General features: G+C 40.5%; 8 protein-coding genes and 1 long non-coding RNA gene across 11 annotated transcripts in view; 5 read left to right on the forward strand and 4 right to left on the reverse strand.

The window, feature by feature from the left end:
* Window positions 1-32,502: 32,502 nt before the first annotated feature.
* On the reverse strand, window positions 32,503-53,311 carry LOC115629576 (gastrin/cholecystokinin type B receptor). Its single transcript, XM_030526068.1, is given in 7 exon segments — window positions 32,503-32,602; window positions 32,664-32,695; window positions 32,698-32,977; window positions 33,480-33,633; window positions 33,705-34,088; window positions 34,643-34,843; window positions 52,632-53,311. Coding segments are annotated over 7 exon segments (1,800 nt in total). The 5' UTR covers window positions 53,281-53,311.
* Window positions 53,312-57,979: 4,668 nt separating this feature from the next.
* Window positions 57,980-74,147, forward strand: LOC115629602 (coactosin-like protein). Its single transcript, XM_030526096.1, has 3 exons — window positions 57,980-58,825; window positions 73,469-73,792; window positions 73,882-74,147. Exons 1-3 carry the CDS (start codon window positions 58,775-58,777, stop codon window positions 73,999-74,001), a joined length of 495 nt encoding a protein of 164 aa, XP_030381956.1. The 5' UTR covers window positions 57,980-58,774; the 3' UTR covers window positions 74,002-74,147.
* Window positions 74,148-75,337: 1,190 nt separating this feature from the next.
* Window positions 75,338-77,629, reverse strand: LOC115629599. The gene is made up of 4 exons (XM_030526090.1): window positions 77,455-77,629; window positions 76,727-77,298; window positions 75,941-76,664; window positions 75,338-75,702 (listed from the first exon to the last, which is right to left on the reverse strand). Exons 1-4 carry the CDS (start codon window positions 77,520-77,522, stop codon window positions 75,621-75,623), a joined length of 1,446 nt encoding a protein of 481 aa, XP_030381950.1. The 5' UTR covers window positions 77,523-77,629; the 3' UTR covers window positions 75,338-75,620.
* Window positions 77,630-78,581: 952 nt separating this feature from the next.
* LOC115629623 (serine/threonine-protein kinase S6KL) lies at window positions 78,582-111,497 on the forward strand. Of its 2 annotated transcripts, XM_030526122.1 has the most exons (9): window positions 78,583-79,189; window positions 82,009-82,112; window positions 82,306-82,579; window positions 82,651-82,774; window positions 82,841-82,939; window positions 83,360-83,518; window positions 87,517-87,605; window positions 110,887-111,168; window positions 111,238-111,497. In XM_030526122.1, exons 1-9 carry the CDS (start codon window positions 78,767-78,769, stop codon window positions 111,346-111,348), a joined length of 1,665 nt encoding a protein of 554 aa, XP_030381982.1. In that variant the 5' UTR covers window positions 78,583-78,766; the 3' UTR covers window positions 111,349-111,497. The 2 variants fall into 2 exon arrangements, with proteins under 2 accessions (XP_030381983.1, XP_030381982.1); XM_030526123.1 differs by lacking the exons at window positions 87,517-87,605; window positions 110,887-111,168; window positions 111,238-111,497 and adding an exon at window positions 87,018-87,298 and having other exon boundaries at window positions 78,582-79,189.
* Window positions 83,525-87,298, forward strand: LOC115629625 (autophagy-related protein 101). The gene has a single exon (XM_030526126.1). The coding sequence runs from the start codon at window positions 84,341-84,343 to the stop codon at window positions 84,995-84,997; it is 657 nt and encodes a 218-aa protein (XP_030381986.1). The 5' UTR covers window positions 83,525-84,340; the 3' UTR covers window positions 84,998-87,298.
* On the reverse strand, window positions 89,157-94,509 carry LOC115629624 (protein bangles and beads). Its single transcript, XM_030526124.1, has 2 exons — window positions 94,163-94,509; window positions 89,157-91,361 (listed from the first exon to the last, which is right to left on the reverse strand). The coding sequence occupies exon 2, from the start codon at window positions 91,358-91,360 to the stop codon at window positions 89,999-90,001; it is 1,362 nt and encodes a 453-aa protein (XP_030381984.1). The 5' UTR covers window position 91,361; window positions 94,163-94,509; the 3' UTR covers window positions 89,157-89,998.
* A 471-nt stretch (window positions 111,498-111,968) lies between the features above and the next one.
* On the forward strand, window positions 111,969-118,204 carry LOC115629594. 2 transcript variants are annotated; one of them, XM_030526086.1, is made up of 16 exons: window positions 112,243-112,280; window positions 112,344-112,539; window positions 112,620-112,669; window positions 112,728-112,923; window positions 113,211-114,291; window positions 114,357-114,491; window positions 114,575-114,786; window positions 114,854-114,925; window positions 114,993-115,327; window positions 115,404-115,584; window positions 115,647-115,706; window positions 115,871-116,053; window positions 116,125-116,438; window positions 116,523-116,670; window positions 116,732-116,908; window positions 117,145-118,204. In XM_030526086.1, the coding sequence occupies exons 2-16, from the start codon at window positions 112,504-112,506 to the stop codon at window positions 117,295-117,297; spliced, it is 3,333 nt and encodes a 1,110-aa protein (XP_030381946.1). In that variant the 5' UTR covers window positions 112,243-112,280; window positions 112,344-112,503; the 3' UTR covers window positions 117,298-118,204. The 2 variants fall into 2 exon arrangements, with proteins under 2 accessions (XP_030381945.1, XP_030381946.1); XM_030526085.1 differs by having other exon boundaries at window positions 111,969-112,539.
* Window positions 118,205-125,015: 6,811 nt separating this feature from the next.
* The window catches only part of LOC115629591, a 55,695-nt gene continuing 36,531 nt past the window's right edge, over window positions 125,016-144,179 (forward strand). The window contains exon 1 of the long non-coding RNA XR_003995934.1: window positions 125,016-125,196. This is a non-coding gene — a long non-coding RNA (uncharacterized LOC115629591). The remainder of the gene's footprint in view (window positions 125,197-144,179) is intronic.
* LOC115629588 (histone H1.0-B-like) lies at window positions 140,136-141,081 on the reverse strand. Its single transcript, XM_030526080.1, has 2 exons — window positions 140,926-141,081; window positions 140,136-140,845 (listed from the first exon to the last, which is right to left on the reverse strand). Exons 1-2 carry the CDS (start codon window positions 141,013-141,015, stop codon window positions 140,378-140,380), a joined length of 558 nt encoding a protein of 185 aa, XP_030381940.1. The 5' UTR covers window positions 141,016-141,081; the 3' UTR covers window positions 140,136-140,377.

The following is a 144,179-nucleotide window of genomic DNA, read 5'->3' on the forward strand; positions in this document are numbered from 1 at the left end:
TTCATTACCTAAATGGAAAAAAACTTTAAAAATATATATATTTCACAGAAGAGTTGTGCACTTAAGCTGGAAATAAAAATATAGAAATAAGTAGTAGTAGTAGTTATAAAATGTAAAAAAATACCCGACTGGTTGAGAAAATAATCCAAATTGAAAAAAACTATATCTAAAAATACATTCAAATTTAATTTTTAAGTGGAGAGAATAAATGATTCTAGTAAATTATTCTAATCAATACCCAATTTAAATACATATGGTTATTTCAATTTCAATTATGAAAATAAACAAACATTAAAGAGCAGAAGATATTAAAAAAAAATCAAAAACTTTTAAATGTATGGACTTAAGTAAAACAATAATAATCTTTTTTCGTTTCTTTAGCCGATTTTCCTTCAAGTGTGACAGCAACTAGTGCTCAGTTTTTGCAATTTTGTATTTTATGGGGCTATGAACGAGGAGTTCGAGGAGCGAGCCCGACCAAAATCCGCACACGCATAAATCAGCTAAAGTATTTATGGCATATTACGCGCCACAACAATCATTGCTGATGGCTGGGCACACGGCCAGAGCTCGAATATGGAGGTTGGTATTTGGTAGCGGTCCTTTGCGTGTCCTTTTTGGCTAATGCCTCACTGGTCCATAGGCACGAAGAGAGCGCCTGCCAATAATTTGCCAGTTGATTGCCATTGCCGCTGACAGCTTCAAAATACACAAGTAATTAATGTTTTTATGGTTTGTTAGGCAGCGGAACAAAAGTTGCCACTGCCGTTGCCGTTGCTGTTGCTGTTGCCGCTGTCTGTTTATAGCCTGTGTCCACGTCTACGACCACGTCCGGGTCTGAGTCTGAGTCAGAGTCTGGGCCTGAGCCTGGGGCTCACAGCACAGAGTACAGAGTGTAGAATACAGAGTACAGTGCCGTGGGCCATAGTGTTAAACATAAAGCTTGAAACTAAACGAACAGAGAGCAAGCTAAGCGAAATTTAATAGGAAATTTAGGCGAGTCTGGGACTATTGAGGTTTATGGGGCTGCTGAAGGCACGACTCGAGCCACTGTCTTCCTATAATGGCCAGCTAATTAGATTTGTTTTCTACTTGGGCCTACAATGTCCTGTGCAAATTAGCCAGCCAGGTCCATAGCCAATATTTGCGCTCGGAATGCTGAAATTTAAATTTTCAATAAAGCCCAAAATGAGAGCAATTAAAAAGCCAAGGCCAACAACAATAACAACAACAGTAACAGCACAGGCTTTGAAAATATCTTTTAGCTATAATTCCCATTAAATGCGCTTATTAATTTTTGTTACTATGATAAAAATTAACAAGCTACTTACAACACAAAAACATTTTAATTCTTTGAACATTTGCATGCGGCTTTTTAATTAATGTGACAGGGTCATTCAATGGGTGACTGTTTAATTATGGCTTAGCGAAGAGATAATGATATCCATTCATGGCAATAAACATAATCTGAACAGAAAAAAAACGAATGGAATTTATGTAAGTGTAGATATCGTGTGTAAATGGCGCTTAAATATGCGCAATGAACGTAAAACTATAAAACTAAGTAGATTGCAATCGCAATTGAATTGTATTGAATTACATCTGCAATTGAGAAATTGAGACAGTAGCCGGCATGGCTTATGCATTAGGATGCCCTAAGCAAACACTTCTTAGTACAATATCCGAGGAGAAGTACTAAAGCTTATTTCATTTAATCGCCCATTCCTGACCGCTGCAATCGATCCTTGCGCAGCACCAGCTGCAGCGGCTCCAGATTGTATTGATTCGGCATTGGACTGGGGAAATTACTAAGTCAGGTGTTCAAAGTGCAGCACTACTCGGAAATATTGCGCATACAGTGTGAACTACAGGTAGAACGAAGGAAGCAATTTAAATATCTCCTCTAAGGCAGGGGCGACTTTTAAATAATTATTAGCATGTATTTTTTTGTAATTTAAAATACACTTTCTCTCGCTTAAAACAGCCTGGAAGTGTTTTATTGATAAGCACATATGCCTAGTAACAATTTTTACATCCGAGGTAATTAAATTTATATAAAAAAGTGCTTTAAAAGCAGAAATATTTATAAACATATCAAAACTAAACATACAACTACTGCTATTAAAATGTTTTCTTATAAAATTAGGCGAATTTCTGTGTGAAAATCGTTTGTTGGTTTGATCGTAGCTTCGTAGTGCATTAAAGTGTTAGCTTTGACTGACAAATAGTACTTTTTAAAGCCAAAGTTTCTTTACGAATACTTCGTACTCTTTCTAAAGCTTAACCAAAGTTCGCTGTTAAGCTTAAACAAAGACTCGTTTCGATAAGCAGTTAAATTAGTTTGTTTTGTTTTAAGTGATTTACATTTTTGTTCATTTCTCAAGTGCTCCACTGTACGTGTGATTGTGTATGTGCGTCTATCTGTCTGTTTGTTTTCGTTTGTTTGCAAGTTGCTTACATTTTCAATGGCAGACACAGTCGCCTGAGCTTCCAAACGGTTAAGTCGACGGAAGAATCTTAAAAACAGTGCCGTTGTAAACAAAAGAAAAATAGAAATAGGGAAACACTTGCAGTTGCAGTTGGCGGCCATGGCCATGACAGGCGCTTGTCACCCTCCTTCCTATCTCTTCCCCTCCAGTAAGTCACCAGCAATTGCAGCCCTCTGCTAGAGCATCTTGGAATGCGCAGTGCCCGAGGTAGTTGCTTCCTGTGCCCGGTTGATTTTTCATTCTCCTATTTTTTGTTCTTCCTCTTGTCTTATTTTTTCTTACAATTCCACATCGTTCATGTCGCAATTCATTTTGTGCATGCTGGGATGCCTTTTAGCTCCAGTCAGTGGCAGGCAGTAAAAGGGACAACAGTAAAAGACGGCGAAGGCTGAGCAGGACTTAGTGCGTAGTAGACGGAGAATGTTTTTAAGCCGCTTAAAACGTCGCTTGTGTCCATGGCGCGTTCTGTTTATTCTTTAGTTTTCGCTGCTGTCTTCAATGCTTGAATTGTGTGGCCGTCAAATTAAGTTGCATTTCATGGCCGACAGCCAGCAAAACGCCAGCCTGCTACCCAGCTAGCCAGACAGACAAACAAATAAAGGGAAGCAAGGATGCTGATGGCCTCTACGCTTCAATCGATTGCTTTCTTACCTACAGACCGTCCAGAACGGCCCATCAATTAAATCAAAATCAAAGATGCATGGCAACAAAGCGAGCGCGACCACGAGCAACAGCCATAACCACATTCGACAACTGGCCACCGTTCACCATCGCTAGCAAACATGTCCATTGGACCATTCCTTCACTTTGTGCATGCCATATGGCCATGGCCATACTGCAAAAACCACAAGAGCCACAAAAACTACAACAACTACACCAGCAACGCAACAGAAGTTCCTGACTGGCTGACCGCACTGCCATGAGTACCTAAGTACCTCATTATATTAATAATAGCATCGAGACACGCGATTAATATAAGTATTTACAATATTGATCCCTGAAGCCGTTTGAAACGGGAAATGTGACAGCCATATGGCTCCTTTTGTGCGCTGCAACCGTATCCTCGAGCAACAAAGTTTGTGGGTTTTGGATTGACGCTTCGACTTCGTCCCCTAAATATTATAATATAAATTAAATTAACAATTAAAACGAATGAAGTAAACGTGATATGTGAATCAAAAAACAAACAAAGCCCAAGATTCAGGATCATGTAATCAAGAAACCAATATTTATAAATAGCTATATACTAGAAATACTTGTAATAAGGGAGTCCTATCACTGCAAAAAATATATGAAAAACTCTTAATTCAAACGAGTAAGTAACATTATTTAATATGAAAAATATTATCCACAAATCGTCATATTTATTTGGTAGGCGATTTTTAGCTTTGAAAAAGAATGTTTTAGCTATTTATGTGAAAATTGATTAATTTCCCTGTGATTAAATGTTAAAAGGCCTCATTTGTTTTGCGAGTTAGAAAGCTGATTTCTACGAGAGCGATTCAAATTTACTTCCAGTATTGCCAGACCAAAACGTACATACGTTATAAAAAATTCTTCTTAGCTGGCAATGATGTGCATAAAAGTGCCATCGCAGAAGTGTTCCACGATTGAGTAGCGTTTTGTGTGCCCATATTTGATATTCTATTTGATGGAGATTAAATATTTGAGAAAATATAAGTTGTTGTATTCCTGCAACGCCTAAGGGACATTAATTTTAAAATATCAAATTAATAAGGAAAGGAAAATGCCGAAAGTGTTATATTATATTCTCTAGAATAGCTTTCTCGTTAAAGTGAATTTTTATGAAGCACCCGTGAACAGCTTTTCAGGCAAATCTTTAATAAACCGAAACCAATTGCTTGAATACACTTGTACATACATATGTCAGTCCTTTATATTTTCGATTGAAAGTACAGAGTTGCCACAGTCAAAGAAAAAATAATATGTATAGTTATTATTCGCAATTCAAATATGCTTGTAATGGCTGCCAGCAAATGATAAATTAATAAAATTGCATATACCATATTTAAATGAGGGGGTTTTCTTTATTTAATATGAATATGTAATCTTCTGTAGCTTTCGCATCATTTTCGAAACAAAGAATGAAATATTAAATAGTATTAGTCTGGCAAACAATAAATGATTGATATCAAGCATATGCATTTGAATATATTTCATATTAAATTGATGACGCACAGCCGTTTGGTGAAACGTCAAAACAAATTAAATATGGCCTTATTTCTGACCAACATTTGCAAATTTGATGGCTGCGGCACTATATTCCCCAGCATAGGCGAGCTAATATCTCACATCGAGGAGGCACATATAGACTTAGGAGCCGAAGTTGTGAAACAAATGGAGCAGAACAAGCCAAATTGTCTGCCACTGAGTTATGTGCTGCCCTACACCATCAGGGATGGGGATACAGCTCGTTTTCTGGACAACAGCGCGGTCCATTCGATTGCAGGTAATGTGAACCTCGAGTGCAAGTAGAATTCAGATTGCAGCGAAACGCCCACAGATAGCGACATTGACGAGGCGGATGGTGGACATTTCTTCAGAGAATACAGCACCGACTTCATCATTCGCTTTGGCAGCATTCGTTCAGGCAATGACAGTGACAGCGGCACGAAACCTTATGCCTGCCCCGTGCCTGGTTGCAATAAGCGCTACAAGAACATCAATGGCATCAAGTATCACGCAAAGTACGGCCACATGAAGGACGGCAAGGGGCACAAGGAAAACAAATGCCAATGCGGCAGGGCCTACAAGACGCCGCAGAGTCTCAAGAATCACATCCTCCAAAAGCACTCCATCCCGCACCATCAGGTGGAGTAGGCTTAGATGTATAGGCCCCATGGTGATAAAGGTTCTGAAGGTTCTGAAGGTGGAGCGAATTTAGGACTATCAACAAGGAATGGAACTATAATCTGACAATCAGTTGCACCCGTCCCCAGAACTTCACTGCCACGCCAATAATTAATTAAGTAGATTAACCTGATTTCGAGTAATGGAATTTGAAAAGTTCAAAGGATATTCAGCAAACACTTTCGAGCACAAGTTCCTCTAGTTTGTAGGCACTCAAATGAACCGAATAAGACGAAAAACAGTGGCACTCACCAAGAGCCACTAACGCTTTGATTAAAAGATGCTGCATCTATCGATGCTCGTTTGCTTGGAGCACGGCTATAATTAATACATATACACACACTTAATATATTCGTTTGTCCAAAACCTATGCGCTTGCATGTACTTATGATTTCTCTCGGCTGAGAATGGCAGTAGTTTCTGTCTGTAAGCAAACTTCAATCATAATTAAGCTACGTCCTGCACTACACTCCGGCCTCGGGCTAGCTTGCTTATACCACTTATTAATTTCAATTTCAACTGTGGCCTTCATCAAATGCCGCACAACGAGCTCGGCTCATGCACATGAGCGTGCGACGACCGCCATTTGCGATAAATTCATTTGCTGCCCAGGGCAGATAGAGAAGTGGATGGTGGGCGAAGGCAGGGAGCGGGAGAGGGAGGGGGAGAGCTTTGTCGGAACCAGTTGTCATGGCGTTTCCACTTGCAGTGCATTACGGGAAATGTTGCCAACCATTTTCCGCAGACCAGAGGGCTCATAACAAATGAAGTGCCCAACTTTTCCCACTGACCACCAATTGCAGCTCTCGCTGAATAATTCAGTGCTACTTTGCGTGTAGTTGTTGCTGCCACTGTTGCCGAAGTCCATCATGACGGCAGATGGATGGAGAAATAGGGCCCCAATTAAGTTCACAAATATGTTTGGCAGCGGAAAGCTAAACTTTAATCAAACTCGAATAAATATTCTCGACACGCGTCGAGCGGGCTCGCCAATGGACCCGTTCTCAGCTTCAGCCACAGCCTCAGCCTCAGCTTAGTTTAGTTCTCGGTCATTGGGCCACTGGGCCAGTGTTCCATCCCCCCCCTTCCTCCCCCCGTTAACTCACCGATAACTATGCGAATCACTGGGAATGTTATGGCGACGGAAGCAGCAGGGCTTAGCAAGAGGCGTTGGGCTCATGATCATGGAATCGTGAAGCGGCCGCAACGCATATAAACAAGCAGGAGAGACGAAGGAGCTCCGTCCATGCAGAGTCGAAGGGTGGTTGGCCCACAGGAAGGAAGTGGCTTTCCACAGACAGGCAAATGCCGACATCGGCATCGGCATCGGCATCGACATTGAAGGGAACGATGGTGATTATCTAGACGATGATGCTGATGAGGGTGCCTCGGAACCCCTCAAGTGAATTCCAGCCACAAGCACATACACATAGACGCTGCTTGCGAGCGGCAGTGTGGGAGTTTGATTTTTTGCTATAAAATACTGACTAAGGCTCATGGCATCGTGCCACCGTTCCGTCGTTCCGGAGCAAGTTTGGGGCTACATCACACAAGACTAGCCCAGACACACACACTCACACACACTCCCATACAGCCGATGGTGTCGAACATTAAATTTGCGTGTCCCTTCCGTCCGTCCGTGTCCGACTAATTGTGCGTGTGTAATCCGTCATTAGGCCAGTGGAACTGGAACTATCGACTCGCACCCGATCTGCGCATGGGACTTGCTACCATTTGACCCCAGTGACGTATCGTCAACTAGCACGCGACCTGCGAGCTCCCTTCATGAAGAACAACGGGGAACGAGACTCGAAAAGGCTTGTCCTTCTCCCCATTGATTTGTGGGAAGAAAAGTGTCCGTCAAGCCACAGACCATTGCAAAGCAGACATCTTAATTGGTAGGCAATTGACTTGCTCTGAACTTTGACCCGATACCAGCGAATCGTGTGACAAACAAACACAAGACACACGAAGACGGTTTGTCAAACATGGCGAGGCATTAATAATAAACACACATGTAGCATCAACTCTTCTTTATCTAGGAAAAGGCAGTACGCATAATCATCAACTTAACTGTGATTTTTCGTCAGATAAATTAAATCGCAACGCCAGCACGCACCCCCACTTGACTTCAATTTGCGGTCACTTTCGCCAACAAATGACAGTGAATTCACAGAAACTCCGAAATAGATCAAAGCCCGACGCTGATAATATCTACTACTAAGCTATTTGCCAGGCCTCTAGCATTCAGAGGCTCCTCCTGCTATCAGCCTTGGCTGCAATTTCCACTGACAAAATATGTTGACAGAAAAAATTATTTAAAAATATTATATCGCCGCCCCCAACTGTGGAGTTATGAATATTTACCACATGCCGCTCATTCATTTATCTCCCTGTGACCGCCAGGAGAAATCTCCTACCCCGACGCTTTGGCCGGAAGCTCTTCATTCTCTCTCTCTCTCCCCCTGTCTCTCTACACTGGCGTGCGTGCGTACTGGACTGAAATTTTATTGTTCCGGACATCGTCTGCTGTTTATGTGAATAAGACGTGTCCCTACCACGTCCCCCTCCTAACTACCCCACGTGCCTAGCTTTCACCCACAAGCGCGACAGTTGACACCACCCAGACGTTGTGCCTGCCTGCCTGCCTGCCCGCCTGCCTTGGGGGATTGAGTCGAGAAAATGACTAAATAATGTTGCCTAATGTCCTACTATAGGACAATTGTGTAGCTATAGCATGGTAAGTGGTTTGGGCCAGGACAGGCGGTCCGCTGTTTTCATATGACAGTTTGAAATATTAAATAGAATAACTGAAATAAAATGTAATGGAATAGTTTAGCATGGGTCGGGAACGGGAATTTCAACACTGGCGGTCCCAATTGAATTGCAGCAATGCGCACGTGCTACCATCTGAGATCCCTCGCACCCCTCCAGATCACTTATCGCCATATTTGTGGGACTAGGCCGTAGACAAAGAGTCCAACAGTTGACCAACTGTCAGATTGACGGACCAGAAACTTTGCAGCTGCTTCCGCGGCTGCTTTCAGTGGCCATTGGTTAAGCAATTGACACCAATTGTCGAATTGGCCTTTTTATGGCTGCCATCTCCAGCTCTTTAGCTGGCCGCAAACTTATAATTGGCATCAACGGAGCCTAGAGTTTTGGATTTTGGGACCAGTAGTGGCGTGATTGATGACGATTCAGTCTGTTGAGTTGTTTTCCTTTGTTTTTTACGAGTTTTAACAAATAACGCACGACCTTTTGCAATGCTTGGAGTGCTTGGAGTGCTTGGAGTGCTTGGAGTGGTTGGAGTGCTTGAAGATAATGGCTATAGGTTAAACACTACGAGTAGGTGAGAGATGGCGGTGGCTGCTTAAAACTGCAGCATCGTTGTCTGACAGCTGAAACATTTTTGCAATTCAAATTACGACCGAGGTCGATGGAGCAAGCAAGCGATGGGCCACAGTTGATAATAAAACAGGAGTCAAATGTCTATGGAGATTCAGCTGTTAGCTGAAAGTGCGTAAGAGTTTCACTTGTCGGACTTTTTGCTTTTAAAAACGAATCCTTCATCTGCATTTGCGGGGCGTGTGTGGACGCGTCGTTATCTCTAAGGAGCTTCGGCCCGACAGCAGGTGACATTAGAGTCGTTTTATAAATATTCAAGGGCCATTCGGCGACTTTAAATCGGCCTTAATAACTAGAACTTTGACCCGAGCGAGCTGTTAACTGTCACTGTTGTCGCGACGACTACACACGACCGCAAAGTCCCACGTATTTTGGATAACAAGTCAGTGAACTGCCTTCGGCGATGTTTCCTTGGCGCTCTAGGTTCAGCAACATGCGTCCACTCAGAGCGGACGGTTCTCCTAGAATAGTCCATGCCATTGAATAGATTAACTTGGCCCGTTAGTGTTGCTGCTGTGGTGGCTGTTTGTTGACCAAAAATGCGCAACAAATTCGCAAAATGTAAGCAAAATGTGACCGAGCTGCACTGCCCACTGGGCGTTCATCGACCAACAATTAACGAGCAACGACTAAGGACCAATGACCAGCGACCAGAGACCAGAGACCAGCGACTATCGTCCATCGTTCGTTGTACTCCGCCATTCGATTCGCATTTGTTGACTACGTCCTCAGTTTTCTTATTGCTTTATTGTCCGTTTCCACTTGAGCGCTTCGTGACTTTTTGAATAAATCGGCGTGTTTTTTTTACAGAAATCAACGCGCCATTCTAAAGCGTCAAGTCTTTAAGCTGCAATTGACAATTTCGCGCGTTTTATGGACCCACTTGTATGCTTTCTCATCTGGAACGGGTATTTTGATTTCGATTGTGTGGCTTTAACAATAACTTAGACTTTCAACTACAAGCAGTACAGTGGAATCAGATATTCATGCGAAGTATGTGACAATAGGTTTATCTCGAATTTTTTCGGCCTCCCCTTAATTTGTTGTTGTTCGATTAACACAAAATATTTCATTCGCCTGTAGTTCTCAAGAAAGGCTACAATCGAACTCAGGCGACTTGGACATACCCTGCAAATCAATAAACAACTATTCTTCAAATTTTACATTTCAATACAATATGCAGGTAATACAAATTAAACTGAACAGTTAAGTTAACAATAAAAAAGCACCTTAAGAGTGTATTACTTATATGCCAGAATACCAGGGAAGAGTATTCGTCTTACGGAAGAGACAAACTACTTTGTTTTACCGCTCATGTACTCTATTATTTTCGAATAAAATGTATCCTTGTAAGATAGTTCATGGTTTTCGCCGAGCTGCTTTTAGACAAAATGAAGGCAGAGTGCGAGTCTCGATGTCAAAGAGACGCGGAGCAGCTTCCGGTTGCAGCAAAAGTGCAATACACAAATAAATACATATATGGCAGCACGAAGCTCCCAACAAAGAATTCAATTTGAGTCAACAAATAAACAGACATAAACACATTTACAAACAGGCACAAACACACACACCAGCACACACATATAAATATAAATATATACTTGTATTGTATACATATGTATATGCATGCATGGCACATGTGTGCTTACTCATGGGAGTGGGTTATGTTTGCCAACAGGAAATTGAATTTATTCTTTGCCGCTCTCCAGCTCGCACAAATGCACAAAGGGAAAAAACGAGGCGAGACCGCGACAAGAGAAATTGCAGTGACGCAGTGCTTTCTGGCCAACTGCGGAGACATTCGGAGTGGCGGGGATGGCAGATGATGCGGTTTCTGGTGATGATGAAGAAGCTGATGGTGCTCACAAAAACTGCACAACAGAATGCAAATAGATAGCCATTTAAACCAAAATGTAGCATGGAAAAGCGACCAAATCAAAATCAAAATTTAACAACAAGCGAAAGCGGCAAAAAAGTTGTACTAGTACTAACACCATCGAACATTCAATCAAAGAAGCTGGGCGAGAGTGGCAGGAAGAGGAAGAGCAGAGCAGACATTCGGACAAACGCTCAATCTACAATGCTTCTTTTATCTTTCAACAGATTCCCAGAACTGGTTGCTCATGTAAAAAACAAAAACTGAACTATTTGCTGTAATGTTTAAAGGAAACATGCCAATAATTATTAAAAAATACTTATAATGAAATGAATAAATGAAATCTATAAATAAATAAATTAAGGGATGTGAGTTAATGGAATAAATAAACGAATAAATGAAATGCACTTGAATAATTAAAGCGAACGGATTAATAAGATGTCAAGTGAATACACGAAATAATACAAATAAATTCAAACAATAGAACAGTATTGAGTGAAATGAATGTTTTTTGCCGCTTTGTCGGTCCGAGGATAATTCCACACACACTTGGCATAATATTAATGCGTTTGAGTCTTTATCCTGTGACTTCACTTGGACAACTGACTTATGCTAAGCTTTAACATGCGGACAAATGGTATGGAGAATTGAAAATAATGCAAATAGAGTGTTTTACCTTCTCCTCCAACAAATGTATAAGAAAATGGAATTATAAAATAAAATGTACAGATGTGCAGATAATTCGGTTATTTTCAAGTAATGGTTCTATGCTGGAATATTAGTGTCACACGTTTAATCCAAGTGTTGAATGTACATATGTTTTTATATTGTGCAGAAAGCGGACAAAAAAGAAATTTCAATATGCCTTATTTAATTACTGAACTACTTGTATTAATCGGCTGATCGGCCTTAACAATCTTTATTGTACTTTTTATTGAGTCTCAAAAGACCGATTTATAAAGCTCTTTACACGATAGGCAAATATTTGAAGATAGAACGATCGAAATAGTACATTTTAGGCATGGTTTGAAACCTAGTTTGCAGTAGTTTGTTCGAAATATCGAACAGATTCGGCTCGGATTAAAATGAAGAGAGCAGCTCCAGTTGCCCCCTCGTGATTTTTTCTGGTTTTCTATCCCTCTCATGCTCCCAATCAGCTCTCGGGCCCATCTCTAGCTATCATCAATGCCATCCATGCAACGCAATCAAAAACAGCATAGAAAAGTGTACCACTAAATAAACAGCATCTAGCAACGGGGCGCATGCTTAATATGTGACACACACACACACTCATGCGAACAAATACGCAACATGGCAAGCAATATTCGGCACGTGTTGCACAACAAACTCATGGGTTAGGAGGGAGAGGTGAGGTGAGGTGAGGTGAGGGGTGGTGCGGTGCGGCGAGGCTTTGGGAAAGGCATTGACTGGGGTGCTGAACTGTGCGCCTGAGCAATTGATATTGGAGCAGCACGCGCATAATTGTTTCCACTCAACAATTTTCGTAACTGAAATTTTAATTAAAAAAATGGTGGCATGTGAAAGTCACTGATTTTGTGTGTATGGGTCTGTGCGGGTCGGGGAGGACGGAGGGCGTGATCCAAAATCATGGCAGGAAATCAAAAATATGCACAGCTGACGCCATAAATGAGATAACAAGTTTGTAATTTCGCCATAATTGCGCCCCAGACACCTCAGACCCCAAACATGAGACATGCCCAAGCGACTCGGGCTGTCTGTCTCTCTGTCTGTCTGTCTGGCTGCCTTACTGAGAACTGAATATCGGGCACGGGGACGAAGCGAAAGAGGGCAGCCGACACGGCACGTTGTCTGCCGGTGTATATTTTATATCACTTTTGCGTTTGCTCTTTGCACACAAAAAAAAAAAATAATAATAATATTTATAATACAAAATCAAAAAGTCTTGTCAAGAGTATTTCGTTTCAGTTTCTTGCAAAACAAGAACAAACCACAATAGGTTCTTAAATTATAAATATCTGGAAGATTATTGCTAATGAGTCCCTTCAAGTAAAGACACCACGACTCGTCCTTTTTGCACAATTTTTCACTATCTTTATTGCAGGCGTTTCAATAAATAAAAACCATCTCGAAACGCTCATTTCTACTTACCCTTATTGGGCATGAGGGCAATTCCTGTATCCTGTGTTTTATGGGTTAAAGCCGCTTATTTTTTGAGAATATTAGTAGAACCGATAAAATGGAGTGCATTCCTTTGAAGGCATGTTTGTTTATCCGTCTGTTTGTCCGGGGGCCGCTCCGACAATATTCCCAATTTGACATTAAAATATGCCTCCGTTGCATATTAGCATATATATGTGAATTTTTTCGAGTGTACTCGATATACTCCTGTTTTCGTTGTTTGTGCGTTTTTATTAATAAAAAAAAAACAGACTTCTCGCTGCCACCTTCCCGCCTGCCACAACTGCCGCTGATGGGGCTCTTGAGGTGTTGAAGCCAATTAAACGAGTGTATTTCCCTTCACATTGGACAGTTGAGGTTGGGGGCGTGGGGGCCCGAGGAATTGGTCGAGCGTATAAGTGCGACACGCATTTCGGCAGCGAGCTACTGGTATTCTTCTCTTCGGTTTCGTGTCAGCAGATGTCGCTTATCTAATTGTAAGTGAGTTTCCATTGCAAATGAAACCCGGCATGGGCGCTTTTCGCCCCATTCCGCCAAGGCTACCCCCTTTCTATAAATGTGCCCGTGCCTATGCATATGTGTATGTGTATGTGTGTGTGGAAGCGCCGTGAGATTTTGTGAAATGCGAAAGCAAATCAGTGCCCAAATTTCAAACAGAGCACTAAATCAATGCGGACAACTACCTGGATGTGTACATACATACTTGCACATTGCTCCTCATTGCAGGCAATTAATTTTCCGTGCTGTGAGGCCCCCATATAATCAACTGATCTGAAATCAACCACACTTGCCTCTTTTTGCAGATTGTCTTTCACCATTAGTTGATATATCTATCTAAATTTTGTATTGCATAAAAAGGGCCGCTGTGTAAAAATAATCCAAGATGTTTGTAAATGAATAATTGTCTGATGACTTTGCATTTGTCTCAGTTGCTTCTCAGCAAGTTTGTTATTTTTTTAATTAACATATAACTCGTTGCCATTGATTTTTGATTGCCGCACTATCGACAATTTTCCGAATTGGTTTAGAAGTATTGTCCACTTTTCTGAGCATGCCTTCGAAGGTATTTATGAATAATTGCAAAAACGCTTTTTAAGAATAATAATGTGATAGAAAAAGGTAGAGGAAAATGATCTGATGGAAAAATCAGTTTGCTTGACTGATACTTTTCTCTCCTCTGCCATTGCTTATCAACTTTTGTTCCTGAAGTTCGTTGTCTATTCCTCTATTCCAAGTCGCGCAGGCGACTCTCTTAAATCCCTAATCTTATCTCTTATTATTTAAGTTTGTAATTTAAATTTTTTATTTCCATGTAATCTTACTTCTTATTTATTTTTATTGCTATTTCTTCGTCTTCATTTCTTTTTTGTTAGGTCTAATTACGTCTCTGGCTATCCTCTAGTATGTATTGGGGCATAGCTGGCCGTTTCGCCAATAAAATTCCCCCACCGAGCCGTATTCATTATTAGATATTTTCTTAATTTCTATTCCCTTATTTAATTTAGTTTGGGTTTTTTTAATCCGCCGCTTTGTTTGTCGATGAGATAAATGAATAAATAAAAAGTTCATCAGCAACTGTGAATTAACAAAACATAGCTTGTAAATAAAATTCTGTCTCTTCTTCTTCTTCACCGCGGGCTAAAATTCTGACCAAATATGAGACAGTTTTTTGCCTTTCTAATTTGGTAAGAATTATTAAATATGGATGATAGGTGGGCTCGACTGTAGTTTATTGGCAGCTGAGCTAAAGCGAGCAAACAACACACACTCACACACTCATAAAGATACGAATCAGGCCAAATATTATTATGTTGAGTGTACAAACACATACACATTAGATGTGTGTCTGCTCTCATGTGAAACCGTGTTCTATAATGCCCCATCAGTAGTTAAATGCCTGCAAGTTTGGCTCATTACCTTACATAACTAAGAGTATGTTGGGAATGGATTCCATAACTGAAATCAGCACTGCATCAGAATTAATCAGCCCTCAACTCGTCAGCCAAGATGACTCGCAAACGCTGAAATCCTTGAATTATAAGCGAAGACGCCGTCAATTCCGGCAACTGGCAGCTGAGCCACAAGCGGTTCCAGGAGCCGTGAAACAGTAACTACAACAAGCGCAACAACAATGAGGGAAAAGAAAGGATCTGCAGGCGCGAACAAGAATTTGCAATGCAAAACCCCTTTGCGAGTAGTTTGTCCACATTTCCCAGCCCCTTCCTGCCTCAGCTGGCAGATTTAGGAATTAGTTCGACCTACTTTAAATATTCCCCAATGCCACTGCAGAAGCAAGTGTTGGGCAGCTTTGTCATTTTGGACACAAAAATAATATTCCGTGTCCTCAATTTGTTCCTCCCACCAACCCCAAGGCCACCACATATGACAAGAGAAAGGTAGTATATACATACATATACAGTATTCAAGGATGTGCATATGCGAAATGCCGTTAATTTCATTAAAATTCAATAAAATTCAATTCAACTTATGGAAAACAACGGAATAATGTGAGTCGCTTGCACATTAATTTCCGTTGAATGGTGAATGGCAATTTATTGGATCGGAGATGCTTCTCTCTCTCTCTCTCTCTCTCTCTCTCTCTCTCTCTCTCTCTCTCTCTCTCTCTCTCTCTCTCTCTCTCTCTCTCTCTCTTACAGACCTACACTTCAGGTATAGGGTAATAATATATTTGTATGCTATCTATATGTTTGCTAAGAATATTTGTTCAAATATGTCCTATTTCCCTTGAGTCTTGATGTGTAATCAGTTTCATGATATACGAATAGCTTTGTATTTTATTAAATAATTTAAAAACTTTTATTTACGTTATATTATAATATTATAGATTAAAATGATGATACGTAATAATATTACGTTATAAAGAAAAGAAGGCCTAAGAAAAAACCTTACAATTACATATATTAATGCCTCCAACACGTTGGGGGAATTTTATTTGCCATTTAGCAAGCAACGCTCCAAATCACAGCAGCAAGTGGTCAGAGATTTCTCCGGAGATAACTATAAAGGATAACTTTAAAGAATAGAGAGAACTGTGCAAAATTTCAACCGTTTACTACTTGAATTAAAAGTATTATAGTTTTCGGTTGCAGAAATGGTGAAATAAATAAATTGTAAGTGAAACGTCACACGCGATTTAAAATTAAAGTTGTGTGTAGTTGAAACTGTTGCTTTAAGCAGAGGAAAACTTCAAGTTTTTACGTTCGGACGGCCTGTGATAAATTTTCGCACAATGAAAATGGATTCAGTCGGCTGTGACAAATGCCTAAAGTGGCAAAGCCGTCGCATTTGGACATTACGAGATCTCATTCTTCACAGAGCTCGCTGTGCCTAATGCTGCTGTCTGCCAACCAAACAGCCACCCAAGCCCACCACCACCATCACCACCCGCATGCTTCCTTCCTTCCTTCCGTTTGTCCGTCAGCAGCCTTTCTTCTTTATGGTACGTGAAATATCTATAGCCCCAAACTCATAAAAATGCTGTAAAACATTTGAAGTTGTAGAAGCAGTGGCAGTAGGGTCTGGGACCGGGGCTGTGGCTGGAGTAGGGGCAGGGGGGTAAGCCATGTGGCCACATAAACTAAACGCTTACAAAAACTGCCAAGAGAAAACAAATAAAGTTGTTGTCCGATGTGTGTGTCCGAAGGATGGCGCGTTTGCATTTGGGGCAAAAGTGCGTGCTGGCCATTTAACTTGTGATTTTTGTTACTGGCCACAAAAACGTACACATGCGGTCCGGCCAGGTATCATGAAATTAAACACCAAACTGTCGAAAAGACACTTAACATAATGTGCACACACACACACACACACACACACACACACACACACACACACACACACACACACACACACACACACACACGCACACAGCCACACACACAAGCAAACACATTCGGGTATTATAAGTGAAGGAGACGTCCTTTGGCAAAGAAAGCATGAAATTAGCCAGAAATGGTTTTGAAATCTGATTAAATATTTGTTAGCATTGCGATAAGAAACGCAACAAATAAAAGGTTAATCCGAACAAAGCAAAACTCGTACAAGTTAGAATGGGATATAATAGCTCGTATTTGGTGGCTCCATAGAAAATAAATAAAAGGGAAACCCAATAGAGAGAGGTCTATCAAATAACATTTGTTCCATCTAACTAATACATGATTTAATTAGCAGCTCGGCTCGATGCGTTCGCTTGCCGATGGCCATTGGCATCAAATTAAATGAAATTAAATGCAATTAGTTCCACAAACTAATTTTACTTTTGTGTTAACTCCAGGCATTCTTTCTCATATTTGTCTCGTTCTGTAGCCTTCCTGCAAAAAGTAAGCACAGTTCCACAAAACATGAAATAAAAATTGATTGTATCGTTAGTTATTTTCAAATTAAATTAAATTATTTTCAAAACAAATGTACCCGTGTGTTATGTATGAATTACAAAATACACAGCTGATCTAAAGAGCCAAAAGAATGGTAAGTAAGCAGGTAGTCAATAAATATTTTATTTGTCATCTCTGGAGGCACGGAAAAACATATAAGTATGCATATACAAGTAATATATATATTCTGGTATGGACATTTGTTATTTTGAGCTCACGCCTAAGAATATTTAATGAAGCATTAGCACTTAATAATATACATATGTAAGTATTCGGTATTTGGTAGCTAGCAATTGTTTGATTCCATTATGACGAGCACACTGCTTAATGAATTCTGTGCCAACAAGTCGTTTCGGATTCTCATCAATGTTTAGATCGGGCCACTGAATGTTTTGGAGAATATCACAAATTTGAACTTTTGCTTTTAAAACGAGAAACACAAACGTATACTTGTATACATATATTCCTTATATACTCGTAGTAAGCGGCAGCAGGGGCTTGGAAGGTATCCTTAAACCTTAAATTCCTTTTAGTCAAAACTAAGCAGCTGGCGGGTAAGCCGCCATCACAATTGTACGTTCATAAATTGCCAGAAGAAAACAAACAGTGGGAGCAGCAAATTCTTCATGTTGAGTGCAGACTGATTAAAAGCGAGTTAGGGTTTTTTCTTTAAAAGGTCTCTACAAGTAATACCAACAAATTATTTGCCGTTGGTCATGGCCAGAAATACCATTTGTGGTTTTTGCTTATTTTACTAGAATTTTCTTTTATTTTCATTTCTGTGCTGCCCTCCCAATGCCTTTTCACAATTTACATACTTCCGAGGTGTGTGGTACACACACACACACACACACACACTCATAACATACATACATACATGCTTATGTAAGCAACATTCTGGTACATGTGTACGCCCAACTCCAAAGCGACTCATTCAATTATCCTAACAATACAATTGCGAAATCAAGTGGCACTGCCGGCTATTTTTGGCCAGCCGACTAGGGGCGTGGACACGAAAGGGCATGAATGGAAGCACAACACCAACACCAACACCAACAACAACAAAAACAAAAACTGCTCCTCCTGCTGCCTCCATGGTGTGTGTGTGTTATGGGAAGCTCACGAAGTTACGGTTACGGTCGTCAAGGCAGCTAAAGAAGGAGATGAGCATTCATGAGCCGGCAGTTGCTTTCAAATCGATTTCGGGGCGCACAACGAATTGAAGTGCACGATTCGCCTATACTAGGTATTCGCTATAATGAATAAATAATGCGAGTATATATGCTGCATTGGATCTCCAATGGACAAGTCAAAGTTGTCGTCCAGAAATCAAACTCATAATGTTTTACTTTGAATTATTATTTTCGAATATATACAAGTAAATACGTTTATTTGGATTTCGTCAAAATGAAATGTACCTTAAAAATATGAGCAGTTAAATATATGTATGTATGTGCTATAATTTATTTACATTAATGTGCACGTGTTCCTTTTAAATTTTGCATTAAGTGCGACTGCAAGTTGTCTTTTAATTATCAGCATGGAATTGAAGTATATTCTTCAGTCAGATAACACTTCAAGAGGATCATGGACAGGCAGAGTCTATATTCAAAATTCTGGCAGACGAACAGGCCTAGAAAAACAAGAACAACATTTGAACGAGGACCAAGTGCCAAGGACAAGTTGATAGACAGATGAAATCAAAATAATGGTTTATTATTTAACGCTTTCTTGTTCTTCTGTTAAATGAAAGCTTGACTGTGGAAACACCCTGCTGGCCATCTGCTCATGTGTGTGTTTGTGTGTGTAGTTTCTCATTTAAATACAAACTGGCTGTGAAAAACATTTACGTGCCCAAAGAGTTTTCTTTTCTCGCCTTGCAATGCACGCCGCTTCTTGCTGCTCCCCCTCCTTCCTTCCCCCACCCCCCACTGTCCTTGCTGTACTCCCAACCAGCCGTTTGGCATTGCGTATGCGTTTTGTGGTTTATGCGCTGACGCGCTTTAAAGCTGACCATGCTGGCGTCGAGTCACCCAGGAATGAGTGCCAAGGACGAGCTAACTGGCGAGGACGGGGACGAGGACTAGGACGAGCTCTCTGCCTCAGGGCTCACTGCGTTCAAGTGCAGCGGGCCGAGCGAGGAATGCAGAGCGCTTCTGCCCATTGAGGGTCTGTGTTGCCCGTTATGTCCTTGTTTTTGGTTTTTTGTTATCTGTGCGCGCCAATCGATGCACAGTCACGTTGCCATCATCAGCCATTGGGCGGCCACTTGGCCAAAACTTCAACTGGCCAGCAACTGGCTGGAGAGCTAACATTGCCGCTTTTGTCAAATTGCATTTTTCGACTGGGCCTGCACAAAATAGGACTTTAAGCCAGCTGCAGCTGCAGCCAAAGCTACAACTACAACTACAACTACAGGATGATGGATGGTGTATGTTGAATGGTGGGGACGGGGGGGTGGTTGTCGGGGTTGGGGAAATGAGTCACCAGTGGGTGCGTTTGCCTCACACTCCCCACTTACCAAATTGTTTTGCACTGAAAGTTGTTTCTTGTTTGTCGTCTGGTTATTCTTTGTTGTTTTTTTTGTTATTGCTGTCGCTGTCGCTCTTGCTGTTGTTCTTGTTGTTGTTGTTGTTGGCGCTGTGGCCACAGCTTTTGACTGGGCTTTAGGCGCAACTCAATCTTGCAAATATTTTCGCATTGGAATTTCATTTGCTCTTGTTGACTTTGACTTTGTTGCGGTTGGCGGGCCACACACCCCCTTCCCCCATCCACCCATCCACCCATCCACACACAAGCTAGCACATACACTTTTTTGCAACTGCAATCGGCGAAAACTGTTAACTGCAGCATCCTCACAAACTTGACACAATTTCTAAATGGACCAGAAACTATTTTGATCCAATTGCCGCACAATTTTAAATGAAATTTGTCTGCTTCGTGTTGCAGGAAGTTTGCAGAATCCGTAAATGACTGCTGTGTGTGTGTGTGTGTGTGGGGGTGGGTTGAGGGGGAGGGGGTAGGGGGTTTGTTTCTATATGTAGTTGTTGTTGGTAAAACGAACGTATTGTTTCCCAAAGTTTGTCAGCAGTTTATTGTGAATTGCTGGATAAAGTTTGGGCGTGCTAATTAAACGACGGTCCAACATCCAGCACATTTTTTGGTAATAGTGAAAAACAAAAGACGCTCGCTTCTATACAAAAACTTTAACCAATACAAAATAAATCAATTATAGGACCCATTAAAAAACGAAGCATAAACAAGAAAGGAATGCTAAAGTCGAGCAGGCTCAACTCTTGAATACCCTTTACCACCCCACAAAAAAGAAATTAATTAATTAACTAAATTAAATATAAATATATATTCCATACATGCATACATACATTTACATTTACATCAGAATCGGGTCTATGCGTGTTTGTGTACACGTGCATATGTATGTATGTGTGCATCGGGCCTGGTTATATGGCTATAACTTTCTTTCCGATATTCATTCTATCATAATGAAACTTGGTTTACGGATATATAATCACTAACCTAATGTGACTACCAAATGTTAAAACTCCAAGAATTACGGGAGTTATAGAAAATCGGTAATAGGGGGGAGTGGGGGGGTGTATCAGAAAAAATGAACAAACTCGTCCTTTCTCGGGCTCAGAAGAATCTGTATACCAAGTTTGGTTATTCTAGCTCTTATACTTTCGGAGATCCTTGCGTTCATACAGACAGACGGACAGGCGGACAGACAGACGGACAGACGGACATGGCTATATCGACTCGGCTTGTCATGCTGATCAAGAATATATATACTTCGTGGGGTCTACCAAGCCTCCTTCTGTGTGTTCCATGTGCACTCGCACAAAACTAATATACCCTTGCACCCTTTGGGTACAGGGTATAAAAAGAGGCAAAATCAAAAAGTATCTGTTGTGGAATATAATTCGAGTATGGCCGTCCTTTCACTGATGTGAGGGGAGGGCCTGAAACACTTTATGCCTTAATGAAAATAAATCGGAAATTACAAAACAATTAATATTTGATGAAACGAAAAGAGGAGCCATTCAGCGCAGTCAGCCGTTTGCCAAAGTGCGCGCAAACAAATTAATCTCAAAAGTTTTCACTGCTACCATTGAGTAGTTGGAGACGAAAGCAATGAAGATCTGTTCGTAGCCAGAACTATTATTAATATTTAAAGGCTTCGTAAATCGCAATCAAACAATCAAAACAAGTGGAGAAGCTAAAGTCGGGTGTCCCGACTTTGAAATACTCTGTACATATGCGTAGAATAATTATAGATTTAAAAAAAAATAAAAAAACTCGCTTAAAGGGTGTTTATTTATATAAGCCCAAGGCACTGAACATTGTTAAATAAATAAAACAAAAAGCAATCAATTAAATGAATTTAAAATTATAAAACAAGTAGAGAAGCTAAAGCCAGGTGGCCCGACTTTGAAATATTCTGCACATATGTTTAGAATAATTATAGAAATTAAAACAAGAGAGAACGAACTTAAAAAAAAAATGGGACTAGGGGCGTCTGCATGCCAAGTTTGCTTTATGTACGCTCAGCCGTTTCCGAAATCCAGGCGTTCATCCAGACAGACGGACGGACGGACGGACATATCTAGATCGATTTCTCTCGTCATGCTGATTCAGAATATATATACTTTATGCGGGTCGGAGATGCTTCCTCCTGCCTGCTACATACTTTGCACAAACCTTATATACCCTTTATACCCTACGGGTACAGGGTATACAAATTAAGAAAATATAAAAATCAATCTTGATCGATTTCGCCTCTCTCTGGATCCTATAGTTTACGATTACATAAATTAGTACTTACAGTAAAAGCTACCGTTGCACAGAAGCCGAAATGTCTGGTCTGAGCAGATATAGGGATAGGGGGCCAACAAAGCAATCAAAAAACCGCATGTTGCTGAGCACTGTATGCCGATAAATTAGCACGAAAGAGCAGTTGAAGCCAAGTTCAGCATATCTTGTTGTCGCGAGAAGTCATCGTCCCGGTTATGACAATTAACACATCGGTAGGGTCAAGGCACGATTAATTAAGGCTAATTTAAATGGCTGCTAAATATTAATGAGGCGAAAGTGATGCCATCCCTAGGAGTAGCTTTCGCTTTCACACACGACCTTCGTATGCAGATGACGGATTAGCCAGGCAAAAGAAAAACTCGGACGAATGCCACACCCACGTACTTTTCAACTGGCAGCTGCGACGAGACCTCTGCCGCCCACGGCATGGGCAAAATTTGAATTGCAAAATGTTTTTAGCCAGAGATGTCAGCCAGAGAAGCTGCAGCTGTTAGTCTCTACCAATGATGTCGCTGAACCAATTCTGAACGAGCTACTCGCTTGCATCCCCTTAAGGGACGCACGAAGAAGTCCTAGAGGCATAGATGCTATCCTTCTGGCCGCGACCTTGAGTGATTCTAATTATATACCAAGAAGCACAGAAAAAGGGCTCTCGAAATCCAGCAGAGTTAGTTGTCCCGTCAATGGCAATGCGGAAGAAGCCGTGCAATTTTCTTGGCTGCCATTAAACAGTCCTGTTTTTGGACCTTTTGCAGCTCAGGTGGTCGCTTCAATGGTAAGAGCTTCCACATCTGATTGAGCCGCACCTCGTTTTAATTCAACTGGAACCGCCAATGGTCCAACACCAGTGCCCGCCCCATTTCAACTTGTATTTCACTTGGAAATAACTGCCGCCCCATTACCATATCACTTGCTTACCAAGGCAGGACATTAAGCAACATTATTTGGGCATTTTCCCGACACAAGGCAGACACCCCCCAAGGCAGGCAGACACTAAGACTGAGTGGTGTCAACTGTCGCGCTCGTGGATGAAAGCTCCCAACGCCACGTACTGAGGAAGGGGACGTGGCAGGAACACGTCTTATTCACATAAACAGCAGACGATGTCCGAAACAATAAAATTACAGTCCAGTACGCAGGCATGCCAGAGCAGGGGGAGGATGAAGAGCCTCGGGCTAAAGCGTTGGGGTAGGGGACCTATTATGACGGACACAGGAATATATAAATGAATTAGCGGCATGGAGTAAATATTCATGGTCCTATATAGTTGGGGCGCCGATGGGACTTTTTGCTATCATCACCTATTGGCGGGCACGTGAAGCAAGTCCTAAGAGGGATCCACAAGGAAGGGCTGCCAAATGGCTCAGTAAAGGGTGTCATCATTCGTAGGCGACCTTACATGTAAAATTCATCGATTTACGCGCGTCGAACGATTTTCTGCGACTTGTCGCTTGCTTAAAGCATAAGGACCCCCTCAAATGGAGGTACGTGCCAAAGTTACCGAGTCATTTATTAGGCGGCAACGTCACAGGCTAGCCTCGTCTCTCGGCGATGACAAATGCAATTCATTGCAAGATTTCTTTTAGAACTTTTCTGTGGAGGAAGACGAGTTGGAAATTTGTTGGCGATGCATGTGTGTCTCTTATTAATGTCCCGCCATGTTTGTCAGATACGTGCCATGTGCCGTGTATTTGCTTGCACGGGGAGTGCCGCTAACGTCGGGTCAAAGTTCAGGGCCAGTAAATTGCCAACCAATTTAGGTGTCTAGTTGGCAATGATCTGTGGCTTGACGGACGCCGTTCTACCCACAAATGAACGGGGACAAGCCTTTCCGAGTCTCGTTCCCCGTTGTTCTATATGAAGGGAGCTCCGACGAAAAATCTTAATCGCAAGGTTAACGAACTGAGTGCCAGTTCACATATACTCGTATATAGTACGTAGTACGTCAGCAATTCCCTTGGGCCGACTGCCGTGCGAGTCGATAGTTCCAGTTCCACTGGCCTAATGACGGATTACACACGCACAATTAGTCAGACACGGACAGGCGGAGGGGACACGCACATTAAATGTTCGACACCATCGGCTGTATGGGAGTGTGTGTGAGTGTGTGTGTCTGGGCTAGTCTTGTGTGATGTAGCCCCAAACTTGCTCCGAAACGACGGAACGGTGGCACGATGCCATGAGCCTTAGTCAGTATTTTATAGCAAAAAATCAAACTCCCACACTGCCGCTGGCAAGCAGCGTCTATGTGTATGTGCTTGTGGCTGGAATTCACTTGAGGGGTTCCGAGGCACCCTCATCAGCATCATCGTCTAGATAATCACCATCGTTCCCTTCAATGTCGATGCCGATGCCGATGTCGATGCCGATGTCGGCATTTGCCTGTCTGTGGCCAGCCACTTCCTTCCTGTGGGCCAACCACCCTTCGACTCTGCATGGACGGAGCTCCTTCGTCTCTCCTGCTTGTTTATATGCGTTGCGGCCGCTTCACGATTCCATGATCATGAGCCCAACGCCTCTTGCTAAGCCCTGCTGCTTCCGTCGCCATAACATTCCCAGTGATTCGCATAGTTATCGGTGAGTTAACGGGGGGAGGAAGGGGGGGGATGGAACACTGGCCCAGTGGCCCAATGACCGAGAACTAAACTAAGCTGAGGCTGAGGCTGTGGCTGAAGCTGAGAACGGGTCCATTGGCGAGCCCGCTCGACGCGTGTCGAGAATATTTATTCGAGTTTGATTAGAGTTTAGCTTTCCGCTGCCAAACATATTTGTGAACTTAATTGGGGCCCTATTTCTCCATCCATCTGCCGTCATGATGGACTTCGGCAACAGTGGCAGCAACAACTACACGCAAAGTAGCACTGAATTATTCAGCGAGAGCTGCAATTGGTGGTCAGTGGGAAAAGTTGGGCACTTCATTTGTTATGAGCTCTCTGGTGCCATAGAGTGCGGCAAATAGTTGGCAACATTTCCAGTAATGCACTGCAAGTGGAAAAGCCATGACAACTGGCACCGACAAAGCTGTCGCCCTTCTTCCTTTCTGCCGCCATCCACTGCTCTTTATCCGCCATGGGCAGCAAATGAATTTATCGCAAATGGCGGTCGTCGTACGCTGATGTGCATGAGCTGAGCTCTTTGTGCGGCACACCGCGGCATTTGTTGAGGGCGGGAGTTGAAATTGAAATTAATAAGCGCCATCAACTAGCAGGTCCAAAGCCTGGAGGCCGTGGATTGTCATAAGTGCGCAGGATTTTGCAGGACTCCGATTAATTCTCATTGAATTGTGCACACCATGACAAACTTTTAGATGCCTTCTAGCCAGGCATCAGAATCCCGACAAAGAGCCTGAGCCAGAGCCTGAGCCAGAGCCTGAGCCTTAGCTTCTGCCCACCTGTCTGCCTTTTCATGTTGCCGCCTGAAAAATGTCAAATAATGAAAACAAATGGCGCTCGTTAAACTTGAAATGTTTTCGCGTTATTCACATGCCCGTGTCTGAGGTTTGTTTGACGCTCCGCTGAGTGCGACGACAGCCTCTGGATATATGTTTGGCAATTTTGATGCACGCTTACATATTTGCATGGAGACTCGGATTTATTCGAGTCTACTCTTCACCCTGCTAGTGAATTACACCGCGGCTTTCGGGAGGGAACATTTATAACTCATTAGAGCTATTCTTCTTAATTAATACAGGAAATCCAAAAGCGAGTGTCAACAAAGGAACAATTTAGTATATAAGATTGCCAGACAATCGAAGATCTTGGAGTACTCTTGAATCTGAGGCTTCATATCTGCACTTTCGTTAACAATGGTATTGGATTCACTAAACGTTGACCAAACAAACTCCACCAAGCTACTGAGAAAGAGAAAGTTCTCTTTTGCGGCCTATGGCTCAAAACTGCGGGTACGTTTTAAAACTTTCGTTTGGGAACCTGCTCCGGCAGACCTTTGCTTCTCTTCCTTCGCTGGCCAATCACAGGACTAATTGTCGGGGGTGTAGATTGCTCGTCTCCTCAAGAAGTCGTCTTAAAGTTAAGTACATATCTCATCACTATCTTAAAGAGCAGCAGTTGCTCAAAGTTTGGTTGAAACATAACACTGAAGCGACAGCCTTCCGTTTGTTTCTCCCAGCAGCGCTCCCATTTATAATGCTTGTCTTTGTCACAAGGACCACGCAAGATACATAGATAGATATGCAGATGTTTATGTATTCCGTTGGCTGCTTTATGAGGCGCACCCATGCAGGGAACTCTAAAATTGCTCATATCCAGTAAAAACAAAAGCCCCAAAAAAAAAAAAGAAAGGCTTCGGCCCATTTCGAAACCAACAATGCAAACTTTTGAGATTTTATGTTTGAAAACTAACGAACCGACGCGCGAGTCAAGCAATGAAGGACATTTTATTGCCGCGTAGTCCGTGTGTTAGTTCGAGCGTGTGCTCGTTCCCTGCATCCATCCATCCGTCCATCCATCAGTTGAACAGTATTTCAGTATACTATTGCATATCACTTTGTGTACATCAGTCAGTCAATCAGCGTGGCAGCTTCGGCTGCTACGGCGCTAACATAAAATCTATGAGCTGTGCAATTTTTTGCAAACGCTGCACAAAAAGCAATGAATAAAGCAATATGGAGCCCCAATAGCAACAAAAACTAAACCAGGAACAACCAAATTGTGCAAAACCTTTCTATATATATATATACATATATATGTATATACATATATGTGTGTGTGTTTCTGTGAAAGTCTAAATGTAAATAAATAAACGAAGAAGAAACTACAAACTACGACGAGGCGACCGAGCGCTTCTGACTGTCGGGCAGCATATGGCTTTGATTTTTTCCTGCCTTTATTTTATGCGTGTGCTTGTGCGTGTATGTGTGTGTATTTGCGCGTGTGTGTGTGTGTGTGTGTGTCTTGATTATTTTGTTTGCTGCATGAGTGTGTCTATTATTGTTGTTGCTGCCTCATAAATTAAATTACTTAGAGCGCACAAAAGAAATGTGAAGCGACAACAGCTCGTTTATACGCTTATATATCTTCAACATGTGTGTGTGTGCATGTGTGTTTGTTTGTTTGTGTGTGTGTATGTGTGTATGTGTGTTTGCGTAAATCCGTGCATCTTTGTGCTTGAGTGAAGCTCATATGAGGACATTCTTAAAGGAGCTTTGCCTTTGATGCATATTTGCTTTGCCCGATGCGACAAAGTCACATGCATGCGGAAAAACAAATCGCAACCTCTTCGTCACATGAGTGTCCTTTTTCCTTTTCCTTGCCGGTACCTCTGCGTCTGCCCCTCCCTTTGGCCAATATGTCGGCCTTTGTGATTATTCTACATTATTTTGTACGTTTTCTTGTTTGATTAAATACTTTTGGGTTGCAAATACTTAGCCATTTAAATTTAATGTCGATAGTTTCAAGAGAAACCACACTTCAACCTAAGTAGCACGAGTATTATTAGAAAGAGTCCTTTCCTATGTTCCTTTATACGAACATATTACTGAAGGGCAGGCGCAGTCCATAGGCTCTTAATATTAGAACTTACCAAAGCTTATCATTTTATTTTTAATTTAGCTTAGCCGACTAGCAAAAACATATCCAATGTCCAGCCCCTATAATAGGTACTATTTTCAATAAACGGATATATGTGGAGACATGAGGACATAATATGGCAAAAATACAAAAGTTTACGCATTTAAAACAAAATCATGGACAATTGAAAAACTGAACATAATTATTCTGAGGAGATCAATTAAAGTAGAGTTTGCACTAGTTCATTAGTTCCTCTTTATATCGGCTTTTTCCATCAATCAATTTTTGTTCTTGGTTTGTTTTAGTATTCATCCCTATTTTTTATGACCTTTTCTTTTGTTAAATAATTAAACTTAAATTCAATACGATCATAACTCGAGGGCAAGACTCTTTTATACCTTGTACCAGCCCCTTTGTCACAATCCATTAAATGCGATAAAATGTGTTCCACCAAGCATCAAGCCTAGAGCTAAATATAAGTTATAGTGATCCGATTTGAATAAAATTTCTGAAAATAGGGAGCCATTATAAATTATATTTATATAAATTATTATAAATTAACGAAGCCTTTTGACTTCACTTTTTTGTACTTCCTGCGCGGCATTGCCATACAGACGAAAGACATATGTAAAGGCAACCCAGCAACGAGACATTTTGAGTTGGCAGCGCTGTCAAGTTTTTCCTTGTGGAACCGTTTCTTGTCACCCTAAGAACTAGCTCCAATTGGACGCTCGTACAGCTGATTTTGCTGTCAAATTTGACGAGACTGTCCGAAACTGTTCCGTCATTCTGAGCACAAGTCCGACATACATTCCCAAACCCAGCAGAAAGCCACAAAATTTAAGGACATTAATTAACGCGTAAGTACCAATTCTTAGACTTAGTGTAAGGCTGGCCGCAGAAGCAACACCAAAGTGTCAACCAAGCAGCTTTAACTTGGACACACATTCAGACACATTGCCGGCAATTAGAAGCCGTAGCCAGCAACCAGAACTAGAATAGCATGGCAGTTGGGCATGGCACGACATGGCTGGGCAGCTCGCTCACAAATGATTATTTTAAAGTGGCAGCTGCGACCCTTCCTCGCCGCTTGAGAAGATGGGTTCTGGCGCTCCGTCGCAGCCTCATTTTCTGCCTCTGTTGCTGTCGTCTTTTGCCGTCGTCATCGCCGTAGCTGGCATTTCGTGTCCTGTTTGCTGTCGTGGTAATTGCTTTTAGTGGAAATGTGGCAACACAGCTGACTGGTCAGGCACTTGGCATCTCGAGCGCGCCTTTAAGCCATTCATGCGTACCAGCTGCACAACTTTCTCCCCCACTTCCTTCCCTTCCCAGTCGGTCGCATCCCTTCCCCCACTCTAGGTGTGGTAACTCTTTGGTTGTGCATACGACGTGTACACATAATTTTATTCATTCCATGCCCGCCGTCCCGATTTCGTTTGTCCAACAATAACAAGAACAACAACAGCAACACTCACAATGACAACGGGATAATGGCACCATTAAAATGTTAATGGCCGCAACTTACCGCAAAATACGAGAATGCATTAATTCATTGCGTTGACGCCGCCGTTAAGAGCAGAGCGGGTTAGGGCTTTGGTACACTGAGCGAACAGCATGGTGCTGTAGTCACAACATTTATATCCTGATCACGATTCAGGCTGTATTAAAGTACCTGATATTTTCAAAGTTTACGAATCTAATATTAGCTTCAACCTCTACAATGGTTCTTCAACCGAATTGTTATACCCAGTACCCAAAGGGTAAAAGAGTATATTAGTTTTGTGCGAGTGTACATGTAACACACAGAAGGAGGCATGGCAGCTGAGTCGATATAGCCGTGTCCGTCTGTCTGTCCGTCTGTCTGTCTGTCCGTCGGTCTGTATGAACGCAAGGATCTCCGAAAGTATAAGAGCTAGAATAACCAAACTTGGTATCTAGATTCTCCTGAGCCCGAGAAAGGACGAGTTTGTTCATTTTTTCTGATCAATCAATCATAGATATTAATACTAACACATAAACAGTGCCAGTACTCTCTTTATATAGTTATTAGCAAATCTGAACGGCAAATCAGGTGATGAGCTGCTATGTTAGCCCCTAATTGAACATTTAAAATTAATTAGATTAAATCATGACGTCTGCAAATCGCTTGCGGTGCAACCATACCAACGATTCATATTTTCCGCCATTTATTGGCGACCCCATTGACGACATATTCAGGAAGATGTGGCGACGCCATGATTTTGGACCAAATGCACCCATACAGCCCTGCTTATACACAGAACCTGACAAGGACATCCTTCAGACGCGTCACGAAGCCTTTGAAGAGGGCGAGCGTCGCGACTCAATGCATTGTTCGCGATCCGTACAGCCAATGGATAACATCGTGATGTCCAGCAATTGTGACTTTTCCTTCTGGATTCGTATCTACAAGATACCCTTCCAATACTACAATAGGGTGTACAGCTATTTTGCCAATTTGGGTGCCATCGGCAATCGGCGTATCTGCGATAGTCAGGCGATCTGTTTGCGCTATCTGAGTCCGCTAGACAGCCACATAGCGCTGACATATGACGAGCGACCGATCTCTGTTGGCGGCCATATGGTATGCGTGCGGATCGAGCGCGTCAGCTCAAATGATATCATACGCATGGATCGAGTTGTGGTGAACAGTCTACGTAATTTGTATTATAGATACAATATTTGCGACTCTCTCGAAGAAAAGAACACTAACAGGGACAAGTTACTGGACCGCCTGTTCCTCTGGATTGGCCGAAAAATGCTTTCTCTATTTTTTATCGGGTCGGCGACAGAGGACGTCGAATATAGCTAGATCAGGAGCACCACATCAGCACTGCTTGTGGAGTATTTGTAATATTCAAATATACAGAAGTAAGCAAACGAGTTTTTAATTAAAATGTTGTCCTCTTTTTTTTCCTTCATTAACAGTCTATTTAAAACTTTTCTTAAGGAAACAATTATTGTGGAAAGGGTGATCAATTCAAGCAGATTTCTGGCATTTCTAACATACATACTCTATTATATCCTAATTACCATCAGCAATTCTACAATTTCTTGTTAAATTTTGAACCAGCGAACATACACGGAATGGAAAGGTACTCGAAAGGAGGGGGGAAAGGCGCATAGGAGTCCCAAAAAGGAGAATATGGCAACATCACTGGGACAGCACACAACAACTTCTGGACATAATTGCCTGATTTTGAGAGGTTAAAATATTAAATATTGGAGACGAGAGAGAACAAGACTGCCACTAAAGAGCCTACCATTACACAGTTAATCATAAAGAAGACAGAATAAACGCAGAGAATAAACGCAAATTACATTTGAAGGCTAATAAGGCAATAGACAAAAAAATAAATAAAATTGTGTATTGTATTTCTTTATTTGCTTGGTTGATGAAAAAATAAGAAAATAAGAAACGAGAAAAGAGAAAACATGTTAAATATTTAGTTTAAATTATTCAGCACCTCGCAGACACAACATCAAGGATAATCAGTAGGTTTGACTTATTTTGAATCTCGTTTATTGCATTTTTTACAGCCGGCTCTTAACTAATTTGAAGCCTTGCGCACTTCTGGTTAATGCGGTTTTCAGCATGATTGATCTTTCCATAACTGTTATTTGAAGATCCTTTGTTTAATTTCAGCAATAATATAGAGAAATACATCCCCAGCTCTAGGTTTACTATAAATATTCAAATAAATAGTGCACGAAAAGGCAATGTTGCTGACATAGCTGTCATAGCTAAGTTGGCCCCAAACCAAATAAATAAATCTATTTTTTATCTGAAACAGTTTGAGATGAGTGAGCAGAATGTCTATCCCGACGCCCCAGATTTCTTACCGCCATTTTTGGGGGGGCCTATAGGCCTTTATGAGCGATCGAAAACATCTCTACCATTGGCTCTGGAGAAGAGAACTGATTTGGAAATTGTTCGTGAGGCTTGCCGCAGATATAGCTTTGGTAAGCGATACCAGCCGAAGTGGAAGCCGCGGCTTATACGACCAGCGGAAAACATTCTGATACCGAGGGAGGCCGATCATACGTTCTGGATAGCCATATCTAATATACCCCCGGGTACCGTCTACGAGGTATACAACTTCATGCTAGACATAGGACCAGTGGCTGATCGGCGTTTTTATCCGGATGACAAGATCTGTCTGCGCTATATAAGTCCGCTGCACAGCAACATAGTGCTCTCGTATAATGGAAGACCGATCTATATCGGCGGGCAAGAGGTGCGCGTGCGCATCGAACGTGTGGCGCGACTCGACATAGTGAAGCTGGATGAAGGATCGACCATCGGTGATGGCAGCCACTCAGAAGCACGTGAGCAGATATTTAGAATAAAGGTGGGCAAGGTTCCCATGAGATACAGTCTAGAAGAGCTTTACGAACAGCGACCCCTCTTGCGATTGCTGCTCTGGATTGGAGCGAAAATAGCTCAACTGTGGAGCCTCTGGACTGGCGAGAACCAGGATGACCACCAAAATGAGGACCAGGACGAGATAGACTATAATGAATCGAGACATTAGATGACCTTTTAAATTTCTCCCGCCCCACTTTATTTATTTTGAAAAGAAGGAGAATGTTTTGAAATCGAACAGTTATAAGTATTCGAATTTAGGTGTGGAATGTCCAGAGATTTGCGAAAATATATATATATATACTCACTTGTGATTTATTCCTCAACCGATTTCAAACAACTTTAAATGCCTTTTTGTTTTGTTATTGTTATTTATTTGTTTATAACCTCAGGAAGTTCAATTGAAACATCAATAGTCTAACGTTTAATGTTAATTATGTAAAAAAAATTTGACAAAAAAATTTCCGAGACCCCATGACATGCACCATGTCATGCAGGCAGCAACATGTACATATTTACACGTGGCCGGCACCCGCCGCCATTTCAGCAATCTGTTCCATCAGAGGCGTGGTCCATCTGTGGCGCTATTCGTGTGCACCACCGAGTTGCCGGCGCCAATAGATAGACTCACCATCTCGTGCCGGGAACGAGAGCGCCACGTGCCAGTACCACAACCACCGCCTCCACCACCCCCACCACCTGCACCTCCACCGGCAGTATATGCAGCATGACTGGCACCGCTGCGACCGGCGCCATGCCAGGGTAAGCCCTTGAAGGTGTCCACAAAGGCTCGCCGGAAGCTGGCGTTCATGAAACAATAGGTTATGGGATTGCAGCAGCTCGAGGAGTAGGCCAACAGCTGCAGGTAGCTGATGGAGGTGTAATCGATGTACTCGTAGAGTGCCGGCCCAATAAACATGCCCAGCGTATTGATCACATACAGGGGCGTCCAACACAGAAAGAACTCCAACACTAGTACGAAGAGCATTTTCACAACACGTTTCTTGCTTTCCAGAGTCTTGGCCTCATTTGACCTGCAATCCATAAGAATAGATGTGCTTTGTGTGTAGAAAGAGAGAGAGAGAGGCCACCAAACCAATCAAGAGTCTCAACACAAAATTTAAATTCATTCCAGAAACCAAACTATAAAATAATTAATTTAAAATAATCAAGTATACAAGTACTATAGTATATAGAAACTTTCCCAACAGCAAAAGGAGAGAATATAAAAAACTATCCGGTTAAAATCAAAACAACTTGGGCTAGTTAGTTTTATGATTTGATTTTTTTAAAGCGAAGAAAATGAAATACTGCCTCAAATTATTTAAAGAACTAAGCACTTTGGTGCAAATAATAAAGCAGAAAATATATATTCTCCGCTTTCCATAAATCGTATGAATTTTAAAGTAAAGTAAAGTAAAGCACACAACGTTCAGATGGATCAGAATGTGGATGGCACAGGAAGCAAATAATGGTGATACAAATCGCAACAAATTCTCGATTTTGTGGGTAAAAATATAGTAAATAATTTCGTACCTTCGCAAAGCCGCATCATGCACGCGTAGACTGGGCGATGTCTTGGCCAATGCCACCGTTGTCTGTGTCGCCTGTGTGGGCGTCGTTGTTGTTGTCGTTGTAGTTGTATTTGCAGCACTCGTTGTAGCGCCATTGTTGTTGTCGCTAGCCTTTTCTGCAGGACAATAATGTAGGAGGAAAAGTGTCAGTTGGGAAACTATAAAAATGCACACCAACTGGACTTACCACCGTAATCTGTTGCACTGCCCACAACCAGTATGCAGCTTGCCCCCCCTCCCCCACCAGCTCCCATGCCAGCTGCGACACTGCAAGCAGCCTGTGTGCTGTTGGCCTGGTCACTTGTGTTGGCCTCATTGTGGCGAGCCAGCAGCTGCAAACCAGCGAAGCCACCACCGCCGATGCCGCCGATGCCGCCGATGGCATCATCGGTGCCAAAAGATTTGGTGGCGCCACTCTTGCTGGCCATGCCCACATAGAGTGTTCGCGTGATTAAAATGTAGGCCACACAGAGCACCATCAGCGGCAACACCAGCAAAATTAGGTCCAGCAATATGTTGTAGAAGCGCTCGTACCCCTGATCCGGCCACTGTTCGCGACACTTGCAATAGCCTGGACAAAGATAAATAGCCTTATTGCCGTTAAATCGACTGGACAATGCTGCTCGGATCTTATCGTAAATATTTATTGAAAACTAAGCACAATCTCATCTCGATGGAATGATGTAACAAGAAATCATACACATAGAAAAATTGCAATGAACATATACAATATATCTATGTAAAATGTTATATCCTTAGTTGATCTTGTCTTTGAAAAAATTAGAGTGTATATTCAAAAAGCCAATGTAAAATCTGCAGCTTGTGACAATTTCTTTAAAGCTGCAATCAATCTTCTAAACGCCAAGTAGCTTGATATGTCAATTTAAGACTCCTATAGATAAGAAACTGGATTTAAGCATATGTTCTTAGCCCTGTAACCAACTATGCTTGCTTAGCTAACAAATGTATAGAGAATTTTGATATTCTTTTCCACCAACATTAAAAATATTTGTCGTTATTGTAAACCTACAAGCACACACACACACCGTACTAGTCGATGCCACATAGAAAATCGTATTAAATGGATTGCGAACACAGGGCTTTAAGTGGCAGCCATTCACTTACCTGGTCGACTTGTTGGTATCAATTGACTGAATACCGCAATGGGTGTCATGCACAAAATACCACCGAGCCAAATAAAGCCGATTATCTTGTATGCATGGCTTATAGTCTGCCAGGAACGCGAGCGCAGCGGGTGGCATATGGCATAATAGCGTTCACATGAGATGGCAACCAATGTCCAGGAAGAAACGGCGACGGATGCAGCTGAAATGAAAGAGAGATAGAGAGAGAGAGAGAGAAATGGGGAGATGCAATAAAATCAAATATACAATCAAAGGGTCAAATCTGCGACCAGTTGCATGCTGCAGGCATTTGGAGCAATATGCCAGCGAAATGTGCGCAAATGAAAAACTATTCATAATCTGTCAGTTATGTTCTCACAATTTTCGTCATTTTTTTCACCACCCCAGCCAAACAGGCGACAAATTCGAGTAAAGCTGTATTTTCACATTTTCCGAAGCAAATGTTGCCATAAATTGTTCGCTGGAATGATAGGTTTGGGTTTTTTTTTTGCATCTTTTTTAATATCTCTGCAAAAATTTGATTCTTTTCACGTATACTCGTGAAAATTTTCAATTTATTTTTGCTCTTGGTTGACATCTTGCTTCTATCTGAGACCTATTTGCATTTTATTTGGAAAAATACTGGAAATTATGACACAATTTTATATTTCTTTTTCAAGCCATGCACAACATACGAGTATAGTACATGTGTACAAATTGTATTACAGCTAATTTTATTTTATTAGTACAGGTCAAACCAGATCTCACGAAAGGGACTATATTTCGCGTTTCTTCAAAGGTAGCAGTTACAAAAAAGACACATTCTACCTTCTAATACAAGTGTCCAATGTAAATGTCACTTTCTTAATTCATATTCTTAGCTAAAATGATTAATTTATCAATGTTAAATTTGTATAATACAGCATTGTTTTCCGTATACAACTATTATTATATTATGAGTAGTACTACTATAAATAATAGTTATAACAGGCAGGTTTAAAATAATGTGATTACTTTATTACTATATTGGACGCCAGGGACAGAAAATAGTATATTGTTTCAGCATATTCCTGAAGTGAAATTCATATAAATATATATGTACATACATACTGAATGTACTTTAAATGTTTAGTCTTTGTGTAACTCTTCTAATGCCGTCTGCTAATTCAACGTTTTATGGTGTTTGCCAATTTAATAAATTTAATTTTATTGTATTTTGATATCCTTGAAATGTGAGATCTTAAAGCTTAAGTGTTTGTCATTTTCCAGATTCCCAAATTTCGACTTATTTACGATGTTCAGACAAAAATAGGCATACATCAGACGTCAATCGAAGCGGGAAAAAAGTGTTGCATACTTATGAGCGTGTAATAAAAATTCTTCTGCTTGTGAATGAAATTCGCTGCTTAAAGTTTTGGGGGTGTGTGTGTGTGTGTGTGTGTGTGTGTGTGTCCCTGTACGTGTGTGTGGGCGTCAGCTTTAACTTTAGCTCAAGCACACGCATCACGCACGCACACACATACGTCAGCCATATGTCATACGTAGAGCTTGCCGTGTGCGTTTGTATTGGTTAGCCAAACAAATTTTGTGGTCTTTGCGCGGCTTTATTTGCCATTGCCTTTTTAGAGTTGGTGCTGCTGATGCCGATGCCGGTGCCGATGTCGCTGACTTTGGCTTTGGTTTGTCTCTTGTCGCCGCCTACGTGGAATCGTAGCCATCGTAGCAGTCGCCATCGCCGTCGACGTCGACGTCGCCTGCGTATTTGCGGCAATCAAATTTTATCGCCCAACTGACGCTTATAAATTTGGCCCTGTCACAAACGTTGGCAGTACAGCAATGGCAATGGCAATGGCAATGGAAATGGCTATAACAATGTCTATGGCGTTGCCAGCTTCTGCTCCTCATTGGCAATACCATCGCATATTTATGCTGGGATTTGCCGGCTATGCGCATGTGTCTGTCGGTCTGACTTTTGCTTCGACCGTCCGCGCGTTGGAATCTGCTTAACACGTCAGCCCTGTTGATACACGCACACGCACACACACACACTCACATACACACATAAATATTGGTCAAGGGGAAGGTGGTAGGTGGATGGGTGAAGAGATTTTAGGTACACTAAAACAAAAAATATTGCTACCGGAAATCAATAAAAATTGATTAATGTGGTACTCTCTTTAATTCACTCGTGTATTTACTTATTTATTAAAATGGCTGTCAATGTAAAAAACATTGTAAAACAAACATAAAAGAGCCATGTTATGCCCGCTTCCACTGATTGGTGAACGGCTACTTTCCATTACGATCCAATTCGCAGTCATAAATAAAAGGTACAGGAAAATAAACAAATGCCATTAATAAAAAAGGAAAATACTATCAAGATACATAAAATCACGCAATAGAAAAAGCGAGTGAGGTCTAGTATTTGGTTGACTCAATCACAGAGGAAAAAACTTTGCACACAAATGAGAAAGTTCAGTCTTTTTCTGGCTATAATAAATGTGTGTTTCTGCATTGAGAATCATCCGCGAATCACAAGAATTTTGTGAATGCAGTACATTTGGCGATGAGCTATTTAACTGAACTCATTGGGTTAATTATATTTAATCAGTGATATATCTAAATAAAATGTAGTGAAAGCAACTAGCAGACGTGGAATTTGTTTAAATCTATTTTTCTATTCGTCTATTTAGGTCTAACTATAAAGACATCTGTTCTCTCAGTGCACTATGCCATGGGTTGACAGGATTAACTGACTTCCCCCTTTAAATCAAATTCAATCAATGCCGCGGGAAACATGCAATTGAATTTTAATTTCTCATCACTTTCTTTGTTGTCAGCTTACGATGGTTGATCGAATGAAATATTACACACATACATTACACCCACCCACATAGATGCCAAGTATGTCAACAAATTGTGTTTGTGTTTTGAAAACGATTTAGTTCCCCTTGCTATTGTTGCTGCTGTTTTTGCTGTTCAATCAAGCTGCTTAAACAGCGCAACATATACACGCAGCATATGCACACAGAGACAATGTTTACGTTTCAATATACACACATATAAGTATGTAAGCATATATTGGACATTCAGGCATTAGACTGCATGCGCTTAAAAGTATGCAACACTTTTTAAAGTTAATGCAGTGTCGAAATGCAAAAAGAAACACAGACATTGCCATACACGACGAGTATAAGTATATCTATACACTCTTATCGATGGATATGTAACTATACGTATGTGCCGGAGGAAGTGCTGTAATTCTTAATTTCCCGTCGACATTTGAGAGGTCGCGCAGTGCCGCTCTCGGTCTCCGGCTCAGACTCGGGCTCGGGCTCGGGCTCCGTCGCAGTCTCAGTCTCAGTCTCGGTCTCAGTGTCAAAGTCGAGGTTGGCGTCGCGTTGGCGAGGCTTTGAAGAGGCAGGCGGCAATAGAAAATTACACAGCATTCAAAACTTTGCTCAAATTTCGGCACAAACTTTTTAAATTATTTGAGCTCTTTTAGAGGAAAAACGACAACAAGAACGACGCTGCCACTCAATGATTGACAACTAGACAGAGTCGTTGATGGCAAAATGACAGAGGCAAACTTTTACTGCCCGCATTGGCGCTGACGTCTATGCCGATGTCGACGTCAACGTCAGCGTCAGCGTCGGCGTAGGCGTCAACGTCGACGCCTGTTGATTGACAAGCAGCCGTCAAGCATTTGGCAGCAGCACGTCGGCTTCTGAATGTGAATTGCCAGCCTGGCCTAGTGGCGTTAGCTGGTTGAGCTGGTTTGGCTGATGAAGTGCCGTAACCGGACGCCACTAAGTAGCGTCGACAAGGCACGTCAACATCGCAGGGTGTGTGTGATAAATGACATGTTCACAAGCACTTGAATGATCCGCTATGATGACGATGATAATAACATCAACAGGGATCATATCAATTTATGTGCGATGACCGAGACATTTTCGTTACGCCATCAGCCAATACTAATGGCAAATTTAATTCGAGCTGAAAAGGTAATAATTACCGCCCTGCATAAACTTTCGGCTTTGAACAGCTTGTAGGGCAACATTTTGGGTCGCATTATCTATTCAAGCATTCTGTTCCCTGACAAGTGTCTGCTGTTTTCTACCCTTTTGACCTTGCCTTGCCAGCATTGATAATTTAAGAGAGCAGCCAAATAGAAAAATAGAAACTTAATGCAGTGATTTTCATCTTAATTTCATTTTTGTTATTCAATTTAAGCATTCAACAAATTTAAGGAGAACCCAACCCTTGAATACCTACTACTGACACTTTTTTGAGTCAAAAAAGTCTGCTTTTACTCCAGCATAATTTATTTAATATCTGATTTGGCAACTTTTCTGTTAAATCATCTGCGTCTGTTTAAAACATAATAAAATCGTGGCACAACAACCGATTCTTTATTGAACATTGTTAGTTGTCAAAAATGCTTCAATTATGTAGAAAGGCAGCTCTTAATTCAGATGTAAAATATTTATGTGTTTAATGAAAATTAATTAAAACATACGCTATTATACGAAAGCAACAATTGTTCATTTAAAAATTAGCTTCTTTCTGAAAGGCATTCATACTCGTGTTAATTGTGTCGCTCAAACTGTTTTGTGCCAGCTAACAGCTACAATTTATCAACAAATGAAATTACTGATAAATTAATTAAAGCGAAATTCATGATGCCTAGAGCTCCAGGCGGCTTCATGAAAATGCATTTATGGAAAAAAAAACAAATCGAACATGCTGCCGTTTAATGAATTACAAAAAGCTCGCAAATTGAATTTGTTTACTTACACATATCTACATATGTACTGAAATGAATATCGTTAAATGGTTTATGTATATTTGGAACGGTTTTAAATGAAGTTGCCTCTGATTTAAAATACATGTATGTGCAGATTTTGGTAGCTCTTTTCAAGTTTTCACTGAACTTGGGCAATTAGAAATGACTGGGAAAAAAAGTAAGCGTTGCATCTGGCTTAAAAAAACGAACTGGCTTCGTTATTTGCTCAATTATTTGTATTTTTTCAAGCCACCATTAAGAGCAATTCGAAAGCTATTTCGGTACTTGCCGAAATTCTGTAAATGCTCTGTAATTCGCAGGACTATTGAAGCATCAACAAATCCCACATATCCCACAATTGTCTGTTTATTTATATCACATTACACACATCAGCTATCATGGCTGCTTGAAATGCAACACGAGCCGCAACTAACTGGTAAATTCGTTTAATTTCAATGCCTTAAACACACATACACAAACGCACAACAACACGCGCACTTGTTTAGCCATTCCCAGCAAAGTTTTGGCCGAAGTTGGGAGCAACGTTTGAACATGTCCAAAATTCGATTTAACTTAAAAAAGTGCAAAAGTGAAACAAAGTTGGAAAATCTCAAACCGTGAATCTAAAATCCTCGACGCCGCCTTTTTATCAAATTAAGTATTATACAGTAATACGAGGTGGCAAGTGCACGAGTGCGTGTATGTGTAAATATAAAGATATACTTGTATATGTATATACTTAAAAGTATGTGTGTTTGCGTTCAAACTTTGGCAAAGTACAAGTAGTCAGCTTCTTCGGCAGTGTGTTGGACACCACCCTGTCCTCAAACGACTCCATCCTGTCTGCAACTCTAGCAAGTCTGTTTGCTGTTGACGCCTCCCTAGCTCTATTTAAACTTTGGCAGTCCGAAGGCGCTCGATTTATAACACTCGTCCTTTCCAAGTGCTGCCACCGCTTTTCCTCTAGCCCATCCCCAACCGCCTCATTCCATTCCATTGTGTGCCCCAATCAAAGTTCTCCGAACTCAAAGCAAATGTGCATTAATTGCAAACTTTGCAAAGTTTTCTAAAAGCAACAGCAACTGAGTAACTTGGCTGCAATTTACAAATTATATGCATTACAAACTCTCAAAAATGTACGCCCATAAGCGAGAGGATGAAATAAAATAATGTAGCACTTGGCAACTTTGTAATTTGAGCAAAATCATTCGAATGTCTAGCTCATGGCAATCACAATCACAATCAGAATCAAAATCAGAATCAAAATCACAATCAGAATAACAATCAAAAATAGTAGAGAAACGAATTACTTTTCATCAACTCGTAAACACAAAAATGAAATGTTTTCACTGCATACATAATCAAAATTAGTTCAAGCTCCTTTCTAGTCCTGCTTCTTCGCTAATGTCCGCACACAAATCTAACTTGTAAATATTTGTTGATCCCAAGTCACGAGGCCTCGCTCTAGCATTTTTAAGGGGCATTTCATGAAGGACATTTTGTTTGGGGTTCATAATCCACTATTGATACAAGTGCTTATCGTCGTTTATGGCTTCGTTTTGTTGATCCCATAAAAAATGCATAGATACCGATTTTGGTGGTGGCTTTTCGGCATTTTCTTTTTCTTTTAAGTCTTGTTTACAGTTGCTTATACTTAGTTTGGAATGACTTGAAGAAAGCAGCTCAGGTGTTATACGAGTGGCGAGGCACCGAATTGCCCAAAAACAGTTGCCAAGTTCTCAAACAGACTTGTTCCTCCTTCTGATTTGGGAAAACTAATAAATGCAAATTGAAAAGAGTTTCGTTTTTTCATTTCCGTAAAAGGGTAGTTTGTTTCCTTCGGTACTCAAAGTTTCATTTCACTCAATGAAATCAAAAACAACTTACTTACCCTCCACTACTTTAGTTTTCTTGCAAGTTTGTTTATTTCAACAACAGATGATTGCGTTTCCATGTAGCTACTTTTTAGTTCATTTTTTGAAAAATGGCATAGGTAAGCAAAGAGTAAATTGTATATTCCATTTCCATATTTAAAAACAGCAAGAATGTCTGCTTTCCTGCTTTTTTCTGCTTGGGGGAATTGTGAAATATAAGCAATTATGTCTTACTCTATTTAATTTTAATGTTAAAATTCATTGAAATATAAGTAATTTATTAGAGGACTGAATCCTGAAAGACTCGTTGAGGGACTTTTACTTCGCATCCTCCTTCACAAACAAACATAGCCAGACCTGTTCCTGTTCCTAAACAAATTAGGAAATAAACTAATACTGGATAGGTTTGCGCCGCATTAATAAGCTCAAATTTACAACCACTGTCCACTTCGACAATTGTTTAATGGAACTCTTTTAGGACTGCAACTTTACGTTTGAGCGATTATTTTTAAATAACTAAATGCTTTGCTGGTAAAAAGTCAGTCATTTTTTCACAACTCTTCATATTATGCATCACCCAACTGGCATTAACTTTTTATTATTATTGTGTTGCCATATTTGTAGAGCTGTCATTCAATTTTTACAATTTTCGCAGTTCTATTTTGAGGTAATCTGTTTGGGCGAGCACTATAAACTATGTCCATTATAGCTGGCTTTTGTTTGTTTTCGGTCATGTGCATTTTATTTACATGCATTGATTGTGTGTGTGTGTGTGTGTGTGTGTGTGTGTAAGGATGCTGATGGACAGGAGCCGTGACATCGATTTGCATTTTTAAAACGACTGCAATTGACTTTGCGGGTCTGATGAAGCGTGGCGTGATAAACGCTTAACACGTGCCCACTAAGTGCCCACTTCACTGCCATAAAAAAGCGTGCGAACGCAAACAAATATACCATAAATGTGGGTGTGAGAGTGTGTGTGTGTGGTGGGGCAGGGGTGGGGGGATTATAAACATAGGCCATACAGATGTGAATTTGTCGCACGAATAATGTGCTGAGTAAAACTTTTTATGCGAGACGCTGCCGACGTCCATATAAAATGCAAAATGTATTGTAAACATGGCCCAGTACACCCATACACACACACACACACACACACATACACGCACACTCGCACACATGCATAGAAATATAAAAACAAATGTTGTAAAAGTGGACAACAGTGGAGTCTGGCATATGACATATGTATGTATGTACTACTTATATGTATATGGCTCTGTTCAAGTGGCGGTATGTGTGCCTGTCTATGTATGTGTGTATTTGTGTGTGTGTGTGTGTGTGCCAAACAGCAGTGGTCCTCAACATTTCACAACCACACCGAATGCGCCTACAGTACTTTGAATGCCCGCTAAGGCTTTAGCTTTAACATCGGCTTTAACGTAAGCTCGCAACTAAACACCACCCACCATTACAACAACAACAACAACAACAGCACGGCACAACATTTATAAATAGGAATAGGATTTCTGTTTGGTCCATCGTTGGTGTACACTTAGAAAAGAGTGGGTGCTGCCTGCACTTTGATGAAATCAAATATTTATCTTCAACTTGCAACATTTTCATTTTTCTGCACTGTAACTGCTGTTTACTCATCGCATGACCATTAGCTTTTCCAGTGTCCTGCGATGCTTATGAAAATCACATTCATTCGATTGCTTGGCTTTAAAATGCTCATCACACCTACATCGTACAATATGTACAATTGCAGTTTTCAGAGCACTGCCTCGACAATACTTTAACATCAATCTGAATCACTATTCGATGATCTGATTCGATCAGTTTTTGTAAACGAATCAAATCATTATTTGTATGCAAAATTCTGAAACTACTCTGAGTCGTTGAGGCAGCAAAAAATATTAAAAGAGCCAACTACAAGCTACAATTTGTATCGAATAATAAATTCGTTTTCGTGTTTCTTTTCATTTTAATAAGAGGAACAATTGTCCTCAAGGACGATAATATTTAAACTTTTTTCAAATATGCCATTCTAATGGCTTTTTTATTTTTTGAAAGCATCTCAGCAACACACAAAATATTGCTACAAAAATATATTAATTTCCAGTTTCGGTAGATCAGATTAGATCAGATTAGAGTCTATACCAACAATGTTGGTTTACTTCCACTGTCCTCGATTGCTTTGATTGACATTAGGCTTGGAATAGTGGTCCCTTTATTTGAGCCATTGTGGATTTTTTTCAGTGTACAGTGTAGTAGCATAAAGCATAAAGAGGTGTGGGCTTTGTGTGCCTTTCGCTTTGTTTGCTCTTGCCAAAAAGTTTACATTTTATTGCTCTACTCAGGATCCGCACGGTAGTAATTGTTGTTGTTGTTGTTGTATTAGTTATTTTTGTTGTTGTTTAGTGGTAGTCACTTTGTTATTCTTGCTGCATAAACAACGGGGAGAGAGAGAGAGAGAGAGAGGGAGAAACAGAGGAGACAAGTGAGCAAAACAGGTTGCACAATTTGCTTAATGCGTTTCCAGCCGCTGGCATCGTCCTGGGTGTAGGCGTACTGTTTGTTTGGGGCGTGGCTGGGTGGGGCACAATGAGACAGAGACGCATTAGTTGGTCGCCCTTGCTAAGCTGGCTAGTTGGCGCTGATGTTTTTAAAGTGCCGCCGGAAAATGTTGCAGCACATTTCATTTTATGGATATGGATAATTGTGAGAGTTTGTGTGGCGGAGCTGAGCAAACATGTGTGTGTGTGTGTGTGTGTGTGTTTGTGTGTTTCAAAGAGTCCTTATTTAACTTGTGTGTAATAGGTATAGTTAGTATGTAACCTAACGCCTCTTTAATTAAACTGCCTCATCCGCATCCGCTTCCCACCTACGCACATTAACAACAATCCAAATGTGACTGACATCTGGGAGTAGCTTCAAAAATACTACATGTGTAAATACTAATCTACCAGTACACACATACACACATACACACATATAGTACATACATACACACTATATACACATACTGTATTGTGTATGTGACTGTGCGCGTCTGTGCACACAGCCAGGCTGTGTGGGTGTGCTAAATATTTTAACCAGAATGCAAAGAGGCAGCTAAATGGAATTAAAATGGCACAATGAGTAGCCCTGTGGGGTACAAAAGGGACAAAAGGGGAGAATGGAGGCCGTCCTAGAAACTAAAACACAAACAAGCGTTCGAGTAATTAGCAAAGTTCATTGCGTACATAAGATATTTGCCGGTGGCAATAAAATACACACTCCAAGCTCATAAAGAGATAGAAAAAGGCTGTTGTAGCTTCTCAATGACCTTGTCTAGGTCATTGTCCAATAAGTTTATCATTTAATACTCGTTAAAAACAAATTAAACATTATTGCTTCAATGAAAATATCTTACAAGCATTGCTTGTAAATAATATGCGGGTATTAAGGTGCAGGGAATAAAAGACAATTACTGTTGCCTCCTGTTTCGACTAGATTGTTTCTATTTAACTTAGAGCTAAGTTCTTCTTGGACAGCACTATAACTAATTCACTTCTCTTTAGATACTACAACTGCTCACAACTTATACTAATAGCCCTACTTCAACTACTACTAAATACTACTGACGACTAATACTATTAACTAACATTATCTCATAATACTAATTTCTATTACTTACTACTAAAATATTTCTGATACTTTATTAACATAAGTCCTTGACTGTGTCTAACCAAACAAAGAACCCAAAGACCTCTTCATTCTGTTTGGGGGGCTACGATCAAATTTGTGGAACGAAATATATAATTGTGAATCATATTTTCAAATTAAATTGAAAATATACTGAAGAATTGAGCTTTAAAATAAATTCAGAAAAAATACTCTTAAAACTATATATACTATACTTTTCCAATAGGTATTCGACAATAAGAAGATCCTTTTATGCACAGCTATCTAGATATACGATGGAATGACTCCGTCTAATGACCTCTCTACTAAAGCTTAGAAATAGTTATTTGTAGGCCATAGTCCTACCTTTGTAAATTTTTTTATATTCTGAGAGCGGCTTGTAGGAATTTAGGAGACAGCTCTATCCTAACACATCAAACATCCACAAGGTTTTTTGGATACCAGCGGCAACCACTAATTAGAGGAAGCCTCACTTATTGGAATGTGGTTTCCACATAGCACTATTTTTTTTATCTATTGAACGATTTCAACAGGTTTTCAAGCCCTTCGCTCGTACCGGGTAGACACCTTGCTGTTCTGCCATTATACAAGTAATGATGTCAAATTTATCTCCCTTCATTACTTTACTGACGCTGTAATAAATACACGAGTAGAAATCTTTTCACTCGTTTGAAATAAACTTTAACTTTATTAAAACTGATACTCAATATCTCAATACATGATATAATATTGAGCTTCAAACTAAATAGAAATTCCTTCATGCCGCACATTCTATCTATTTGATTGACGCCCAAACATTCGATGGGCAACAAACAGAAATATCAAGTATACGTCTGACTGCCTGCTAGTCAATAGTCTAGGACTTAGGCCGAGGTCGCGACCAGGACAGGGGCAGGGGCAGAGGGCAGAGGGCAGGACACAGTCTGTGTCGTATTTGAAGGCCCCATCACACCGAACATTAAATTGTTATTTAATTTCGCACCGCGCAGCTGTCAACATTTAAATTACGCACAAAATATTTCTGTTTATTTTATTTTTTGGCCGCATTTTTTTGTGGGCTTGTTATCATCTGGCGGGCGACTTTTTTGTCTTTGCCATGCAAATGATATGCTAAAGAGCAGCCGAGAGAAAACAACACAATCATATCGAAACGAAAACGAAAACGCGAACGCGAACGCAAACGCCAACGAAAGCGAAAGCCAAAACAATGACAAATTGTAAAAGGAGAGGCGTCTGGAGCATCAGGAGCATCCAGGAGTGGCTGGAGCGTCGCCATTGACGTTAAATTCAAAGTCGGGCCAGCAGTGGAAACTGCACGTAGGATGAAGAATTTGTAGCTGTTGTACAACAATTTTGTGTGTAGTGTATTGGGTGATGGCTGTTGGCTGTTGGCTGTTTCCATTGTTTCCTTTGTTACTGTTGCCAATACTGTTGTAGTTGTTGGCAGCTTGGGCTCAGCTTTGTTGGGGTTTCAATTACGCGCCCACCACAACCTTGTGCCGACTGTTGTTTATGTTTGCGCTGCTGCTGTTGCTGATATAATTTGGAATGAGATTAAATCTGGCTGTGTATTTTATGCATTATTATGGGCGTGCAGGCCATTTTTTCGCTCTCTCTCTCTCTCTCGCTCTCTCTCTCTAAACATTCATTTTCTTCTTTTGCCGTTTTTCTGCTTTATGCTTATTTGTGTCGCCTCATAAGTTTGCGCGCCGCATTTGTGTGGTCAGTCAGCAGCAGCGCCTACAACTCTGTTGTCCTTACTCTATTCCATGTTGTTCATGTCCTGGCTGGCTGACTGACTGGGCAGCTTGTGCGTGTGTGTTAATGCGCCTGCAAACATAAACTAAGCCAGAACAACAACAGCGGCATCAGCAATGGGCCGAAATAAAAACGAAACCTAATCCTGCCTAATTGTCTGCAGACCAACGAACAGCAACAACAACAACAACAATGCTCGATAAAACAGTCTTCTTCTGCAGAAATAAGGAAAAAAAAGCCAACAAGTGACTTCTCAAAAAGTACAAGAAGAGAGACATTAGCATTAGCCATCACACGTTTCAGATGTGCCGAACTAGTACTTCTAAGAATCTAAATTAAGATTCTACTTACCCTCAAGAAATTCTTCAATAATATTGTAAGCAGATATTTGTTCAAGTCGATTTTTAAGCAGCTTAGTATGCTTAGGCTTTATATATTAAATATTAATGAGAGAGGCTTGTTATCTTGTAAGATTCAATCTCATACATTACATAAACGTTAGCCGAACTGTTCAGTTATCAGTTTTTATATGACATTTGTTCGATGGAATCAGGAATTGGAAAGGAACTATCAGCTTTTCTTCCGTTCTGTTTGATCGATTCTAATCGACTTAAATATAGGCAAACTCTTCTGGGAACTCAGCTAAACTTTTACAAATGGTCCACAATAAATTAATGAGTCGAAGTGCGTTGCACAACACTGGTAAGCAGATCTCCCCCTTAACTGGTCCCATGCTGAGTCCTGCGCTTTGTGCGTGCCGTGCGGTGCGTTTCGAGTCGTGCGTGTTGTTGTACAAATGTGTTTTTAATAGCGCCTACAATTTAATTTTTTTGTTGTCTCTCTGTTTTTATTTGTCCCCATCATCATCTTGTTCTTTTTCCTCTTTCTCTGGTGACCATTATTATAGCCATTGTTATTGTCAAGGCAGTCAGACTGGCTGTCCATTGTTTGACTCGAAATTACACACACAGGCACATACACACATACTCGTGTGTATATATAGTATACAAGCACATAAATATATAATGCACAACTGTAAATTGATCGATCTTAATGCCTCACATGGTCATGAGGAAAACGAAAAATCAACAATGGCCATTAAATAACTAAATATTACCAACTAGTTGGTAATTGGACTTAAAGCTAATCCACGACTTTGCGAAAGAGTTGCCCAATAGTAAGGACGTGTGATTGGATATAATTGTATGTGTGTCTGTGTGTGTGTGTGTTCGATGTGCGTATGGTTGTGGCTGAGCCTGTGCTTGTGTTTGTGTTTCATCCACATCAAAGATTAAGTTCGTGCTAGCTGGCAGGCCTTCTTGGCCTTTCTCCTCTGGCTCGCTGGGCAGGACCCGCGCGGGTAAAGCGATACATGCACACATACGTATGTGATAGTCATAAAAAGTTATTTGTCGGCCCTTAAACACACACACAAACAAACACTTGAGCCGAGCAAATGTTTCGATTAACTTTAAGTGGTCCATGCCAGATATTTACTCGTATAAATGTGTTGGAGGGCTACATATTTGTAATTTTTTATGAATTTGAAGCAGTTCAAGTCAAAGTTATCTGTTGGCGGCCTAGTCGGCCATTCTACCAACACACACACACACACACACACACACACATGTGTTTTCATAGTTTCATAAAAGTATGCTATGCCCTTTTACACGTACATAGTATTACCTTCTGATGAGTTTTTGTTTTTTGTTATTGCTTTTTTTTAGTCGGACTAGATAAACTTTTCGAAATACGAACATTTTTCAAATATCTAGAATCTCTAGATTTCCAAGAATTTGCTGGACGAGAATGAAGTGCGTATATCTATCTAACCACGGGTTGGCCAATTAAATTTATGAAATTTTAGTCAACAACTTTCGTTGCGAAATGCAATTAAACTGTACGAAATAAAATGGATACAAAATGTTGCTTGCTATTACAATTACCGAAAAATATGATATATTTTTTATATTTTCATTATTTCTATTCCGAGTAGAAATAAACAATTCCCGTATATCTACGAAAATAAGGAATCTACTACATTCTATTGAATTATAAAAAATGTGCTGCACTAAGCGGAAACAAAACAGATATGTCACGGAAATGCGTTTGTATTAATACAAAATGTTAAAGTTACAATAATGAAAGCTACTTGAAAATCTACGAAGTTATAGTTAACAGTTAGGAGTTTTTGTTTTATTAGGATTTTAGATATTTTCGTCTCTCCTTTCCTTTTACGAATCGCAGGATTCGAGTCTCAAAGTGTTTCAGTCTGCTGTGCCCATGAAGGAACAACTTAAACAAATGAAAATAAGCATCATAATACTATTGTATACTCAATGACATTCTCTGTCTTCCAAACCTTTTTATTTATGCACATTTAATTTGAAAATGTTTTGAGACAAATTACGAGTGCATTTCTCACTAAGTACAAGTACTTGTAGCTAAATCTGTCTTTTTTGCCACAAAAGGTACATGAATGAATTAATAAGCGTACATGTTTGCAGAAGTGTGTGTGTAATTAAGTATATTCATACTAAAATATGGCTAAGTTTGCGCACTGGGGGGCGTCGCCCGTTGCGGACCACTCGTGGCTATAATTTCAACAAACACACGAGCCAAACGTCTAATTAGTGGCTCTAGTTTTAGCCAAATTCATGCCAGCTTCAAGTGCAATTGAAATGGTAGAATGGATGAATGTATGTACATAGATGTGTTCGTACCAAGTGATGTGTGTAAACAGTGACAGTGGTTGTCAACAAATGCAGGAATTGCTTTTCTCTGGAATACTTATCATATCTTTGTTAGATTTCAGTTTAACGAGCTACACAGGCAAGCTACGTAAGCGAGTCTGTGCTGGAGCTGGTTGTGGTGCCTGTGTCCGTCTGCCAACATTTTAGTTTCAGAGAACTGTTATGCAATTAAACGTTGATTGAAAGTCAATTTATATGCGGCCAAAGGTATGCAATTAAAGCCGCCATTTGAACTAGAACTTCTCCAAGCTGTAGTCGCAATTTCAAACAAAGTACTCGTACATGCCTCAAGTATTCATATCAACTTTGACGAGCATTGTGTATAGATTCCCCAATTCTGTTATCAGATACTTTGCCTTGTGCAGGCGCTTGCAGCAACCTTTGTAACTGAAAATTGATCGGACTTAATAAGAATGTTTGCAGCATTCAATTCCCTGTACACATACTATACACGTACATTTGTCTTGAGTTCACTGGAATCCATCTTATTGAGTCACATTACAAATTCCATTATTGAATTATTTTTGGCGTTCCATTAGACATGTCTAGTTTGGTACATCAATTGTCTTGAGTGGCCAAATAAAGCTACAAATATGTGATTTCTTTTCAACACCCTGCACCCGAAGGCTAAAAAGGGTATATTAGATTTGGGCCAAGTATGTAAAAGGAAAAAGGAACCAGCATGACGACACGTGTGTGTGTCCGTCTGTCTATATGAGTCCACATTGATCAAACATGGAATATAGACTCCCCTCATCCCCAGACAACATGAATTTACTTATTTTTTTTTGATTTTTTCCCTCACTCCGCTCGCTCCAGAATTTCGTCAATACTGCCTAAAATTCCCAAGATATAACACTTAATCAATATACGTATACTTCTCTACTTTTGCTTCGAATTTTATCGAAATCTGTCACTCCCAAGAAGCTAGCCTTATAACCCTCCCAGAACCTTGAGCTCGTTTGGACGGACATGTCTGGATCGTCTTGGCATGCGGGTCAAAAGTATTTATATATTTGAGGGTCCTTTTTATTGTTACAAATGCAGGGTACAAAATATTATTTGTCAATTAAGAGGGATCTAAAATCACTGAGTTACTCGTATCAGTGGTTAGGATCTTCTTCACCGAATTCCTTCACTAAAGAGAAGAAATGTGTTTAGAGTTTAGCTAGAAACTGCCATTCATTTACTACACAAGCAGCATTAGTTTTATCCTTTTTCCGCTTACGGAGCAGCAATCACACTTCTACAAGTTATGCTCTAATAAACACCAACTAAAACTAAGCACCAGCTCTTAAGCATGTAAAGTAAATATTAGAGAATTTGTGATCCATTTGCATCCATATAGCATTGGATCAATCGCTGCACCATGAGTTTAAGCTCAGTGGCTCAACCTTTATTTACATGAATGCATGCCTGCACACATCGCATGATGCCTCACTCTTTTTCCTCGGAAATTGTCAGTGAAAATGATGCATGAAAGCACACAGTAATTCCTTCCCTTGTCCCCCTGTCCCCCTATCCCCCAGTCCCTCTTTCCGCCTAGCCACTCACCCATTTATTACCCTTGCATCCCACAATCTCTAAGAGCAGTTCTAGCTAATGCATGTGCTCACACACATCAAATGCGCTTTTCTCAAAATCTCTAAAGCGCTTATTTTGTGGCAACAGCATTTTTTCTTCTTCCTCTTATTCTTCAGTCGTATTATATGACCTGCAATTGTGTGTATGGGCTTGCATTTGGCCAAATGCTCGGAAATGCTCAAAAGAGCAAACATTTTTAACTAAGCACACAAGAGTCTTTAAATCTCCACTGAAGTGAGATGAAGGATTGCAGAATATTAAATACCTTCATATACGTACATATTTGAAGAATCGGACTGTGAAAGGGTGGAAAAATTCTCGTTTGATGAAGACATGAAAAGCTAATTGTCATAGAATTGAAAAGCGTGTTCTACAACAAATTGTTATAACCAATTGCTTCAATTCGCCCTTCGTTATACCAATAATTGCTCTTTAGAGCTAAGATTGATTCATCATCGTTCCTCTGATAGTTATACTTGTATAATAAAGTGAGCTGATTTTAATAATACTTTCGACTACCATGAGGTACTACTCATCAGAATTAAATTTGACAAAAAGTAGCATCCAGCTGTGTAGCATTAAAAATCAGAGTTTGGTGTCTCTAGCTTTAATGGTTAAAAAATTCTTCATTGGATCAATTACACATATACTATATTATAGTATATATATAGTACATTTATATATATGTATATGTCTTATTTTCCAACACTTAAAGTGAGCTTCAAACTCATCGTTAACTGTGATTTTTCTCTGTTATTTTCAATTTGTTCAATTTTATGATATTAAATTAAATTCTTTAAACCACTTGTAGTCTCAACATTAATTGAAATTGTTTACAAATTTGATTTTGTGATCGCCTAGAATTGTTATTAAACAAAACACTGTTCTGTTGCCTTATATTATTATATTTTTTTTTTTTAATGTTCCAAATTAAACTCTCTAAAGATTAGAAAACGTCCCTTTTCCAGTATTGGGGAGATGGAGAATTTTATAATTGCCTGTTTATATTCTAGTGGTGTCTGTAGATCATACGAAACATACTCAAGTGTTCATCAATCAATGGAGGGTGGCTGCTTCTCGCTTCCTATTTATTTCTCTCCATCATAATCAACAGCCTTGGCTCGGTTGTATTTTGAATTGTTTGTCAAATTCCCAAACTGCAATTGGTGGTGAATGTGTGGGGCAGGTTAAGAGTTGTCAGGGCTATGCCCCATGGATTCGATTATAATTTCAAAGTTCAAATCGAATATTTTGCCAACTCGGAAGCCCCTTCAAATCACAACTGTCTGCCATTAAAAGGGGCGAGCATTCATCGGGGAAATACTAGGAGCTGTAGCCATCAAGCCTGCCACCAGTTTGCCACAATTTAGAGGCGACACAGACACACACACACACACACACAGACACTTACCTATGACCACACGACACAAATGTTGTTTATGTTGCAATGCCCAAGTGGCAACCAACACATAGACACACACATTTCAGACATACACGTATATGAACATAAGGAATATGAAGTAAATGCTCCCACCGCCCACTTACCCTGGGAAAACTGTATGAGCTTGCAGAGGAACTCGCCAAAGATGAAGTTACGAAGCAGTGTGCCCACCAAAGTCACAGGCATGCACAGCACTCCGAGGAGCATGTCCGAGATGGCCAGATTGAGTAGGAAGAGGTTCGTGATGGTGCGCATGCGACGATTCTGGACGAGCGTCGATATGACCAGCAGATTTCCCACAACGGCAAACAGCAAGATGATGCTATAGCTGGGTATCAGCCAGACGGGCATCTCCGTGGCCGAGCTGGTGGAGCTGGAAACAGAGCTGGCAGACGCGACAGAGGAGGAGGTGCTGCCCATGCTGCTGCCCAAGGTCACACTCTCAGTGATCAGTTCGCCATCGAGGTGTGTGTTTACATAAAAATTGGTGGCCAGTGCATCATCGTCGTAGCTTGACTCATTGCGGTTGTTGTTGGTGTTGTTGCTGATGCTGATGCTGCTATTGTTTCCCACAATGGTGGTTGCTGCTGTTGTAGCGCCTGTGGTTGCTGCCGCCAGAGTCAGGGAGACAATGTGACTGGCGGCCTGTCGCTCGTTGGCATAGAAGGCGAGTAGGGCCTTGTAGGCAGCCGCAGCTGCCATTGCCGTTTGTGCAGCATCCTCGGCCGTCGCAAATTGCTCGGCGCTGTACATGGAGCGCACTTTATACGAATTGTTGCTATTGCTATTGGTGTTGTTGTCACACGCGATCGCGCATCGTGCAAAAATATATACATATACTATACTCGTATGTATGCGAAAAAAAACCCCAAATTTATGTATTTAAATCAAAATATAGAAAAATTATTGCCAACTTTATTTGGGAAACTACTAGGAATTGGCCACAATATTGTCGATCCGGTCGAGATGGCGACGCACGCCCACGCACCGGACCGTGGGTGTGTGCTGGTCTGTGTTGCTGTCGTTTTTGTTGTTGTTGTTGTGCGCGATTCACGTCCGATTACCGTTACGTATAACGCGTCGTTAGCAACTGGCAAGCCAGCGTAGCATGTTGCAGGCATCCTTGTGGCAGCCACAGCGACATGCGCACCAGCGCCCGAACTCAACACCACCACACATGGCAACCTTTGCAGCGGCAACATGATTGCCAACTTCCTTCGCAACATGCGCACCGGCAACATGTTGCCGTGTTGCCAAGCTGCCGAGGTGTCCCGCTACTGCGTAGGCCGCAACTTGATAATGAAAGTCAGAAAGGGAGATTTTTGAATTCTTTTTTTTTTCCTATTATGTGTATATTTATTTGCACAGAATTTCTATTTTTTTGCATAAGGCAAATAAAATAAATAATCAAAATACGCCAACTATCCCTAATTGATGAGCTGACTTTGCACTTTGCAACGCATGTGTGGGATTGACATCGTCCTCTGATGAAAACGCAAGCACGCAGTGGGACGGACAGACAAAAACTGCACTAAACCGTACTAGCACACTACAGTAAAAACTCTCTTAACCGGACAACTCTACATAGAACGTTCGTTGTAGTGTACTTTTTCTCCCTCTTGGGCTGACAGTCTCTTGAACGGACACGGATAATATTTTTCGAAGAATTCCAACTAAAGCCTCTCATCCGAACGTGTGCCTCTTGTATCCTTGTATCCTCTCTCGAACTTTTCAAGTGCATGAATCAGAATCTATAGTAAACATATTGGTAATGTCCCTTTACAAAATAGACTCAGTTCATTAAGCATTAAGCTTCAAGCTATTTTTAAAAGAAAACTAGAAAGCATTTCAGCACCTTACTTAAAACCCTTGGAAATGCATTTCAGAATCCCATCTTCAAAAAAACATTAATAATTTGTTTATTTGGCGCGTCACAATAACCTCAGAATTTCCACAGAGTTTGAAGCTTCTTTTTGAAGACAATTTTTGGTTTTTATTAGTAGTATATGTTCGTAACTTAAAATAAAATAAAATTCCAAAAATGCATGTAATACTTTGTCTTCAGCGGACACTCGCCTTGGGGGAGACATGGACGGTGTCACTGTACATAAGCTGAATTATCAAACAAATGAACATTGCTTTCCCTAAATTGACTCATCAATTCAATATGGAACACAAAACATATAAATTGGCCATTCAGTCATTAAGAGTTGTTTTTATTTACTTTTTATAGCCATGAAGGACAGAAAGCAGCTTAAAAGCTTACATTCTATTCTTCAATTGTAAACTGTGTCTGAGTCTAGAAGGTTGATATAACAAATAATGCAATATATGGAAAATGCAGCATTAATATGGCTTTCTCAATTATTTAAAACTTTGAATAGGATTTGCCCAACGCTGTCTCTTATTTTAGTAAAAGGCCCATAATTGACTGCTTATTTATTTTTTACCTGGGCTCTCTGTGAAGTCATGAATCAGTTGGACAATTGTTATATGTATATAATCATATACTTGTATATTGTTAGATCAACATTGGCTTTTATTGTTGTTCAGGGAGGGTATAAAAAAAAATGTTGAGCACTTCAAAATTGTTGTTTTGAATAAAAAGAAATGTTCATTTGCATGTAATCAACTTTATTCAGCATATAATTGAGATCTATATTGGATAACTAGTAAGTTTTATAAAGCTTTAAGTGGAAAGCTGTATAACATTTATTAGTTAAATACAAATAAAAAATAATTTAATTTCGATTCAAAGGATAACTCTCCACTAATTTCCATTGTTTTCACAGTTCGATTTTTTCATAATTGCTTGTTACCTGTTTTTCCCCCAATAACAACAAACACTATCATATCTTTTCAAGCATCAGATTTCTGATGAATTGCGATGAGTTTGTTTCAACCTTGCTATCTGGCCAATGACTGTTGGCTTATTTCTTGAGTCTGTTCATTAAACAAAACTCTTTCCTCAGCACATGTGTTATTATCAACTGTATTGCAAGCTGACTGATAAGTCAGTTCCCACTACAGAGCCAGCGACATCCAATTTAGCCGCTGAGCTTGATTCCATTACAGTTTTTATCGTTGTTGATAAAAGTGCGCCCGGCCAAGGCCAATCTTCAGCTTCTGCCTCCGCCCTTACTGACTAAAGCAGAGTCGCTGCTACTGCTGTTTTTTTTTTTTTGCTGTTATTGTTGTTACTTCTGTTTCTGTTGCTATTTTTGCTGCTGCTGTTCCTGCTGCTGTGGCAGAGACGACAATAAACGGCTGTGGATTAGTCAGAGCGATATATGCACCATAGCAGACTAAGACCGAGACACAGACCCAGTCACAGTCACAGACACAGTGCCAGACACACACACACACATACACAACCAGCCACAGAAGGGAACCTATGTGGCATACTACTTACATATACGTATGTATGTGGAGCAAAAGGCGAAGCTGCAACTTGCAGAAGCTACGGCTATGACTACGTGCGTGCTTGATTGCAACGTGCTCGTCACTTGATTGCCTGCAAAAGATTTCGTTATGCTCACACCTGAGTGACAGACTGGCTCGAGAGCCTGACGAACTGACAAGCTAACAGACTGACAGCCAGTCGGACAGACAACTGGGCTTAGCTTATGCCTCACACTCGGAAAAACAATAATCGTTAAGCTACAAACAATTCCCGTTACCCACCAATATTACGCTTTAATGTCCCTGAGGCAGGGCATGACGCAGTCCTAATTCGATAAACCTATATAGTAGGTACGTATATTAAGCGATTATTCAGATATAGCAAGCCTACATTACACATTATTTATTTTAATGCCGACTCTGAACAGTTCATAAGTATTCCACTCCATTCATAATTAATTCTTAGCTATATGTATCATTTGAAAACATCCTGCCCCATTTCGTTGGTGTAGTTGAGTCTAATAGTTCAGTTAATTTTTTTTTTTTTTGTGTCATATTGCTTTTATGGTCAAATTATTAAATATCTAAGAGTGGAGAAAAGTTCTTAGCATAGATGCGATTTCGAACTATTAACAAAAATATATTAAGCAAGCCAACGCTTATTATCTCCCAACAGGTCCACCTTTAGCTTTAAATTATATTTTTTCTTTTATTATTTAAGTATTTTAATTTGTTTTTTTTTTTTAATCTAGCCATACTTCTTTTAATCTTTTATTGCTATTTATCATCTCTCTTTCTTTTTTGTTAGATCTAATAACGTATCTGACTACTCTCTGCTGTGAATCGGGGCATAGCTGGCCGTTTGGCAAATGAGTCCGATTCGTTATTAGATAATTTTTTAATTTTTAAAGGCTTTTTTTTAATTTATTTAGTTTCATTTAGCTTGAGTTCTCTATTGTAATGCTTTGTTTTCCTTTTTCATTTTGTACATTCACATTGTTTGTAAGCTAAATAAAGTTAAATAAATAAAAAGTAACCTGATGAGTTTTTAGATTTTCTCTCAGTGCATGATGCTGCACCGCCTGCAACAATATTTTGTCAACGCGCACTTTCAACTCGCCTGCATATGAGGAAGACATTAAAGAAGAGAATAAGAAGAAGAAGAAGATAAAGAAGAGAGACGAGCGAGCATCGCTACTTATCTGTGCCGCACACACTCTGGGGGCCCCGCATTGCACGCTACCCGCTACCCGTTCCCTCTGCATTGCCTTTGCCGTTGCCGTTGCCGGCTAACGACTCCCGTTTCATTTGCCGGCTGCTCTCTGCCGTTTATCAGCGGACACGTTCGCTACACTCACAAAAATACCTTTTCTTAAATACATTCCTAATTCCAAATTATTATTATTTTTTTAATTAAACATTTTTGCTCAAATTTAAAGCGATTGACTCAAACGGATTTCAATAGCTTCATTAAGAAACGAAACTGCGAGAAACTGAGAAGCTATTGTTTTTCAATTTTCAAATTCAATTTTTCAAATTCGTGATGGAGTATCCGCCATTGTACGAACTCTGAAAAATTAATTTGTAAGCACACTGTATTCGTTTGTACTACAAGTATACCAAACTAAGAAACAAGAAATTGTAAGTACATGTAAGGATTTAGTTTATTATAAAAAAAATCGTATTGCGGATAAAACAAATATAAAAATCGTTCCGACAATCAAACTACTTACAATGTGGCCTTCTAAATATTAAAGAAAGTTTATAATAATATTATAAAGTTTAGAAGACTAGATTTTTTTTAGAGTGTAGCTGGATCCACAAGCGTAGTGCCGTCTCGCTCGCACGGCCCCAACCGCAAAGTGCGCTTGCCCTCTTTCATCCACTGCTGTTGCCGCTACTTCTACTTTATCCGCTGCGTCTGAGTCTGCGTCAGCGTCTGCGCCAGCGTCGAGCGCCGAGCGCTGAGCGACAGAGCTGTGGAGCGTCAGAGCACCCGCCACTTCGTTGGAGTTGCACGCGCGTTCACCATCGCATTCGTGAGTAAGAACTCGTGCGAGTCGGACGGCTGATAGTATCTTTTGTTAACAATTTTGTTTGTTGTCTTTGTTGTCGTTTTTGGTGAAATTGCTTATTTTTTGTTTTTTTGTCGCTGTTTATTGTTTAACAGCAGGCCTAATTGCAAGCACATATATCTATCTAATTATACAGATATAGTTATATATAGTATTTGCTGCATTTGCCGCCATTGTGTGTGTTCGTTTGTTCATTCAGTCCTCGTGCTCCCTGCTCGCTGCTGGCCGATAGCCCGCTGCAGTCTTCCCCCCCAGTATTGGTTCTTAAACAATTTAAGCCAATTTAAGCTCAGTTCGACACCCAAGACCCTCTTGACCAGAGCTGCTGCTAAAGTTGAAAAAAAAAAAACAAAAAAAAAAAAAAAAATAAAATAAAAGAGAAGGAAGAATTTCATTGAACTCGAGTCGAGTGGCGCATTGTGCGCAGCTAACAAACGCCGGCCATCAGGACAGTCAGCCAACCAGACAACCAGACAACCAGCCAGACAGGCAGACAGCCAGACAGAAAAACAGACAGACAGGCAGGGCAGCAATAGCCATAGCCATAGCCACAGCCAACAACCAACAACCTACAGCATCCAGAGCAGAGCAGAGTAGAGGAGAGGAGAGCATTCAGCCCTTCCTTCCTTACACACAGGCCCAGACCCAGACGGACACTTGAGTTGCAGTCGCAGTCGCAGTTGCCCGAAGAGCAGTCCAGAGAAGCGGTTAAGTGGCGAAGCAGAGAAGCGGAGAAGCACAGAAACAGAAAAGGAGAACAGCTCGCAAGCATGTCTGACGGCATTGAAGTTGAACAAATCGTCGAGAGCAAGCCCAGAAGGGTGAGTAATGCAAGACCAATATCATATTATATATACTATATACATATATAGTACTCATACTTGCACATATTCCCATAAATATGCATGCATGTAAGTCAACCCCGATAAGGGAAACTGCTCATGAAAGCAACTTAAATACTTTTAACATCTTGACTATTTAGTTCATCGTTGATCAAATGCCGATCAAATGACTTTCCCTCTCTAATACTCGGCTATATTAGAAAAATTTCAATTAAAATGTCAGAAAATAGAGTTAGCTGTCTTGTAATTGAAAAATCACAAAATTGTAACGCTCTTAAATTAATGTTTAAATAACTACATTATTATGATATTAACTATTTTTATAAAATATTGGTTATAAACGAATAGAAAAGTAATATTTACTTCGCTATTAACTGGCTTTTAAATACTTTTCTTAAATATACTCGTATGTATATTCCTCCAGATATAGAATATATTAGAAGAATTAGGATAGGTGAGGAAAAGGAGACATATCTATCCCATTGTATAAATAATATTAGGTAAATCGACTATAGCAGTTGAAAGGGTAGTTCCAAATCAATTTAAAGATCTACTTGTATTTGGAAATAAATGTTGGCATTTGCTTTCAGCAGCTTTCGAGAAAAATTGTCTTTAAAACGAATAATAATATGTAATATTTAATGCAAGATAATTACCGTACACCTCCTAGATGTTTTGGAGGCCAATTGACAAGATTTCTTGTTAATTGGGTAAATTGAAATCTGAGAGGTGGAATATCCTGCATTTGGTTTATCTAAAGTACACTGTGTATGTAGTAAGTACTACGGGTTCGGCAGAGAGTAAAGGCAGAGACAACCGAAAAAATTATAAGAGATGCAGAGGAAGCGACAAGCCGACAAGAACAACGCGTCCAGCAACAACAACAACAACAACAACATCAACAACGAACAGATATTTAAAAGCAACACACAATCAGAGGGTAGGGCAGTAAAACTCATGGGGAAGAAGGAGGGGGAACAACAGATAGCAACAGAGAGCGAGCGAGCACGTTCATTGGAGTCGGCGCGACTTCAGTCCGCACACACCAAAGTCAAGTGTGTGTCTGTGTGCGTGTGTGTGCGTGTGTGCGTGTGTGTGTGTTTGTGTCTGTGTGTACTTTAAATAACTCTGACTCTGATTCTGATTCTGAATCCAACTTCGCATAACCGGCAGGGCCGGCGCAATCGAACAACAGCAACATGAGAAACCAAAAACAAAAAGCATCTTTCGTTTACTCTTGTACTCGTGTACATATTTTATTTGTATTTTCAATTTCATTTTTTTAATATTTTATATTCGCCCGTTTAATGTGTGGGGGCGAGAGTCCAACTAGACTCTGATTCGCATGGCCATCACATCATGCATCAACATCATCACCATCATCACCATCATCATCATCATCATCATCACCATCGTCGCCTTCAGCATAGACACTATTAACGTTGCTGCCCTAGCCAGACGCACGTTTTGCTCCACGTTGCATACACTCCCACACACACACACCAACACACACACCAACACACACACACATACATATCAAGTTCAAGACCACACCTACACACACGCACACAGACACAGGTACAGGCACAGACACAGGCACAGACACAGATACAGACACAGCTACAGATGCAGACACATTTGTATCTGACAATATGCTCGTGTGTTCATACATATATTGGGCTAATTTCTGCGGTTTATCAAAAAGGCGAACGCTTTGTGTAAATTAAACTATTTTTTTGCTTTTCTGACACATGCGGTTTCTCTTGCTACCGTGTTAACCCAATGTTGCCTACGGGGCGGCCTAACACGCTGCCAACAATCTGCAACTACTGAAGATGTTTGCAACAGAGTTCTGAGTTCTGCAAAATTGAAATTATAATTAAAACAATCGAAAAACAGAAAAAGGGCATGGGTGTTGTAAATATTCGAGCTTGCACACAGAAGTATCAAAGAACTATAGCTCGTGTAGATAAAGTTGTAATCTTTAGCTCTGTACTACTACATACAGGGTGCGCCATCTTTTATGTCGGTATGCAAACATTGAATATCCTTGAAAATAAACAACCGATTTTCAAGTATGAGATATTTTTATTTAATTTGGTTCTGTACAATTTCTTGAACTGAGGTTTTCAACACTGGTCTACTCAAGTCAATCGTTCACTAATGACAAAGTTATTCAATATCTACATACCGACATAAAAGATGGCGCACCCTGTACTTAATATATGCGACCGCCTTATCGATAGGCCATTAAACGTACACACTAATTTGTCATTGAACTGTGTTTCTACCAAAGCTGCACTAAGTGCCTCACTGCAGATCTTCAATATCTTCTTCAAAGCGTTGTTCAGTTGTCGTTCTTTAGCTATAATTTTTATCAGAAAATTAACGAGCCCCATTGGCTCTAATGCACTCACATCTGACACATAATGGAAACCGACATCATTACTGTTGGTGTAGACTAAGGATCTCGCATCTTAAAAAACTGCAGCTTGATTAGAAACAAATAGTTGCATCACTTTTGAGTATTCAACGTATTAACAATATTCATCCGCAATACTGTGCCGGGCACACAACAATGGGTTAATTTGCTGCTAAGTAGCTGCAGTAGAACCATGTAGCGGACTAGACAGTTCCACAAAATAAATGCATTCAATTGCATCAAGTCTATGGCTGAACCGAACATTGATTCATGGATGCGCTTCGCTTTCTAGAAAGTCGGAGAGGGAAAGACCCTGTAGTAGGGCTGCAGGCAACTAACTCCACATTTGCTCAACTTGTCGATGCATTAATCAGACGACAAAAAGGAGAAAATTAAATAAAAAACAAAAAATACCATGCGTCAGTTCAATGAACCTATACGGGCCGTGGGCGTCCCCCAAGGCGACAACATTCTGAGCTCCCTTGAGAGCTGCTCGTACTCTGATTAAACTTCAAAGCAATGACAACACTGTCCAGCAGCTTGTGGGTCCCACACCAACACACCAACACACACACACACACACACACACACATGTGTGTTTATTTGTGTGCACACATATGTGCGTATTCGGCTTATGTACATACTTGTATGTATGTGCGAGTATATAAACGAACATATATCGTACATATGTATGTCAGCTAGTCGATTTTTCAACGCAATTGAAAAGGCAAGTTGAGGTGAGCACAGCAAACATTTCCCCCAATTCCAGCCCGATTCGTCAATCGGGCAATCGTTTGGTAAATAAAACAATAAAATGTTCAAAGCTTCAATGCAAACAAGTGCACAACTGCTTATGTTTCATCGATGCATGCCGACATGCGAGACAGCTCCAAATGGATTTAGGTGCTTGACAATTCCGTTTCAGAAGCCTAATGTCTCAAATACCGGTGGACAAACGTACAAACAATGCGTTCGTGTGCGTCGATCCGGGGAAGGCAGGGGACAGGAGGGGTGGGGAGGGGAGGGGAGGGGAGGCACCAATGAAACGAGGGAGCCATTTATGGTCATAACTCAATCAATAAGTCACAACAAAGAACTGAGCATTGAAATCAAACCGGATTCTACATAGTATTGTTAAGTGGCTCCAAACGGCTCCAAACGGGGCTGAGGGTGGCAGTTCATGCACTGTGCGGGAGATTTCAGTAATAATCATAAATAATAATCAGAGGCAGTCGTAATACGCGTCGTATGCGCAACATATCCAAAATACTTATCACCCCACAACAATGCGGCACAACCATGTGGGTTATCAGGCAAATTAGAGCGAAACAATTCATTTTCCCCATTTTCAGACTCCTTATGCCTTTCATTTATTGATGAGGGGGCCTTAATATATTGGTATGCCCATAAAAAAACAAGATATCTATAATCAGAAGTAGAACTTTAATGAGCTGGTACTTAGCATTGGCCTCGCAGTTCGATTTCATTTAAATGCTAGGCTTAATTAATCAAACCGGACGCTGCACATGAACAATTCCTGAAGCCAAAACACAACAATATTATTAATCAATTATATTTGTGATAGCATAATGATAGTTTTTAATATGATTAATATTTATCAATATGTTGTGTTATTTCCAACTAGTATTAGTATTTTTTAAATATATTATTATTTTTTAAATATGTTGCTTTGTCTTATTATCTAAGACTATGAACTCTAACTCTGGGGTTAGGGATTGAGCGATGCAGAGATCGCTCTTAGCCTGATAACTTTTGTGTTTATTCAGATATTCCAAGATATGTAGAGCTTATATGTGTATTCTATACAGTAGTGTCCCACAATAATCTAAATAACAAAATAATCTAAAGTTTTGTCAAAATCCGTGCATCGTTGCCAACACCAACACCAACACCTTTTTGGAATCCAAACAAAATAAAAAATTTAATAAGTGAAGGGCGAAAGTGTGACAGAAAATATTGGTGGACAGAGCCAGCGCCGAGGTTGAATTGATCGGACGAACAGATTATTAATATATCACTAATATTTTTTATCGACTTTCATTACTTTTGCGGGTTGGATTAAGGGTCATTATAGAGGGTTTCTAATCTCCACTGATATGCCAACAACTATTCCCATTTAACCATTTTCCCATTTTGTCCTTCTCACTTGTCACAGCAAATGAGAAATCGTTGATTATTAAGGCATTTCTTGGCACATATATCAACATCAACATCAGCGACAGCAACAGCGGCGCCCGCCGCTAAATTTAGAAGCAACAAATTTTGTTGCAATAAAGAGACTAACAGAAAAATAAAAATTGCTGGCCATCAATAAGTTGACGGGGCTTCCTGGCAAACCAATTTTGGTCAAAGTCGTTGCAAGGCGCGGCCTGCAGGCCCGACGGGCGGGTAGGGGGGAGGGGAAGGCGTCAAGACTCAAGCGCCATAAGTTGTGAGCTGTGAGTGGTTGCGAGCAGTTGTGAGCTCTGACTCATGGGCACAACAGCAACAGCAACAGCTCCTTTGTTATGGCTGAAAAACTCAAAATGAAACAGAGAAATTATGAGAAAACAAAATATATAACCAAACCAAAAACAACAACAACAACAACAGCAGCAGCAGCAACAACAACAAATGGAAAGGCAATGAACGCACGAGCAACAATACGGACACGGACACGGACACGGGCACGGGCACGGACAGCACTTTCCGATGCAGTTGTCGTTTCGTTGGCTGCGTCATGCCAAGCACCTTCTTCTCTTTCTCGCAACCCCTTCTGTCCCCACCCCCCGTCCATAGCAACCATGGCTTGCTTTTTCAGCTGGCACACCACACACACACACACACACGCACACACATGTTTACTCACTCACCACACTTATGATTGCATGTGTCTGCGACTGTGCCTCTGTGTGTTGCATGTGTCACAATTGCAATTCAATTTTAGCAAACATTTGCCTTATGTTTTACTGAAACACATGATATATTCATGCATATACATATATAAGTATGTATATAACATATGTGCATATACTTGTATATTGCACATATAGCATGTATATTCGATGTAGTATGTGCGGGAATGACAAATTTTCAAAAAGTTCAACGCTCCGCCATAGAGATTACACATACGCGCTTATAAGGAAGTAGGTGTAGGTGCCCCAGAATGTGTCTTACTGGAAATTGGATCAATCAGCCAATGAGTAATACCTATGACAATATTTTTCACCATTAAAGACACTCCTTTAGTCGCAGAATTAAGTTTATTTTAGTTTATTTTCTGATCGATTTCAAATAAATGCGACCTATAAACATGTCGTCTATGAAATGGAATAGACTTTACAGAAAACTTGTGGAATAGAAATTCAGCATAAGACTGATGAAGTCAGATTTTAGTCTTTCAGATAATATTATATATACATATAGTAAACACATATTTCAAGCTTGTTGCAACATAAATGTAATGAAGCCGATCATTGAAATGAATTCATGCGTTCGTTTGCTCATCTTTGTTTAGTTAGTTAGTTAGAAACAAGAGAGAACGCTACAGTCGAGCAAGCCCGACAGTGTAATACCCTGTACCCAGGTAAACTTTCGTCACTGAGTTATATGCGCCCAAAAAGAGGAAGAAGAAGAGCGAACTTGTTGCTGCAGTTTGGGGGGGTTGTACTGGCGAGAATTTGTTTTGCTAATAACTTTATTTAGAATTGACCGAATTAAATACCGAATAAAATTTTGAACAACAGTAGACAATTATATATAAATTATGTGTGCAAAGTTTGGTTTAGGTAGCATTTGAAATGTGGACGCTATTGACGAAATTCTGTAGCGGGTGAAGGGGGGGAAAATTAAAAAAAAATAAAATAAATTCGTCCTTACTCGGACCTAGGAGAATCTGGATGCCAACTTTGGTTATTCTAGCTTTTATAGTTTCTGAGATCCTCGCGTTCATCCAGACGGACAGACGGACGGACAGACGGACGGACAGACGGACGGACATGTCTAGATCGATTTCTCTCGTCATGCTGATCAAGAATATATATACTTTATGGGGTCGGAGATGCTTCCTTCTATATGTTACATACTTTGCACAAACCTAATATACCCTTTTTACCCTACGGGTACAGGGTATAAAAACGAATAATGTATTAACAAAATGCATATTTTATATGAATTAAATCAAATTAAAAACTATTACTTCATTATCTAGAATCAGCCATCTCTCTCCAAATCTTAATTTGCTTCAGAGAATCACAGCCTACTCCTCTTGAAGCTACTTTTTAGTCTCATATCAAGGATAAGACTTAAGAAATATTGCTCAGATCTTAACAGTTGCCGTACTTCCAAGTAGTCGTCTAGTGTAGGATAATGAGCCTCTGCTTTATATTAGTCTTCAGGATGATCTGAACTGTATGCAGGCATGGTGATTAGTGTGTGACGCATTAGACCCCAATTAGTTACTTATATGGGCAGTCAGAGAGCTTGATTCCTGGCTCACATCTAGTCCAACGAATTCAATGATCCTTATAGCACTCTTGTGCTGATGCATTTGGCGTTTGCAGGATATTATTGAGTCGGCTCAGAAGCAATTCCTACTTTTGTCTTTCGTTGTTTGAACTGGTAGGACTGTCCTTGGGGCTATGTGGTTCCATAAATTGATTGTGGGGAGTGTGCTTAGATTGCTCTGCCATTTTAATTAAGTTAGTTTCTGAATATTGCAATTTTCTCGAGTACCTGCTGTGGACCAAATGCAGTGTATTTTCTTATTCATGTGACGAGAATTTAAAATACAAACAATGCTCACCATGAACTGTATCCTAGAAACCGACAGTTGTGGCAAATTCTTTGTTGCCACAATCCTATTTTAAATTTGTGTCCTGCGCATCGTTCATTCTGAATAGGCACGTATGTTTGTGCCACAACAGTTTCCAATTTATTGGCACATACTTTGTGGGCCGCCAGTGGTCTTTATGTGGCATTGTCCTGCCCAATCATTGGTGACTCTTAATGCCTTTTCCTTGTGCTCGACTGAACACATTGCTGCCAAAAGTTTATCCCTGACGACTCAACTCATCGGCGCGGCACGGCGCGGCACAGCGCTGACTCAAACATTATTTCATCGCTGTTTTATTTTATTGATTCGCTTATCTAGAAAGGCATTAGTCAACACACAACAATTCGAGCGCTTTAAGACGTACAAAATAAAAAGTTGAAAAAAAATAAGAAAATTGAAGAAAAAATAAAACACTCGGCCTTTTTTGCACTTGCCTCCCGATTTTCATTTTGATTTGGTTTTGCTTTTATTGTGTTTTGGCTTTTTCCGGCTACTTTTAGCTGCACATTGTTCCTAATATACTTGTTGTAATTGCTGTTGTTGTTGTAATTGGTGTTGTTGTTGCTGCTGCTACTTTAGATTCATCAAGTGGCACATCTAACAAAAACATACTGTTTAGATATTTGAACAGCAGACATGATTTCTGTTTCGTAATCGAGCCTAAATGCTTTCAATATTTGCATTTATTTTGTTGGAAAACTTTGAATATACTTGTAAACAATTATGAAAGACGAGAGCTTTTAAATGCCAAAACAATTCTGAGGCAAAAGTATTTAAAAACCATAAATAATTCACCGTTGTCTGGAATTTGCCTCGCAGCTGAGACTTATGCCAAAAACGCTCACCTAACTCCACATATTAATAAATAAATAAATAAGCAAATTTATCAAATGACACTCCTGCATTTGAATGTAGTGTATATTGTTGTTTGATTATACATAAGAGTATATACATACATACATACATACATACTTGTGCAAATGGATGTGAATGTCAAAATAATGGACTTCTTTGTTAAGCGACATTTTCAATACTTTGATTCAAAAATGAATTCAACAGCAGAAAAGGTGATTTTATTGCATTTATTCACAACAGTTTCTCTTTTCGATAGCACAGTCTTACATAATCAAAAAATATTGAATGAAAAAATAACGAGATACAAATTGTAATGGGAAACTCAGCAAATAAAGGTAAAAACAGAATTTAATTAAATTTTACTGCAATTTTTATTTGAAGTCTAAAACAAATAGTCACGCTTTTTTAGGGTTTGTTAATAGGCGTTTGTATTGCTAATGTTTTTTATTGCCTATTTGTTTATCGAGTCAAAAGAGTAAATTAGACCCGCGACACCGACTGCCGCGCTGAAAACTTAAAAAACAAGAAGAGATACAAGTAGAACAGCATTGGAATAATATCTAAAAAGTATTTCGCTAACACAAACGTCTCTTCGACACACAACTAAATAAACAATCTTACACAAAAATATTATAAATATTGGGAATTAGAATCAATTTGCCAGTCCTGCAACTGATTTGTGATGCTTTGGGTTTTCAAGTAATAGTTAAATCGAATCAATCACAGTTCTATAAATTGGCACGACTTTTCCCTCCCCGTGCCTGTTGTTTACAATTGCGAGCACTTGGCATCTAAACTGGATTAGTTGAACAAACTTAAATTGTTAATTAAAACCAAGGCAGTTGGAAAGAAACTTCTTCTTCATAGCAACGAAGAATTTCCTAAAGTATTTAATCGTGTTGAAGCTGTTTACTTAGAACGCGATGAGGCGGGGAGTGCGAGGCATTGACTTTCGCTTTCAGAATCACATAGAGGTGGAACTGTCGCTACCACTGATTAGTTGGTGTTTACGTACTATCGGATATCAATAATGTCAACAAGCAGTGTCATGCCTCAGACATGCGTATACTCGTACACGTATGTCTACAAATATTGCCCATGACTAAGCGTCAGAGGCGTGTAAAATAGATCGATCCACCTCACAAGGTCGGGGAAGGGGCAGAGCTCTTCCTTTTCAGCTCACATTTCATAGCGTATTAAAATACTTATAATAGAGCCTTTGCCGCATTTCTGGGTACTTTTAATGGAGCTATATTGACTAAATTTAGTGTTACTTATAGGCTATATTTCTACTAGATTGCATAAAGCAAATAAATATCTATGCGCTCATTTATCGGAATACTGATTTACTGATTACTGATGAACGAATTAATAAGCGTTAATACTTATGTATGTCTTTGAAACTGTCAGTTCAATTTGAAATCTTTTGATTTCAATCAACTTTTTCAGGCTTGAAAGGAAATCGTCTCTTAAGAGACCTTCTTTCAATTCCAGTACGTAAGGGTAATGGGGATTCTGACCGCTGTATGATGGTCGTCAGATAATTCCAATGAAATTGTGTTTATTTAAAAAATAATGCCATTGGCCGATAACAAAACGAAATCAAATCAATAAATATGTAAACAAGCTGGATTATTTTTGGACTCTAACTGACAGTTCTTATTTTAGAATTGAAATGCCTATGAAATGTGGGGAAGTGCCATTTCTGGGCTGTCCAATTGGCGAGCTTCTGCTGAAACGATGACAACCTACGCATATGTTGCCTACAACTGTTTTAAATCTTAGATCTTTAAATCCCCCCGCCCCCTCTTCCCACCCCTTCGGGCAACGAATGAAAAACACTTCATTTACTGGCAATACCTATTTGTTTTTATTGTTGAATTTGTATGGTTTGTGTTCATGGAAGCAGTTGAAGTGGAAAATTGTTCATCGGCCATGGGCAATACTCTCGTACGTAAGTAGAACGACAAGTGCAGGGGTTTTTCCCGTATTCCCGTATTCCCGTATTCCCGCATTATTAATTGCTTTATTTATTTAACGCACCCAGCAACTCAATTGTAGCATAAATCATATTCGAGTCTGTTTCTACTTATTCGGCTGTAGACTTAATGAAATCATTGCGCGGTATTTTCGCACCCACAAGCCGTTTAATTGGATCAGCAGACATCGAGTAACTGATGTCAGCCCCCACTCCCCGCTCTGTCTCTGTCCACTCCCCAGCAACAGATAATATATGATATATGCTATATACTATATAGTATATAGCATATGTGATATATTGTACCGCAATTAGCAGTTTCGGACTGCAATTTGGGGCGTCAGATAAGTTGGCTCATTCGCTTACTATATACGAGTATACGTATACTATATTTTGCAGTTGGCTCTTATCGGCGCTATCAGCTAATGCTGACATCAGCTATAAACCTTAGATACGCAGGCACAGGCAGGCAATATAAAAAACGGCACATGGCTTAATTGTTGCAACGGTTTCTTGCCATTTATTTACCTCATGTTTATTTGTATTTGTATATTTTTTGCATTTACTCTAACCGGCATTTTTTCCTCTGTTCTTCTGTTCTGTTCTCATTTCTTCTTTTGCTTGCTTTTTTTTTGGCTTGGCACAGTTCTCTGATTTTGCATAATTAATTTGTTGGCCGAAGTCAACGCTAAATGGTTGACCACCAATCGTCCGCACCCTCACACCTACCTACCTACCTACCTCGTACATACTTGTAGATACATTTATTGCTATCTATGACCGATTCTCAACCAAAAAAAAAAGGTGAGGGAAAAAAGAACGGGTGGCGATGTCGTTGACTTAGTTCTTATTTTAAGCGGCTTTCTCACCCAACAAACCCAACTCACACTCCTCTTCTACTGTTTTCTTTCTCTCCCCTCTTGCTGCTTATATACCACTGCTTTGTTGTTGTATTTTTGTGAAAGTCGCTTAAATAATTTTTTGTCTTTAATTGTTTGGCTTTTGATTTTGTTGCTGGCGTGCCACGCACTTTTCTAAATCGCTTTGCGCTCTTTTAATTGATTTTTCTCATCATCATGCCGAGCGGCGGATCAACAAACTCGGTCATTGAACGCCTGTGTGCCCGGGCCGTGGGCAATGTGTGTGTGCATCTGTGTCTGTGTGTGTGAGAAAGAGAGAGAGAGAGAGAGAGAAAGATCTTTCTCCCGGCAACCGCCCCTATGACGCATGTGTCAACCACAATCAATGCCGGCTCAGATTAACAATTTGTTTGAAAACATTCATCTTCATTGGTTGCACGCAACAAGGCTTCGGGGGACATCTAATTGTGGACTATCTGGGGTACGCGACAATAGCTTGACTGTTTGAAAGTGTTGCGCCATCAAATAAATAAAGTATGACCCTCCTACCTACACAGATATGACTATTCATATCGTAGATACATATATCTACATATATATGTAGAAACAGAAAATGTGTCTTAGTTGGGATTCATGTTCTTGGTCTTGTTCTTGTTTCCTTGCTGGCTACACTTAAACAAATTCTTAATTCAATATTTGCCCTTTATTAATGTCTATGTATGTGTATTTATTTAATTATTCATAATGAAAGCGTTATGGCTGATCGATCATGCCCACATGGGACTGTAGTGACTACATCGAAACAAAACTTATGTTCTTTATTTATTTATTTATAGACTGATGGATCTGTTTAGAACGACTCTTCCTTATGCTTACAAATGTGGTGGCTATTTCAAGCGCTGCTCGTATTTCCCACTCAATTCGATATCCACATACTGTACCTCTAATACAATAAATAATGGGTATTATTTGATTGTTTAAAGAAGTCCTAATAAATCCATTGTTTTCAAAATTGGATTTGTTGAACCGTCATTTCTATGATACAGAAAAACTGCCTTTAGACAGATAAGAGCCATGGTTATATTTAAATTTGAACCTAATAAGGTGTTTTCGAATTGGGAAGTGTTGGATCATTTCGCATTTCCCACTTAGTTCGTTATCCACATATTGAGCATTACAGATATTATAATTAATAGCCGTTTATATAATTTATTTATAATTTATGGATATTATTTGAAATAATTCCATTGTTTTCAAAATTGGATTTGTTCAACCATCTTTTCTATGCCACAGGAAAACTCTATGGGAATGGCTTTAGACAGATAAGAGTCATGGTTATATTTAAATTTGAATCTAATAAGGTGTTTTCGAATTGGGAAGTGTTCAAGCGCCACTACAAATAATTTTGCCATATAAAGTCGGCCAATTTTCGACACTATTTCGCCTTAAAATGGAGTTGGAGTGGATTTGTTGCAGTTTTTTCATTGATCATATGCCAAAGTTATTTTTAAAATTCATCGTGCATTATTTAATACAAATTTTAATTTTTTGGCCCCCCTCCCCCCCGTTGGCAAAAGCTGCCTACGCCCTTGGAAGTGTTGGAAACTGCCTTGAATTTCTAACAGTCTGCTCCTTGTAACACTTTTGTGATTTGAAAGGGAAAAAAAGGCATCAGAAAAGTACCATCACATGTTGCAAATAATTAAGTTAATTTCTTAATTTCAGTGGTAATTGTGAACTTTGGAAATAGAATCTACTTGTAGAAATGGAAACATTCGCGCGCATTCGGTCCCATCAAGATCACCCACCCACCTATCTAGTTGTATACTATGCATAAACCATAGACTTGCCTTGGTACTAGCCACAAATACAAACACCTACAAATGAACACACACATACAAGTACATACACGCATACATATGCATATTTGGATGCATGTGTAACTGCATTGATTCACGCATGAAAGGCCGGGCGTGAAACGGAAGCACACAGACTTATGGTTGGTTGGTTGATGGCCATACTACGAATACTGTAATCAATAATAAATCATGCAACATTTATTTATAGCGAAATAATTCATTTCTCGATAGCGAGCAGCAGAGCTTTGGGAGAGAGGAAGTGCCATGCGATATTGATATTGCAAGGAGGTCGCAGCAGCAACAACAAAAACAACAACAACAGCAGTTGCAGCTGAAACAACAGAAATAGGAATGGAAATGGGAATGGAAACGGGAATGGGAATGGGAACGGCTTAACAGTTGGATGTTTTGTTTATGGTTTTTGCGAAATAATTATTTCACTGCAATTTTTGTTGTTTGTCTGTCTGTTTGTTTGTTTGTGTGTTTGTTGATGAACAAATTGTACAAAATGCAAACGTTTATGGCCTGTCTGCCTGTGTTATTTAGTTGCGGCAAGTGTTTTGTTTGCGCTGTTGTTGTTGTTGCTGTTGTGCGCGAAAGCGAAAGTATCTGGCAGATACTGATGCACGAACAACCCGAAGTTCGCTGAAATGCGCAAGCGCCAGTCTATGAATTAAACATCATGAAAATTATAGGCGAAACATAAAACACGGCACACACGAACGGACAGACAAATGGGCGTACGTTGAATGCCATATACTTGTAGTATGTACATACATACATACTATATATACATAAGTACATATATGTATGTACGTACGTATAGATGTGTCTACCTGTTGAACAGTAGTCGGACAGTAATCCGACAATGCAAACGAACTTGAGTGGCTGTGGCTGTCATTCCAAGTGACGACCTCGCGGCGCTCGATTGATTTCCAAGGATGCTTCCGCTTGTTCGTGAATCATCAAATTATCATCTCGACTCGTCAAAAAAAATAAAATAAATAAATAAAACTGTCACTGCTATCCAAAGTGAATCCTTTTTAATCAAGAAAAGCGATACGTACAGTACAAATGAAATTTTAAATTCCACATTCCACAGAAATATCTTAAATTCACAGAAATAAATAACACTCGTAATGCCAGAACTGAACATCATAAATACTTCATATACTTTTATGTTTTGTTCTCATTTTCAATGGAAATAACACATATCCATTTGTTAAGCAAAAATCGAACTTTTAAGAGGATTTTGTAAGCTTTCGAGCGAATTTCTGAAATCACGAAACCTTTTTTTTCCGAATAAACTGTTTTAAGGCTATCGCAAGCAAATATTCACTTAATTTAATTACTGAAACTTAATAAAAGTTTACATTTCCTGCTTTAGAAACACAACTTTATCAAATAAAACATAATATAAATATAGTATTTATTACGCTCTTCAAGTAGCAGTCAAAGGCTGCCCAAAATTTGCACACAACCCTGATTGATTTCATTAAATTTCTCGCAACGACATTTCAGTTAAAAGCAATAATAATAATAGCCTGATTGGTCAAATAGGTAGGATAATAAATAGCCTAGAGAACCTCCTGGGGTAAGTGAAGACTTTCTTTGAGAAGCCATGAAAAAAATTCTGTCATTTATTTCTTACTTTATTAATTCTTCATCGTAGTAAATGTGTCTGATATTAAAGGCGTTGTAGTTTTTGTGGCGTTTTTCTAAAATCGGGAAAATGTACTTTTCTGAGCATTCTTAAAAATATTTGCCGATTGTGTTAAATGGAAAGATTCTGATGTTGTTTATTTCCATTGCAGATGCCTCTGGCCACTTCGCTGGACAAGGAGGCCATACGCGAGGCCTATGAGGACGTGCGCTCTGATCTCACAGATACCGAGTGGGCGGTCTTTAAGTTCGACGGCCCCCGCATCATTTGCCATGGGCGTGGCCAGTGCTTCGAGGAGTTTCGCCAACAATTCGGCGATGAGGAGCGCGCCTTCGGCTACATACGCATACAAATGGGCGATGAGATGTCCAAGCGCAAGAAATTCATCTTCCTGACGTGGATTGGCCAGGAGGTGGGCGTCATACAGCGTGCCAAAATGTCCACAGACAAGGCCCTCATCAAGGACGTGCTAAATGTGAGTGGGAAGCAGATAAGAGAACTCCACACCTCCCATACTTACATTCTTCTTCTTCTTCCTATTTTTCTCCCCAATTCTTCCGGCAGAACTTTGCCGTGGAGCTACAGGCGGGCGTCGACACCGAACTGGACATCGAGCTGTTCCGTGAGGCGCTGAACCGTGCCGGTGGGGCCAACTATGGCACAGGCATTCGCGAGGAGAACTGAGCGGGACACCCTTTAATTTTTTGCACACACATTTTCAATTGCTGACGACTTAATTGCTGCTCCTTTTACTTAATTTTATATCGATTATTTACTGTACATTTATATAACTAATATGTAATAATAAATATTACACATTAAACCCTAGACATGACTAGTGTCTGGATGTACCTAAAGTATTCCGGTTAAATGCACACATACGTGCCTATGTTCTCCCCACTTCTTTCGCCATCGACATGGAAATGGCAAATGGAGTCATCAGGACAATCAATTGAAAGGTATTGAAACAATGACTTTTGAGAATTTATGCAAGGACATTTGATGCTGCGAAGGAACCTGAAGGAAATGTCGAAATATGTATGAAATGTCAAAATCGGACAGGAACTTCAACGGTTGTGTCACGGTATGGCCAGGAAAACCCCCGAAGATGAGGACTTTTCAACTATTCAGTAATACAGTAATACATATAGTATTCACTATATAGTATACGCGTATAACCCAGCAGCACACTGCTTGCCAAGCAGCGCTTGGAAATTTCTTTAATTTCCGCTGCTGCTGGCTGTTACCACCCAAGTATCTAAAATATCTCTCTTTAGCGTTAGAGCAACGCCATATATTAATAACCGTATTATCCTTTGGTTTTCCCTTTAGGTTCATGGTCTAATAACTATTTGTAGCTCTATAATATAAGTTAGTTAAATAGGAAAGGGGAATCAAAGGCGTTTCTTCTATAAATAAACAGAAGAGAATGTTATAGTCGAGATATTCCGACAGTCATGTATATAGTACCCTGTACTGAAAACGAATTTTGACGTTATATCATATAAGCGCGCATTGCAGAAACAAAGAAGAAGAAGAGTGAACCCACTGCTACAGATTTGTGGCCTGAAATTTTTCAGTGTCCTATATTTTAACCGGAATCGAGAACAGAAAGCATATTATACGAAATTGCTTTAGCAGTGGTGCATGAAAAACATTTTTCTGGTAGACTGTATAGTTTTTGAATATATTCACAGCGTTACTTGTTCATTTTTAAAAGAGATAGGATTAGCGACTGATTGCTCCTCTTTTCGGGGAAGCAAGCAAAATTCTCTACTTTGGAGTCATATTTGCTTGTCAGCTTAGAAAGTTGAAACCACAATTTTGAACTAACGACATCTCTAATAGAATTTGGAGTGTTAAGAATGTAAATATCATAGCAGGTACGCATAATCGACCACGCTACTGAAAGAACTGTAAAAGTGCACTCACTCACAAAATGATATCACAAGGACTTTTTATCTTTCATTCTTCGATAGGGCTGCTAAATGGTTGTACAAAGAATATCAAACACTTAGAATCGTGCTGCTTGCGTATTTTATATATTTTTTTACATAATTCTCTCTAAATTACGCATTGACTCAACGACTTCCGCCTTTGCATAGAACATCTTTTTTATGTACTGAACTTTACATAAATCGAGCCGTTCGTTGGACTTACAACTAATAGATGATGAAAATGAATGTCGATGTCTCCAACAAAAAAAGAAGCGCGTGTCTAAATATGTATAGTTGTGAATGTCTTTAGGATAGTGTTTCCTGTGATAATTGCCTAGTGTGTCAAGTGGATTGTTATGCGTATGCCTAGCGGTCCCGAAATAGCACCGAATGCAGCGCATCAATGTCCACTTCCACGCCCGATGAATTCGTTGTGACCGTGCGTGAGCTGCAAATATAGAATTTCGAGATTAATAAGTTACAATACGCATGACGGCAGTAATTGAGTTTCTTTTGGGGAATGGGCGTGGCACTATATCGAATATGAAATGAAACATATTACATTCCAGCCTTGACACATAATAATGGAGGCAGTCTTGGAAAGGCACTTTAAAGTTCAGAGATGGCGAAATGCGTGGGACTTAATATTCTAAAAATAAGAAAAAAAAATTGCTGATAAGACTCACCTTGCCGAATTGGCCGAACGGTTTGACGAGTGCGGATTAACCAGAACACAGTGCATGGGCTGGCCATCAAATTCACGCTGATGGTAGGCATCGACAGCCTTCTCGGCGTGCTCCAGACTCTTGTAGATGACCTCCGCAGTGCCTGGACGAACCACATGCGCATCGTACATGGGTCCAATATCATTGAACAGCTCGCGTATGTCCGCAGTGGTGACATTAGCATGCAGATTGCTCACCAGCAAACGATAGCCGGGCTTATGATTGAGTGCAGCCAAGGGGGGTGGCGGTGGACTGCGTCTTAGTGGTCCCCCACCGCCTGTGCTGCCGCCACCACCAGCAACAACGCTAATACCCGTTGGCTGTGACCCATTCTCGTTGGCATAAATGCCATGCGAGACACGACGATCCGGCTCGCTGCCAAACAGACGGGCACGCAGCGATTCTGGTAAGTTGGCGGAAGCCACCAGGTTGCGTTGTCGTCGCTCGAATAACTGTTCGCCCGCATCCGTGTGAGTAGCAAGTGACGGTGGCAAAGCTGATCGCTCACTGCGATTGCGTATCGGTTCGTAAATGGCAAACGGATCGTTGGCGATGCTCGGGCCCGTTACGGACACCATTTCGACATCGTCCATGTCATAGCCACCGCCTCCGAATTTGAAACGCACATTGGGTCCCGGTGGTTGGCTTTTATAGTTGCTAAAGTGCAGCGTGCGACTTAGCTCCTCTGTAGGATGGGACACACGTTAAATACCATGCATGCTGTTTTCATAATCACGCCACACTTACCCTCCTCCAAGTCCTGCATATTATCATGGTCGACATAGCCGCGTGGAGCAAACGGTTGCACCGGTTTATTCAGTCTGGGCATATATGGCTGATGAGGCGGCATAGCACCGACCACCGCTTTGTAAATACCTCCGCCTCCACCACTAACACCACCACCAACGCGAACACGTGGTAGAGGTTCTTCGGGATTCCACAGGGTTTGGATGGTGCCACCCGGCTTATTCGTCATGGTTATCACACGATGTCCAAACCGCCCTTTGTGCACGCCACCCGGACCGATGGCTTCACGAACTGGAGGTGGTGGCGATTCCGCATGATGCTGCTGGCGCTCCTTTTTGCGCTCGAGCAGCACCTCGCGCGCATCGATGCCCGACTGCCGCATATTCCTGATGAGCACTTCCCGTGCATCGGTGATCTTGGCACGCGTCTTCTGAATGATCTTGTTTCGTGCATCGAAATTGCGCGCTGGAGCCGGCGACGCTTGTAACGACAATGTTTGGCCTACTGCCGGTTTTGTGGGCTTGAAGGTTTGCTTGTTCAGAAGCTTGCGTGGCTTGTTATTATTGAGGTAGCTGCGAGGAAAATAAATCACATATGCATAATTGACGGCGACAGTAGCTGTAGCAACAACAACAGAAAAAAGTGCAGCCGAGTTAAATGCAGAAGCATGCAAATCAGCGCCATTTTTTGTCATCCTAATTAACCGTAAATTTGTCATTTTCACTTACAATTTTTTGTCGCTGGGACGCCCACGCTTTCGTTCGATTATCTCGTCTAAGCTTAGTTCGATGTCCATGTTAATGTAGTACCTATGTTGCGAATACTCCCTGGAAAAATGGCAAATTAGCGCTATATCCCGCTATATATTGCCTATATCTATATTGGACGCTTTGCCTTTATAACAGTGTTCACACACCACCATAGAGTAAGTAAATTACACTAGAAATGCTCAAATGGATAAGAATGCGAATTGAAAATTATCGATAACGAAATATCGGCGATTTTTTTATACAGTGACAACGACGACTCTTATAAAAGGCATCGTATTTTGTGGCGATTGGTTGATGTATAAGACAGTTATGTAAGGTTTGGTTTTAACGGCTTTTTTCTATAATTTGAAAACAATAAAAACAGTTCTTCATAATTTAAAACCATATTATAGCTACTAACAGTACAGTATATTTTACTGGTCGGAAGGATGTCTTTAATTTTAATGAACAAATCAACAATAAGGCTGATGTAAATTAATTTTTATATGTATTAAGATGGGCGTTTTAACTGCTGACATATATTTGGCCGTATTATTAGTTTCATTTCACTTAACAACCAAAATATGGAGTTTGAACCTCAGCGCTTTGTTTTTTATTTCAATTTTATTTGCTTTATTAACAGTTAACTAATTCATATGAGAGGCAACAAAGTTTAAATTTATGTTACTCATGAAATCTTTAAACTGAGTTGGATTTGTACAGAATGGAATAAAATAATCGTTTATAAACACATGTTGCTTAATATTTGCGATTAGAATAACAATATATGAAGCTACATCAGGCAAATAATAAAAAGAAATAACATACTCGATTTTTTACCCTCTTTAGCTTGTTTCAGATGCTGCATATGCATATGTTTTGGATGCTCATGAACTGGAGTATTTGCTCTAACAAAAAAGTATCGTTTGAACATATCGTATAGCAGTTGTGGAAATATCGATATATCGATAATTTGATGTAACATCAACAACCCTTCATTTGCATAGAGCGCAGCACACAACACAAAAGCGCAGGCAAAAAAACATTAGCTGAAGGACCACAAGTTTGATTTTTTGTTTTATTTATAACAATAACCAACAAAGAGAAGGCAACGGACAAAAAACGCGCTTTAATTTTAGTTAATTTATTAGCTACTTGGTTTTTTGTTTGTGTTTTAGTGCAAAATAGTGTGCGCGTGTGATTTTGCACTAGTGTGTGTGTGTGTGCGTGTGTGTTTATTTAGTGTGCGCGCGAGTGTATAAAGATTGATTTGTGTGCTCCACGACTTTTGATGGGAAACGCGCAAACAAGGCATGAAAACAGAAGAAAAGCATCGCAAAACCAAAACTTTGGTGCAGCATCAGCAACAATATTAGATCGCCATGTATTGAATGAAGTAGTCACAGCCACCACACCAACAACAGCAATAGCGTCGACGTCAGCTTTAGTTGTGGCGGGGGAGCCAAAACAACAACAACAACAGCAGCAACAACAAACAACTACGATAACCTTTGGCTGTGGCGGCGGCAGCAAAAAAACCCTACAAAGAACGAGCAACAACGCAAACACCAATACTACAACAACCACAACACTCACCCCTTGCAGCAGCAGCAACAGCAGCAGTTACAACAACAACAACACAGCTGAAGCACAGACACTACAATCAGCTGCTGCAACCGTGATCCAGGCACCACAACAACAACGCTCGCGACAGGTTTGTAATAAATGAAGTAAATTTGTTGATTGTAGAATTTAGGGCGCGCTGATAATGAATGCTATATCGATAAATTGTGGGTACATGTGTAAATAAATCCATCCCAACATACGTGTGTATGTATGTACATATTTATGTACACAATTGTGTAGGTACATATGTATGTATGTGCCTTTCTCTTTTAGCTGCTTTGTATCTGACAGACATGGGCCAAAAGGTAACGTCATCGCCGCCGCTCTCTGTCTCTCTCTCTTCTTCATGTCGAAATTGACAAAAATGTATTGTAAGCACCCTTTACTGCGCAAGTTGATTTGAACTTGCCTTCTTTCACATCTGTCCTTGATCTCATCTGAATCTCAGAAAAATCTGCTAATGCCCCAGCTGAGTTCTATGCCCCCATCCAGCCCTCGCTCTCTTAATGCCATTCGCGCCCACTCGGTCGCTGCGTGGGTCGATCAGGCACGTGTTGAGTTTATTTAGCATAAATTGCCGCCCCACTCTTTCAATTTGCCAAGCTTGCGCTCTCATTATTGCCTTTTTGTATACTCTGTACCCGAAGGTTAAGACAGTATGCTAGTTAAGTGCGAATCTATGTAACAACCATAAAGAGCCATGGCAGACCCCGCGAATTATGAATACATACATATGTACATATGTATGTATATTTTTATTCTTGACCAGTGTGACAAGATGAGTCGAGATTACCTTATCTATCTGTTTGTCGGCATAAACTCAAGTATCTGCGAAAGTATAAGAGTTACAGCTATCAAACTTTGTGTGCAGGTTTTCCCAAGTCCGCTTGCATTCACATTCTTCTGAAGTCTAGTTATTAATATACAAATATACATATGTATGTATATACATATGTATATTGTTTTATATCATACTATTTAATTTAAGTTTTAAATATTATTAAAATACCAAAACCAAACTAATTACTGAGCCGGGTACAGAGTATATAAGAGTGGGGAACGCGCAACTCAAACATTCAACTCGTTTTTTTTCGCTGAATGAGTGACAACATTATTTCCGCATTGTTTTTTTTTTTGCGTTGCTGCGCAAATTGTAATTGTGTGAGTGTGTTCGTATGCATGTATGTGTGCTGCCCATGCCTTTTGCGCGTTATCAAATTTGTTTTGATGTTTTTGCGCGCGCTCTCCCACAATTTCGCTACGCAATTTCCGTATGCAATGTCATCATCAACCAACAATAACAACAACAGCAGAGCAGCGAAAACAACGGCAGCAGAATTAGCAGTCAAGAGCGCAATCCAATATCAATGCAGTTGAGCTAACGGTTAAAATGACGCCATCGGCCCTTTCCTCCACACCGCCAACGCGTGGCTATAATTACACTCAATATGTACGAGGGCATCAGCAAGTGCCCAAATGCTTATTTCTCAGCATATTCCGGCATACACTGGCGGCCAGAAAAATGTGCCAGACACTTAATTCAAAATCATAATAAAAGCATTTGCCGTTAATAAATTTATTCAATTGCACAAACCCAATTCTATATTTTTTCGAAAGTTTTGGCTGAAGTATATGAAAGGTTGATTTCACAATTGTAGCTTAAGCGACGGAATTGCAAAGTATAATTTTTGTCAAGCTTCTGCTCTTCGAAACGCCTGTTTCAGAAAAACCCCAAGAGATTTTGATTATTAGTTCCTTAAAGTTATTTACCTTGTTATTATTGCAATTGTGGGAAAAGTAATTTTTAAATAAAGAATTTATTGTATTCGCTATTTGAATTTATAAACCCACTGAATTGATTTAATTTTAGAAGCGCTGACCTTCTAAGGTTGCCTATTTAAACGTCCAGCGCTGTAGCTGCGCTGTTGGCTCTCTTTTAGTCGTTGCGTTGCGCTCAGCTGTTCGATCGCGGTCGCCGTTACGCAGCGTTTACTCTTTGCTGTTGGCTCGCCCGTCTGCCTTTTGCGCTGCGCTGCCTCTACTTCTGCCACTGCTTGTGCCTCGGCTTTGCAAAATAACAAATTCGCAGGCAATTTCACACGTGTCGTCGTTCACTCTCAGATCGCACGTCTGCGCCGCGACATTTTTCCTTCTAGCAATTAACGAAATTTTCGCAAATTAATCACAAGTACGTGTGTGTGTGTTTGGCGTCGCACGAAAATAAGCTAAACGGCAGACAAAGACACCAACAGCAACAGTTTAAAACAAAGGTGCACAATACACAAACAAACATACCAACAAATACTACGTACTTCCATACAAACGTGTGTGGGTGTGTGTGTGTGTACGCACAAAGATTGGCCTGAGACATAAAATAGTCCGAAGCCAGTGCGTCTGGCAAGTTCTCGATTACAGGTAGAATGAGTTGTTAACTGTTTGCGACGTTTTTACCAAACACGCCACAAGAGAAAAAAAAAAAAACAAAAATATGAGAAGAACGCGTGTTTTGCTTGACTGCCATTTTAATTAATTAAACGTAATTTATTTAGTGGAATAAATGAATTTGAAATTTGTTTATGTTTTACTTTTTGCCGAGCTCATGTTTGAGCAATACGCATTTAATTGAGTTGATCGTTGTTTAGATTTCGATTTTGTTTGGCACACACGAAACAACAAAATAAATATTCATACATACATACATACATATGTATGTATGTACATACATATGTGCCTATAAACAGAAGTATATGTATAATATAGGACTGATTCATACAGAATGGTCAGCCGGTCTAAAGAGCAAAAAAACAAACAATACACTCACCAAAGATTAAAATCAACTCAAAAAGCATCTCACGTTTCCCTCCACTCTCTCATCCTCACTCTACCTTCTCCCTCTTCTCTCTGCAGCTATCAACTTGGAGCTTGGGCAGTCTCGGAGGTGCTCGCTTGAACTGGAGCTTCTCAACAGCGCGTAATTCGTTCAGGCATCGCAACAAGGCCACGCGCAAGAGGTAAGAACGAATTATTTTCTATCGGCCGATCGGGACTTGGTACTTTTGTTTATTTCGTAAAATCGCGTTTTATTTTCATTCTGATATTAAATACATACATATGTACACAAATATTTTTGAAAGCATATACTATTGTCACCCGTTATCGCTTTTCTGTTCTACATGTATATTATATTTTATCTTTATTTTGCAGCCTGACTTCGCTCCAGGGCTCGCGACGTTCGAAGACACAATGGCACAGACCGCTGACAAATGCTATTTTTAATTCACACTTCAAGGAGTCCAGTCGCAACGAACAGTTTGATATAGAGTTATTGGTAGCTAAGGGTGCCTTTGGAGTGGTCTTCAAAGTTTTGGAGAAGAAGAGCTGCCCAGCAACAACGTCGATTACAACGAAGCAGAAAACTGCAATTGCCGCCGCCCCAACTAAAAACAGCTACGCTCTCAAAGTCCTCAAAAAATCCAAGGTATGTATATAACTAATTCTCGGATTTGGGATTCTCACTCACTCTCTCTCTCTCTCTGCCCCAATACTCAGCTCATCGAAGAGAATAGCGTGCAGCAAATCAAAGACGAGGCTGACATTCAAAAGGTGTGTGGCCATCATCCGTTTATAGTCCAGCAAATTGATCTGTGGCAGAATCGTCACAACCTGCACATCTGTATGTAGACATTTGGTAGTCAGTGTGTACACTCCTATTAAATCACCACTCATGAACTTCTTTCAGTGTCCGAATATGTGCCCAATGGCGAGCTCTTCAGCAAAATTGCCCATTTCTCCATCGATCTAGTGCGGCTGTACGTGGCCGAAATCGCGCTCGCTATCGGTGAGTTATCAAAGGCTTGGGCCAAGGAAAGGAGCGTGCGGTTAAAATCAGTCTAATAACATGAAGGTAGCAATTTAATAATAGGTTTTGCCAGAGCGAATTGATGGTATAAACATAAGTCAGCGAAAGCTTTATATTGCACATAGGACACTTTTCTGTTAAGTAATCGCAGAACTGAATAATAGTTTAGAGCAAAATGAAGTATTAAGTGGGTTAGATATTATTCAAAATACATGGTGTTCACCTTTTATATACGGCAATACGCACTAATATAGAGGCCAGTTCAGAAATATAGTTCTATCCAATAAAATGCACAAGATTAAATGTTTTGACAATTATCAGTTCAAGCTCTTGATGATGTGGTTTGTAATGGTTTGGGTTTGTGCGAAATTTTATACTTATTGCGTTCTTATCTTTCAGACTTCCTTCACAACGCTGGCATTATCTATCGCGATGCAAAGCCCGAGAATATTTTGCTAACGCAGCACTTTCACATTAAACTAACGGATTTCGGACTCAGCAAGTGGCTCAAGTTGGGGGCCACCACCCGAACCATGTGCGGCACCTTCAAATACATGGGTACGATCTAAACATTAAATTCAAAATACAACAAATACAAAAGCAAAACATTCACATACAAGTATAGGAAAATAATTAGAATTTAGAACGTCGCATGCTAAGCAAAAATAAACTTTATATATATGCCTATATATAGATATAGAAAACCAACTACAGAAACCACAACAGCAACAAAAAGAGAACAGAAAACAAGCTGAAACCAAAATGTTAAAAGGTATTACGAAACAAAGAAACTAAACAAGAAACGCACTAAACCCGAATATAAGGTGAAGAGGAGAGGAGAGGAACTGCTCATAACGTAATTGCAATTACAAATTCTACCAAACTATGTACTTTAGAATGAAATAATTAAGCAGAATGTACTCAAGAAGAACTTTAACTGGGACAGTGTGTGAAAGGAAACAATAACTATTAGGAGTTTAGAGCGAGAGAGCTACAGTTACGGATATAGCGAAAGAGAGCGAGAGGGTAGAGGAAGAGAGAGAGAGAGAGAGAGCGATTGAATGAGCGTGTACCAACAGCAGTAGCAGCAAAAAACTAAAACTTAATCTAAGCTAAGTTATAAAGTGTTGAGTAGAAACAACAACATCTGTAGCGCAACTACAGTTACAACAATAACAAAAACAACAACAATAACAACACAGGAGTAACAAGTCAGACACAATAACAATAACAACAACCAACAATCAAACACCGTAAATAGCCAACACACAAGAGAGTAACATCAATCGATTCCCCATTTAAAACACGGCATTTATTCATACATACATTCGAACTTCATTGGATCCTCAAAGACGATCACCCCTCTCCCCTCCAAAAACGATGAATGCTCGCTCGCAAGTCTTCGATCTGACCATGGAGGGTCGCCAGGTGGACGAAGCCGTGGCCAGCATCTTTCACACGGTGCTCTTTCATCGCTGCCTCGGAAAGTATATGTACACAGGAGATACCCAGTATTCAATTGGCACGGTCGGCTACACCGATGTGGACTGCGATTTCATCGACTTTACATACGTCTGCTGCACCTCAGATAGCCTCACGCGGAAGGTGAAGCGAGCCATTAATTTGTTTAGCGAGAAATTGCGCTCCAACGAGAGCTGTGGCTCCGGACAAATAAGCTTGGAGTTCTTTCAAAAAAAGAAGAATCGCTGGCCCTTTCAACAGGAGTCCATACCCTGGGAGGTGTGGACAGTGCATCTCGATCTGATCAAGCACGAGAGCGAGGATGAGCGCCAGCTTTGTCGCGAGAATGTTTCAGATCTGCTAACCGAGAAGGTTATCTATATAACAGAGCTGATGAACCGACACGACTACGTGCCGAAGACTCCTAGCCAGAGCGAGTTGGATCTGATTTTTGATACCTCGTTTCCGGATGTGCAGCCCTACTTGTTCAAATTTGATTACTCCACCTCGGGTTCGACGGCACCCTCCATGGGTAATGCCATGAAGAAGATCATCAAGGAGACGCTTGCAATGTGACTGGCTGGACCTAGACCTAGCCTCAACTTTGACCACCCGAGTGGGGTGACGCCAATGCGTGTTACTCGTGTTTTCATTTCTGTTACTCCTAATTTTGTTTGCCTAGTGATAAGTGATAAAGTTATACACCCCATAAGAACATATTTATTATTATATGGACTAGTATTGCTTTATTTGTGTTTCAAAATGCCGCCAAATTAGTGGCTAATTAAGCAACTTGTTCCCTTCTGATTACATACATGCATATAAATCTTTAGTTTAACATCCTGTATATATATATATATATATAAATAGTTAAGATAGATATACATATATGTATCTAGGTTTAACATTAACCCTTAAGTGCAAGTGAAATTCAAACGATCTGTCCCATCGTACACAAACTAGTTGCTTTACTAATAATCATACAGACTACATACATATGTACACACACACACACACACCCACACACACACCCACAGCCACTCACACTCACAAACAAAGAAACACACACCACTACCACCTACAAATATGATGCTTAAAGCTTGTTCATGCATATATATCTGAATAGAAACTTAAAACTGAATAATTTATTATATGTGTAGAGGCGTAAAAAAAAACAAAAACAAAACAAAAGCATTGCTATTAGTTCTTAATTTCTTTTCTTGTAATTAAAGAGTGTATGTGGATGCGTCTGTGTGTGAGCGAGTGTGTGTGTGGTTGTGGCTAGATAAGTTATTGTTATCTGGAATATAGGGCACGACAAGCTTTCATCTGAATAGATCTTAGGGCGTGGAAATTTGCTTGGTATGGCGCATGCACTGCGATTTCTATAGTCCGTTCTCTCTATTTGTGCGTACCTCCCCACCCCGAACCCCTAGAAAACTGCCCGGGGCCCCAGAGCACATGGTTTATTAGTAATTTTCGTTTATTATGTGTGTGGAAATATATTTGATTATTGATAACCCTAAGCCTTAGAGTTCTAAATACCTGCAATCAAAAAAGTGAAACAAGCAAAATACAATTTTATTATTATACCTACAACTTGCACATACGTACGATATATATATATATTTAACTATGTGTATATATGTATGGACCAATCGATAAACACCAAGTTTTATTTGTAACCTAAACATAGGTATATAACCAATCATACTTATACGAGTAATGACAGAAACTGAAACTAATTTTAGTGAGCGAAAAAATGGAAACTGAACTAAGTAGTACTGGATCAGAGCAAGCATACGACAAAACAAAATCATCTATATAGAAGAGCACATTTATTGTGGGAAACCCCACCAGAAACCAAATCCCAACACAAAACAACCAACAACCCCTTCAAATATCCCCCTGTTCCAATGTAAACTAAGGCACTCAATGGATTTTAATTTAGGATTTCTTTTTAAGGATATGAGAGTGGAACGAACTTGTAACATCATTTTAAATTATCAATGTAAACTATTCGAAAACTAACATCAACAATCTATCTATATAGCTATGTAAAGAGGATCATAGGGATTCGTAAATCTACATATTAAATGGCCATACTACAAGATTAAATTGGCGTTCGACTTCAAGTATGTGTGTGAAGATGTTAAGTAGCTCAGAAGATTACAAATGAGCTGATCAAATGAGATGAAGACGATGAAATGTTGTAAATAGTTGTATATGTTAAGGAGCAATTATTATGAGGACGATCAGATGATTATGATTATATGAAAAGGCATCGAAAACGCTGCCCCGGGCATTTCCATGAAGTGCAGTAGCCTAATTAAACTAGAAAACAATAAACAAACACCTGTAAACACCTGTAAGCTGTAAGAACAGTCCATTCGAGACAAATGTAAAAAATATAACCCATCAAGATGTAACTAATGTGTATGTAACTGAATGAGGATCGACAGGAGGAGCAGAAGGAGCAAGCTTGAAGGAGAGGGAGAGAGATTGTGTTGTTTCAGCATGGAAGCGTACAATATATAGCAAAAATATATATACATCTATATATAGATATATAGTATGTATATCTGTATATTTATAGGAAAAGAGCAGGAGAGTGGGAGGGAATGCACAGAGGCAGAGGGAGACGCAGCTGAAAAAATGCAAGCAAATGAAAATTGTATGTATAAATATTATTGTGATTGTACTTGTAGTGATTAAACATATAAATGTAGAGAACGTACACCCTATCTATTTATGTGTGTATATTACGATGTGTCCACGCTGTACTTTGTAAATGATCGATGTAAATTACAATTTAAATTACTGTTGTAAAATCGAAATTAAGCAGAAATAAAAACGGAACGAAATTTCAAAAAGTTATAAAGCGCCTTATACTTTATTCTTCCCTTTTTCCTCTTCAATCTGTTAATATCACATTGTCCTTGTTTCATTGTTATTTTTTGTTTTGTTTTTTTATTTGTTCGCCTTTCTTCTCAATTATGCACCATACACTTCATAACCTACTAGTAGCATTATAATTTTATGCTTATTTTCTTTATACGTGGGGGTGGTAAAAACAGTTTCTCCTCTCATTGCAGCGCCCGAAATCCTGAAAGGTGAACCCTACGGCCATGCTGTGGACTGGTGGGCTCTGGGCGTCATTGTCTGCCAGATGTTTACGCAAAAGGTGAGTCAAATTTCTAATTTCGATTCTGTGATAAGAGGGAGTTACCTGTGAAATATGTATATACAAGTACATTTACATATATAGTAAACTTTATTTATTTGTCGACAAACAGAGCTGTCGATGTGAGAACAAAAATCAAAACAATGCAGAACTTGTACTTAGCCCTGTTCGGCACTTGGTGCCAAGAAATATCTTATCGAGGCCAAATTTTAATTGCCAATTGTTACTATTTACAGACTGGTTATAAATTTGTTTATAGACTGGTTCTACTTTGCGATCTCATATAAGTCGCGGCCACTAAATACAAAACAGCATCATTTGTTTGTAAGAGCGGAGTTGGGAGGAAAGTACAAACTGAAAGATAAGAAATATTAATTGCAAAGTGCTGCTTCTACACGGGTATGTCGGGGTCACTAAAAATTAACCGACAGGGAAGTATAATTCCCATGTCTAAACAGGTTATTTGCAAAACTAATTCAATTCAATTTTGTACATTTTGACGACGTTACCCTTTTCTATCGGTACCTTTGAAAAGAACAAGCAATCCATCAATCAATGTGACATAACAACTGGTTTTGTAAATAGTTTCGAGAAATCTTAGGAACTGGCTGGCAATTGTTTCCAACTTTGAGGAAACAGTATGGCTCGTATATACAAGTAGATGAGATCTTTGCAAGAGTGCTGAAATGGGCGAAAATAGTGAATATAGTTGCGTATCTCAGTGAAGGAGAGATGGTGACTAAAAACTAAGCAGGGTATGCATAATCTGTCTCTCAAGATGCGATGCAATGAAGCGATCATGCTGATGTGGATGTGGTTGTGGATGCGGATGCGAGACGAAAATCATGTTGGTGTTGTCGTGTTGCTAGGCGTGATTTCAATTGCGAACTGTCAGGCCACGCTAATCTAATTTGTTGTTATATATTTATTACAATAATATAATACACCCGCCTCTATTAGCTAACTATGTTCTAGACGCGGGTCTGTGTGTACCTAGCCAGCTATGTTTAGATGCGTAGTTAGCTGTGACTTTGGCATTGCTGCCTGTCGGCTTCGTAACGCTCCGATGTAGACGTTGATTAAGCAAACTGGTTTATTTATACTTGTACGTACATTTGATCTAAGTACGATATACCCGCATACTTGCGATGTCGCAGTCTAAGCTGCAATTGACAGACTGCTCAGTCTTCCCATAAATCGGCTATGTCTGCCTTGTTAGCCGTTAGCTGTAATTATAAACCAGTAACTCGTAGTAATGAACATTGTCAGTTAAATCCATAAGTTTTTTTTTTAAGTCTTTTTAAATCAATGAGCTTGTCCGGTTATGCGTCCATTGGAAAAATCCAATCTGTATTTTTTGCATTATAATATTGAAAGGAAAGTTTATTGGAAAATGCGACCCTTCCTTGAGACAGTTTGTTGTCCATCGATCGATCCTTTTCTCGACAACTTTAGGTTTCTCTTGCCATGTCGTATTGAGAACTGATTCCTCAGTTTAGAAACATACCTCTGTTCCTCCTTCAGCGCTAGATAAATAAAACTCAGGCGTTGTTCTATTTTTTCCCGTTTTTTATTTAAGAATTTTCTCAGTCTATATAAAAATCATATATATTTATATATGCATAACACTATCGGTATTAAATGTAGGTGCGTTATCATAAATTTTCACAAAAAAAAAAGTTTTTTTTTTAAAAAATATTTAATCGTTTTCCAACGCTGTGGGATGGCAAAACAACAAAATTTTCCGGTTTTTCCATTTAGTTTGTGTGTGTGTGTGTGTGTCTTTGAGGTGGAAAGGAGGGTGGGCGGAGCGGCTTTGTGGAATTGGGGGGGTACTAGACGTTTTAGTTGGTTGTTTTGCAATGACTAAAATTTAATTAAAATTAAATTAATTAAATTATAATTATAAGTATTGCTTTATGCCATCTTAGCGGTTTGTCCTGTTTCTTTTTATTTCTCTTTTCTCTGTTATTCCTGTTCCAGTTTCCGTTGCTATTGCTACTGCTATGATAATTATAAGTTTGAGGGTTCCCCCATTCATGTTTTCTGCTGGTTATTTATTTTTTGCTTGAACCTTTTTTGCGGGCCTTAGACTTAATATCCAAACTACAAGTATTACTGCATTCGAATTTCTGTTCTTCTCATTCTTGTTCTTATATTGCTGTTATTGTTGTTGTTGCTGCTGTTGTTGTTGCTGTTGTTTTTGCTGTGTGTTGCTATCTCGATTACTTACTAAAAATACCACTAACTAAGATTTGTAATATTAAGAGCAACTTAAGAGCGGAAGACGAACACCGACTATGGGGCTCGTAGAAAGTCAGGGGGGAGGGGAAAGTGGGCTTGACCGCTGTTACTTTGCCGAAAGCGGTTTATTGAGCGAGACCGGGGCTGCTCTAGTTCGATGTGTTCTCCTTGGAGTCGCTGCTCTCATCGGACTCCTTGGACTCCGAGGAGTCTTCGTTTTTGGACTCGGATTTGTCGGACTTGTCGGATTTCTCCTCAGATGATTTCTTCAGTTCGGCCGCAGCAGGGGTGGCAACTATTTCCTTCTTGGTCAACTCCTGGCTCTTGATGGCCGGCTCAACCGGCTTGTTGTTCTCAATGGTTGCAGGGGCGGAGGCGGCGGCTGTTTCGTCGATCTTCTTGCCCTCTGGAGCGATAACTGCGGCCTCTGCCTGCTGCTCAGCCTTGGGCTCGATGGTCTGCTCGTTGGCTTTCTCATTTGAAGGCACGGAGGCGTCGATGTTCTTCAGCACGGGCGCAGACTCGGCAGCTGTTTCTGTGCTCTTCTGCAGCTCGACGGGCTGTGCCTGTTTCTCGGTCGATTCAGCGGACTTAGCAATGGGGGTGGCAGCAGCTTCAGCCTCAACAGGCTTCTTCTCCTCGGCGCTCTTGATCTCTGGTGGGGCAATCACCTGAATGTTGCTCTCGCTCAACTTTGATTCGCCGGACTGCTTGATTTCCTTCTCTGGGGACGCATCAATGGGCGCCGCAGCCTTCTCCTTCTGCTCGATCTCGTTAATGCGTTCCTGACGGGCTGGTTGCTCGGCGGACTGAGACTGTTCCTTTTGCTCTGGCTCGGTGGCGGCTTGAGGGTTCTGTGCTTCGGCGATCTTCAGCTCAGGCTTGGTTTGCTCGGCAGCAGCTTCTGGCTTGGACGCAGCTTCGGCTTCACTGTTCAGGGGCTCATTGGATTTGCCTGAGGCTAGGGGAGCTTTAAGAACTGCAGATTGGGCCTCTTCGACGCCCTGTTGTTGCACTTCGGCATTGGCGGCTGGCGCTTCCACCAGAGGAATGGCCTTGGGTGCCTCCAACGGCTCTTGCTCCTGTTCGGTGCGGGCCAATTTCTTATCCTGTTTCTTCTCAATGGCCTCAACGTTCTCGACTGTTTTGTTCTCCTCAATTATGGCCTTTTTCTCGGGTATGGCGGGTGCGGTTTCCACATCGGGCGCCTGCAGTTTCAGCTCGTTGGTGTTGGTCTGCGGACTCTTAGCAGCTGGAGCTGCAGCGGCAAGTTCGGGCACGCTCTCGATGGGCTTAGCCGGTGTGGGCACAGCCGCTGTTTTGGGCTCAATCTTGGCATCCAGCTCGGGCTTGGCCGGGACTGGCTCGATGGGGTTGCTCTGTATGGTCTTGCCAAGAAGCTCGGCCTTGGAGCCAGCATCGGGCTGAATGGCAACCTCCTCATCGGGTACGGGCAGAGCCCAAACGCTCGCCAGACAAACGGCGGCCAGTAAAATCATTTGGCACTTCATGCTGCAACAAAAAGGAAAGCAAAAATCAGAGGTGCTTTAATTCGAAGACAAAGACAAGAAAAGACAAAACAAATGAGATACTTGTATAGACATGTGCCCTGCAATTGCAGGGGAGACCTGAAGGGGGGAGCAGATCGTAGTTAGTTGCGATATACCTGTATAGTTTGTCTTTCAACTGGTGTGCCAGTGCCTTTCAATTAAGCTGCGCCCAAAAATTCTAGCCGCCACTTGGCCAGTTGGCCAATTGGCCATTTGGTCAAACGCTTGCTCAGTTAGTCAGTCAACCAGTTAGTTTGTTAGTCTGTTGGTTTTGCAAGCAGTCAAAAGGTCAGGCGTGCCCGTCAAACTGTCCGCAAGAAACATGCTAATGATGGCAATTGAAAATATTACAACATCAGTTGATTGTTTGACCGACTGTCGTTGGACAATGGCCCCAGCCGCAGCTTGGACCCCAGTCCATGTACGGGCCGGCCCCCCGGCACATGCTCGGCTGGTGCAAATCTCATTTTTAATTCGATTAAGTCAAATCTTGGCGCTATTTCGCGCTCGCGCCGAAGATGGACGGAAGTTTTTAATTGAATTGACTTGACCGGCAACGGTTGGTCCCATTGTTCGACCCAATCCCCCCATATGTTCCATACATTGTAGGTGTTGCCGGTTGAATGTGCAAGTTCATCGCAGCAAAAGTTTGCAAAAAAAAAATCCAAATTAATATCAATTTTTAGATGTATAAATAAAGTGATATTTTCCACTGTTATGGGCGGCTTAGCAGAGCTCTGTTAATACTCAACCGGGTGGTGCTGCTGCTCTGTTAACTAACACATTCCTGTAACATGGAATTAACAGAATCGTTAATGCAAACCACTTGTGTTGCATTTTTTTTTTGATTTGTTTGTTGATGTTGAACATAATTCTTGGTAGGATGGACAAAAAAAAAAAGAAAGAAATATAACAAATGGGTTCATTTCATAGCTTAAGAGAGTGTAGCTAATTCCTATCCATTTGTGTTGCTTTCTTTAATCAATCGTTAAAGCTTTCCACTCGCATTCTGGTAATGCCCAAAAGCCCTATCTCCATTTCCTTGCGTTCGTTCTCCGACTGATTATGCTAATGCGCCGTATGCTAATCTTTTTCCCACTCAACAGTATTTTATCCACAAAACTATGCATATGACCGTACCCGTACCCGTACCTGTATCTGTATCTCCCTCCATATCTCTTATTACGGTTAGTTTTTTGAAAACATAAAAAACATGATTTCTAGAATTGCAAATTTTATGACGCTCACATTCATTTCCTTCTGCACATTAATTTTAAGTGTTTCTTCGATTCGGTTCTCTACATCTGTATGCTAATTGTGTTGTGTGAAGACAAGTCTCGAGACTGGCCTAACGGTATTCTTAATTTGTGCATAAATTAAAAGCGTACATCCATGGAGCTTGATTGGCTTTTACCCACACATAAATATGCATATATGTACATATGTATCTGCATACACGAGTATGCTCGTATATCGTACTTATGTATCTACTTTTCCAGCTCCATAAAACAAAGCAACAGAATCGGCTGGAGTTCCTTGAACTTGAGACTGTGGACAGCCACATCCACAACCACATATCCTCCAAACAAATGTGATCCTCGCAGTCTTTCAATTTTCGAGCCCCGTGATGCTCGTCGCGGGAACTTAGTTTCTCGGTTTTTTTTTCTGCCATCGAATCGTCGTAAATCATTTTGCGCGCCTGTTCAATGCAATTATGCAATTCACATGCAACGTCTATACTCATACTTATGTATATTTATGCATGTAGATTGCGGGCAAGCCTAACAAGCGCCAGCTGACAACAGAAAATGTAACTCATAGATACAATCTTTGTAATTTATGAGCTGCTTTAAAAAAGAAAAAAAAAAACAAAAACAAAAACAAAAAAAAACCAAACAAATAAATGCGCAAAACTTAAAACGAGACCAAAAACTTGTTTCGTCTGCGACCTCATGCGGCTGCAACAATGCGCAACAGACAGCCAAAGACACATGTACGCACACACACATACACATGCATACATATGCACATATGTACACTCGCACACACACACACACACACACACATAGCCATATAGCCAAAGAAGTTGGGAATCGAAGTCAGCCGAACGCCAAGTCAAAGGTAAAGGTAAAGTAATCGAAAAGAAAAAAAAAAGTGGGCGGGGGCGCCCACACAAAATGCAAATCGATATGCCAGGAGAGATGAGAAATTGGAGGAGGCGTGGGCGAGGATGCGGCAGATGCAGATAAGGCAGGACCATCTAGCCAACCCAGCAGGAAAGTGGCCTGCACTTGAAATGAACATTTCTGCCAATTTCAGGCACTTGACAAATAAATGTTCCGTGTCCCCTACAAGAACTACAAGAACTGTGCCGCCGCCTTAAAGGAATTATTGCTTCAAGTTTTTTATTCGAAATGCAAAGTCTGTAGCTAAAATGTCAATTCAAAGATCAATTGGTTCAAACGCAATCTCAAGATTGTTGGACTGTACGAGTAATTTTTAAGAGATCGAAAGAACGTATGGAATGAATCTAAAGGATAAATGCTTTAAAATATAGTATGCTCATCGATCACTAACAAAATGAATGGACTGAACACATATACGTTTTCCTTAAATTTTCTTCATCAATTGATGTCAGTTTTAAACAACTTTTAAGCTGGGTTTTTTGTCATTTTTCGGTCATTCATTTGGATTCAAGTTTTCTTTTATGTTTAAATTTGATTTTATTTACAAACCATTTAATGCTTTGTTTGCAATACTCACCTAGAAAATCGGTGCACCTTTTGTTGTCGTTTTTGATTTGAAGAAGGAAACTGTTTGTTGTTGGTTTTTTAGCTTTTGGCCGCTTATATTGATGGGCCACACACAACTGTTTGCTTTGTTTTTTGAATTTTTGAATCGTAACGGTGAGTTACTTTTGGTTTTGGGTTCTTTAAATGTTCGTTGCGTTAGATTTGTTCACAAAAATCCTGAAACACAGGCACAAAATAAAAACTTAGAACGATGTGGGTATATTGAAAAAAAATATTTTAATAAATAATTAAGTTCGGTTCTTAATCCGTTGCTGAGGCTGCTTCTGTCGGAGGACTGGCCCGTGTTCTCACCGGTCAGTTTCAAGAAACGCTTTGAGTGGCTGGCACAGCGTCGAGGCGTTTATATACACGCTCCGATGTCGGCGGCCGCGACGGCGACGGCGACAGTGGCGGCGACAGAGGCAGCGACAGAGGCAGAGACGATTCGATGACGACGACGGCGCACGAGCAAACGACAAAGGCAGCGACGGCGACAGTGGCGATGGCGATGGCGATGCCGATGGTGGTGGCCGCAGCAGAGGCAGAGGTAGCAGCAGCAGCAGCAGCAGCAGCTAGCGCGACAATCACACACACACACACACACACACTTACGTGCCCTTCCATACCATACTGTCCCTTGCGCCCGTCCCCCGTATCCCCTGGGCAGGACTCTATTTTTAGTCAAAGTTCTAAGCGATCGAAGAGCATTTGCAAGCTCCTCTTTTCACCATAAATAGACATCGATTTGGCGTCTATTTTTAAGCAGCAGGCGATGTTGATGGCGGCGGCTTGAAGCAATTTGTAAGGCTTCGGGAGGCGATATGGAGGAGCAGAACATCAGAAGATCAGAGCAGCAGAACAGCAGCTGGCGGGGCGGGCAAGCATCAAGCCGTCTATTTATAACCGGGCACCAGCGATCGATCGCTCCCTGATCGATTGCCCGGCCATAACAGCAGGAACAACTCCAGTCGCGCTATCAGCAGCCATTAAATGAAACACGATTTTCAAATGTGGCTTATAAGCCGCATCGATAATATCAGCAATCAGAAAGCCGAGTCGAGCCGAGCCAAAGCCAAGTTGGAGCAACTGCCTCAACCCCAGCCTCTGCCTCAGTCTTAGTCTCAGTCTCAGTCTCAGCTTTGGCATCAGTTTCATACTTGTAGTACGTTTTAGTCTAAGGTGAATGATGCTACAGTTGAACTTGCCTATCACAAAATTCCCTAAGCCACGCATTTGACTCTTCCATATATGTTTTTTGAATATTTCCCTCATTAGAAAACCAAGCTTTTTTCACTTCAAAACTAAAGCATTTAATTTTTATTTGTTGCTCTTCTTGCAAGTTTCTGAATTTTCTATAATTCGTTTCTTAAACATTACAAAATACTCTGAAATGGCAGAAAATCATTTAAATTGCTGGGTAATTGCATTTTAAAGAATTATGTTCAAAGGCTTTTCAAAAATGATACTTGATTATTTATTTATTTTTATTGTCAATTCGAGTTCCAGCACTTCGATTTTCTGAATGATCTCTAACTCTGTATCCAGTTGTATTGCTTTGTTGTCCTTTTATGAAAAGTAGCTTTGAAGATTTTTATGAAAGCCAACATGCCAACTATTTGCTTAATTATTTCATAAATTCGATAGTGATTTTGTCAAGTTTATTTATTTTTTTTGTTATTATTTTAATTGTCAAAACGTTAGCAATGGCATTACAGCTTGTATTAAATAGCTCGACAATATCATAAAATGTTGCTCAAACGATCCGTTCGAAAGTGCATCTGAAAAAGGAAAACCGTGCTATTTAAGGCGAATTGCTTTGAAAACTTGAAACTTTTGTGACATGCTCGCTAATACGCTTTGGCGAAGCTTAACTGTATGAAAGAAAAATTGTTAATTGCGGTGGCGACGACAACGTTGCTGGCGCTCGCGGTGGTGCTGGTGGTGCTGTTGGTGCTGTTGGTGGTGGTGTCGGTGGCGGCAGCGGCTAGAAAAACCGGCAGAAGCCAAACGAGTAAAAAATGTATCTACTTATTTCGAACAGCAACTAAAAGAACTTTGAGACAAGAGACCAAACCTAAGAGGTGAGCAGGGGAGCGGCCAGGTTAAGTGCATCATCGTATCAACATCATTAACATAATCAAAGAGACGACGTCGTCGTTGTTGTTGTTGTTTTTGTTGCTATTATTGTCTGCACTGATCGAGCCACGCAACAAACGCTTCTACTCCAACTTCTTCAGCTGTCTTATTTTACTTTTGCTTTTCTCTTACCAACGACTTGTGCTGACCACAAATCACGGGCCACCATAATAACAACAACAGCAACATCTCTACTGCGGCTTCTAAGCTGCTCTGCCCATCGATCGATCGAGCCATCGAACGATCGATCTTGGCTTCTTGGCTTCTTGGATCTTTGGATCTTTGGCTACTCTATGCTGTACGCATGATAAATGCTTTTAGTGGCTGCCTGCCTGGCTGGCTTGCTGGCTTGCTGGCTGGCGTGCTGGCTAGGTGGCTAGGGGGCTAGCTGGCCTGCGCATCCTTGTAAGGCTGCATTTGATCTTTTTATAGAATGCACGCACATCTAGATGCAACAACAACTGCCATAACAACAGCAACGACAAGCTCATGTGCTTGCAATTTTGTCATTAGCACTTAAATGGTCAACGTCTTGGCCAATGTACGAGTACGAGTACGCGTACGCGTACATGTTCGTCGTAGGTTGCCGCGTGGCAACTGTACAGGAATCGGGAATGTAAGAACCATCGCAAATTCCATTTGAGGCCCTCAAAAAAGAAAAAAAAGAAATCCAAAACCAAAACCAAAAAGGAAACAACTACAACTTAAGTTTAAGTTCAGTCTGTATATACTTCATGCAAATTTCAGTCGCTGCTCGTTTGCTTAAGTAATGAACAAAGCAATTGAATGCAAATGAAAAGAACAGAGCAATACATGTACAGTACATATATGAGTAGTACCAGTACCAAGTGACCAAAAGTTGAGCCTCATAAGCAGCTTACAGCTTACAAAATCTGAACAAATTAGCTGAATGTGACGCCAACTGCAACAACATTCGAGCCCAGCGCAGATTATTGTATACTCTTGGAGTGAGGTCTTCAGAAGAACAATGCTAAGAAACAACAAAGACACGTTCACACCCCAAAAAAGTGGGTATGAAACCTAAGAAAAACTCTTAACTGGTCTCTGATCAAACAACCGATTCCTAATACTTAACACAGTTGTGGTCAGACGGGCAAATCATTTGCCAGCAGGCCTTATCAAAATTAATCCTTGAATTGCTTTTGCTAATTACAGACAAACTCATACTTGAGAATTCGATTAATTTGTGTACAAATTGTTTGTCTGTGTGACCCTACTCTGGGCATGTTCGCTTTCAGATTGGTTGGCTGAGAATTGTATACTTGGGTTCTATTATTTAATGGCAACAACATGGCTTGTTTATTTAATTTTACAGACAAGTGTGCGCCTAATTCTGTTTTTACACGGTATATTGGTTCCAGAAACAACCGTGTAAAAAAGACATTGATCATATGCAAAAATAGGTGATTGGTTCCTTATCTCCAAAGAAATATATATCCAATTTTTAATTTTCAAACCGTTTCACATCAAAGTCGTGTAAAAAAAGACCGTGTAAAAACAGAATTAGGTGTATAAATATTTTGATTATTGCTAAATGTTCGAATTGCGCAGATATCGATTGAAGTTAGCGTCTATAGTGGCGGCCCGAGGTGGTATTTTCCTAATATTTTCTGTTTTCTAAGAAAGTGTTTGCTTCACTTTCCCATTGCCTGAGAGCTTCCACTAGCCTTCGCAGAGCATACGTATTGTTCTACAATTTTGATTTGTAATGCTGATGCTTGTCTAGTCCGAGCTTGTTTCCGAGCACTCTCTCTTCAGTGCGTTACAAAAATGATGCAATAGCTGATGATGATTGCCTCGTTGCCAGGGAAGGGTATTCAAAGGGCAATAGGAAAAAAATGGGGAAAAAATACACCCACCGATAGCAACAAACCAAGCCAAGCCAAGCCACGGCTACAGAGATACAGATACAGATACAAATGCAAATACAAAGGAATAAAGACATATGTATGTAAATGTACTTGGAAGATCGCATACTTAAGACGACTGTCGTCTAAGGTCGAGCCCACTAATCAAGCGAGCGACTTCTATAGAAAGTTCTGGTCTCTCCCATACGTACTCGCATGTACATACTGTATGTGTGTATGTGTGTGTATGTCTGTGCATCTGTGTGAGTATGTTTATGCACACAAGTTACTCACTTAAGCTAATTTTGAATTTGATTTGGAAATCAGAGAATGGGCTTCAATTTAAAACTCGTCTCATTTTGAACATACAAGTACTATACTATACTCGTTATCATTGGCATCGTCAACTTCATCATCGTTATTCTCATTATTTGTATTTACCCGGCTCCCTTTCCCTTCCACTTCCACTTCCCATTTCCTTGCATTTACATTTCGATTGCCATTCCCCCTCCCCTCCCCTACCGCCTGCTCGTCTCTATTTATAGCTTCGAATTTCACATTCCAAGTCTTCAAATATTTGACCAATGCAGCGAGAACACGTTCAGGCAACAAACAATCCGTAATCAGCAATTGACAAATTTGAGGCTAAAAATATGCCGATGAGTTTACAGATCGAGTGCGGACTGTTTATTTGGGGTTTTATGATCCGTACGCTAATCCCGCTAATACCCGCACGATACATCGCCCATGTTGCACTTTTTATGACCGCGATTACCGAACCGGACCGGGCCGGGCCCATCTACCCATCTACCCAGCTGACCCTCTGTCCGTCTAGGATCGTCTCTATCTGTATCTGCATCTGCATCGGCATCTGCATGTGCATCTACATTTGTATCTGTATCTATGCATATTCATAGATATGGCTGCGGCTTACTTGGAATTTGTGCACAGTAATAAAAATATTTATGCATAAGCAAAACCTTTGCTTGAGGCTAGCTGCGCATTTGTGGCGTGTGAAGGTCGCCATCATCGTTGTCGGCGCCGTCACGAAATCAACTTTATGGGAGATACATTTTGTGGCAAGTATACTTGTGCATCAAAAACAACAACAAAAAACAACAACAAAAAATCACATCATGCATAATTGCAATTATTAAATTGCCCAATGATTCTGTGATAGATAAATCGTTAAGCAACAAGTGCTTAAGCAAAGTACCCGAACAGATATGCAAAATGGCAGTGAGGACTGCCTAAAGGCCATCCCGACACCATTCAAAGGCATTGGAAAACAAATGAAATCCAACAATGAGTTATTTAAAACAAATATTGGAGAGCCTCCGATCGCGAACTTGTGAAGCAAAGGCAAGAAAACTAATTGATAGGAAATCTTATAACGTATGTATAACTATTGATAAGTGTATACGATATTTTGAAATTGTTCTATTCAGAATGAAAGCATCGCCATACACTGTTAAATGCGTTAATTGTATAATATTAGTATAATCTCTAATTTGTCAGTCATACACAAGAACTCGTTATACCAGGCCAGAATATGTTATGGGCACTTATTTCAGTTTCCACCTGATCTGAACTTACATTTCCCTGACATTTTTCTACTAAAGGTGGGGTATTTTTGAATTTTCTCAGAGGCGACTCCATAAATATCTGCATTCTTAAACATTTTCTGGGATCTTTTTCATTTTTTACATTCAATAAGTAATCATAAAGGTTTTTCTATCGTGATGAAATGTTCTCAGAACAAATTCAACAAATCCGACTTAAAAATCTTAACTTAACGCTCAAATGATTTTCGATTTAGGAAACAGCATCCCATTTACTGAACAACATTAATCAGAGGCCAGTCAGTTCCGACTTGTCTCTGTTTAGAAGATCACATTTCCAATAGTTTTTTCCCCCAAGGGGGTATGTAATACACAGAAAGTATATAAATTTATAGTATTTGTGATCAGTATGACAAGACCAGTCTATAGCCATGACCGTCTGTCTGTCTGTATGGACGCCTAGGATCCTAGAAAGTATAAGAGCTAGAATAGCCGAACTTGGAATCCTGAATCTCCTGAGACCGAGAGAAATCTCCCTTTCACTACCCCGCTTTTAGTGATTTTCCACAACTCTCGTAAGATTCACATAACGATCTGATGTTGGGTATAAAAAGTTAATGACTGATCCGCCAGTTGTCTTCTCTTTCGACGCCTGTTGGGACGTTTGTGTGGAAGGCTCTTGGTCAGTCTGCTGCAACGACCAGCAGCTCTGCTCTGCTCCATTAATCAATATAGGGATCAACTGTACTTGACAGCTTCCACGGTATATGCATAAACAGAAACTGAATAGTAATAGTAGGAGATCCGAATTTTCTGTAGTGCAATACATCTGTGTCGTTAGTTTTCCAAGTACATTTCCTTGTAAGTTCTGTAAAGGCTTCCACCATGGCTGCTTGCCGGTCTGGTGGTATGTCCAAGTGAAGCTTCATTTGCGAGCCCAGATGCTGCACCTCCCGATCCTCGATCCAATCACTCCGCTTACTCGCACATACATACATACATATACTTGTATGTACATATGTGGCAGGTAGCTGCATTATTTTCATTAGCTCAATCATCTGCAATTTAATTGCACGACCGGCCAAGTTTTGATAAAAATAGCACAGCTGCGCAGTCGATGCAATCGTCAGTGAGGCAGTCAGGCAGTCAGGTAGTCAGGTAGGTTGGTTCTTTGGTACTCTGGTAGTTGGGCCGTTGGTGAGTCGAACGTGGAGGCAAAGTTTTAGCCAAGTTAGAAGCCACATCAGCGGAGCAGGCAAATAATAAAGAGGCAGCAGTGACTGAGCACAAAATGCAACAAGCGAAGCATAAAACAACGACGACGAAAGGAGGAGACAGAGGAGGAAGAATAGGCAGAAGAACAAAGACAACGCCAGCAGAAGAAACAGCAACCGAACAGCCCGAACCGAACCGAACCGAACCTCCAGAGTCGCCGCCAAATCAAATGCAACCTTCTGCTTGGTGTTGAGATTTTCGATTGTGGAAAATTGCTTTGGCTTTGACCAGATTGCCGACGTGGCCAGAACGGCGATGCCTGCGACGACGAAGCCGTTGGCGACATGGTGATGGTGGAGAGGAGGAGAGGGGAGCTGTTTGCCCAGGTACTTGGCCAAGTGGCCGGTTAATGGTCGGTGTGCCTTCCAGCCTGGCTGCTTGCAGTCTTGGTACACTGTTGGTCCTTTTCTTACACCATTTCCATACTCTGCAACCATCAGGGGCATATTCATATTCTGTTTAAGCCAAGGACAACACCCGGGCCCTATATAGAGATGTCGAGATGTGTGAAGGCAGGACTCTAGCAACGATAGCTGTAAGGGCACATGCTTGTAATAAGAACTTAGATATAACCTTTGATACTTATAAGCCAGTCCGAATAAGTTATATGTACTATAGTGTAGTGTCACAGAATCGAAGAGAAAGGAAAGCCTAGACTTGTTACTAAACCAATCCAGTGCGCAGCTTTCGCGGATATGCCCAGATTAGAGTATCGCCTAGTCGGTGCGATTTTGAATATATAGAAGTATGTGTGCGTGTCAGCTCGGCCCTCTCTCTTGTTATGCTCTTGTCTTGCATAAATATTTGCCGAGTCCAACGTTCAGTGGCCAAAGCCAAAGCCGAAGCTATAAATTTGTGCGGTGCATCGTTTACTTAGTCTGTGGAGCTGTGGAGCACGAGTGGAGTGGAGTGGAGGGGAGGGGAGTGGAGGGGAGGTGAGGGCATGGGTGGGCGGGGCCTATCGGAGAGGAGTCTTGCTATCATGTAATATAAAATGCGCATGCGTTGCAATCAACATCATTGTCGTAGTCGTCACCAGGCCCAACAACCAACGCGATCATCATCTTGCAACGTAATCATTAACATAGCGAATTGCTGCGCACAGCGACTGCAACTTCAACAACAACAAAAACAACAGCAGCAGCAACAATAAAAGCAATGTCTGCGCACTCGCCGTTTGCACTTTGCTGACCAAAGATGTGCGTTCTCTTCGCCGGTCTTTGCCAACTTCTTTGCCATTGCTTTTGGTTTTGCCTTTGCCTTTGCCTGCGCATGCGCATGCGCCTGCGCCTATTTCAACGTCTTCGTCTTGCTCGCTGCCTAGGCCAGCCCCAATCTGAGCCGTCGAGTTTTGTATCTTATAGATGCGTCGCATGCATAACTCTTTGTTATTGGCCTTGAATGTCCTAAGCACGGAAAAGAGGTCATTGTCGCATAATACGCGTTGGCCACCAGCTCCACTGTCCAATGTCCACTGTCCACTGTTCAATGTTCAACGTCCAACGTCCCATGCTTACCTGACTGCCGGCTTGCCTGCCTGGTCGCCCCTTTTGCCATGTAACGCAAAATCTCTGCATAATTTTGTAATCCCCCCTGTCTTCAGAGCGTCCCAGCGCTCCTTTTTTCAATTTGTAATTAAAGTTCACACGCATTTCCACCGCACAGTGGCTCTTCATGCCTGTAATTGAAATTTGCATTTCCATTTGTGCGTCTCCAGATCAAGATTTCGCAACAGCAAGACCTTCTACTTAGCCCTGTCAAGAGGTGGAAAATAAATATGTGCTTTAATAATATGTAAGCTGACAATAGGTGTTGGGGCTTAGAAATGCATTGTGTTGTTGGAAACAAAACAAATAACTCTTCAATAATACTACTAGCCCGTAATATCGGTGATCGTTGATCGTAGTAGTAGTAGTAGGGTCATTCTATTGATTATATATTAATAATAAATACATAGATGCACTTACTGATAATTATTCCAATTATAAATATCGATATGCCTCTTACAAATGTATGTATAGTACGTTGATGATCAGTGAAAGAGATTCCCTCGCAATTGAAATGCATCGATCAATAGACAGAGAAGGAATTGGGAATGCGAGCGAGCAGTCTCGTTGCTTCACTTTCACAATTTTGTAGAACAGTGGGTGCCTGAGCCTTTCACCGATATCGGCAGATACCATGAATAATGTAGGAATTTCCGTAGAAATGTCTGTCCGTGACAATTGATGGTATTTGGCAAGCTCAATCTCTCTAAGTATAAATGAATCATGCATGTGCTCCCCTCTAACGAGATCAATTCAAGGTGCTCCAGCTGCCCAGCCGCAGTGATCAACGATCATGTACGAGTATATGGGCCACACGGCTGGCTATTGCTTCAGATAAATAGATTTAGATACAGATTTACAAATGTAGCTAGCAAGTGGATGGCGATTTCGAAAGCTTTGACCTGCATTTGGCGAGCATTCAGGCGTTCGGCCGTTCGACCGTTCGTTCGTCCAAACGAATTAAACTTAATCAGTATAGAGTGTACAAAGTGAAAAAGTTTTCATCGCAGCCCATGTACGAGTATGTTGATTTTGTGGCAAAATTGAATTAAATCACTGGTGACGAGCATGGGACGCCACCTTCCTGGTTCGTTGATTCGAAAACAAGTTGCGAAATCGGCTCACTGACTAACTGACTGATTGACTGGCTAAGTGACAAATGTGGGTACACAATTGTACTGCTATATACAAACATACATACATACATACATACATACATAAATATATGGTATACGTACATATATGCGCGTTTGTATTTGACACTGCTCTACACTAATTTTGTTATACTTGTAGAACTTCAAATGCTTAGCTGGTTCAGAGAAATGTGCAGCCCCAAACTGCTCTAAAGCCAATCGTTTTTAACTTCCAACTTCCAACAAATCCAAAAAACCTTTTCGATATATGGCTCATTATATACATACATACGTACATAAATCATTGTAGAAGGGTAAGTTCTCTTCGTAGCTTGAATTACGCAACATTCCTATGGAGAACCATAGTTATGGCGTCATACGTCATGTAAATATTATTTTCCAACTTGAATGAAATTTGCATTTTAATCGTTGTTCACATGGCTTTAGAACGTGATATAGTTATACTTCCATTTCTAGTCTACAAGACGAACTATAAATCAATATTTCCAACGCCTGGGCATATAATGTTATTAAATTTGTGACAAATGCTAAACAACTGGTACTCGTTTACCAACACTGGTGCTGCAAGCAATTGGGCTGATTGGAAAAGCAAGCAATTAACTCAGAAGCTAAGACTTAAACCAACAGTCTCATTACAAAATAGTTGTATATATATAAGTATGTACGCCTAATTCTGTTTTTACATGGTCTTTTTTAACACGGCTTTGATTGATGGTTTGAAAATTAAAAATGTTATAGTATATGGCTAAACGACTTTAATGTCTTTAATGTCAATGTCTTTTTTTACACGGTTTTTACACGACTTTTTCTGGAACCAATCTAGCGTGTAAAAACAGAATTATATGTACATATATGTATTGCAAAATATAATCATAAATATGGAAGCTGGGTAGATTTAAGCTAGCGACATATGTAGGAACTGGGAGAAATTGTTTTATCCAAAACTAGGCTAGAAGGCGAAGCTTCCTTTTTAGAACTTCACCACAAACAGTGCCACAACATTATTAATGGAAAGTCCCTTAATGGACACTCTCTTCGGCGGACACTTTTTCTAAAACATTCGATCGGTGTACAAGTATAAATTATTTAAGTATCCCCTTAAGCGGACACTCCGCTTGGGCGAACAAAAATTGGCCAAGATGATTGATGATTATGATTTGGTGTTTTTGAATGCATACAAGTATCATAGGGATGGTTGGTTGCTACCAAGTTAAGTTTTTGTGTGCTGCGTCCCATGAGTTTGTAGAGCAGTGTTGCTATTATTACTTTATTGCTACTACTGGGTACCATTTCGCCATACTGTGACGCATGCAAACGTCGTGACGGCACGTGAGCCTTCTGACCGCCAAACTGACGTGCAACTGTCACATTTGACTGACTGGCTGACGCTTAGTTTATCTTTTTCATTTTTGATCGGTCTGTCTGGCCGGCTGGCCGTCTTTCTCTGCTTTGATTGGATTTGACTCGATTTGATTGTTTTGCATGCGATGCGCTGATGTGCCATGCGATGGAATTGTTTCGGACAACCAGCGATCGTCGTCGATGTCTGCCATGGTCAAGCAGACGGCAGTCGACAGTCGGACTGATGGACTGATGGACTGATGGACTGACGGACTGACAGACAGAAGAGCAGACAAAGAGACGAACAGAGGAGCGGGCAGATGATGATGATGATAATTATTGTTCAGCCCTCTATTTTAGGGTTAGCAGAATAGTGAACAATATTTTGTTCTGCCAACTTCATCGTCGTCGCGTCAGCTTTTAGTGGCAAAATAAACATAAAGGTCGCCGACTGTTTGAGTCCCCCCGGTACATCCCATCTAGCAATTACCAGACCATCAGACACATACATATACAAGTATATGTATATACATATGTATACATACATGCGCAGATCGTTGCATAAAAAGTGCGGCAAAAATAGTGATTATTATTTTTATATTTCCTAGAATTAATGCCCAAACTTAATTGTTTTAATCTATCTGTCAGTATGTCTGTCTGCCCATGTACATACATACTTGTACAAGTATGTGTTGTTGCTGGCCAATCTGCGCTGTCAGCATGTGTCGAGACGGCAGTCAGAAAAACAATCTGCAAGATAAAATTTCAAATGGCCATAACGTGCAGTTTGTTTGTTTGCTGCGTCGCTAATGGCTGAGCAGTCTGGTGGCAGTCCGATGCTGTCTTGTTTCGGACTTTTTATGTTTCGTGTTTTCTTTTCATTCTTCTCCACTTGCAGGGGGGAAAAGACAATAGAAGAAATGTGTTCTCGGCATCGAATATACCCCAATTTATTGACTGGCGACTCAAATTATTGTCCAGTTTCCAGCGTTGGGTCATTAGAGACACTCATTAGCCCGAAGCTATCTGAGAGAGATAACCCCTAATGTATCACATTGACCCAAACTGCATTCTACGAGTATTCAAATGCGACGGACGGCTCGCTGCACAGAGATGGGCGTGAGCGTAATATATAGAAGTGTGTGTGTGTGTGTGTGCGTGATTCACGGGCCAAGATAATGAGTACCATATGTAGGTATGTGTGTGTATGTTTACAAAAAAGTGATGTGTGTATGTTTATTCCGAATAACTTTCAAAGTGTGTTCACGTCAATGAAGTAGGAGCCATATGCCATGGTCAGACAGGCAAATAATTTATTTATTTATTTATGTCGGCGATGAAAAGGAAATCTAAATCAATGTACTTGTAGGATACAAATAACTTTAAAATATGCTTTCAAAAATAGTAGAGTCTGTGTTGCACCTAAGCTTTAGGCTATTTTCCAAATCTGTGGCTGGCTCAGAAAGTTTCTGAGCTAGTTAATAATATACATATATGGATTTTTTATATTATTTACTTAAAAGGTAATAAAAAGTGTCTCTCTATTATTTGTGCTCATAAGCATGCAGAGGATTCATGGAAGTAGATTTTCGTTTCTCTTGAAAATGCGATGCTGTAGCTTCCTTCAACTTCGAGTGTGTCTCTCCAGGGTTCAATGTCTGAACAGGCATACTTGGTACACTTATGTGACTATGGACTGTTGTCCATGTAGTGGCGAAAACAGCAGCACATGCTGATGTTCTTCAAAGCCATTTCGCCAGTTCATACGAGTAGTCAGCGACTTGAACGGACCTCTGCAGTTCTTACGACAGAAATATTCCTTTCGCCACTACGTTTCGCCCCGTGTCAAGAGGTTTTTGCATTTATTGATTGATATTGGCAATGAATGTGTGATTTGTTTTAGGAGCACGCCCACTCGCTTTACTAGCACATCCCACATTCTGAGACAACGCTATTCATAGAGAACTTTAGCTCGACACTGAGAAAGTTCAAGTGCGAGCGTTTGCAGCTGCCAATAAAAACCACCTAACTCCCCTCTGCTGCATTCAATCTGAAAGGCATGATGCACCAGCATTACTTACTAATGACGATGACATAAAGCTCATCGTTTGACTCCGCAAAATCTCATCAAACTGAGCGACGACCACACTCGGAGAAAAACTGGACTGCTTTATCCCAAATACTTGCGTATATGTATAAGCTGTACTATTTAAGAATATGTTTTGTTTTTTGATGAGTATTTTAAATAGAAGAGGGCCAACCCTTTTATTTTTATTATTTTGAAGGCATCATCTATATTGAAGCTATTATTTTATTTACAGAACCTGATTGTAGATATTGAAATCATAAACTAGTCATTGTTTAAAAGCTTAAAAGCGAATCCTTTTTTCTGGTGAAAATTAACTGTACGACTCTGTATAATGCATAGTTATAGTCGGATCATCACAGTCGAACTTGATCTTCTGGGCGCTTCAAGAGTTTGCTCAAAAAAGCTACAAATTTGTACTACAGATGTTATCAGCCAAGCTCAAATTTTCACAAATTGGCAGCTTTTGCAATATTTATGCTTCCACATCCATCACAATTTCTTGGCGAAATGGAAGGTAAATGAAAAATATCGGATAAACAATCAATGGGTTACTTTTTTAAAACGGTTCATAGAATCGGCAGTTTTATAATATTTACTATTTCTATAACTATAACTGAACATCTTAGCAGCGGAAGGTAGACAACAATTCCTTGGAGTTCCCTCATATGTCCATCAAGAGTGAAATCAAAAAGGAACTCTTTATTGTATTTATACGATTTGCGTTCTACTGCCAAAACGGTCATTATTATTCGACTCTGAGATATACATATGTAAATGTGATGATAAACACAATCAGCTGTTTCCGTAATCGAAATCACATGACTCCGGTAATAAAAACGCACAAGTTTGTGAAAAAGGGGGGCACAGCTGATTATTTTAAAAAGAGAAATCGCTTCCAAGTATATTTCTATTTTGTTGGGGTCTAGAAAGCGAAAACATTTTTCTGTGTGCAGATTTGATTTGCATGTCAAGAGAATAGCGGAGGACAGCAGAGCAGAGAAGTGGAGCTAGGAAGGGAAGTGGTGGAGGGGGGGGGGGAGGGGGTAGGGGGCAGGGAGCATGAAAGATTCAGTTAAAATTTGCTCATTCAAGTCATTCAATTGCTTTGTTGCACTTGTTGTAATAATTTGATTGACTTTGATGTTCACGCAAAGACGAAATTGGAGCTCAGGCATCAGCACCACAACAAAATAACAACAACAACAGCAATAACATCACTCGTCAGCAGTGACAGCAAAGGCAATAGCAACAACAACAATAGCAACAACAAGAACCGTAGCATTTCATAACTGCTTACTAGTACCTACATATTTGTTGCTGTTGTTGTTGTCGACGTCGTCGTCATCTTCGTAGCTGTTGTCGTCAAAAGAAGAAAAAGAAGAAGAAGAAGACGACAAAGATTTTCTACTACTATTTTTTAAGTACATCGTCGACCGCTAATTGAATTCAATTTGCATGCATTAGCGTTCATAGAAAAAGCCATAAAAAGCGCTGATGATTTTTTTTCACTCTTCATTTATTTCTCCTTTTTGCTGCCTATCTATAATACTCACTAGTTGTTGTTGTTGACGTTGTTGCTGCTGCTGCTGCTGCTGCTGCTACTACTTAAATGTTAGCATATGATCATGCTTCGTTATTATTATAACACGTACATACTATGCACATATGTATGTACATATGTATATATTCTATAATTATCTGCACTGCAAATCACAATTGTTGTTGTTATTTTTTTTACTGGTTGGCCGGCGATCGTTTATTTCCAATCAGTTGATAGTAAGAGACATAAATGTTACGCATATTTGTTCGCATGATTCATTGTTTGTACCCCAATTATTCTTGCGCTGGTCTGTGCCTGTGAGCATCAAGTTACGATTATTAAAGCCTCGAAAAAGTAAACAGAATCAGTCAACAAGGGAAGCATTTTTGGCAGGCTGGGAAGACGGCTGGCAAGTCTGAGTTCTTTTTTCTCGGACCGGCTGCATTCGCGCTATTTTTAGCAACTCTAAGTGCCGGCGATTTGTCCATCGCGTCCTGTCGTGATTAGCCAGCGCATCCGCTGCTGTAGCTTGTAATTTATGTAAATGGCCACAAGCTCGTACATAATGTTGTAAGGCCATCGCAACAAATTAGAATTGAATGCTAATCAGAGTGATGGATGGTAGGGGGAAGGCAGACCTGGAATTGGATGAACGCGTCTTGGCGTACTTGAAATGCTTCAGGAGAAAGAATTTCGAGCGGAAACCTTATTATATGTTTTATATAGAATTTAATAAATGCTGCTGAAGGAAAAATTGTACTTTTCAATTCTTTAATTCTTACTCCACTTTTTGGAGAGAGCTTATAATTCTTGATTTCTTGGACCAACAATTATTTCGGCTCATTAGAATTCCGTTCGGCTATACCAAAATACTATAGTTTTTCAGACTTGTTCAGCACTTTTTTCTCATCTCATTGAAAATAAATTTATTTATTTTTGTACTGTTTCATGAAACATGAGTGAGAAAATAAACATTTTTCTATAAGCGTACTTAATTTGATTCAAAGTTTTATGAAAGCAAATGTTACATATTTGAAATAGCACGCAGCTGTAAATTTGGAGGCATATCTACTCCTAAAGTCATCCTTATTTATACTTCAAAATTGTAATAATAAAATCGCACAAAATGAAATACAGTCGGTCTTAGTTTTGAAACTTTTTTTTCATGAGTGTGGGCATTTATTTTGAATTTTCAAAAATTCACATAGATCTTTTCTTGATGAATTCTAATTCTGCTTTAACTTTTTGCTTAATTAAGTTGGGTGTGGATTCGAAATTTGCGCGGGTAATTGACAAATCTTGTGAGGGTCGGGAGAAATCAATCAGTACTTCAATTATTGTGGACAGCGGTGTGTAGAGACCTGTGTGTTCGAATCGTTATATTGCGATCCCAGGTGCGTGTGATTGTCCTGCAGATGTTACTGGACATACTATAGGTAGGTAGTCGACTGCTATGAGGCTTACTCGTGTTTCTAAAAGCCCATAAGTGGGTACGTATTTAATTTTTTTTATTTTTATATTTTTGCCCCATTAAGTTCCTATGTAATTGTTATTTGTGTGTGTATGTATGTAGGAAAATAATAATCTGGATGTGAAATTTGCAAGGGATTTTAATTGATAAGCATTTTTCTCTTACTTAGACAGCAGTCGTGTGTATCTTTAACCATTTTCAAAGCTTAGTAAATAATTGAATAGCGAATTGAATGAGATATATGCCATTTTTAATTTAAATTGTTTATTTTTGCAACTTCCCTTTTTCAAAAAGAAATGTGCAGAACTGTATTAAAAACGCCGCCTAAAAGTATGCAACAAAATATGGCAGGCAAACAAGTCTGTAGTTGCAGTCCCCATTGGTGTAAGCGGGCGATTATTTTGCTCGCTGCTTCTCTTTCCTTCCAATGAAGCTCAGCACACAGCGCCGACCCTCGTTGTTGTTGCTGCTTGCAACACACAAGCGATCACACAAATAGGTACACAAATCAGCCAAAATATGAATACTATACACAGAAAAGTATTGGCGGAATAAAAAATCCAACTGCGTGCCTCTTTTAGTTAGGAAATTATTGGGGCTTGTGTTTGGCTTTTAAAATGAAACATACATTACTTATTAAGGTTACAATTCTTTTAGACTTGGTTCATTGAACTTTCTATAATTTGCTCTTTGATTCATTTATTAAATCCAGTGTCCCAACATCAAGCGCCACTTAATGAAGCAACGAAGCAACTCCCGTGAGTCGGACAATTTATCCAACGCGCCCTCCATTGCTCGAATTAATGGCTGTCTGATGGACAGCGATGATGAGGATTTTCTGCCCGAATCCGTCCGGGGACTGCCACACGAGGCGCAGGATGTAATGCAGCGTCTCCTTAACTTGGAGCCGCGGCTGCGAATCCGTAGCATCCTGGCGCTACAGCGCATTGCTCTTTACAAGGGCTACAAGCTGGAGGCGAAGCATTTGTTAAGCGTAAGTCTATAAAATTGTTAGTCCTATATGTGCGTAGAGGTGCATGCTCATCACATATCCACCATTTAGCTGAAGCCGTTGGACATAATTGCCAAGGACCGCATTCACATCTATGAGGACCAGCAGCCGCCGGAGCAGTGTTCCAGGGAGCTAGCCAAACAAGCATTCCGTGACTTCTAAAAGGCGACCACTTGCCCAGCCATATGAAGAAACACTTTAAGTCATTTTTATTGAGTATTGTTTATTTTATATGTGTGTTTAAATTTCTCTTTTAAGTTTCTTAGCGAAGTTGTGAATAAATTATTGAAATGCCATTTTTATAAATTGAACCGATTTCTTTGAATTAAATGGAATTGTGTGGGAATATTGGTGAGGAAGTATTTTTATTTGATTTGTTTAGAATATAAATTGCAATCATTGTTGGTTTGTCAGGCATAAGAATCAAAATCTGTTGAAACAATTGGGGTGGTTGGTTGGCCAAGTGCCGCAGGATATTTTTTGTATTGAGAGTTCAAGCTTCCTTTTGTTTGATTCAGCGAGCTTTATCTCTTTTTTGGTGTTGTCGTAAGCTTTCAGGTCAGAGCTTGGGAAAAGCTCAGCAGCTGACAGGAGCTTTGACATTATCCTTGCTGCCAGTGACAGGCGCAACGCTCACGCACAGACACAAACACATCTGGTGGATATATCTGTGTGTACATGTGTGTGAGTGTGTGTGTGTGTGTGTGTGTGTGTGTGCCATGTGTGACTGAGTGTGGGAGAGTGAGACCTGAAAATTGTTGCAGAGCAGCGGCAGCAGCGCCACTAAATCGGAGTAGCAGTAGCAACAGAAAAATAGAAAACTCATTTAATTATTACTTCCGCAAGTTAGATGTAAAATCGAATGAACTTCCTTCCGAAATCGAAACAACGACAACGACAGCAACAACAGCAACAGTAACCGTAACAGCAACAACAATAGAACAATGCGTGAATTTGTGTCCCGAAAAGTGCACTGTGAAAATTTTGCTGAGCTAGCGTAAGCGCGCGCATACACACAGGAAGGCAGGCGAACGGGCGTGCTCTCTCACCGCCAGGGCACAGGACACGGGACACAGGACACAGGACATTTGCTGGTGCTGGTATTCAAAAATGCACAATCTCGCCGTGTAAATTTGTCATCGAATTGAAAATTTTAGTTTGCTTCTGAGCTCCGGCAAAATGTGCAATCTCTGGATATGGACGCCGCTTAAATAACAGCAGGCGGTTCAGGCCACCCACGCGCCTACGTCGAGCATCCAAGAACACTGAGGTAGCAGCAGCGGCAGCGGCAGCAGCAGCAGCAACAGCTCAGCAGAGATGGCTCTAGAACACACATTTCTGGGAACCTGGGAGGTTTGTAAATGGATTTGAAAGCCCGCCTGAAGTTCCCCACTCACTTCATTCTTTCCATTACCTGTGTCTTCCTTCCACAGATTGTCTCCTGTACTTTCGAGGGTAAACGCGAGATATCCGGACTGGAAGGGTAAGTTGAAATATCGTGGCACATTTAGACTCTTCCCCAACTATTGCTCCATTCGCAGCATCAAATTTCGCCTTGACGACACCAGCGACATTACTTGGTACAATGATCTGGTCAGTCCAATTCCTGAAACAAAAGACTGCGGCACTTGCTGTGACTCGGCAAGTGTTTTATTTAGTTGTGAGACCTTCGATGTGCACGAGCTCAATCCGCGTCTTATATTCGGCGCGTTTGCAGGGCACAGCATTGAGTTCAGCGTAAGTAATACTTCCTTCCCCTATCGAACAGTTGTGGCTTTTATCTCGGACTTTTCTTTGGCAATCTCATCTGCGAACGTTTTTGAGAATGTTGGATTGCATGAGGTTCTTAAAAGTGTAGTGATGCCTTCCAAGTTTCTACTAAAAGTTTGTACTAAAAGGAAGCCATATCATATACTAGATTCGATCTTGCAAGACTTGTTCATTCTAATTCGAAATAATTGGTGTGGAATTCCAGTGAGATGTTTAAATGGGACTATCTTTTCTATATTTCTTTTTGTTTGCAGACCAACACGCTGACACCGACTGATACTTTGGTGCTTAGCTGCGAGAACTGGTATGCTGTAGAGTGCAAGCGACTGCAGGATGGGCAGGCAGCTGGCCAGGAGAAGCAGTTCACCTTTGGCGAGGCCCTGCAGGAGACCTACTTTAGCGATGTGGTGGTGAAGAGCTCCTGCGGTCTGGAGTATGCGGTGCATGCCTCGATTCTCCGCCTTAACGGCTTCGATTGCAGCATGTGCGCCAACACTCCCTTGGCTCGGAATAGCGTTAAGCATTGCTTCAGTGGACCCACAACGCCCAATCCCATACGCATCTCGGTGGCCCCCGTTCTGGGAGGGGACGAGGACGAGCCACAGCAGCAGCAGCAGCAACAACAACAACAACAATTGCAGCACCAGCAGAAATCGCTGCCACGTTTGAATCTGTCGCCGATTTATTTGCAACCGCCTTGCGATTTCAATGCTTTGGCGCCGCCGGCTCAGGGCTTGGGAGCCCATCGCATGCATCACTTCTCCAACTCCTTCAATTGCTTGAGCAATGGCAATGCGCCTGTTGGCAATGCGCTGCTCACCGCGGAGAGTGGAGGAGGGGGCGGAGGCGTAGGCGGAGGCGGAGGCGTCGGTATGCGTCGTTATCCACCCACATCGCATTCCGACTCGCATTTGGAGGCGACAACGCAATCGCATTGCAAGAATATATTCAACTTTTGTCAGGATTTGATGCTACAGCCATCCTCAGATGTTTGTGCAACAACGGCGGGCGGCTTAAGTGCTGGACTAGGCGTGGCGTCTGTGTGTGGAACACGTAGGCCGCCTTTGTCTCCATATCGTGCGCGTAGTCCTTCACCATTTCCCAGCTCGATGGACACACCACCTTCGTCGCCATTGACGCCGGTCGGCGTGCTCTACAACTTGCCCACTTTCCTGCTCAGTCCCATTCTCCATTGGCTGTACACAGAGTCCTTGCTGCCCGATCTGGACGAGGATGTCTGCGAGAAGCTGATCAATTTTGCCGAAACGCAGCCATCGCTGATCAAATTGGTGGAGCCTACGCGCAAGTACCTGAGGCTGATGCGCCTAAAGAAATGTGAGTAGAGTTGCCAAAGAGAGGCTCTGACTTTTTCTGACTCTTCTCCTTAATGGACATTACAGTTGTAGTCAACGTCACCATGGACTTGCACGGCATATTCAATCGCGTCATACAGTCCATCAATCCGTTGACCATCTCGCATGAGCCTGCTCAGCTCTATGCCACGTTCCAGGATGCGCTGCGCGAGGGCGCAATAGGTGAAGAAGGAAAAAAATAGCTCCAAAAGTGCATTTCAATAAAGTCCAGTCTCCCTCTGTCTCTCTCTCTCTCTCCCTGATAGGTTGTGCCAAAGTCTTGCAGTTCTGCAATATCTTCATCAAGGATGCCACGAGCATGGCCCGGTACCAGAAAAACGAAATCGTCAAATATGTGCGCACGCGCATTCCCATTTTCATGTCGCAGGCGCAGCAACTGTTGCGCAACATCCTCAGTGTCTTTGTGGGTCTCAGCGTCGAAGAGAAGGCAGAGTTGGTTAACTATCTAGTACCTGAGGTGGGTCCACCACTCCAACCTATTCCTTTTGATGTCCTTTATGACTTTGCCCCCCGTTGCCTTTCAGATCGAGTCCACATTGTTGATTTTAACAGCTGTGATAGAGGAAATCAAAAATTCATTAGAAACCATGTGCAAAGTAAGTTTCAATTCCCCCTGCTCGACGGCCTTGTGCTTAGTGCCTAATGAATATCTCTCTACGACAGGACTTGAAGTGCTCACATCTTGATCAATCGCTGAAGCAGCAGTCGGACGACAACATTGCCATGCAACTGCAGCACAACAACTTCATTGGTGCCGATTTGAATCCCAGTGTAGGCGTGCCAGGCTCCGTAACCCTTTTTGGCCAGCCGCCGCTCTCACCGCGTCCGCGTCGGGGCCCTCCCGTTGGTCTCACGCTCTACAGCAATCCGACGGAAAAACAACGACTCACGGCGGCCGAGAACGATCTGAAGTTCGTGCTTTATATGTACGAGGTGCGTAAGATGCGTGACATTTATGGACGTATAGCTGCCGCTCTGGACGTTATCAAGGACAAGAAGTAAGCAATCCCATAAAATATATGGGCATTCCAAACGCCCAACTGATGCTTGCTCCCCCTCGCTCCAATTTTGCAGAAGCACCTTTTGCGACATGGACTTTCTTAGCAAACGCAGCACAATTAATCAAAATCTAGAGCAGCTTATTGTCGACATACCCGCGTATATATTCATTGTGGAGAATCTGTCGGACAGACTGGACGACAAGCTGGGCTGGAAGGAGTTCAAGTTCTGCTTCAAGCTGGCCACAAGTCAAATTGTAAGCCTCGTCCACTAAGGTCCACTTTGAGGTCGTATCTGATATGATTCGTTTCTCCACAGAATGGTGTCATTGTTAAGCTTCTGGACCATAAGGCAGCGCTGAGAGATGCTGTCAATCAGGTAGGTATTTCTACTTGACCAGTAAATTAGAGTAATTAGAGGGCAGTAGATGAAGGCATACTCCACCCAATATCGAAGGACAAAACATGAAGGATGAACGCACCCGACTCTAGCACTCCATTCTTAATTTATTTTCTTTTTAACAAATATTTTCTGCTCTATAGATTTGCAAGTTGGTGCACAAGCAGGAGTTCACACGCTCGCTTATCGAACTGGGACTGCTGGAGCACTCGAATGTGCTGCAACACGAGCTCAATCTGGCCGATCACGAGAACAATCTGGGACTAAGTGACGTGGACAGTGTGTCGATGGAGCGCAAGTATCTGTACGATTACAGCAACACCAAGGTTTGTGGGGCACCTATCTCTGTCCTTAGAGTCGCACTCTATTTCGCGGTCTATCTCTCTGTCTCACTCAGCTTAACCTAATACGGCACTTGTGCGAGCCACCGATTGCGGCCAACAGCAATCTATCGAAGAACGCGCTGCGTTTGCTGCACTCCGGTCAGCTGGCGGACATGGAGTTTGAGGTTCACACCTATGCACCGATCAGTAGCGGGGTCCTGGCCATCACACCAGGCACCACGCAGGCCTCACAACCCGAAATAGCCGGGAACGCAAGCACATCGACTCTGCAGGTGCACAGCTTCAAGGCGCATCGCGTCATAGTCGCCGCACGCTGCGAGTGGTTCAAGAAGGCTTTGATGTCCGGCATGCAGGAGTCCATTAATAGGTGCGCTTAGCGGAGAGTATACTTGTAGAGTTGCAGGGCTATGTCTTATTCACCATTTGTTTCTCTATTTATTTGCGAGCACAGAAAAGTGGTCATCACGGACACCTCGCCGGTTATCTTTCGTCGGCTGTTGCTCTACCTCTATGGTGCACCCATTGATCGCACTGTTGGGGCCGAGCAGATATGCGAGCTCATGCTTTTGGCCGATCGTTACTCCATCGATGATCTTAAGGTGAGTTACCACTATTCAGACTTGTAGAGCTATCCTTGTACAACTTTCCCTTGCTGATCAGGAATTGTGCGAAAACACGCTGAACTCACTAATCGATGAGGACTCGGTCATCTGCTTGTTGGGCATTGCCGACCGCTATATGGCCACTGCATTGAAGTCCAACTGTCTCTCTTTTCTCTCGCAACACGCGACGCTCACTAAGAGCGAAATGTTTAAGGAATTGCCGCAGACCTTACAGGTAAGCAATCGGGGAATTATATGCAGCTATTTAAATGATTAATAGGTAGATTTTAGATTTTTAGATTTTTAGCTGGTGGGGGAGAACTTGGAGTATTGCCGTTTCATAAATTAGAAAGTATTCTCTTTTTCTTTTGTGCTCTAGCTAGACTTCAATTTATATTGAAATGTGTTGAACTAATTGACTTAAGTCCTTCTCGATATCAATGTGCTAATTCCCATTTTGTGACTTTGCAGTTAGAGGTCATGGATTTGATACATTGGTTCGGTCGCGTAGCCGAACCCTGGAACGATCGGGGCTTCAAGCCGCGCAGCAGTTCGCGACATAGCCTCAAGAGTCCCTCAAAGCCCCGCTCCCGCTCGCGTAAGTCCTCGCCTTCCTATATGTGACGCTGACAGAGTGCGATCGAACCGAATGCAAACCTATTGCATAAGTAATTGGGCAGGAGATCGAGATCGACAGCGAGAACGAGAACGAGGACAAAGGCGAGGACGAAATAGAAGACTTGGTTAACTTGGAACTGAACGAACGATGAGACGGAATGGAGGTGGCGCTTCTGCTGATCGATGAATAATATATAGAGTACATATTGGGGCATCCAGTATGTTAGTATGGTGCAGGGGCAGGTAGGAACGTAAGAAGTACTTATATATTTAACACTGGAACCTAGGGCCAGGTCTCGAATGATGGAAATGGAAAATTGAATTTAATTGTAACAGCAAAGAAAACATGAATTATGTATATGTATGGATTATACAATGTATTTATGGCACGTTACATATGTATATAGGTTAAATATGTACTATATATGCCATTGTTTATCAATTTTTTACATAGCTAATTGAAGACCCTGAACAAAATTTATACATACATATATACAACAAATCTAACAAAATTGTAAGTGATTCAGAAGACATGGGAAAGGACATCGTGTTTTTAAATTAAATTAATTACTAGCACACTCCATCTGAGGAAAGAACTCGTATTCGTTTTTGCAAAAGAATTTTCAATAGACATATAGTTGCTGTTATAGGTACATATACATTTACATATACTGTGTATGTGAAGAAAACGATAATTCTATGGAACAAAATGATGTTTGTTTTTATTGCTATTTGGTTCTAATCTTTTTATTTGTAAACATAGCCCTTTTTGAACATATTTAGATGTGCGTGTGTGTATCTGTCTGTAAGTGTCATTTATTGAATTTATATAGAAATATTATGTGTTCGGCATTTGTACTTGTATGTTTGTGACTTTATCTCTCAGAGTGTATATTTTGCCTCGTCCTCTTTCTGTGTATAGTGTGTCGGATATTCAATATATTTTGTATCATACTTGTATGTAAGTGAAAATAAAAAACAAATAAAAAACACAACAACATTGCTAGAACCCTGAGCAATGAGAAAGGGCACTACTAGAGCAGATTAAGTCAAGTCAAGTCAAATCCAGCAACCTCTATGGCTAATAATCGCGTCAAAAAACAAAACGAGATCAAATAAATATGTGTACATACCCGCTCCCCCCAATATAGTATACTACACGATTGCTTCTGAACGAACAGACAAATCCAAATGAATAATCCAGCAGCCAAATAGTAATCCCCAGAAGTTGCCGATGACAGCTTCGAAATCCTTAAAAACAAAAATACACCCGACACACGCAACGATTGCAGAGCGTTAAGGTTCCGTGCTCAAAAAAGAGAAGACGGCTGACAATTCGATGTTTAAGTCATCAGATATATGTATATGTTTTAACTAAGTGTAAGTTATACCGTTTGAATGTTTATCAACACAAAATATAAATAAAGAAAACTTAAAAATTGAGAACTTGAAGGGTATATGCGAAACAAAGTGATGTGTAGAAAATATTATACTACTAAAGATGGAAAACCAAACCAAAACATTATTATTGTGTATATTTAATTATGTACTATACCTATTCAATATATATTTCTTGTTGTCTTTTAAAAACAAAAACAAAAAACGAAAATGGAAACAAAACTCTTTGAATAAATTCTGCGAATAAAATCAACTGAAATTATACAGCTATACATGCATATATACAATTCAAAAATCAATTGCGTTTTATTTCTCGTTCTCGTCCTGATCTCCTATTCCAGAAATTAATCCGCATTCCATCTCTCGGTCAGAGCTCGATCAATTCCGATGCTTTTTCCACTTCCCGTGTGTTTCTAGGCAAGAGTAATATCGCGACGGTATTTCCAACTTAAATCAAACCAAATTCATGGCGTCTTTGCGGCTTTAAAAGTGTGGCAATTAATTTGAATGGACTTTTAAGTAACTCGAAAAATTGGAATTAATGCTCGTACGTACCTATAATGTACGTATATTTTCAGTTTATTTCCTGCACTCAATTCACTTTACTGACCACAGCAGCTTAATTTGAATTTTCATTCATGTTGTAAACCATTTAATTGACGGCCACATTCAATTATTAATTTGTTACAACATATGCAAGAGACCTTTTTCTAATTTTCACGCTATTTTTAAATGTTTTAAATGTCCGGTTCGTGACAGCACAAATACACGTTCTTGAACTTGACTTATGTACATGCGACTGTTAACTAGAACGCGTGGCCATATACGTGATATCATCAGGCTACTACACTTCCCTTTTCCATGGTTGGCCAGCTCAGCATGTCAATTATGGATTGCGTATTTATTTTATTTTTGTTAATTATTCTTATTATTATTATTATGGTGTGGAATCGGCCTGCAAACCTAAAGGCTCAACGGTTATTAAGACTAACTTAATTGGATGAAATTTTCTCTGATTTTTCTAAATAAAAATAAAGCAAATACAAAATTTAAGGTGCGATAGAAATTAAACTTAATAGTTGTTTTGGAATTATTTAATTTGAGTTAGTTTTTTTTTTAGATTGGTGAATGAAGCCTTTATAATTATTCATCAATGATGCTTGGCTACCGTAAATTTAGCTTCAAAAGAATGGCTAGAAATTGATTATCGCTTTTGGTTGTCGAGCTGGAAAATCCTCTTAAAATGGCTAGAAACACAACAAATATAAGTAGCTAGAGGGTAGGGTAGAAAATCCACTAAAAAACCGCTAGAAAATATCTAAAAAAAGCACTTAAATAGGTAGAAAACCCGCTAGAACTTGGCTATAAATATCTTTAAAACCCGCTAACAAATAGATAGAAATATTTTACCATTAGGATCGTGCTACCATGTGCTTCGAAATGTTACCAATAGGAGCACATTTCAGATTGTGCTTACATTTCAGGTAGTACCGTTAGGTTCAAGCAAGCATCTTCATTCCACAGCTGATTTTTTTTAATTTTAACTTTGCCAGCTGATCTATTCGTTATTCATTTAAGTGCACCCGTGCACCCGTACCGTGCTATTTGTTTCGTCACAGAAAAGGTTGCGGATCCAGCATTTTTTGAAAGCCCCTACATAAGAAGTTTCACTTCAGAGCTACAGAGGATAGATCGTCAATTTCGTAATTTAAAAGCATACATCTATGGAGTTGTGGACAGTTGCTGATCTAGAATTTTCTTACACACACACTTACACGATATAGTATACTTAATAGGGTTGGAGAGGTAACAAACCTAATATGCCCTACACTTTTTATGCCTATAAAATGTACTACTTGTATATAGAAAATTCTTGGACTTTTTGTATTCCATCACAATCCGAAAGTAATTTAATCGGGATGTGAAACGTTATAATGATCTGTAAACACGCTTCACTGTCTCATCTTTTGTAGTAACTGATCACAAATTTGGTCACAATTTCCTCTTACGAGTACAGCTTAGATGAGCACCAAGAAATTGAAGCCGTGGTTTTTATAATCTGCAATTTGCGACCAATTTCATTATAGACAAAAGAGATTCTTTCTAATTCTTATCGATAGTGTGCTAACTATGTGATGAAACTGTCAGATCTGGTCGGCTTAAACATGTTATCAGTGTGCCTCAAAAAAAAAACACCCCCATTTGCAAAGTTTCCAGAGCAATAGCTTTCAAAGTGGTGGCGAAGTAGTAATTGATTCAGAAATGTCGAAAACTGCATTTCAAATTAAGCATATTTTCAATCTAAAATCGCGCAATTTTTCAATCTACTATACGAGTATGTATATTAATTATGTATGTAATTAGAAGGACTTTCAACAATCACCAATAGTCCTAAATGTTGTATTTGAAAACTATACGTGCATATGTACGTCACATATTTACAAAGGTGGTTTTCTTCAAAAAGGGCCGAAAATCGTGAATTGTGTCAGCCCTGGTGCGTGAGCGGGTGCACATACATACATACATACGTATACATCAGAGAACTGCAACGAGTACTTGGTATGATTATTTCATTTGGGTATAGTGACAAGCAATGACTGGTTGCGAACGAGCCCTCAACGAACACTCAGTTCGAATCAAAACTGCAAAGACTCAGAAGTGAGCGGTTGTGCCCGAAACTTCTTGCATAAATGTAAGCAATGATTGGTTTTAAACGAACCCTCGCCAACCAGTCAGTTCGACCCACAACTGCAAAGACTCAGAAGTGAGCGGTTGTGCCCGAAACTTCTTGCATGAATGCAAGCAATGACCGGTTGCGAACGAACGCTCGCCAACCAGTCAGTTCGACCCACAACTGCAAAGACTCAGAAGTGAGCGGTTGTGCCCGAAACTTCTTGCATGAATGCAAGCAATGACCGGCTGCGAACGAACGATCGCCAACCAGTCAGTTCGACTCACAACTGCAAAGACTCAGAAGTGAGCGGTTGTGCCCGAAACTTCTTGCATGAATGCAAGCAATGATTGGTTTTAAACGAACCCTCACCAACCAGTCAGTTCGACCCACAACTGCAAAGACTCAGAATGAGCGGCGGTGACCGAAACTTTTTGCCTGCGTACAAGAAATGATCGAACTTCGTATTGTATTTACAATCATGCCCGCATGACCGAAATGACCAATGATATCGGCGGGTGCACGTGCACTTGCATTTTCTATTGTTTTTTCGGCTATTAGTTAAATAGTAACATCGTATACAAGTATGTAAATGCATATAAATTAAAGAAGCCAACAAAACTATTAGCGAAAAGAAATACCTTCCTCTTTATTTAAATTAAAAAAAGTTGTGCTATTTTAATTTATATTAATTTGTTTATTTTAAGATATTTGAGGTCCTTTTTTAAGAAATAAAATCGTGCTAAATATCATAATATAAAAATAAATATATGTATACATATGTTTTCTTTTCATTCCGTACCTCTTTATTTAAAATACCTAAATACATATACACATGTTTGCCCATAATTGCAAACAACACATGCACGCACAAATACATAAATATGTACATCCATGCATATTTCATGCGGTCAGACTCGGGTAAAACCCGCAGATACTCGAGTATTACCCGAGTTTAGCTCGCGCAAGTCTGGTTTGCTTCGATCAGGACCCAGTCACCTTAAACGAAGTGACCGAGCCTGAACTGTTCGAAAGCAAACCAGTCAAGACCGGTGCTTATTCGTAAAAATGGAAAGATTGCTCATGCAAGTTCGATCATAAGAAAAATGCTGAGAGTACTCAACTCGTTCGTGCTCGTTTGCAACCAAGCAAAGATCTGATTTGATTGAATTTTCAGCAAGGGTGGTCGAACATACTCGTTGCAGTTCTCTGCTATACATACGTGTATACGTATACGTAATGCAAGTGATACATATACACACATAACGTATACGGCACGAAGGCTAGACAGAGTTGGCATTGGGTGAAGAGAACGGCAACACACACACACACACACACGCACACACACACACACATTGAAGTGGGTTAACAAACAAACGAGGCAAAACAGCAGTAGCAGCAACGGCAATAGCAACAACAACATGAGCCCAATCATATGGAATTTTTCATGGAAAAATTATGTGTGAGCAGAGCGCGCTGTTTTTGAAAACTGAACGCTGAACGAGCAATTCTAGGGAGCCTCTGAGAAGAGATAACACGGGACAACAGCAGCCAAGCGAAGAACAACAACAACAACAACAACAACAACAAGAACAAAGAATTTCATTCATACATGGGGCTCAGGCAAGCTCAGAGAGAGAGAGAGAGAGAGAGAGAGATAGAGAGAGCGAGAGAGGGAGAGCGAGAGAGAGAGTGTCAGAATGGATAAATGGGCTGAGCAGGGCAGGAAGTGGAGTGTGCAGGGCTGGCATGACGTTGGCCTCCGTGCAGCAGCACCAACAGCGCACTCAACGCCGACAGCAGCGTCCACTTGCAACGCATCCGCCCTAAAAGAAACAGAAAACCAAAAAACAAAACCAAAAACAAAATACAAAACAGAAGAGCCGCACATACACGTATGTATGTATATAGCGTGCTCCCGCTTCCAAACTCTGCGATGGGCGCTGAGTGAGAGCAGAGCACGCTCTGGCGTTGCCATTGCCGTTAAATGTACGTCAATTTCCCGTTATTGCTTCCAGGGCTAGCGTCGCTTATGCCGTCGTCGTCGCTTTAGCTACCGCTGCTGTTGCCGCTTCTATTTCAACTCATTGCGTTGCCATAGAGGCGGGCGAGCGAGCAAGCAACCCCCCGGCATCGGTCCATTACATACGACTGGTGTACATGCACACAAATAAACTAGACGGCAGCCGAGATAGTCAGCAGAAGTACAGGCATAGTGGGCGGCATAAGTATTTGGACAGGCTAATTGCAAATTATAAAGAGAATATACATAATTCAATCGGGTGAATAAAATCTCATACTTTAAACAGTTTTCCAAGCAAAAAGTAATACAGTCAAGTGCCGACGCGTGTATAGTCCTTTCATATCGTCCAAAATTCTTCATTTGAAATAGTTTCCCCTTTAGCAACTCAGCAGCAGTGTTAATCAAATTTTTTGTCCAGCTCAGTCTATATAACTGTAAATATATGTTGAAATATTTACAACTGTGTGAGCTCCTATAATACTAAAACTAGTAAAATAGTATGTATTTGATTGATTCATGCTTTATTCCATTTCTTTTGATTCCATCTAATATATAGTATAATCGTAGTATGTTTAAATGAAAGAAGATACATCAAACAAAAGGTAATTTTTTTTCCTTTTCTATATTTCATAAAAGCATTGAATCCGTGCATAAGGGTTTACCACCTTAACAATACATTTAACAAATATATGTAAATAGCCTAATCTCGAGCATGTCCGCGCGAGTATTAACAAAAGGTAATACGTGTACCAAAAAATAGAATACCGATGTTTCTATAGATCTACGCACAATGGACAACAAATAGTAGGTTAAGGTTGAAAAAACAAAAGAGCGCTGCGAAAGTTGTAATCGAAATCAACATCAACATCATTTTCAAATGGCGGAAGCTTGCAAAGGATGTTTGTGCTTTTATGTCGATAAGGAAACTTAAACTAGTCCGCAAATATATATTGACCAGTATGCCTTCCTACTGGCACACCCACACACACACACACACACACACACACACGCACAGGCACGCACACAAATACACTTGTGATTCCCATTTGTATGAAGGCTTCGGCCAAGTGAGCGCGTGCTTCATTCGTTCTCCCTCTGCCTCTAGCTCTCTCTCGCTCTGTCTCTCGCATTTTTTTGGTGTACTCCACAATCGTGGGTTTCGTGGCACTCTCTCGGCCCGTGTCGGCATTCGAAGCACCGCGAAAGCAGAGTCTGGCACAGCCAAGCAAGCACAGGAAAATCCATTTTCCATTTTCCTATCCAGCACAGACAAGGCTCTGAGTTTCGAGCGGCGGACGTCCTTGTCGTGCGTGCGTCGTTTGCTCGCGCTGACGGCGTGTTTCACAGTAGAAGACTATAACAATATCTGACAAAAAAGGAAGAGGAACACTTTGAAACTTTAAGAAATTTCGGAATTGAGAATCCAAGTGCAAGAAAATTAAGTACCAAACGAGAATAATAATCTTGATTGCAAAAACAATTGTGCATACGAGCATTACACATATATTTATATAAATATATATATGCTTTTTTTTTTTTGCAACATACAGCCACATGTATGAAGTGATTTTTTTTCTGTATTTGTTGTAAACAATTTTTTCGGAAGCAAAAGTTGCGCGTGCTGTGCGGCAACGAAGAAAACGAAGAAGGCGAAGGCCGACCCAAGAGAGGACGCTGACAAGGGCAGCGGGGAGTAGTTTGTGCAATTATATGAAAGTACAACGGCATTACGAATACGAAACGAATTAAATATCTCAATAACACAAAAGCCAACTTAAACATAAACAACAGCCAATGTCAATGTGGAAGAAAGGTAAGCAACGAGAAAAGAGAAATATAAATAATATCTACATACTAAGTGTACGAGTGTATGTATATTTTGTACCCTGTGTTTTGTAAGCCCTTTAATGTCTATGTCTATGTGTGTGTGTGTGTGTTTGTGGGTGTGGGTGTGTGTGTGTGTGTGTGTATGATAACATTGGCAATGAAAATGTTGCTCTGAGCCATTTTATTTTCCTATTCATTCACTTTCATTTCATTAATTTTTTTTTAATTCTACTTTTATGCTGCTGCTCAGTTGGCAGTCAAGTCAGTCTAGTGTGTGCTACATGCATACACACGTACACACATAATACACATACATACATACAAACACAGCACACATACATACATACATAATTTATATTGAATAAGCGCTTGTGCCATAGGCAGCTGTTTGGGTCAATGCGAAAGGCAGTGCTTCTGGGCAAATGTTGCTGTTGCTGTTGTTGTTGCTGCTGCTGTTTCTATTGCTCTTGTTTGACCTGGAGCGAGCGCACACACACACACACACACACACACACACACACACACACACACGTGCTCAGCAGCTGGCCGGTTAAGTACACAGATAAACTCCACAATGGCACAGTTAATTGTAAAATAAAATCGTTAACATTTTTTGCTTTCAATTTTTATTTTTTATTCATTTAGATTTGTTTTGTTGTTGTTGTTGTTGTTTAGTTTCAAATTCTGAAAGCTTTTGCTTCTGCTGTTGCTGCTCTAGCTCCCCGTTTTAATGTTGTTGTTTCCCAACAGCGACAAGGTCGACAATTTTTGGCAATGCAGCGCAGGCACGCGCGCTCACACACACACACACACACACGCACACACAGGAACACACACACACATTCACAGACAGACACACCAACTAGTAAGCAGGCAAGAAGCAAAAAAGAATGTAATAAAACGCAAAATGGCGGCGACGTCGACGCAAAAAGGACGAGAAAACAACAAAAACAGCAGGAGCAGTAGCAACGAAAACATAGGAATAACAACAATAACAACAACAACAACACACGCACAGCAACACAGCAAAAAGTAAATGTAGAAATGCTCAAAAATTGTTTTGCGCATTTTGACTTGTGAGCGGCGCGAAAGCAAAAAGTGTGGAACAACTGAGGGGGGAGGCGGGTGGTCTGCTGGCTGGCTGGCTTGCTGGCTGGTTGAGGATGTGTAGGAAAGCGACTAGCTTTTTCTCTTTGCTAACGTTGTAGCTGCTGCTGCCTCTATTGTTGTTGTTGTGCGTTTAGCCATGGCTAAAGCCTACACACAACCACACAACCACACAACCAAACGAACGAACGAACGAGCTAACGAACGAGCACACGCACACAAAGTCATCATCAATTACTTAGCACCAGCCCCGCTCCTCCCTGCAGTTGACGCTTAACCCACAGACTAGCATGCACACAAACACACACACCCATACAATACATACCTACATACCTACATACATACACATGTATGCAAGTCTGTATGCTTGTTTGTATGTGTGTATGTATGTGTAAAAATAAGCACGTCGCGTCCTATCTGCTGTGCCTATCAAAGCTTTTGTGGCACTCTAAACCGCTATGTGTATCCCACTGTGTGTATGTTTGTACAAATGTATGTGTGTGTGTGTGTGTGTGTGTTTTTCAATGTGTATGTGTTGATAACATATATACACGTACAAATGTTTGACGAGCGCCAAGGTGGCATTGTAGTTGCTGTTGCTGTTGCTGTTGCCCATTTAAGTTTATTAGCTTATTTCGGCAGTGTGTTAAAATGGCAATGTAAGGCAAAGTTGCGAGCTAGCTGCACTCCCCCTTTTTAGCCCTTCGATGACCCCCTCACTCCACTCCACACCGATACCGACACCAACACAGACACCAACACAGACACCTACACCCACACTTACACCCACACGATAGTCCCCAATAACTGCCAGAATAGCGAATAGTCTGCAATTTCATCAGCAGTGCCAAAGGCAACCAATAAAAAAATAAATACATACATACTTCTACATATACTATATACATACATACATACATACATATATACATATGTATGTATGTATGTACATACATGCGAGTGCAAGTAGAGAGAATAACAAGAAGTCGAGACTGTTTAGCTGTTTAGTTGCCTTTTTTCGATATCCCTAAATCAACCCTGCTGGATGTGCGGCCAGTTTATAAGCTAATCCACGATATTTACTCAGTGTCGTTTTCCCATGTCACAGTTGAACTCGAACGAGCACTTAAAATTACATTAACTATTACGGATATACAAGTACATATGTTATGTATACACACACACACATATAAGCATGTGGCTCTGGCTAAGGAAACAGTCATTAGTTGCATTCATCTAATTACACTGAACTAAATTGAACATGTATAACACCTTTGATTATACAGTGAGCTATTTACTCGATATCTTGTCTTTAAGCCCTGACTGTCCCTAACATACTATAGTATACAAATTTGACTAGAAATTATTGCAAGCTCAGCATATATTCTATCTACATAACATATGATAATGCGATTCAGTAAGCACTCTATTTTTGTTTATATAGTATATGGTCAATATAGTCAGCAAACATCATTTGGCGGCAGAGTGTGGGATTCATCGAAAATAGTATACAAGTATGCTTCCTTTTCAGCAATCTAGCTAAGTAGGTTGACTATAGTTGTAATGCTTTCCGAATTAAAGGCGCTCATACAGTCAAACAGGTAGATAGGCAGACTTATTGATCTCTCTTTCTTGGTGTTACATAGAGTTCACAATCTACCTACACGTTTTATGGAGCTAAGAGCGTCCTTTTTGTCACTGAGAGAGCTCCACAGTCAAGCGAAAAGAAATTTTATCCTTTCAACTGAAATTCGAAAATTTGCAGTTTCCTAAATAGAAACATTTTCTAACTTTAAGTTCCTTCAAATATTCGTTCCCTTTCTTAAATATAAAACCGTGCACACATTAAAATGAGAAACGGAAGCGCGAATTCAAAATACTTCAAACCCCATTCTATTGACAATGGTACCTCTATTTTAAAATTGTCTTTTGAAAAGGATTTATAGAACGCCATCTACCGGCAAAATGTTCATGAAAAGGGTATCAGTTTAGATCATTTCGCACCCCATTCTGCCAGAGCTAATTATTGGTTTTCGAAATAGCACTGCTTTTCTGTATATAGAAATTCAAAAAGCACCATTTCACCCATACACCATAAAATTAGATATAAGTATGATTAGAAGAGTGCAGAATCAAGAAACTAATGAACCACATCGATGAAAAATTGTACATTTTAAATTAAAAAATTTAAATTAATTTAAAATAAAACTGATTTTTGAAGTCAGAGAAGATTTGAAAATTATGATCAAACACATTATAGATATCAAATTATCGAAAGTCGGTCTGTATTCTAACCTAGACTACTCATTTGTTGACTCAAGTGCAATCGTTACAGATCAGAAATGATGGATATTTTTCAAAAAATGCCGTCTATTTTTATTATAACATTAGAGTTTCTAATGGGAGAAATAATAATACTATTAACAGATAAAAAGTGGAAGACAATTTGGCGTACTTTCCACAGAATCTTTATCCAAATTCACAATCCCTTAATTTTATAATTAAATTATAAATATTGAAGTGTGGCGTAGAAAGCTTTACCAGCTGAAAATTGAGGCATTCTTGAAATACTAGCATTTCCTTTATTCCAGCTAAGACTCAAGACTCCAAGGCTAAACCGTAATTTCATCATTATTCAAGTCAAGTACTCATAAGAACAATTTGGGGGCTTTTCTCCAAACACGCACAAATACACGCACACACACACACACACACGCACACACACACACACACACAATCATCAAGAACAGACAATCTCCGGCTTTTCTGTGTAGTATGATGTAGTTCGCCCCCCTCATTGCTCACTTGACTCGAGGTCCAAGGAATTCCAGCTCGAGCCTTGAGAGGCCCCATCATTTCAGTTGGCCGTGCACAATATGCAATGTTCGCCTAATAAAGAGAACTTGAGCGTGGAGCTGAAGCGAGAGTGAGCGCCTGTGCCATTGGCCGTCGCTTTGTTGGCGGCAATTACCTGGAAGCCAGGCCAAGTGGCTTTCAAATCACTGGGCATGATGATGAACACGGCTGCCATTTTAACTTTCACTTGAATCGTATGCCTTTGGCATTCTAACGAAGCACATGCTTCACATGAAGACTGCTCACGCAATTCCAAGCCCCGGCTGCAGCCGGCGCACAGTGTGACGAAATATGCGGTTTCAAAGCGAGCCGATTCCAAGAATTGTGGTGTGTTTTCGCCATTGTGTTGACAATTGGTAGTTGAACCAAACAAATTATGGAAGCTGAAGACATTAATGAAATGCATATCTATGAGGTTTTATAATTTCAACTGGAAATCTTGTTTGTACAAGTATAATAAAATTTCACAAATACTACTCGTATATACTTGTAGTACGATTTCAAACGCGCTCATAGCGAAAGCAAGACGATTTTGTTCCCTTCCGATTTGAGTTTCATCCGAAATTTAGATGCGATGACAAATTACAAATAAATTACGTGCTGGGGAATGGTGAGGGGAATGTCTATTCAAATGAGAAAAGCTCCTGTTGCCTAGGGCTTAACTATAACTACTACTTGTATATACTATATACTTTTTTTGCCGTTTTTATCTCGATAAATCACAAATTGCTGATTTTTACAACCCTAGAGACTACAATACAGACTCTACATAGTCACCTACACAGACAGACAGAACAGTATGGACCTTACCTTACCAGAACCTTATGGGGCTCTATCTGAAACATAAGTACTTTTGCAGAAACCCAGTCTACACTTTTTTTAATTCTTCAGGTGCAGGGTAAGCCCGTTTGTAGCTCTGAGCTGATACGTAATTTGTTCTTTCCAGCTTATGCGTTAATAGTATTTGAAGCGCTCGTATCAATCAGTTCTATTATACAGTGCTCGAACAGTGTGGCAAATAGCTTTCATTTTTGCAATACTTGCAAAAAATAGTTTCTTCTTACCCTCAAAGATCAAAAAACTATAGATCACAAGAAACACTTGAAATAGAAATCGGAATCGGAATCTGAAAGTATCAGGGAGTTTTAGCAGAAATCATTTTCTGTTTGACTAACACAGCTAATCGAATATTAAATTGATATTAATTTAAAAAAAAAAACGGTGTTTATAAATTAATTTGTAGGTATCTTATGTGTCTAACAACACATGCCATATGTGCGGGAGAGCTTTACATATGTACATACTATATATAATGTACAAGTATATTGGCCTTTTGTCTTCTTGCCTTCAGTTACATAATGCTTTGGGGATTAAATAAAGTAGTTTCAGGCCATTGAGCAACAAATATATTGGTAATGAAATAATACAATGCATATACTAAGTGGTACTTACTTACTTACGTATAAGACAAGTATATTCCCTACTGCTTTGCCTTCGTTTTGAGAGAAAAAGTCTTAAAAGGGCTTAATGCTCTTGACCGAAAAATGCTTTCCAGGACTGCATGTTGAGAGTTGGATTAGAATTAAACATGATGCATTTGCAATAAACGAATTTAAATTGTATGGAACGTGTCTATCATTCCAATGTCTTGGGCTTCCCTATACTTGTACATCAACTATTAGAAGACATTTCCACTCTATACTGCAACAGGACATCTGGACGACTGGCTGGTTTGTGGTCATCAATTTTATTTTATTTTTTGAACTGGCGCCGACAATTCCACAGTGCGATGACGTCTACGTTCAGTTGCAATTACAAGAATGCACAACTGCTGTTATTGTTGTTGTCGTTGTTTCTATCATTGTTGCTGTTGTTGTTGTTCTTGTTGTTGTTGCTTTGGTGCTGTTGGCTTTGTCAGGCGTCTGGAAATTGCGACGCATCTTCTTAACGCTCGTTACTTGCTAAAGCTCAAGCTCAAGGTCAAGCAGCTGACGTCTCAGTTCGTTCTGGCCGTATCTTTGACAAGGTCCTGTCACCTTGTCCTTCTCCTTCACTCTGGGGCTGCGAAGCCCGGCCCGCCACTCGAGCGTAATAAAAATGCCATTGACATTAACGCTGCAATGGAGCGGCTCCTGCGGCTCCTGCAGCTCCTGCGGCTCCTGCGGCTCCCATCTTGGCTCCTCTGCTAGCTCCTGTAGTAGCCTGCTTCTTCACTTAACTGCTGCTGCGGCTGCTTCTGCCATTTTTATAGTTGAGCCTTGTGTTCCTTTTGGTTTTGGTTGTGTTTTATTCTATTTTATTTTATTATTTTCACTTTCGTCATTATTATTTTCATGGAATTCCATTCATTGGCTAAGTGTGTGCGCAACGCAAGCAACACCCACACACCCGACGCCTTTCTTTTGCATTCCTTTGTTTTGTGTTTCCTGCTGCTTCTTTTCTCTGTTCTTTATTTTTGCTCCCCCCTTCATGGGAAATGCAATTCCATGGCACTTGACTTTGGACGACGTCAATGTCGACGTTTTTCCTTCTTTTTTTTTCATCATCTTCTTCTTGTTCCTCGTTTTTTTTTTTCGCCGGTATCCCAATGCGTTGCCATTTGACATTTCCACCGAAATGAAATGCGCCCAAGTGGACCGACAAACGACAAACGACAATCGGTAGCAGCGCAGCGCAACGTGGGCGCGGGCATAGATAGGCATGAGCATGGGCAAGGGCATGGGCAAGGGCATGGGCAAGGGCATAGGCAGGAGCAGGGACGGGGACAGGGGCATAGACATGGTCATGGTTATGGGCATGGGCATGGGCATGGGCATGGACGTGGACGTGGGTGCTGGCGTGCTGGCGTGCCAGTAAATACACCAACAGTAGCAGCGGGAGCTACGCAACTTCAATGGGATTCTTGTGAAAAATTTTTAATTACAAATTGCGCACGCTTGACAATCTCACTCTGCCCCTGCCCCTGCCCCTGCCACTGCCACTGCCCCTGCCCCTACCACTGCCCTTTCCACCACGCCACAACCACTCTTACTTGCATTTAATGAAGCGTCATTTATTATGTTTACCCGGTCGAGCTGAGCTGTAAAAGTTCTGCTACGTATTTATTGCATTCGCATGCAAACAGTAATCGGAAGTCGAGAGTCAGGAGTCAGCAGTCAGCAGTCAGGAGTGGGAGTGGGAGTCGAGACTCGGGATCAACATCAAAGCCTAGCCTTTGTTTATTTATTATGCAAGTACGCCTTCTACCTTCAGATAGGCGCCACATGCTGTCCAAAACAGCCCGAGGAGGGGGCAACAACTGCTTTATTCAACTGCAATTGGATGACATGTTTTCATGCAACTACCCCCCGCAGTTGTTGGGCCTTGGTGCATGAATGTATGAGCGAACTGTCTCGAAAGCTATCTTTGGCTGCGACCCATATGCTCCACAGTCTCAGTCCCTCATCTGCCTTTATGAGTTTTGCAAATGGTGTTGTCCAAGCTGACCCCTCACTGTTATGATCAAATGTAATAACATGATTAAAAAACAAAGAATTCAACACAATTTTCCAGATGTAGAAAGCTATTGGACAGTTGCACTAAACACTTCAAGCCAAAATAATCAAATAGATATTTCCAGAGGGGAACAGGGCTCCCAATGATCACAAATATTCAAAAGTAAAAATTAATAATTAACCATTTGCAACTGTCAGTTGGGGAGTGGGTGCAAGACAATGAAGGGTATGTAGCTTCGGTGCAGCCAAAGATAACATTTCAGATAGCTTTCGTTGCTTTTTTGTTCGTGTCTGTTATCGGCGCAAAATTTATAGACACATGAAAAAGGCCGCTGACATTATTGTGTGCGTAGTTTATGTAAACTTTATTACACATGTGCACATATACGAGTACACATACACACACACACACACACACGCACATGTGTACGAGTATGTCAATGTGCCGCGCCCACAATACGCCCAAATAACTGAACGTGTGTGTAGCTGGCATCGCCTGAGGAGCTGGAGACGGAGCCGAAGCCGGAGCCGACAACGCCAATGCCAATGCCTCATTTTTTATGACCCATTTTACGCTTACACATACGGCCCGTTACGGCTCCGACTCCTCCGGACTGTAGGTCGGCTGCCTGGGCAAATGCGTTTTATTTTTAAAGGCTTATGCTATGCTATGCCAGACCCAGACCCAGGCCGGTGCCACACCCCTCCCCCTCGGCTGTTTAGTTGCTCAGTTCGACACGGTTCCGGGCTTTAGTTTCCTCGCTTGCGTGCCGTCTGTTCATTCATTTTATTTGCTGCACTCACGCCTCCTCTCTATTGTCTATTGCCGTCGTCTATGGCACATAAAACTAACTATAAACAATGGGAATACGCAATATGCTCGACTGCTCTACAGACGTACGTCTTTGTCGGCCATGTCGGGCCTTCCAAGAAATCGCAGCATGTCGTCCACAGCAGTTTCAAAGTTGAGCATTGGGGCGACCTTCAATGGAAATGTGGTAGATATAGAGGGAATGAAAATAAATACAAGTACGTCGATCTTTAAGCTGAAACAAGAAGAGTTGAGCGACCATGAACTGAAGCTATGATGAGCCTGGATCTGAGATCCAGCTCATTCCCTGAAAAAGGCAAAACAACCAATCACCATTTCAGAAATTTAAAAAAGAAACAAAATGTAATATATAGAAATAATTATATTATTCTTTTATTTGTAATTTACTTTTTTCATATTAATAATAGACGGATACGTCAAATTGGAAGAGGACTGTCCTCATTTTAAAGGCGAGACTTCTTTACATGAAATAGAGACTGAGTTTGTGCTGCAAAATCTTTCAATTGGGAGTCAAAGCTTTGTCTGATCAAAGAAATAATGTATCGCAAACGTTTTTTTCAACGTTTTTTTTTTTTTTGCTCCAAATGAATAGCATCAATATAAATGCCGTAACTGCATAAAAGTATCAATAATTAATTTCAAAGCACGGTTCCATTTGACAGGAAATGTGAAGGTTTGTCATTTACGTTGCCTTATGGGGAAGCTAATGGGGAATACATATGTAAATATAATATTAGCAGTACATTGGAAAGTGATAATTAACGCGAAAATAATAAACGCACAACTAGTATGTAATTGACGGCAAACATATTCAATTTGCATTTTTCTGCCCGCTTAAGCTTCTGTTCACACTAAAAACTCGATCGGTGAAAATAACAATCATACACGTCATATTATCCTTTAGCCGCATGTGCATTGAGGGATTTCAATGAGTTACATTTTTAATAAAGTGAAATGTTGCCGAAATAGCCAATCAAAAATGTGTGCGATTCCTGGTACAGCTGTCGGTGCATTTTCAGTTCCCTTTGACAAAAATATTAATAAAAACGAAATTCTTAGAAGCGAGCAGAAGCTTCTGCCAATAATGACAGTATTTGCATGCATGTCGTATGATTTTTAATTTATTTTTGCACATACACTACAAGTACACATGTCCCCGGGGGATAGCCAACTCAATGAATATGAAAAGCGCAGCATTCGGTTTATTACAGTATGGTATTGAGTAATGGCTTATATAGTATAGTAGAACAGTTTCTAGTTACACCCACGCTGCTATTTATTCAAGCGTGTTCGAGTATATCGATGAAGTGAAATTGTTCGGATTTATGGACTACTTAGTCCAAATACAAGTATCAAGAGCATGGGGAGTCGATGCTGAATATTTTATGTAAGCATATGTATGTTCATTTGGAGGCAGCCCCACTGAAGGGTTAACGGGCAATTACTTGTATGTGTTAGCATGAAATATATTAGGCAATTATTCTCCACCGATTTGAACAATAACAACGGCCACAGACATCCCACAATCTACTGCTATACTTATGCCCTGCCCATATGAATGATAACCTAAACCTGGATATGAATACATATGTATGAGTATATATCTCAGTCCGAATCAGAATTTGAATGCGAATGCATAAATGTGTGTATTTGTTTGTTGATAAGCGGCCGCCAGCCACTGCCGCCGATGTTGCTATTATTGTTTATCTTTTGTTTCTGTGCGTGTACCACTTATATACTATACTCGCACTCGTACCTAAGTATATATATGTATGTCTGTATTAGAGATGGGCACGGGCCGGCTATTTTCGGCCCGACACGACACGGCCACGAAATTAACTTTTAGAAACACGCACGCGCACGCACGACGAAAATTTTTCTTAACACGGCCCAACACGGCCCAACACGAACTTTTTATATATTAAATATAAAAATTAAAAAAAAAATATATATATATATAAACATTACAAATTTTTATTCAGAAAGATTATCTTATCAATATTTGAGCTAAGAAGCCGAGTACGTCGCTCATTTAAAATATGTCCAGAAGTGGAAAAAACTCGTTCGCTTGTTGCAGAGCTGACAGGGATATTGAGTATATGCCTTGATAATTGCCGTAGCATTTTACATTTTGTTGTTTTTTTCCAGAATGTTAGCACACAAATTCCTGGATCAACTACACTACTTATATAGTCATCTATTTCAATATCCCATTCAATATACCATTCTTGACCTGTCCAATTTAATTTTTTTTTTGAATTATTAGTGTCCAAAAATTCAGAAAAGTCGTGTTGACTATTGGGTGCTTTGTTTTCTGATTTTAGTGTTCTTTCGTGTTTCCTCGTGCGTGTTTTGTCGTGCCTTTTTGGCTCAACACGAACACGCACGGCCACGCACGGCCACGCACGAAATCGGAACTTACAACACGAACACGCGGGCCCACGCGTGGCACGAAGTGCCACGACAAAAAACACGGCCCGTGCCCAACTCTAGTCTGTATGTATGTATGTATCTGCCATATGTAGAGTATGTGCTCGCATTCGTACATGGGGAATTGTTTTCATATACAAAGTATATGTATACACAACTTACAGAAACACACATGCATATGCATGTTTGTTTGTTTGTTTGTATAAGTCGTCGGCCTGCTGATGCCTGACTGCCTGACTGGTTGACTGCCTGACTGGTTGACTGGGTGACTGCTTGACTGCTTGACTGACTCACTGACGATTGCCCGAATGTTTGAATGCCCGCCCCCATCGGTCTCTGTTCAACTGATTCGCTTTGTTTATATGGAATTGGCGCATTTTGCGTAATTACTCAGACGGCACATGATCGCTCTTGGCCTGGGATGGGCCGAGAAGAAAAAGCCAAGTTAAAATGTACAAGTGTGTGTGCATTATTTATAAAACTGTTGTGTTTCGACGGCAACAGATGTAAGGATCGTAAATGTTATTATTTAACTCGAGTTCCTCAATTTAATACAACACTGGAACGTTGCTCTTACATCGCATATTCATAAATAAAAACTAAAGTAATGGCTCTTACAATATTTACAAAGCGACCGCAACAAATAACATATGGGGCCAACTATTTTTTTGATGAATAGACGCCTAAACGGCCTAGAAATCATCCCCACATCCCCTAATCACAATTGCGTAAACTGAAATATATTTGACAATAGTTGCGGAATTAGGGACATTTAATGTTGCTTAAGGCATTACGACTATGAAATGCTTACTCCCCCCTCCATTTAACATTCATGTCTAAGCTGCATCAGAGCCTAAGTATTCACAATTGGAAAACTAATTGAAGCGAAATGCATTTGAGGGACTTCTAGAGTGGTCAGCATTTCTATTTAAAAGCCTTTGACGTAAGCGAAGCAGTGCTTATATTGAATAATATCGACGTAACTTGCAAACAAACAAATATATATTAGTGCGGCCTACGCTGCGAATGCGCAATATCAGCAAAATCAGGAGGCCCTAAGTTTGCTATTCACTGACTATGATGATGTCCATGTTCCCAGGAATTGCAATCAAAAAGTGGACTTACTTCAATTTACAAACAAATTTCAAATTTCTACGAATTGACATTCAAATGACTGCCTCTGGCCACTCAATGCAATATGCAGGACAGGGCCTTCTACGAGCACTATACTATACACTATACATACAAGTACATACATATATGAATAAGCTGTGTATGTTTGTTGTACGGTTGCCGCGCGTGGGTTTCTTTTCCATAACTAATTGCGAGCTTCAACATGAATGAAATAACGGATGCGTGTGCATTGTTGGTGTAATTAGTTGACCATAAAAGAGAACACAGAACACTTATGTGACGACCGACAAAGCCGCACATCCTTGGAGCCCCGTCACCCAGTCACCCACCACCTATCTTGGTGGCCTCTGCACTCTGTTGAATGTGTTTCGATGCATACAGCCTGCATATTAAGTAATGCCGATTATTACGTCAAACTCCTGCTCCTAATCAGGTGCACAGGTTGAACTTAAGGCGCATTCAATGGCAGCCCACGTAGCCGCATATCAGGAAATCCCCATATTCGCATACCTAGTACCTATGGATGGATGGAAACGCCGTCACCCACCCACATGCTCGCCACTCACTGCTCACTGCTCGCTGCATGCTGCATAGCATTTGATGCCGCTGCCGCTGCCGCTGCTGTTGCCTGGGCTTCTGGGGCTACCTACGTCAACATCAGTATCATTATCCACACTCATGTCCATATCCATATCCATATCCACATCAACGTCACCATCACCATCACCGTCAGCGTCACCGTCAGCGTCACCGTCAATGTTGAGCCGCTGTCTCAGTCGCTGCTTCGCCCGTCGGCGTTGCTGGCTCGTTCGCTGACGGGAGCCGCAACAACCGCTTTGGCATTTTTCATTATTAAAATATTTGCGCTTGTTTATGCGCATTTTGCGAGAAAACTCGCAAAAGGTAAAATGCGCTTCTGCAGCTTAGCCATCAGACCCCTTTCGCCCACCCTCCCGCTCCCTGGGAAGGCAGCCTGGCAGGCTGGCAGGCTGGCAGGCACGCACGCAAGTACGCAGGCGGACAAGTAAATATTAAAGCTGATGTCCAGGAGCTTTTGCGTAGACAAACAGGAAAAAGGACGCACAGCACAGTGGGATGGAATGCAATAATATACATACATATTTACGAAATTGCCCCAATAGCTAGCTCCAATCTCACTTGCAATTCCATTCCCTCCATTTAACTTTTTAGTTTTTTTTTTGAAATAAATAATTTAGCCAATGGGCTCACAATTTCTACAACATGCCCGATTTAACATTGATACATACATATGTATATAAAATGAGAATCGGGGTATTTTATATATTCAATAATATTTTGATCAGTTTATCTGAACCTCACTTTTACCAATGCTTTTGCAAAAGTGTGTTAAATTAATTTCATTATTAGGTGATTGCCAATTAAGTGTCAAGCACTTCATAATACTAAGTTCAAGTGTTGGAAAATACATTTTGGTTGATGAAGAATTTAAAAATTCCCAATTCGTATTACTGTAATTTGAAATTACTTCTTTGGCGAAACTGGAATACTTGTACATATGAACTTCCAAAGTTCTTTTAGAAAGTATCTTAGAAATGTGTGCAAGAGGAAAAAGGCGTGGCAGGCCCAATCTAATCAATGAATCCGTCGATACGAAGCCCGATTGCTTTGAAACCACAACAGCTAGCCAACCTAGCTTGTCTTATCCATAAGCAGATCAGGTTTATTAAAACTATAAAGGAGGCTGTCAAATCGATTCTAAAATCATTCGCCTAAAGTTTCGTTCGTTTCCGCGAGTTGAACATTCTAGTTGAGCTTAAGCCTTAAGAAGTGTTTCTGCTTTGCGGGAGCGGAAACATCTGACAAGGTGTAAATTATATTTCAGCGAGCGAGCATATTCGAGGAATGCGGCGAAGCGAGATTCCCTCAAACCAAAACCAATTACTTATGGCACGCTATTATTATTATTATCATCGGTAGTCACTGAAGTACAACTTCTGTGCTATTCCTCCCACTGTTTGCTGCACTTCCATTACTTATTGCGATTTACTTATTCTTGTTGTTGTTGTTGTTGTTGCTGCTGTTGCTGTTGTTATTGTTGTTGTTGTTGTGGCAGAGCTACCACGGCGCTCGGTGAGTCCCACAACTTTAGCATGCATCTAAAAATAGCAAGCAAAGTGCACGCATCGCAAAAACTGCAAAGCTTCAAAAAGCTGCGTAGGATTTGCCTGGGCTTTGGTTAAGGGCTTGGGAATGGGCGTGGCAAGGGTGGAGGCGTTGGGTATGGCATGGGCATGGGCATGGGCATGGGCATGGGCATGGGCATGGGCATGGGCATGGGCATGGGCATGGGCATGGGTAAGAGACAGCCACGGCCATAATGTTGAACATATAGCGGCATGTGCTCCGACATTTTGCTGATGGTGGGCTGGCGGCCAATCGAAGAAACATTTTCCAAGTTATTTCTGTTGTTTGATACCCAAGTATGGGGAGGCGGTGCGTTGGCTTTGGCTTCGGCTTCGGCTTTGGCTTGGAAAATTCTGGGGCATCGTTAATGCCACTCTTTGGACGCTTCATGGTCGCTGGATGAACGGGACTATCGCGGTTGTGGGCGCTTTGTGGTTGCCACGTTCACTGCATGCGATGCTTGATGCAAAGACAGCTTTTGCACAATGAATGGATTCAATTACATTTAGTATCCAAATATAGAGCTGGCAACAACAACAACAACAACAAAAGACCCCACGTAAAAGCGAAGAAAATGTGAAGGGATTAAAAGAGAAACGTCATCAGTGCTATGGAACTTTCAGCTAAAAGTAATCCCTTTCAATTCAGTTCCACTACTCGGTGGAAATTGAAAAGAAGACCTCCAGGGATAACAATTAGCGTAAGTGCAGTTAATTATTAGGTCGAATTTCATTAAATTTATTCACACACACACAGCTTGTGTTGGATAGTGGCAGCTAAAATGGTATTAGCCCATACTACAAGTATACTCCCCTATAGTCCCCTTGCTGTCTACCACACATTGGCCAACAGGTTGTCCTGCCTGTAGATCTCTGCACTGATATGTCTCCCAACTTTGAGTTTCAATCGTATCTTAGTATTCTTAAATTTTATTGATCTGCCCATTTTTAAGCAGTGTTGTGTTGCCTTGTGTTGCTGATGTTAACAAAAAGAAATATTGAGTTAAATTTATGATTGACTACATATGAGGAGACTTTAAATTTGTACCATTTCGTGTTTTTTGTTTTCTTATGTTGCTGGAAACTTCTGAATTTTGATTATCCACGACGGGTTTTTAGAAAGGTTATTATCTTCGTCTCTTGTGATACATTTCAGTTTCTTCGGGGCTTGGCTTTCGGTGCCTTTGTGACCTTGCAAATCGAGTTTCTTCTCAGAACTTTCTTCTTCGCCGCCTCGGCAGTTGGTTTGCTTTTCTTAGCTTTCTTAGCTTTCTTTGGTTTCGTGGTGCGTCTTTTGGGCGCTTTCTTGCTCATCACACGTCGTTTTAGAGGTGGTGGCTTCTTACGATTCTGTGGCGGCTTTTTCGATTTAATACACCCATGTTTTGGCATTGGAGAGGGCGGGCGTGGCGGCCATTTCCTGCGCCATACGTAAGCTGGGCTTGGGTTTTGGTCTAGGCTTCTGTCATTCTCTTTAATGGTAACTTTTCTTTTATCACAAGCTTGTGTGGTTGTGTCGCCTGATTGAGCTAGTTGAACTTTTCCAATTGACTCTTCGTCTGGTGATTGCACGAATTTTCCCCGGACAGGTTTACGCTTAGGCTTGGCCTTGCGTTGTGTCTGTGAATATTTTATTATCCCATTACATGATCGATGATCACACTGTCGATTGAATACCACTGTTGTTTCTTTCCACTTACCTTTAAGTTAACCTCAGGTTCGCCCTCATGCTGTTCCACCTCGCTATCCACGCTGGCTTTTACGCTACTACTAACGCTGTACTCAGACATTTCTACAGAAAAAAAATGAGGAAAAATATAAAATTTCAACAAAGTCGATGTGGACCGTTTTACTAATTGAATCGGTTTTGAAGTTTAAACAAAAGTCTATGTGTTTTAAACATTTTCTACAATTAAGAGTTAACGTGAAGCTGTGTAGGATCTTCTGCTATCGATTTGTTTGTTATTCTTAATCTGTGTTCATTTTTGTTCATTTTCTTATCATTAACATATGGCTCTAATCAAATATATGTATATAGCAACTGTGTCTTTTTAAAATCGAAAAATATTGATTTGTGAACTGGCAAGAATAACGTATTGGTTGGACCATTTCCATTCAAAGTGGAAAAGGCCTTTCATCATAGACAGTGCTTTGAAATATAATAATATAACATCATTATATGTTGAGATGTCAGAGAACTAAAGAACTTGAGAGAGGACATATTAAAAGGTGCTAGAAGTTGCATCACATAGAAAGTTCGCATACGATGTTGATAAGATGTTTCTGAATTCCGTTTAAACACTCACCGAATCCATTGCAACCATCATACATACATACAGACATAATACATATATTTTGAGATTAAAGAGTATACACAATAAAGTGGGTTGACAAAGGAGCGCAAAGAGGATAAGCTGCAGAGGAACGGTAATGAAAATGAACTTCTGTCTAATTGAAAAGTACAAAATGGGATTGGCTGTCGTTGCCCGCTGCTGTTGTTGTTCTTCTTGTTGTAATTGTTGTCGTTGTTGTCGTTGTTGTTATTGTTGTTGAGCACCTGAGCAATGCTCTGAGTGAATCAATGCATTAACAAATGAATCATTGATACGGCATTCAGTCAGTTAGTTAGTCAGCCACCCAAACGCCACATCAAAAGCTAATGCTAAACCTAAGCAAGAGCAAAAGCAGAAGCAAAAGCAAGAGTGGCGGCACCAGTTCAAAGCGCCAACGTGGCGCATACTTAATAAGCATAGCGGGGTAAAAAGGTGGCCCGAAAAACAGCCATCACAGGCAGGCAACAGCCATGGCAATGGCAACAACGCAAGACCAAATGAAATGGAGAAAAGCAACGGAGAAATGAAAATTGCAAATCAAATATCAAATATGCAGGCGTTTGATATCGAGAAAAGACTAAGAAAAGACCTAGTCGAGATGGCTGTCAGGCATAAATTAGCGCTCGTGTGGAACTTGGGAGCAACTGTGGGGGGCAGTAGTGGGAATGTGCGAGTATGGTGCGAGCATGGAGTGAATGGGTTAAGAATGAAGAATGTCTGGGCTGCCAGCCAGTTGAGTAGGCATACTTTAATTATTTTACATTGCTGTTGCTCTTGCTCTTGTTGTTGTTGTTGCTGTTGTTGTTGCGTTTCGCAATTTCTAATTATTTATTTTGCGGAACTTAATAATTTCGACTCGACGCGGCCAACGAAATCGTTGAAAGTACAGGGGCAGAAAGAACAGCACATAATACAAACAGAAAGCAATTGAAATGATCTGGCAAAAGTTGCGACCGAAAGGAATTTGAAAGAGAGGAGGTGGGCGGCAGCAAGTGGGGAGGGGACGTTTCGCCTGGTGCTGCCAGTTGGCTGTATATACGCCCCAATATTTTATTTATTTATTTAACGGTCATCGCACGAAAAGCAAAAACACAAAAAGAGCTACAAAATAGAAAATCGAAAATCGACAACACAAAATTGAAAAGCGATGGCAGCGTTGGCGATGACGACGCGGCACAGTTGTCCAAAACTAGATATTATTTGCATAACACCTTCAACAAGCATCTGTATAGTCGACCGAAGCGACTTAATCAACTGAGGCTAATTTGTAGGGGTAGCTTACCTACGATTCGAACTAATTTCATTGTATTTATTTATTTATTTAGTGCTAGCTTAAAGTTAAAAACTTACAGCTAACAGGGTTTGAATAGCTACCAGGATCTTAAGCTATTACAATCAATGAAAGAGTATGTACAAGTAATTAAAAATATATATAATATATGCATATTTCTGTAATATCATTAAAATATATTCAAAAGAAATTCTTTCTTAAAGATATTAAATCAAAATATTAACATGAAGGTAAATTGCTTAGTTTGATGAACTAAACTGTGATTTCAAATTAGAATGATTGGCAATTGGCGCACCTCAGCACTGTATTTGCTCATTTGATTGTGGAATATTTTTTAAATGTCGACCACTGTGCGTGGGCAGCGTTTTTACATTTTACGAACGGCGAACATTTTCGCGGCGTTGACTGTTCATTTCATTTTCTTGTTTTTTTCCCTCATCTGCTCTTTTATTGTTTTTCACAACTTTGCTTTGGAGTTGCTCAGTGGTGTGTGTGTGTGTGTGCTTGTGTGTGTGTGCTTGTGTGTGTGTGTGAGTGTAGAGCAGCAGCTGCTGGCAAATCAAAAGCACTTGCAAACAAACTCTCTCCCGACCAGCCTGGCAAGGGGCAAGGGGGGGAAAAAAGGCTTACAAGCATAGAAGAGAAATAAACAACAACATAAATGCGGCAGCAGTAGCAAAAGCAACAACAACAACAACAAAAACAACAAAGAGCAGCTGTCAGCGCCGAAATACACTTCCAAGTATGTACAAGTACTATGTATGTAGGTGTGTTGGTAGGAATGCTCGCACATATTTAAGCAGCACATAATGGGGGAAATAGCTTTAAAGAACTTAGGCGGAGTAATTATGAAATATTGTATTATTGCCAGACCACCAAAAAGTTTCGCAAAACTTTACAAATTGTTCGATACAAAAAAGGGATTAAATCAATGAATTTTCTCAAGTATAAGTACAAATAATAAAATGTAATAAAATATTAAAGGTATCCAGTGGGCCTGGCTAATTTAATTTCCTATACTAATACGTTTTCAACTGATTAACTATAAACATAAAGATAGTACCGTGGGTGTTACTTCACAAACTGATGAGTTAGATGTCACTCCGACGGCCTAACGTCTGATTCATTCCAATAGGCACACAATTGTTTTGTTCTTGCCATTGCCTGATGTATTATTTCCCCAATTTATTGACTGGGTCTTCAGTGGAATTTCCCTTGTTGCTAATTTTAGCCCACAAATGTGAAAACACACAGTCAACGATGGTACTAACTGCCAAATATGTCTGATTTCTTGCAAAGCATATTCTTTGGAAAACAAACTAAGCTACTC

The sequence above is a fragment of the Scaptodrosophila lebanonensis genome, unplaced genomic scaffold (genome assembly GCF_003285725.1).
Source record: "Scaptodrosophila lebanonensis strain 11010-0011.00,11010-0021.00 unplaced genomic scaffold, SlebRS2 tig00000159-arrow-arrow-pilon, whole genome shotgun sequence".
NCBI classification, from domain to species: domain Eukaryota; kingdom Metazoa; phylum Arthropoda; class Insecta; order Diptera; family Drosophilidae; genus Scaptodrosophila; species Scaptodrosophila lebanonensis.

What these genes read in the sequence shown, in the direction of transcription:
- LOC115629594 (XM_030526085.1), top strand. Translation starts at nt 112,504, where the DNA reads ATGGCTCTAGAACACACATTTCTGGGAACCTGGGAG. An exon ending in GAGATATCCGGACTGGAAGG is followed by an intron (nt 112,670 to 112,727) that starts GTAAGTTGAAAT and finishes CTCCATTCGCAG; the next exon opens with CATCAAATTTCGCCTTGACG. An exon ending in GCTGCGCGAGGGCGCAATAG is followed by an intron (nt 114,492 to 114,574) that starts GTGAAGAAGGAA and finishes TCTCCCTGATAG; the next exon opens with GTTGTGCCAAAGTCTTGCAG.
- LOC115629623 (XM_030526122.1), top strand. Translation starts at nt 78,767, where the DNA reads ATGGGAAACGCGCAAACAAGGCATGAAAACAGAAGAAAAGCATCGCAA. An exon ending in TCGTCACAACCTGCACATCT is followed by an intron (nt 82,775 to 82,840) that starts GTATGTAGACAT and finishes AACTTCTTTCAG; the next exon opens with TGTCCGAATATGTGCCCAAT. An exon ending in GCCAGATGTTTACGCAAAAG is followed by an intron (nt 87,606 to 110,886) that starts GTGAGTCAAATT and finishes TATTAAATCCAG; the next exon opens with TGTCCCAACATCAAGCGCCA.
- LOC115629599 (XM_030526090.1), bottom strand. Translation starts at nt 77,522, where the DNA reads ATGGACATCGAACTAAGCTTAGACGAGATAATCGAACGAAAGCGTGGG. An exon ending in CGTCCCAGCGACAAAAAATT is followed by an intron (nt 77,299 to 77,454) that starts GTAAGTGAAAAT and finishes TTTTCCTCGCAG; the next exon opens with CTACCTCAATAATAACAAGC. An exon ending in TATGCAGGACTTGGAGGAGG is followed by an intron (nt 76,665 to 76,726) that starts GTAAGTGTGGCG and finishes CCCATCCTACAG; the next exon opens with AGGAGCTAAGTCGCACGCTG.
- LOC115629602 (XM_030526096.1), top strand. Translation starts at nt 58,775, where the DNA reads ATGTCTGACGGCATTGAAGTTGAACAAATCGTCGAGAGCAAGCCCAGA. An exon ending in TCGAGAGCAAGCCCAGAAGG is followed by an intron (nt 58,826 to 73,468) that starts GTGAGTAATGCA and finishes TTTCCATTGCAG; the next exon opens with ATGCCTCTGGCCACTTCGCT. An exon ending in TCATCAAGGACGTGCTAAAT is followed by an intron (nt 73,793 to 73,881) that starts GTGAGTGGGAAG and finishes TTCTTCCGGCAG; the next exon opens with AACTTTGCCGTGGAGCTACA.
- LOC115629625 (XM_030526126.1), top strand. Translation starts at nt 84,341, where the DNA reads ATGAATGCTCGCTCGCAAGTCTTCGATCTGACCATGGAGGGTCGCCAG.
- LOC115629588 (XM_030526080.1), bottom strand. Translation starts at nt 141,015, where the DNA reads ATGTCTGAGTACAGCGTTAGTAGTAGCGTAAAAGCCAGCGTGGATAGC. An exon ending in AACCTGAGGTTAACTTAAAG is followed by an intron (nt 140,846 to 140,925) that starts GTAAGTGGAAAG and finishes AAATATTCACAG; the next exon opens with ACACAACGCAAGGCCAAGCC.
- LOC115629624 (XM_030526124.1), bottom strand. Translation starts at nt 91,360, where the DNA reads ATGAAGTGCCAAATGATTTTACTGGCCGCCGTTTGTCTGGCGAGCGTT.